The sequence below is a fragment of the Panthera leo genome, chromosome B3 (assembly GCF_018350215.1).
Source record: "Panthera leo isolate Ple1 chromosome B3, P.leo_Ple1_pat1.1, whole genome shotgun sequence".
NCBI lineage: Eukaryota > Metazoa > Chordata > Mammalia > Carnivora > Felidae > Panthera > Panthera leo.
In genome coordinates, this window is record NC_056684.1 from 91,069,506 (window position 1) to 91,213,684 (window position 144,179).

The window sequence follows — 144,179 nt, forward strand, 5'->3', positions numbered from 1 at the left end:
TAAACCAATCTCAAAGTAATAAAATTCACTTAAAATCAAAGATAATAACTGACAACATATTGTATATTAATTTTAATATCTTATATATTAAGCATTAGGGTTATATATATAATTACATATAAATGCATATATATTTACAAATGTAAACATAATAAATAACATATTTTTTACAGAAGAATACCAACTAAATTTCATTTTGATCCTAATGAAATAGGTTAAAATGTATATATTCAAACATTTTTGTTTTTCTTTACAATTTCAGACCAAATTATATAATATATGTATGTTTTGAAATTTTATTTTATTTTATTTGTTTGTTTATTTTGAGGAGGAGAGGGGCAGAGAGAGGGAGCTAGAGAATCCCAAGTTGACTCTGAGCTCATAACAGAGAGCGGGATCCCATGAACTGTGAGGTCATGACCTGCATTGAAATTAAGACTTAGATGCTTAGCAACTGAGCCACCCAGGTGCCCTTGTTTTGAAATTTTAAATAAAATATTTCTAATATTCTAGATTTAGAGTATTTTCCCTCCATTAATTTTCCTTATAGTTTACCTATTTTCTCAGAATCTTCCAAGATAAGAACTTCAGAGGAAATCCGGAAGAAATAAGTTTGATTGCAGTAGGAATGAACACTTTATTCTCTGTAAAACCCAAAGTGTTCCCTTTATGGTTCAGTTTTGAAAATGTCATCATTTCTATGACATGTTGAATTTCATTATCAAGGCCATGTACTCATTAAAGGTGTTCTTAAAAATAGATGAATTGAGAAATCATATAATTAAACTTATAAAAAAAAAGAGTACCCCAATGACTTAAAGTTAAATCATAACTATGGAATTTCATGAAGCATTGAAAGTTAAAACTTTTACTTATGTTTTTCTCTATTCTCTGTAGAAAAAAAATGATTTATGGTCAAGTCAGTACTTTCTATATAATCAAGCTATAAAACATAAAAACTTAAAATTCTGTTTAATATCAAATTACATATACAAATTTACCTGATAAATTGTATAATACATATTTTCTGTCAGTAGTCTTTTGTAGTGTTCAGGAAAATATTATTTTGATAAGACATGTTATATAATTCCATAAATTGAAATATGTTGAAATTATCTTTTGACATATAGATGACATCTATATTTATTCTTTGATAAACAGCATTCATGAAAAGTTGCCCTGAGAAAATCAAGATATGATAAATCAATGACAGATTTAAAATAACAAAAACAAATAAATAAGTTTCGTACATTCTTGGATTCTTTACCAATAAGCATGTTCTTAATAAGCACACTAAACTAGTAGTCACCAATCAGTTAACTTTGTGCCACTGCAACACCAAGTACGATAGAGCAGGAAGAAAAATTCCAATTATATAGTAGATATTAAAATTAAACTTTTGACCAGAGAACCCATCTTATTGCTATGTTCCCTAGGAGGGATCACAGGGATCACATCTGTTGAGAGATAAGTCATTCATGCTGCTTCACATCTTGTAAGCAGAAGTGTTAACTGTTTTTGTTCCAGACTACCTTTCTAAGAGTGTATTTATTTGAAAGTGCCTTGGCCTATAGATTTTGTTCCTCTGTAGTGAAGGGCAAATTTGCTTGCTTGTATCCTATTATAGTAAGTTTACTTACTAAACTTTGAGTTCCTCAGCCATGACACAAACCCACTGTGTGCTCAGCATCTACTTCAGCCTCTTGTTTCACCATTATGGATGGTTGTTGGGGAGGTATTAGCAGAAACTTAGAGCTTAAGACAACACAAATGTATTCTGTCATAGTTTCTATAGGTCATAAGTTTGGCATTTCATAATTCAAATCTGTATTCAGACTCTTATTGGACTGACATATAAGTTTTGAGTAGAGTTGTGTGGTTCTCATCTCGGGCTAAGAGGCCTCTTCCAACCTCCTTAGTTGCTGATAGAATTAATTTCCACACAGCCATAGGGACTGAGGTCTCTGTTTTGCTGCAACCTGTTTCCCAGGGACTGCTTTAAGCTCCTACAGGCCATCCTGAGTTCCTTGCAAGCATGTTTTCATTATTTCAGGCCAGTCTGAGCATGTCTCTCTGACTTCCTATTCTGCAATCAGGCAAAGATAATCCTTTGCTTTTAGAGGACTCACTTGATTATGTTCGGCCCACTCAAGATAGTCTCCCTTTTGCCATATAACAACATAACCACAGGAATGAGATTTCAAAATACTCATAATCTCTTCCAAGAGTCAAAGGAGGTTTTCATACAAGGAAGAGCAGGGTCACTGTGATCATCTAAGAATGATACCTGGGGTGCCTGAGTGGCTTGGTCTGTAAGGCGTCCAAATTCGGCTCAGGTCATGATCTCGTGTTCGTGGATTTGAGCCCCTTGTTGGGCTCTGTGCTGACAACTCAGAGCCTGGAGCCTGCTTCAGAATCTGTGTCTCCTTCTCTCTCTCTCTCTACCTCTTCCCTTCTCGTGCTCTGTCTCTCTCTCTCAAAAATAAATAAACATTAAAAAAATAAGAATGACCCCTATCACAGTGGACAAGAGGAACTGACACATGTTATGTAACTTGCTATGCAATTAGTAATAAAGGTCTTTGTCTTTGAAAGAGGAACTTTGTAGTTTCTTCCAACATCTAGGAAACAGTATTAGTATAAATTGTTTGCTGAAAAGTAGGGTAACATCTCAGGCAATTCACCATTTTGATAATTCTTTTCACCAAAGCAATAGATAATGTACTATCTGGAGAGATGAAAAAATATATTTGAGAAGCTGATTGTTTATTTCTGCTTTAGGTTAATGATAATAGTAAGACTGTTTCTTTTTTTTATTTTTTAAATGTTTTTATTTTTTATTTTTGAGACAGAGACAGAGCACGAGCTGGGTAGGGGCAGAGAGAGAGGGAGACACAGAATCTGAAGCAGGCTCCAGGCTCTGATCTGTTAGCACAGAGCTTGACACGGGGCTCGAACTTGTGGACCGTGAGATCATGACCTGAAGTCAGATGCTTAACCGACTGAGCCACCCAGGCGCCCCAAGACTGTTTCTTTAAGACTGAGCCAACTGGCATAAATGGTGATAAAAGGATTCCAGAAAGGCAGAGGTTAGATGCTAGAATGTAACTTTCAGATGTAATTACCACCAGTATAAGTATATGGAGCACCTCCCTGAATTCTCATATTGGTTTCCCGACATGTGAAATGAGAGTAGAAATTGTAGTAGAAAGACAATATTGGAAACTTCTGAATGTGTCCTCCTGCCTCAGCCAAGATGGTACCTCAGATGTCTTCCTGAATCCCATCAGGAAATGCAGAGACTGGAAACTCCATCAAATACTGTAATGTGGGTTCCTTATCATATCCTCATTTATACCACTTGTCTAGATCCTGGAAGACTACATGAAACATGGAGAATGATGGCCAACTACTAGCAACAAGATAGTTCCCAAACCAACTGTGGTGTGCTGGTAAGAGTCACTGCCACATTACACACAGGAAAATATGTTCTTAACTATGCTTATAAATGAAAAAAATCACACTAATTATTTTTATGTGGGAAAGATAGCAGCATAGATAAACTGTCTTATTCAGGATTATGTTAATATTTTATTGTAAGAATATAGTCTTAAGGGAATTTGGTAGTCTTGAGCATTCCTGAGAACATCATGTTGATCCATTATATTGATGGTATTTTGCTATTATGGAAATTTGATAAACAGTAGGTGGTAGGTACTCTACATGCCATAGAAAGACCCATGTCTATGAAAAGATTGGAGATCAGTCTTAGGTAGATGTAGAGACTTGACAACTCAATGAAACTGTTAAGGCTCCAGTAATCTTGGTCCTGCTGAGATTTATGCTTTAAGTTAAAGGTCATGTTGCTGCCCTCCTGTTAAAGATTAAATATGTGTGTTCCACTCAACAAATTCATATGTTTAGATCCTAATGCCCAATGTGATGGTATTAGGATGCAAGTCCTTTGGGATGTGATTAAAGTATGAAAGGGGAGCCCTCATAATGGATTCATATTCTTATGAAAGAAAATGCTTTCTCACATCCTTTGCCATGAAAGACACAGCAAGAAGACATACCCATGAACCAGGAAATTGACCCTCACTTGACACTGAATCTGACAGCACCTTGATCTTAGGTCCTAGCCCCAAATTGTGAGAAATAAATTTCTGTTCTTATAAGCCATATAGTTTATGGTCTGTGGCACTTTGTTATAGCAGCCTGGATGGACTAAATGAAAGACAAATGAAAGATTCATGTAAGTGAAACAGCAATCTACCATCCCCCAGAAATGGTACATTTGAGGTTTATCCCAAACATGTACAGTTTTCATTTCATTTACCTCTATTGCACCAAAGTCTCTTTCTCAAATTGCATCTGGGTTCTAAGGAAGGGGAAGCAAAAGTAGCTCAGTCTGGTTAAAAGGTGGGTTGATCCAATATGATGTACTGAGTGGAAACTGGAGATGAACTGCTACAACAGTATGAGCTAAGTGAGGCATGGCTCAGAAGAATGTCGGTGAAGGAAATACTCCTAGTGGCAGAAATGTGAGCAGAACACCTAGTCAGTCATTTTTTCTGAAGGTTTAAATGGCTCAAATTAAGAACATTCACGGACTATTGGTGTGAGTAATGGCTCAACTGGTTGGCCAAAGGCCTAGAAGTAGAAATTTTAAAAGACTAAATGCAAGAAAGTTTGTGGAAAAGGCCTCTGTATAAAACTGTGTAAGCATAAAGTGGTAGGTCTTCGTATTTCATGTTTATGTCAACTAGAGTGCATTACCACAAGATTATTTCATGCATATAGAAAAGATAATTTTTCTATGATTCCTAGCCTTTCTCATTGGCCAGTACAGTGCTGTATGTCAAAAAGAAATGACTGATGTACTATCCTCAGAACTCCAAAAACATTGCTGTTGAGAATACGACTTATTTTGCAGAAGGATCATGATCATGGAATAAAGTTTTCCTAATCTAGCCTTTATCTTCTGGAAGCAGTAATTCTAGTGAAACAATAGATTGCACTATTTTATTATAAATAAGACTTCAGCTCAAAGAAATCTTCCTGGCTGGTTAGAGTAATATTCTTGAAGAAACAATAACTTCACAGAACCAGTAGCTAATATATTATGTTCAAATATATGGAATCAAAAGATAGAAGTATCTCTGGTCTCTCTAACAATTATTTCTAGTGCACCACTCTGAGAATTTTTTTCTTTTTTTTTAAATTCCTGAATCCTGTGTTTTTCTCTATCAGAGGTCAGGGGTCCTGGAACTAGGAGCAGATGAAATTGCTTCCAGTAGGGGACACAGGCAGATGTTGTAGTTATTATTACTTTGCAATCTGGGATCTCCATATGGAACAGCAGACAAAAGAATTTCTTTACTTGAGTGGATAATTGGCTCTGATGACCATAAGAAACTAGATTTGCTGTTACATTATGGGTGCAGGAAAGTGTATGGAACCCATGAAGCCCACTGTTTGGTCACTTAATTCTTCCATGCCTGATGATAGTGGTAAATGGACAGTTACAATAGTCATGGGTGACAATAAAACAAGTAGGGGTTTGACTTCTTCAGAATAATGTTTGATAGCAAGCAACCTAGAATTTCTGAAATACTAACCACAGATAAGGGAAATCTATCTTTGGTACTGGAGGAGGCAGAAAGTTTCAGCTTTGGAAAAAGTTGGAGCAATAAGGAATGCAGTTTGTTCCAATAACACTCCCAAGTTATGTCTTTTGTAGATAATGCAGACTGTGTTCCTAGACTACTCCAAGATTTGTTACAATTTTGGCTTCTTTCTGGTCTAAATAAGATTTTGTTTTGTTTTGTTTTGTTTTGTTTCAGTCACTTGAACTCAAACTGAATACTAATAGAAAATTCTATGTGTAAAAGAGATTGGTCCAGAAAAGCTTTTTTAAGTTAAAGAGCAAACAGATGGGAATGGAACACTAGGGAATTCCAATATTTAAGGTTTGTGTAGAGGATGAAGTCCCTAAAGACAATAAAATTGCTGAACCAGATGGTAATACAAAGCTAATGATGTTGAAATTATTAATCCAAAATAATATTTCAAGTAGGAAGAAGTGGTCAATGATGTCAGTTATCATAAAGAACCACATAAGATAAAGATATAAAATTATTTTTATTTATTTTTTCTTTAATTTGGTAATTACTAGGTATTTGGTTAATAGGATAGCTTCTCTGATTTTAAAACTCAATAATACATACTTTCCTTGCATTAATTTTGATCTTACTCCATTGATATATTTTCATATTAGCAGTATTTTTCTTTATACCCACTATTTTCAAGTGGTTCATATCTCTAATATCCTTTTCTATCCTTTTCTTGGAAAACTCTATGCTTATTTAATATTTTTAGTCTTGACATTCCATCAATCCATTTGAAAAAATAGAGATAGGAAATATGAGAAAAGAGGTATGAGCATAGATGTGTTAATATCCATATAATAATAATGAATAATCCAAAATGAATGGTAGTAGTAATATAGGGGTGAAAATATTTGAAGAAATAATGTTTAAGAATTTTCTCATGTTCGGGGCACTTGGGTGGCTCAGTAGCCTGAGTTTCTGACTCTTGGTTTCGGCTCAGGTCAAGATATCATGGTTTATTGAGTTCAGCCCTGCATCAGGCTCTGTGCTGGTGGTGTGGAACACGCTTGAGATTCTCTCTCTCTCCCTTTCTCTGTCCCTCCTCCACTTGTACTGTCTCTGTCTCTTTCATAAAATAAGAAACGTAAAAAAAAAAAAGAATTTTCTCATATTCAATGAAGATAAGAGACCTACTTATTGCCTTCGGAAAGTGAAAAAACAAACTATTTAAAAAAATATTCAGGGCACCTGGGTGGCTCAGTCCTCGGTTAAGCGTCTGACTTCGGCTCAGGTCATGATCTCACAGTTCATGAGTTTGAGCCCTGCATCAGGCTCTGTGCTGACAGCTTAGAGCCTGGAACCTACTTCAAATTCTAGGTCTCCCTCTTTGCTCCTCCCCTGCTCATGCTCTGTCTCTCCCTCCTTCAAAAATAAATAAAAAACATTAAAAAAATATTCAAAACCAGCATAGTGGAATTTAAAAACAGAACACACATCAATTAAAATGTGCATATTCTTTCCAACTACATACGAAAATGACAATATACTAAAAATGTACTTTTATACACTAGCAATTAATAACAAAAATGATAAAAAAACTATTTAAATTGCATCCAAATACATGAAATACTTGGGGATAAATTTAACAATATATGTGAGAAATCAAGCTCCTGACCATAATGAAATGATGTGTGGTTTTTTGGACCGAAACATAAGCAATTACAAAAGCTTTATCTGGCAAACATCATGGGGAAAAGCTGCCCTCCCCACACCAGATTTGGTGCACATCAAGTGCACTGCAGTATCTGAGGAAAGTTACAGTCAAGGACTGATATTCCCCTAGCTGGCCATCTTTTTATGCTTAGCTGCATTCGTAGTTTAGGTGCCTCCATTTGAAAGTCACCTGTAAGGGAAATTTGAAGACACTGTTCTCCATCTCACTCAGCTCTCAATATTTTTCCACTTCTATTCCTTTCCCCATCCCTATCACCTGTCTGTTTGTCCATAAAATTGAAGGTGTCTTTCTGGGGGGAGACTTTCTTGATAGTGTAACAATCCCTTCACCTTTCCATGTACTGATTCACCTGAGTGATATTCCATGCAGGGAAAATGGAACAGGAGGCAGTTGCCATCTTCTCTGTTTTTAGATTCTTGATTATACTGTGGCAGTAAATGATTAAAGGCTTGACTGTCACTTTCATTTTTGGCTTGTTGCTTTGTCTATCCTGATACCTGGCAACTCAAGCTCTCCCTCCAGCTCGGCTGAGCTCCTGGCAACGAATTTAAGACTCATACACTGAAAAGTACAAACATTTTTGAGAGAAATTAAAGAAGAAAAAGACATGTTACATAAAAGGATTGTAAAAATCAGTATTTTGAAAATATCAATTCTCCCAAATTAATTTATAAATTCAGAATAATCTCAAATTTCCAGTAAGATTATTGTTTTATGCACTGACAAGCAAATTCTAAAATTTATGGTAAGATAATAGATATAAAATAGCCAAAGTAATTTGAAGTGAATAAACAAATTTGAAATATTTATACCTGATTTAGTTATAGTATTCAAGAGAGTTAATTACATTAAGGAGAAGAGGTAATTACAGGTTACATTAAGAGGTAATTACATTAAGGATAGGTGTATATATATTAATGGAACAGATTATGTAGTACAGATATACTCACACAATCACTTCAAGTGATTTTTGTTGTTGTTCCAGATTTCTTTTAAATCGTCATATGAAACTGATTTTTAACTTCCAGAAAAGTTGAAAATAGGGCACTGACATTTCCCAAACACCCTTCACCCAGCCTCCCATAATGTTAACATCTTACATAACTGGAAATTTGTTAAAACCAATATATCAGTACTGGTAAAATACTGTTAATTATTGACTTTACTTGGATTTCACCAGATTTTCTATGCTTTTTTTTTTTTTTCTGTTCCAGGAAACAGTGACAGTTTCTCTGTCTTTCTTTGTTATCCACGATCTTGACACTTTTGAAGAGTGCCCTAGTCTCTGCTTTTCTGAGAAATCACAGGACAATTCAATTGTTTAATATGATTAAGTCATATTTAGATCTATTGAATGCTTTATATTTTGAGTTATTTTCCTGATAATAACTAAACAAAATTGAAGTCATTTTATTAGATAAAAATATTTGCCAACATGTTATCTCAAGTCTTTGTGAAATGTCCTTTATCACTTGCCAGGAAGTTACCATTTTGGCATCTCAGGCCAAAGTACAGAATACTAAATCCTTTTCATCCTCACCATCTAATTAACCAACTGTTCAATTACACGTTGCCATTTTCCTTCCAAAATCTCAAATTTCAACTAGAATAAGAGTTAAAACTACAACCTATGCCCTAAAATCTTCTAATTTTGTATAATACCTTTTGCTGAAATTTTTCATTTTCAAATGTTTTGATTATATAGACACCAAAGTTGTATAGGTACATAATTAGCACCTTGTTAATTTATATAAAGTCATTGCTAAATTACTTTCTTGTCAATTATAGTAGCCATTGAATACTGCATATTCAAGAACTAATTGTTGTATTACTAAGTTGCACCATCTTGTTTTTCTTTTATAATTCATTTTGTAACCCATATAGGTATCAACATAAAGGCAAATTAAAAGATTAAGAAAAAATAGTCTTTATCTATGCTTGTTACCAAAACCCAAGTTCAGTAGCCCATTGCTTGAAAAGCCAATACCCAACAAATGAGTTTTGAGTGGAATGGAATACAAGCTGTATTCAGGAGGCCAGCCACCTGGGGAAAAGGTGGACTCTTGTCCAAAGGCTAACCCCTAAGTTTTGTTCCTGGCCCAGGGATTTTTAAAGGGGTTTAGGGTAGTTAACCTGTTAAGGAAGCGTATTGGTCTATAACATTTCTTGATTACATGCAGATTCGATGGTACCAGCTATAGACATCATGGTGCTCAGAAGTTGTACCAGGAAGTCTAATCCCTCAGTGCCTAGGTGTTCTGCAAAAGGGGTCTGGATCCTTGAAGCCAGGGAGGGGTTGTGCATGAGAATCTAGTTTCCGTTTAATGACTGAGAAGTGCTTCATTATTATTTTTTTTTTTTAGGAAAAATGTATGATCTATAGCTATACAAAGAAAGGATTAGTTAATCGTGTGGGCTATGGGTACTTGTTAAAGCTTAAAGACTACTAGGTTGGCTGGAGGGGCCAAGGTGGCTTCATGCTCAGTAATTTGTTTTAGTTTAGATATAAATCTATCTTTTAGCCCTTCATGTGCAATTAGATATAAAGAGGTATTAACTTATTTTCATAACCACATATTTGACTTGAGTTTATTTGCCAAATTACATTTATAATAACCTGTCTTAGACTTTTTTTTTTTTAATTTTTTTTTTTAACGTTTATTTATTTTTGAGACAGAGAGAGACAGAGCATGAATGGGGGAGGGGCAGAGAGAGAGGGAGACACAGAATCGGAAGCAGGCTCCAGGCTCTGAGCCATCAGCCCAGAGCCGGACGCGGGCCTCGAACTCACGGACCGTGAGATCGTGACCTGAGCCGAAGTCGGACGCTTAACCGACTGAGCCACCCAGGCGCCCCACCTGTCTTAGACTTTTAATTAAGGCTATTGAGTACTATACTTTAAAAATCGAAATGTAACTTAAATACCATAAATTCATTCTTTTAAATTATACAATTCTGTTTGCTTTAGCACATTCACAAAGTTCTTCAACCATCATGCCATCACTCTCTAATTCCAGAATATTTCATCCACACAGTAAAGTATGTACCCATTAGCAGCCACTTCCTCTTCCTTCTCCTCCACTGTTTTTGGAAACCATCAACATACTCTTTTTATAGAAATGCCTATGTTGAATTTACATATACATGGAATTATATAATATGTGATTTTTGTGTCTGGTTTCTGTCATTTAACATAAATGTTAAAAAATTCCACCATGGAAGAGAGATCACAACCAACACCAAGAAACACAATTATTAGAGAATATTGTGAAAAATTATATGACAACAAACTAGATGACATGGAGGAAATGGACAAATTCAAAGACACCCACACACTACCAAAACTCAAACAGGAAGATGTAGAAAATTTGAACAGACCCATAACCAGCGAAGAAATTGAATCAGTTATCAAAAATCTCCCAACAAATAAGAGGCCAGATGGCTTCTCAGGGGAATTCTACCAGACATTTAAAGCAGAGTTAATACCTATCCTTCCCAAACTATCCCAAAAAATAGAAATGGAAGGAAAGCTTCTGGACTCATTCTATGAGTCCTTGATTCCCAAACCAGACAGACTGCACTAAAAAGGAGAATTACAGGACAATATCCCTGATGAACATGGATGAAAAAATTCTTAACAAGATACTAGCAAATCCAATTCAACAGTATATTAAAAGAATTATACACCGTGATCATGTGGGATTTATTCCTGGGCTGCAGGGCTGGTTCAGTATTTGCAAAACAATAAATGTGATACATCATGTTAATAAAAGAAAGGATAAGAACCATAGGATCCTGTCAATAGATGCAGAAAAAGCATTTGGCAAAATACAGCACCCTTTCTTAATAAAAACCCTCAAGAAAGTTGGGATAGAAGGAACATACCTTAACATTATAAAAGCCATATGAAAAGCCCACAGTTAATATCATCCTCAATGGGGAAAGACTGAGAGCTTTCCCCTGAGATCAGGAACACGACAGGGATGTCCACTCTCACTGCTGTTGTTTAACATCGTGTTGGAACTCCTAGCCTCAGCAATCAGATAACAAAATGAAATAAAAGGCAAAAAAGTAAAACTTTCACCTTTCACAGAGGACATGATACTCTATATGGAAAACCTGAAAGACTGTATCAAAAGCTGCTAGACCTGATACATGAATTCAGCAAAGTCACAGGGTACAAAATCAATGTACAGAAATGAAGCAACCAATAATGAAGCAACAGAAAGAGAAATCAAGAAATCTATCCTATTTATAATTGCGCCATGAACCATAAAATAATTAGGAATAAACTTAACCAAAGATGTAAAACATCTGTATGCTAAAAGCCATAGAAAACTTATGAAGGAAACTGAAGAAGACACAAAGAAATGGAAAAACATTCCATGTTCATGGATTGGAAGAACAAATATTGTTAAAACGTCAATATTACCCAAAGCAATCTATGCATTCAATGCAATCCCAATTAAAATTGCACTGGCATTCTTCACAGAGTTAGAATAATCCTAAAATTAGGATGGAACCACAAAATACCCTGAATAGCCAAAGCGATTTTGAAAAAGAAAACCAAAGCAGGAGGCATCACAATCCCAGACTTTAAGCTTCTATTACAAAGCTGTAATCATCAAGCCATTATGGTATTGGCACAGAAACAGACACATAGATAAGTGGAATAGAGAACCCAGAATTGGACCCAAAAATGTATGGCCAGTGAATCTTTGACAAAGCAGGAAAGAGTATCCAATGGAAAAAAGACAGTCTCTTTAGCAAATGGTGCTGGGAGAACTGGACAGCAGCATGCAGAAGAATGAAAATGGACCACTTTCTTACATCATATACAAAAATAAACTCAAATTGGATGAAAGACCAAAATTGAGAAAGGAAACCATCAAAACCTTCTTTGACCTTAGCTGCAGCAAATTCTTACTCAGCATGTCTCTGAAGGCAAGGGAAATAAAAGCAAAAATGAACTATTAGTACCTCATCAATAAGCTTCTGCACTGCAAAGGAAACAATCAACAAAACTAAAAGGCAACCAACAGAATGGGAAAAGATATTTGCAAATGACATATCAGATAAAGGGCTAGTATCCAAAATCTATAAAGAATTTACCAAACCCAACACCTGGAAAACAGATAATCCAGTGAAGAAATGAGCAGAAGACACGAATAGACATTTTTCCAAAGAAGACATCCAGATGGCCAACAGACACATGGAAAGATGTTCAACATCACTCATCATCCGGGAAATACAAAAGAAAACCACATTGAGATACCACCTCACACCTGTCAGAGTGGATAACATTAACAACTCAGGAAACAACAGATGTTGGTGAGGATGTGGAGAAACGGGAAGCCTCCTGCACTGTTGTTGGGAATGCAAACTGGTGCAGCTTCTCTGGAAAACAGTGTGGAGGTTCCTCAAAAAATTAAAAATCTACGACCCAGCAATAACACTACTAGGAATTTATCCAAAGGATACAGGAGTGCTGATTTATAGGGGCACATGTACCCCAGTGTTTATAGCATTGCTTTCAACAATAGCCAAATTATGGAAAGAGCCGAAATGTCCATCAATTGATGAATGGATAAAGAAGATGTGGTTTATATACATAATGGAATACTACTTGGCAATAAGAAGGATTGAAATCTTGCCATTTTCAGCAATGTGGATGGAGCTGGAGGGTGTTATGCTAAGTGAAATAAGTCAGAAAAAGACAGATATCATATGTTTTCACTCATATGTGGAATTTGATAACCTTAACAGAAGTCCATGGGGGAGGGGAGGGGAGGGGAAAAATAGTTTCAAACAGAGAGGGAGGCAAACCATAAGAGACTGCTAACTACAGAGAACAAACTGAGGGTTGATGGGGAGGCGGAAGAGAGGGGAAAATGTGTGATTGGCATTGAGGAGGACACTTGTTGGATGAGCACTGCATGTTGTATGTAAACGATGAACCACGTGAACTCCCAAATTCATGAGAACACTGTATACATTGTATGTTAGCTAACTTGACAGTAAATTATATTTAAAAATAAAGATTCCACCATGTTGTGGCATATATCAACACTCTATTTTGAAGTGTATAGATACAGTGTATTTTACTTCTTTTCATCAGTTGATGGACATTTGGGTTGTTTCCCTGTTTTGGCTGTCAAAGATAATACTGCCATGAACATTCTTGCTGTCCGCAACTACGTGGATAGAACCAGAGGGTATTATGCTAAGCTAAATTAGTCAGAGAAAGATGAATATCATATGACTTCACTCAAATGAGGACTTTAAGATACAAAACAGATGAACATAAGGGAAAGGAAGCAATAAGAATATAAAAACAGGGAGGGGGACAAAAACATATGAGACACTTAAATATGGAGAATAATCTGAGGGTTACTGGAGGGGTTGTGGGAGGGGGGATGGGCTAAATGGGAAAGGGGCATTAAGAAATCTATTCCTGAAATCATTCTTGCACTCTATGCTAACTTAGATGTAAATTTAATAAATAAATAAAATAATGCTGCAGTAAACATACATGTACAATTTTTCATGTGAACATGTTTTCAGTTTTCTTGCATATGTACTTAGGAGTGGAATTGTTGGGTCTGTACCAGCTCCATGCTTAACTTTATTGAGGAATTGCTAAACCATTTTCCAAAGCAATTGCAACATTTTATACTCCCACCAACATATATGAGGTTTCCAGTTGCTACACATCCTCCTGGACATGGACACTGTTATTGACTACCTTTTAATTATAGCTATTCGAGTGGCAGTAAATTATATCTCATTGTGGTTTTGATTTGCATTGCACAGATGACTAAAATTGCTGGAAATCTTTTTTCATGTGCTTATTTGAAACTTCTACACTTTTAAAACTAGTTTTCCAATATATCAGGAGAAATGTGGCAGGGCAGGGGTTAGAAAAGCTGACTTAAAAGTTAATTGCAGAATACTTTTAAACATCTTTCATAATCTCAAACCATCCAGTTTACATTTAGTCAGCAAAAAAATTTGGTCAATGTAAAGAAACAACAATAATAATAAAAACAATAAGAGCTATACATTTTAAAATCCCATTACTGTCCTTAGGAAAGAGTTTAGATACTGTGTCTAGATGAGCACTTGTTATAAAAAAGATTGAATCACAATGAAAATATTTATATTATCCAAACTTTCAGAGTCCTTTCAACCAAAGCTATTTTATTTTCACATTCATTAAGTTTATTCTCTCTATATTTACTCCATCAGGTCCATCATGACTTACACAATGCTATTTCCTTAGATCTGTTTCTTCATCTGAGTAAGTCAATGTAAATAGCATTCATATTAAATGGTTAAATATATATATATATATATATATACACACACATACATATATGTTATATATAAAATAATATGTGTATTAAAATATCACACTATTAAACCAAAAGCACCTCTCATGAGAGTCAAGGTTTTTTTTTTTTTAATTTTTTTTAATGTTTATTTTTGAGACAGAGACAGAGCGTGAGCAGGGGAGGGGAAGAGAGAGAGGGAGACACAGAATCTGAAGCAGGCTAGAGGCCTTGAGCTGTTAGCACAAAGCCCCACGCAGGGCTCAAACTTGTCAACTGTGAGATCATGACCTGAGCAGAAGTCAGATGCTCAAACAACAGCCACCCAGGTGCCCTGAGTCAAGGTTTTACATAGAAGAAGAATAATCTAATTGGCCACTAAGGCATGTAATAAATTTATAAACAAAATTTTTGCTTGAAAATTGTAATGAAACCATAGGTAATACTGAAGATAAAAAATGAAAAAGTATGGCATCTGACTCTTGATTCCTGCAAAGGTAATGATCTCATGGTTCATGAGTTTGAGCCCCGAGTTGGTTTTTGCACAGACACTATGGAACTTACTTAAGATTCTGTCTGTCTCCCTCTCTCTCTCTCTGCCCCTCCCCTGCCTGCACTCGCTTACTCACTCTCTCAAAATAAATAAAAGTGAAAATTAAAAAAATGAAAGTTATTCATCAATCTTTACTCTGAAATTTCAAGAGCTTTCATGTAAAGTTCACTTGGAAATACTTTAGATAATTCCTAAAGAATTGAGTTCCAACAGCTACAGAAGTTTAATTAACATGCTGTTGTTAACCAAACTTTATTTGGTACTGACTGCAAAAAAGTTAAATGAGAAATTGTCATGCTTAAGGTGTTAGATTTTAAAAAAATGAATTTTGGGGGGCACCTGGGTGGCTCAGTCAGTTGAGTGACCAACCCTTGATTTCAGGGTCGTGAGATCAAGCCTCAGGTCAGGTTCCATGCTGAGTATGGAGCCTGCTTAAGATTCACTCTCTCTCTCTCCCTCTGCTCCTTTTCCCCACTCTCTCCCTCTCTCTCAAATAAAAATAAATGTATTTTTTCTAAGTGAACTTTTTAAGAGTACCTAGATACCAAGAAAAATTCAAAGTTTTTCATTTAGAAGGAAGTTAGAGAACATATATATCACTTGTGCTCTCCACTATCACCTTCTAATGTGTCTATTTCTAGGGCATTGTATTGTAAGTTGCTTATACTCAAGCGTGCAAGAGTACTAAAACTGATCAATGATTAGTACTTTCAATTTTTTGCACTTGTCACTACACAGTTTAGCAATAGTTCATTTTTATCTAATACCTTCTACTTTTTAAGTTTTTTACTAATTTATCTTATATTTTGTCACATGCACTAAAATGTAGCTTTCGTGAAGGCAGGGTTTTTCTACTATGATCATAGTTCTATTCCCAATGTTTGTAAACATGCCTACCTCAGGTAGGTGTTCAATAATTATATATTAAATAAAATGAATGAATTATTCTGAGATTGAAAGTTAAATGTTATACACCTCACCACCCAACTTTTCATTCAACAAATATTCACTCAGCATCTAATGGGTTTTAAGTATTCAGATATTATATAGGAATACACAAATGAGCTTGTGGTCTTGTCCAAATGTTATTATTGAAATTTATGGAATTTTATCACTATGTGTCACACATAACAAACCTTAAATTTGTGCTATATAATGGAAGATTTTTGAAATAGGATTCCATTATGGATTAATGCATGCTTTCTATTTTGCTGTAAGACATATTTCCTGATTCTGACAAGGTGTATTAAATCACTCAATGGTAAGATAGAGTTTTTTTTCTCAGTATTTGAGTGTTTTAGTTACCAGGAATTACCTGTTTGGGTCACAAAGCTATTTATATCAATTGTAGGTGTTATTATAGTTAAAATAATTTTATTTCCTATGGACCAATGAGATATGGGTATAAAATAATACAAATTGTTCTTTCTATAGAAAATAGTTGAAATGTTTCTGAAAGATTGATAAATAGGACAAAATAAAATGCTGCTGGATTAGGTATGGGTAAGAATTTTTTAAAACTGATATTAAAAACTATAGAAAGTGATGTCAGATGAATATACTTCTCTACTTTAAGAAAAAATGAAAATTATATTTAAAGCACATACAAATAGGTCAGGTATAAAATTTTTATGATTCTCTGAAATTTAGTCGATCATATGCAGACTTTTGGGGTCTGATACAATAGACAGACGCTTTAGAGTGTTTAACATGAATTAAAATCTCACCTGTGCCATTCATAATCTATGAGTATCTACATAAAAATGGTTAATTTCCTAATCTTCGGTTCTCTAATCTGTGAAATTTTGTGATATTTCATGACTTAAAAAACATAAATTCCAAAACAAAAGCATTCAAAAATTAAAAGATGATGTCACAACATTTAATTATTAAGTTAAAGGTAAATTTTAAATCACCCAAAATGTTAATTATCCCAGAGTTTTCATCTTTGTGTTTCATGACAAGTATTTCAAACATATGTCAATTTATTTCAGTTTACTTTGACCTTGGTGGAATGGTTAAGAGTGTATTGGAGAGCACATTCATGTTGGGTGTTAGGGTATAAGTTGTTTCATATAAGCTCACTTCCTTTGTATAATTATGAATACTTTGGTTTTGCTAGTATGATCAAAATTGCCTTTGTTAATTAATATTTTAGGTATTGAATGCATGTTGAAGTATTCCCATAAAAACATTCACATATCTTTGTATTTTTTTCTATTAAAGTACTTACAAAAATGGTAGCCTATAGAGAATAATGAAATATTGGAAAATTCAATGAGTATTAGGAGGTAGTAATCAAATAAATAAGGCAATATTCTAATTTTATAGCAGGTTAACAGCACACGTCAAATCTGCCAATATAAAACTTTTATTTACTTAGATGGCATCAATAAATTCAGTGTATCCACATTAAACTTGTACTTATATATGTGCTTCATGAATATTCAAATAACAGTATTTTTAAATATATAAATACTTGCAGTGAAACTGAATATTAAGTATCCCTAGGTAAAAGCTACAACTTTTAATTATAATATATGACTAAATTTACAGAGAGGAGGTTTGAATTTTGACTTACTAAGGAGATTGACTTATATAAAATATAACTAAGGACTTGAATATTAAATACACAATATCTTTTCTAATCACTAATTCCCCCACATTCTTGTCAGAACGCAACAGAAAGTATATATGGAATGAAATGAAATATTAAATCTTGATGAAGTGTTTTAACTCTGTGTTTTTTTTTTTAATGTTTATTTATTTTTGAGAGACAGAGCATGAGTTGGGGAGGGGCAGAGAGAGGGAGACACAGAATCTGAAGCAGGCTCCAGGCAATGAGCTGTCTGCACAGAGCCTGACACTCAGAGCCTGACACGGGGCTTGAACTCACAAGCTGAATGACCTGACCGAAGTTGGTCGCTTAACCAACTGAGCCACCCAGGCACCCCTCTTGATGAAGTGATTTAAATCATACCATCTCCAACATGGTCATATATATTTTCAATATTCTTTAAAATGTTTAAATTTTTTTTAGTAAAATTTACCTTCTAAAATGATGCATATGATCTCATGGTAATTTTCAATGAGAAAAAACTCCATATCCCCTTTCACATTTGTATTTATAAACTAAACAATTGATCAGTAGGCAGATACCTATAAAAAAAAAAAAAAAAGCTCATGGCAAATACCCCTTCGATGTCAGGGCAAAGGGAGTTTGGTGTTTTATCTGTTTCCCTAGCCTATAAGAACAATGGGAGGAACAACAACAACAACAAAAAGACCTAAGTTACAGTATTGCTGAATAAGTATTGAATAAATGACTTACACTGAAATGATTAAGGTCAAAAGTAGGAGAGATGGAGAGAAGGAAAGAAGGAGAAAGTGAAGAGAAAGAGTCTTGTTTTGACTTAAGATAATGGTAGAAGCTTTGAGATTTTGAATATCTCTGAACCAATTATTTAGTTGCTCTCTTAAAAATGCATTTATCCTCGCTTAGAAAAGACTTGAAGTGGTGTTGAATCTCTCTACTAGCTTTTGATTAAATTTTCAATGATAAAGGATACCTGTCATATGTCACTGCTCAGTAAGGACATCATTCTTCAGTCCAGTGACAGAGAAAGTAAATGCAGAGCAATAGATAAAGGTCAATTTAATTATAGATACTAAGCTACATAAAATATTCTAATACTGCCAGTGCTTATACATGGATTATTTAAAAAGTACTCAGATCAGAGAAAACTACCTGTGCGACTCTGAGACTATTACCCACTATTAATTGTCAGGTGAGATTTTATTGATCTCATCCATCAACTTTTTTTCTTCTTTTTTTTTTTCAAATTTCTGAAACTAGTTGTTTTGGTACTGATTGTTCCTAAAGACTCTTGCTCACTTACTTCCCCTGTTGTGCTAATATGAACAGAGATTTGTAAGTATGCGCTGTTCTTCTAACATACTTGTCATTAGACGCAAAATAATAGCAATAGATCAAGAAACACCATAAGATGACAAAACATTGTGAAATTAAGTATTTTCATGAATTGAGTGATAGGATTTTAATAATACCCAACTGTTCTTTAAGATTACAATTTATCTTCCTTCCCTTGTACTGGGGAGAGTAATATAAAAGATAACACTGAAGATTATGTGCTACATTTTTACAAAAATCTTACTTTACCATAAATGAAATATGGGTATTCTTATGAAAGCCAGGAAATCTAGAATAATAAAGATAAAAAAATTTTTCAGGATGGATTGATAATTTTTTCCTAAGAGAAACTAATGAGAAAAAAATGACTAAGGAAAAAGGTGTTATTAACAATTTTACTTAAAGTTTGTTTAATTGTATGTGTTATTTAAGAAGTGTTGAAAAAGTCACCCCTATTGGATTCAGTGGTCCTAGCATGCTCCTGCCAAAATACAAATTCTCTTAAATAATAGGATGAAAAGAGAAAGATACAAAAATATTAAAATTTAGGACTATAGCCTCTAGTCTGTTAAGGATATACTGAATGTCTGCTGAATGAGCAAATATTTAAACTCACCAATATTTATATTCGAATGTATAAAACATTTGGAATTTGCTAGTCAAAAAATTAACTTATATTGTGTTGAAGCTCTCCTATTATTTTGGATTAGATGGTGGGTACATGACTATATTTTTTCCCCAAAATTATGGAATTGTATGCTTAAAAGGGTAAATCATACTCTAAGTAATTTCTCAATAAAAACGTATAAATTGTAAATTGATTTTAACATTCACTTATAGATCAGACTCTATATATGTAATAGGAAAAATCTTTCTATGCAAATGAATTGCATAGAATTATTTTGCCATTTAAATAATGACATTAATTTTTGAGAGATAGTTTTTAAAAACACATTTTAACCTTTTATATTTAAAATACTGTTTCAAAGATCAAACTATTGACTTACTATATGAAATGATTTTAAATATTTATATAGTAAATGTACTTGGTATGAATATTTTTCCTTAATTCCCTCGATAAGTGTTTTTTTTTCCCCAAGAGACTAAAATATTAAATATCACAGACTGTTTCCTGGCTATCATATCCAACTATTATTTCTCATAATTTTACAACGTAATTATACTTTTAATTATTGGAATTCTGTAATATATAATTCAGTTTTATTCAGGAATTGTCTTGCACTTATAGAAAAGTGCAGTAAATTGGGGCGCCTGGGTGGCGCAGTCGGTTAAGCGTCCGACTTCAGCCAGGTCACGATCTCGCGGTCCGTGAGTTCGAGCCCCGCGTCAGGCTCTGGGCTGATGGCTCGGAGCCTGGAGCCTGTTTCCGATTCTGTGTCTCCCTCTCTCTCTGCCCCTCCCCCGTTCATGCTCTGTCTCTCTCTGTCCCAAAAATAAATAAAAAACGTTGAAAAAAAATTAAAAAAAAAAAAAAAAAAAGAAAAGTGCAGTAAAGAGAACTAGGTCATAATTTTGAAGTACTCAGTCCTCCTGTGTGTCAAAGAGTTTGTGTAGGTGCATTGGCTTCTTTCCCTTCTAGCTTCTGGTGACTTCCCTCAGTCCTTGGCATTGTCTGGCTTAGCAGCTGCGTAGGTCTGTCTTCATATTCCCATGGCCTTATTTTTTTGTGTCTTTGTGTTTTCTCCTCTTCTAATAAGAACACCAGTCATTGAATTTGGGGCCCACACTAGATCCAATGTGATACTCTCTTAAGATCCTTAGCCAATTACATTGTCAAAAACCCTAATGATAAGTAAAGTGACATTCTATGATTCATTGTGCACATGATTTTTTTTTGGTGGGGGGAGTCCTATGATAGAATTGAAATGATTTATTTTTAAATGTTTGATAGAATTCATTAGTGAAATATGAATACATTTTGGGAAGGTTTGTTTCTCTAAGACTTTGTTTAGAGTAGTTCTAGGTTCACAGGAAAATGTAGAGGAAGGTCAGAGATTTCTCATACTCTCTGCCCCCATACATGCAGTCTCCTCCATTATCAACAGCTCCTGAAAGAATGGTGCATTGTTTATAACAATGAATCTACTTTGACAAATTTTAATCACCAAAAGTTGATACTTTACATTAGGGTTCATGCTTGGTATTGTACATGCTATGGGTTTGGACAAATATATAATGGCATGTATCCATTTTCACAGTACCACAAAGAATATATTCATGGTGTTAAAAATCCTCTGTTCCCTATCTAGTCATCCCTCCTATCCCTGAAACCCTGACAGCCACTGATCTTTTTTCTGTTTCCATAGTTTTGCTATCTCCAGAATGTCATATAGTAAGAGTTCTACAGTATATGGCCTTTTCAGAGAATTGGCTTCTTTCACTTAGTAATATAAAATTAAGTTTCCTCCCTGTATTTTCATGGCTTCATAGCTCATTTCTTTTGAGCACAGAATACTATTCCATTGTCTGGATGTACCATGGTTTATTTATCCATTCACCAACTACAGGATATCTTGGTTGTTTTGAAGTTTGGGCAGTTATGGTTAAAGATGTAAATATCCAAGGGAAACTTCTGTGTGGACATAAGTTCTGGAAAGGTTTTTAAATAACAAATGCAATACATGTAATTTTTAAAGAACTAGACATATTTTCTGTTTCCTGTGAGGCAGTTTTAGTTATTTGTGCTCTTCAAGGGTTTCATCCATCTCATCAACTTTTTTACATTTTTTGACTATCAATAATCAATAGATTAGGAAATCCAAAGGTCACAATTGCATCACTTATTATTTTATAACATTGATATTTCCTAATGTTTACTCATTCTCAATTGATAGGTGTTATTTATACAAGATTCCTGGTCATGAGCTACAGGACCCAAGCAAAGTTATTATTATAAATGAATATTTTTATCTAAGACTTTATTGGTTTATAATGTTATTTTCCTGTTAATATATCATCACTAATACTTTTTAAAACCTTGTTCCTAGAATAATAAAATGAGTTCCAGAGCTTTGCCTTATTTTTTTATTCTATAACCATGTTTTTGTAACATCTAGACTTCTGTGGTCTAAATGTTGAGCATGTTCCCAGCTTAAGATATATGGTTCTGGTATTTGAAGGGGACATTATTTACTTAATTTTAATGTTTCTAGGAATAATATTTTCTATTTTCAAAAAGGTGTTAAGTATTTTTCTAGTAATTTCCTCTTTTCATCCATGTTTTTGTATGTCAGAAAATAGTATACATAATATTCTCTCAGTATCTGTTTAATCTCTATAGTAACTGGGTGTCTCTCTTTTAACATTTAATACTCTGTATAAACCCTGACCATTTTTTTGTATTCAGAATATAGAGACTTTTCTATATGATAATTTTTTTCCAGATAATCAATTTTGTTGACTATCTATGTTAGATATGTGATTACATTCTACTAATTTCTGCACTTGTATTTAATATTTTCTTCCTCATAATTCCTTATTATATTGTTCTTTTTCTTATTTCTTTTGAGTGTGAGACAAAGTGCGAGTGAGGGAGGGGCAGAGAGAGAGGGAGACACAGAATCCAAAGCAGGCTCCAGACCATGAGCTGTCAGCACAGAGCCCAACCCAGGGCTCAATCCCACCCACCATGAGACCATGACCTGAACTGAAGTCAGATGCTTAACCAACTGAGCCACCCAGTTGCCCCTTAGAATGTTTTTTTTTTCCAAAACATTCAAGACTATAACTTTTCATCTAAGAAACATTTATCGTCTTCTACAAGTTTAAAACTTAGTGTTTTTACTGTGATAAAATTTTAAGTATTTCAAATTTGTAATGATTTATTCATTGACTCAGGTTTGTACAACAAATTTTTTATTTAAAAATATGGGGGGGGGGGTGTGTTGGTGGCTCAGTCCGTTAAGGATCCAACTTCAGCTCAGGTAATGATCCATGGGTCATGAATTCAAGCTCCACATGGGAGCTCTCTCTCTCTTAAAAATAAATAAACATTAAAAAAATAAAAAATGCTTGAATTTTTTTAAGTGAAAATATATGTGGCTCTCAAAATTTTAAAATATCAAATATAAGTGCATTGTAGTGAGAAAATGTAATTTGTATAATACAAACTTCTGTTTAAATTTGAAGGCCAGCTTTATGTCTCAGCCTATGATCATTTATTATAAGTGTTTCCTTGAAAATAAAAACTTAAAAATGTGGCTATTCTAATCAATGATACAGAGTTCTTAATATATTTCTCCATTAGATCAATCTTAATAATTGAACTTCTAGAGTCTTGTATTATCTTAATGATTTTCCCCCTTGATCTAATAATTACAGTCATAAGTGTATTAAAATTCCTCATAACATAGTAGATCAATTCATTTGTTTTTTTAAGTCTACTATATTTGAGGGTTATTCTTTGAAAACAAAGTTTAGTATTTTTGAATGATTTTGGCCTTTGAAACAGTTTTCATTATATATGTATTCAATTGTTTTAATTGTAGCTTCAAATTTCTTTCTGAGTAGACAGTTTCCTTTGCTTTCTTTTAGTTGAAATTTTCTTCGTTGAATCTCTCTGTGGACCTTTTTGTGTAACATAAATTAGAAAGAGGACAAGACATACATAATCTTAGAGTTACCTTTGAGAGTACAATATTTGGAGATAATCCTACCAGATAAGATATCTTGCCCCATATGTCTTTTTGTCATTTCCTGGAAAACATACTTTTCACCTGCCTCTTAAGGAGGATAATAATTAGAAAGCATAAAGTAAAGCTGTGAAATATAATCAGTATATTGAATATTCCAGTTTTTTTTTTAACAAAAAACATTCCCTTTTGTCTTCTTCCTGGGTAGTGCTTTTACTAGTCTGAAGCATGCTGTGTTTGCTTTTGACCTAGACCTTTGTTATCAGTAAATAATTCTATATACATAGCTGGAACAGGTTCAGTTTGCCATATTATTAAGTGAAAATTATTAAATGTACTGATTTCTTAGGTTAATATAGTCGAGAAAATTTAAAACTATACCATCCCAATATCTAGATGGTGGTAATTATATGCTAGATAAAGATTTAATTACCTAATTAATTATTTTAATAAATGATAGATTATTCAAAAAGCTGAAATAATATCTTTATAAAAACAGAATGACTACTTGTAGGTTCAGCAGATTGGGCACATATGGATGAGATGACATTCAAAGCAGGCCATGTTGGTAGATGTGACATGGAGATAGAAGTAAAGATAATTTCAGTTGTAGATAAGAGGGTGAGCAAAGTCATCATAGAGAATGTGTGGTTCTTTGATAAAAACTAACAAGATAACGTTTATCCAAAACATAGATGATATTAAGATGAGGTTACCTCCTATTAATCTATATGGTGGATATAAATGTCTTGTAGCCCAGTGTTCTTCTCTTTCTTGCTAATAGATCCTACTTGTATTGTTTCAGTAAAGTGACCAGCTAAAAAGCTATTCTGCATTCTTCCTTGAAGTGGCTGCTGCTGTGTAATTAACCTCTGTCTAATATATTTAAGGAAAAACTGTTAAGTGGATGTTTCATAAAAGTTTTTTAAAGGTGATATGGGAGGGGGTTGACTGCCTTAGCCAGCATGTGTCTTTTGTTCATTGCCTTTTCCTTTCTTTTATCTTACTCCCTGCAATATAACATTATGACTGGAACTCCTATAGCTATCTTGGAACTGCGCATAAATAAGCACAGAATAGGAATGACTGAGAAGAAAGTCTGGGTTTGTAAAAACACAAAAGGCTTTAGGACTAGCCCTGATCACCACCTTTATATTTCTTTTTATGTGATAAAGGTAAAACCCCTAATTTTTTCAAATCACACTTTTTCAGATCTTTGTTACCAGAAGTCAAATACAGTTCTGTGCTTATGTAATAAGAAGGTTGAATTTTATTTTGAATTATAATTTAGAAAATGGATTTCCTTTTGAAAACAAAACTAAAATTAGCATTCCCTTGACAAAATATTACTTTGTGTTAGCAATGAAAACTATTTTTATCAGGTATTTTAAATACTTAAATATTAGAAATTAAATATTGAAACAATTTTTGTTAAGATACTAGTGCACAAACATTATTCCAAATATTTAATGCCTACCATGGACAGTGTGCTACAAAAGTTTTGTTGGTTTGTGCACTTATTCATAAGAAATCAGCATTAATGGGGGTGCCTAGGTGGCTCAATCGGTCAAGTGTTGGACTTCAGCTCAGGTCACGATCTCATGATTTGTGAGTTCAAGCCCCCCGTCGGGCTCTGTGCTGACAACTCAAAGCCTGGAGCCTGGTTCGGATTCTGTGTCTCCCTCTCTCTCTGCACCCCCCCGGCCCCCGCGTTTGTGTTGTGTCTCTCTCTGTCTCTCAAAAATGAATAAATGTAAAAAATTTTTTTAAAGAAATCAGCATTAATGGAGTACAGAAGTATACACTTTGGGGTTCTCTATGTAACTCTGGCCATTGTAATAAAATTGTGTACATCAAAAGAACTCTTTAAATGCTGGTATAAGAATAGTGAATTGAATTGCATATAACTTATACCTCAATTAAGCTGTGTAAGGCATCTCATGTGATTCTTATGAGGGTTTAGCCCTGAGTCATTTATTCACACGAATGGATTGTAGAACCATAAATATGAGAATCTACTGAAGGAAATACCACTTACTTTTCTTTTTTATATGATAAAGAGAATAGTTGTTCAGACTGCCACATTGAAATGGGTTTTGTAGGTTCAATTGTGCCTCTTCTAAAGGCCTGCTATTGTGAATATTTTATAGACTTTCTTTTAAAAGCAAACTAAGCTAATTTAAGGTTGATGATGAACCTGTCAGCTGTGAAATTCTTCACTTCATTATTCTTCCATCTTCTCTGTGAAGATGATCTCAGTGTATATTATATCACTCAACTGAACTTTGACTATAGATTTGCCTTTATTTATCTTGAAAACTATATTCATTTGCCCCAATTCAGGCCCATGCAAAGACTTGAGCTCAGGGTTGTTGGAATGGTTAGGTATGCAGTTCTTGAAAGGGCACTGAAATCTAGAGAAGTGTAATAATATCACTATTATTTCTTTTGTTTCAGTTAGCCATATTTCATTATAGCATATGTCTTCTGGAAAATTAACCAGAGTTATTATATATGCTATATATGCATATGCAACCTACGTGAATTCTAAAATTTATTTAACCAAATTATTGCTACTTGGGGCAGCAAGAGATTTTCTGTGGGGTTAAGTGGGTTCCAATGATAGTTGAAAGATTTGTGTTAGGCATACTACGTATTCCGGTCAGTGTATGGTCAGCATTTAAAATTGAATGAGAATTTGCCTGCACGCATTGCTTTTTCTGAGACTTTAGAAAGAAGAAAACTCTCACAAGAACACCATGCATTTTTATCAGCTTGCTTGGAGAAATAGTCTGACACAATTTATTTTCATTTTGTGTCTCTCAAGGTAAAGTACACGCTCCAGGGTAAGCACAGAAATAGGGTACAGATCTTTCCCTGAATTGATAGACATGACATTTGTGCAAGTAGGTAGATAGAATGATTCACAAAAAAAATGGACTAGGAAGGATGAAAGGTGAAATGTAAAAGCTGGAACTAATGTTATCAACTCAATCTGTTATCTGAGCTCACAAGTTAAACATAGCACTGCAGTGTCAGCATTTTCCAGGAAAGTAGAACGCTATAAATATCCACTGCTTGGAAGCGATATTTGACCTATAAAGGAACCACCATCCCAGCAGTACTTGCTGAAACATTGGATAATGGTTGTCTGCAAAGTGGCAGACTTTCTTTGGAGTCTGGGCTGAACAGAGGAGTTCCCTGTAAAATAGCAATAGAATATGTTGTGAATTTTCAAGTTTTGACTGACATGCTTTGTTCATTATACATTTTCAAGAATTACCAGATTTAGCTCAATATCCTGAGCACTGTCTTAACAGAAACTGTGATATTTCAATTCCAAACTACTAAAATTCTAGTTGGATGCTGCAGTCCCATAAAAACTGTAATCCTAATTGATGGAATGGCGCTATTATTTCCCGTTTCAAAGCATGTGTTTGTGTATTAGGACTCACGGCTTAGAAGTATTTGGAATGCCATAAAACACAATGTATAGAATATTTAGAAATTGATCGGCTTATCTTCATTTTGGTTTTGTTTGTGTTTTTGGCTAATCAGAGAAATGCTAATGGCATAAATATTCTAGTATTTTCCCAATTGCAGAAAAATATGTTGATTGTTTTGATCTAGCCACACTGTTTTTCACACTTTGCACAGAACATGATAGCATTTGCATTAGGCATCAGTCTAAGGGCAACAGATTTATTTAAAGCTTATTTACCATGCTCTTTTCGGAAACAATTTTGATGATTCTCTGTTAACAGCACTGTCATTGCTACTATTCTAACATTTGCTTCTAATTTATTTTACTTCCATCGAAACTGAACACAGTATATTTTAGTCTTGTACACTTTAAAAAATGTCCATTTTCTGTAAAATTCTTGCTCTCTGCTATGCAGTGCTTTATAATGAAATATTTTAAATTGTTACTTAAAATATCATAATTCATTTTAGTTAATAAGATCAGTAAGTTAATATTTTGTTTTTTATCAATGAAGTCTTCTTTTATTATTCTTATTTCTTAACCTCTTCATGTTTCACCATTATGACCTTGACTTACTCTGAAAATGTATATCAAAGGTGATCAATTCTGACCACTTCCCCAAAACTTCCTTAGTTGAGTCTCTATTATTTCTTGCATCAAGTCCAACAACAGCCTCTATCAGATTTCCCTGCTTCGCTTCTAGCTCATCGACAATCCATAGCAATCATAGAGACCTTTAAAAATCTGTTTATACTATCATTCTTGGCTATAAGCTCTCAAGTTCTCACATTTCCTAGAGTAAATCCAAACTCCTTTTCCCTAACTTGAAGACCCCACCTACTTCCTCAAATTGATTTTATATGATTATTCTCCTCTTTCACCTGTATCGCATTGCCATCCCTTCTTTTGCATCTTCTTGCCAAATCTGTTGCCAAATCAAATTTTCATCATCAGAAAATCCTTCTCTATTACTCTGTCTACATTACCCACACTAACATGCAAGCTTCCAATTATGGAATGGATAAGTCATGGGGATGAATGGCACAGCATAGGGAATATAGTCAATGATATTGTCATAGTGTTGTATAGTTACAGATGGATGGTACCTACACTTAAGGTGAGCACAGAATAACATAGAGGTGTTGAGTCATTATGTTTTCACACCTGAAACTAATGTAACATTGTATGTCAACTATACTCAAATAAGAAAATTAAAATAAATAACATTTTTACTATATTACCCAATTTTTATTTCTTCAAATTACATGTTAAAATATCACATACATTGGGGCAACTGTGTGGCTCAGTCAGTTAAGCATCCAACTCTTGATTTTGGCTCAAGTCATGATCTCAAGTTTTGTGAGATCGAGCCCCACACTGGGCTCCCACTGACCGTGCGGAGCCTGCTTGAGATTCTCTCCCTTTCTCTCCCTGTCCTTCCCCTGCTTGCTTGCTCTCTTTCTCAAAATAAGCAAAATTAAAAAAAAATCACCTATATTTATCTTATTTGGAATATCTCCTATCCAGCCTGAGAATATAAGCTTAATTATTAAAAGTCTATCATCAATAAGTTTTTGATCATTTGAAGGAGGCAGAAAAAAGCACTAGGAGAAGAGGATACAAATTGCAAAAAAGAGTTAATTCAAAGCAGTTTTTGGGGCACCAGGGTAGCTCAGTTGATTAAGCATCTAACTTGATTTTGCCTGAGATCATGGTCTCACGGTTGTGAATTGAGCCCTGTAGTCTCCACACTGGGCAGGGAACCTACTTAAGATTCTCTCTGCATCCCTCTGCCCCTCTGGTACACATGCGTGCATTGGCTCAAAAAATAAATAAGTAAATTAATTAATTAAAAAAGAGGCTTCAAACAGCAGGTAAGATTTAAAAGAAAAACAAAAAGAAATATTAATCTCCTCTTTCCCCATGCTCATAATTTTCTTGCACCTCTTATTCTAAATTTAATATCATCTCCCCACCTCTGTATAAGTCCAAATTGTCATAAAATTTTAAGGCTTCGATATAATTTCTTGACTGTCACTTTCCAGGATGTCCAGGGCTATAGTAATTTATTTTACATTGAAATACCTGAAACATTTTAACTCTACTTTGTTAATATTACATGAATTATCAGTGTACATGAATATTGTCCCAATTCTCTCATGAACCCCAGTGTATGGTGTAGCTCTGATTTATATTTATATACCCCTGTCCTGTCCTGATTACTTCCATATTATGAATTTATTATTAACAAAATAATGGACAGGTATCAAACATGTATTTATTGGAAAAATAATTTATGTTCCATGCTTTCCAAATCAGATGGATATTAACACTTGATTTTGTGTCACTCCTCAGGTGATCATATACATTTTTGAAGTTTAAAGTTTATTTGAAAAAGTGGAGATTATATATTTCAATATTTAATGATACATATTTTCTTTCATTCCATTTGTTTGTATATTTGTTTCCTTATTTAAATGTGTTTCTCATTGTTTTTTAATTAATGTACAAATTCTCCTTAGCCACTATCTAGAATCTATAAAAGGACAAGGATCAAATTTGGCCATAATTTGTCAAGAATTTTATTTAGTGAGATGAAGCTTTCAGGGATATCAAATAGTTTAAATATTTTAATTTCAAGGGCAATGGTTTTGCTTTGTTTATTTTTTATATTGATCAATCAAATGCAGGGGATTATAAGTCTAGATATATCAAAATAAGATTTAGATATGCATAGATATAAATTTAGATAGACAAAAATTTATATGGATAAATAGCTAGATATGTATATAGTTTTTTACTAATACTTAAAAATGTAGGAGCATGATGGGGAAGCTTTCCTTCCTTTTACATATCAGCCTTGAAGTGTTTAAGATCCTTGGTTAGGATTACTAAGAGAAAAATTTCAGAACTGATATCCAACTCTGGTTAATTTGGCTGCAAACTCTTGCTTGTGCCCTGCCATCTCTGGACACTCTGTCTCCCAAGAAGCAAGCTCTAACTATTTTGAGAATATCATCCATATTTTCTTTCTGTTCCAGGGTCCTAGGTATATTATCTCATGAGTTGTTTTTTTTCCTTTATTGTCATCTAGAGAGTGCATATGTACGTATTAATGGTGGCAGTTGGGCAGGGCTCAGTTGCTACACAAAACACTCATAGGACCAAAATAATATTTTTTACAAATCTGTGGTTTGTTACAAGAAAATTATACTACATAGCAACTTGTTTCTTAAGAAAGAACAATAATCACATTGAAAAGCTATTTCACACCAAGAGTTCAGAGAATCTGAGTATAGTCTCCAACCATCCCTTGGAGGGGCACCATGATGTGCTTTCTCTTTTGGGTCAAGACCACCATCTCATACATACATGGAACCCCATGGAAGCAGAGAGTCCAGTATAGAGTGGAGGCTCAGACTTCTTATATCCTGTAGATCATGTAGGCTTGATTTTACTATGTAGTTGGCCCCAGTGTCAGCACCTTCTTATATATCTCACAGAGGCACCTATAAATCCTCAATCCCTGTTATCAATAAACTATGTTGACAAACTGAAACCAATCTTTATACAAATGGTTATAAGGTAACAATTAATGGAAAGGGTGATGCCTTGATGAGGGGTTGATGTCACAGGTACATCCATTATTTCAGTAAAACGGCTTAGTGCAACTCCAGATCTACTAGAATTAACTCTCATGGCACCATATATATCATAATAATCATATAGTGTCTTTAAACACTTTTTAGCTGATACTGTGCAACTCAACTAAGTGTGTAAAGCTGATTATTTCTCTCAAATCCCAATCTACCAGTTTGTCCCAGTCCCTAAGATTAACATACCTAATAATCATGAGACTCATATATATGATTTCTTATTTTAATTTTAATACATTTAATTTTAATACATTTTCTTATTTTAATACTTGAGTATTTTTACAGAAATTGTCTAGCCTCCAGCATTTTGTCAGCCAGTCCTTTCCCTTTTTTTATTTTTATATGAAATGTTATTTGGTACTTCCTTGCATAGATTATGGAATATGAAACTGAAACACACTGAGGCCAACCTTCATTTGTGAAGTAGTGTTGCTTGTTAGTAAGAATGATGGTAAGAATCAGATTTTCTATCTAGCTTCCCAGTGTTTTTCTCAAATGGAAGTATCAATACCTGTCCAGTTGACACATAGATAATATTTTCTTGGAAATACTAATTACGCATAGATCAAAATTAACATAAGAATTTTAATTTAAGTGATTAAATATGCTCCCATAAATTTTTTTAATCTTTTAATTTGCAGGGCCAATCTTCTCTATTATCAGTAAATATGTTTAGCTTCAGGAAAAGTATTAGAAGCTTCAGTTGTTAATAAATATTTACTAACATATTTGTTGATTACCTATTGCTAGTCTCATTTTCTCTGCTAAATGCTTCTTAACCTGGTGTCTATTGCATTAGCTCCCCCCACCCCCATAGGGGTACATAAAATAATGGAATTGTCTTAGAGTAGATGATACCTTAGTTTCATGAAATACATATATTTAGAAGGAGTTTCTGATGTTAGTTAGGCCAGACCAGCATGTTAGTTGTGTTTGACAGTTTAGTCACAGTTAACTTTTCCTAAAATTCACTCAGCCTCACTCAAAAACTAATGTTCTCTGTGACTTTTTACTGTGCCTCCTCTCGATCTATTCTAATACTATGATAGATTGAATTAGTGTTCACAGTTATCTGGCCCCCTCTCTGTAGACACAGAAAGGCGTGTTCCAGTGTAGTCCATACTAATCAACCTGCAGCTCTAACAGGTTACCAGGATCATACATTTCTGACCACTACTGTGTGAATTGCCTCAACTCCTATTGAAATCAGCCTTGGCCATATGACATGCTGGGATGACAGAATGCAAGCTGAAATGATGTACTTTAAGTATCATTGCATTCTTTGCCATTACCTTTTTTCCCTCTGCCACAACAATTGCATGACCCAGCTGAGGATGACTCCTTTATCCTGTGTCCAAGAAAAGACTTTTGGGGCATGTTGGCAGCTGACTCAAAGCAAACATAAAACAAAATCAAGAAATAACTTTATGTGGCAGCCACTGAGATTCGGGAGTTGCTTGTTTCTACAGAAGAATTTAATGAAGATTGACTAATATGAATTCATGTACTAAAATATTTATATTTTCCTACTTGTATGTTAGGCAGTTTTAGCATTCTGAAACAGAGTGGTTAACATGACAGGCAACCCCTTCATGTAGCTTATATTCTTGAAGGAGAAACAAACAATAAATAGAAAGAAAATAAAAATACTATTTCTGAGAACATTAGGTGCTATTGGTAATGTATAGTAAAGTATCTGTGGAACTAAGTAGTGACAGGAATTGAATATGATGATAAGGAAGATACTTCTACAATGCATACATTTTGAACTAAAATCTGAAGAAGAAATAAACAATACAAATATCTGAGAGCACAAGCATCTAGGTAGGGTTTACAGAAAATAAAAAAACTATAAAACAGGGATGGGACATATTAAAAGAATGGGAAAAAAAATCCAGTAACCATAACATGTGATGAGCTAGGAAGGCCATGGTAGAAATGTGTTTGGAAAGGTAGCAGAGGCCAAGTTACATCAGGCCTTCGGTTCAGGAACAGGTGTAGAGTCTATTCCTAGGTGAGTCTACAATAATCCACTCATGTGTAGCATGCTTTTGATATATAACACGTCAGTGCCATCAGTGATACATTAATTGATTTCATTCAAATCGTATTTCCTGACCTGTTTGTTTCCTCTCAATTTCATTGTCACCTTGGTTCTTATCTCTTAGGGTATGCCAATGATATGAACTTGGGGATTCCTTCTAAACTACAGTACACCTTCACTCCTCTGACAATATCCCTTTTTATCACTTCACACTCCAGTTCAATCTAACCTCACCTCATTGGACTTTCTCTGGTGCCAACCTCCGTGCGGTTAGCAAGCCTGCCTGATGAGTCTTTTTTTCTTCTGAGAAGTAAATATAAAAGTTGTTATTTTGTTATTTTTTAAATGTTTTCAGTCAAATTCAAGGTTTTATTCAGAGAGGTATTCTCTGTTTGGATGGTGGAGAATCAGTACCTACATTAGTTTTAGGACCAATTATAAAAAAAAAAAAAAAAGAGCAACCACCCCTGTCTTCTGCTTATGATTACAATGAATTAGAATCAAATTTCTGTTAGCTCAGGGCATAAAAATAGCTAAACCTTGGCACCAAGGTGGCTCAGTCAGTCAAGTGTCCGACTTCAGCTCAGGTTATGTTCTCGTGGTTGGTGAGTTAAAGCCCTGTCTTGGGCTCTGTGCTAATATCTCAGAGCCTAGAGCCTGCTTCAGATTCTGTGTCTCCCATCTCTTCTGTCTGCTCCTCCCCTTCTTGTGCTTGCTCGCTCGCTCGCTCTCTCTCAAAAATAAACATTAAAAAATAGCTAAAATTAAAATAATAGTTTAATTAATTGTAAAAAGATAAGAAAAACGTCTTTAGTCAAAAGTACCTGGATTTGGAGTAAAATTATATTGTTTTCATGTGTGGCCTTTAGCAGTTTACTGAATAATCCAGAATATTCATTTCTCCTGTACATAATTTTGGTACAGCAATTTTTGTGTCATTCACGAGTACATGTAGTAGAAACAAAAATTCAAGGCCAGAGAATATATATGTGGAGAAGCAGGATTAAACTAGATAATTTTTATACACTAAGACCATGTTAGTGAAACTAAGACACATGTTTGATTTTGAGCTTCCTAGAAGTAATCTAATTTTTGAGGTCATTATATATATTGATAGGTAATAAGTGCAGATAAAAATTTCAGTACAACACCTGACTTGTTATTGTCATTCAGTAATAGTGTGCATCACTCTTTGTCTACTGTAGAATATTCTTGGTGGTACTGAATATCTCAGTCTGAGAACTCATCACGTTGTAATTTTATATTTCGTGGGAAGATGTAATGGGGGATTAAGTCTATACTGAATTTCAAAATTATTTCTGCTAAAAAAAAAGTATGTTGGTTAACAGATCTCATGTGTTTGTCCAAATAATCTTAAACACATTTTCCAAAAATTTTCACTGATTAGTTAAAAAGTTGGATGGAAATTTCTGTCTAGACCTGGTCCCAATGAGGATGTGCTATTCACATTATGGCCTGTTCCCCTGGCTAGATCCCTGTGGCTGGCAAGAACTGTAGCACAGCCTGTAGATAACCCCAAATTAGAATTTCCAAATGCTGGCACAAAATGTTCAGTATCTGGCAACCGAGGCTTTTAGGATTTGCTGCTACCTCTTTTCGGTTTTATTTGCAGTATTCCAAATCATTAGATGTCTTTTACTCATATGCTTTTATTTACCTTAAAGCACTCACTTTGCCTGAAATGCATCTTATCATCTGCAGTGATAATTTTGCAAGACATAGACACGTTTCCTGAAGCTTATAATAAAAAAATTATACTCTGAACATTGAAGAATTAGTATAAACTCCAAGCATATTGGCAGCCTATGGCTGACTCAGGAGAGCAAATTCATGGAAGAGGAGCTTGATTCAATTTAGATAGAGGGAAAACTCCTGTTATTATCTATAAAAACATGTTTGGTAGGTACTCCCTCCTGATGGAGGTGGGGTGATAATTAGTAATTTGAGGAAAAGAGTTGCTATAAGCAGGTAAGAAACTGAAATGAAATTCACTTTTGAAGCAACCTAAGCTTTTATGTTTTATTTTATTTTTATTTCATATTTTATTTCTCCCCTTTGTTTTTTTCTATTGAAAGGCAATTAAAATACATTGCTATATTAGTTACAGGTGTACAACATAATGATTTAACATTTATATACATTTCTCAGTGTGCTTCAAGACAGGTATACTCTTAATTACCTTTATCTGTTTCACTTACCCTCTACCAACTATCTCCCATATGGCAAACATCAATTTGTTCTTTGTATTTAAGTGTCTGGGTTTTTGTGTGTGTGGGGGGGGTTTTTTTGTTGTTGTTCATTTGTTTTGTTAAATTCTAAATACAAGTGAAGTCACATGGTGTTTGTCTTTCTCTGACTTAATGTCACTTAGCATTGTACCCTCTAGGCCCATCCATGTTGTTGCAAATGGCAGTGTCTCATTTTTTTTTAATTTGTGTGTGTGTGTGTGTGTGTGTGTGTGTGTGTGTGTGTGTGTGTGTATGTGTGTGTGTATACACCATGTCACCATAACTTCTTTCCATTCATTTATGGATGGACACTTGGTTTGCTCCCATATCTTGGCCATTGTAAATGCTGCAATAACCATAGGGGTACATAAATCTTTCCAAAGCACTGTTTCCTTTCTCTTCAGGTAAATACCAGTAGTAGAATTACTGAATTATATGGTAATTTTATTTTTAAGTTTTGAAGAACCTTCATATTGTTTTCCACATTACTCCAAAGAAGATATACATATAGCCAACAGATACATGAAAAGATGTAGGTCACCAGTTCTTATGGGCAATGGGTACATTCCAGTTAATATATTATTCTACATATATATCTTTGTGTAAATACAATAATTGAATGCTTTTGAATTTCAGAGAAATAGAGAACATTTTAATACAGTACACTTCCTAATTCTGCCTGACTTTGTAAATGATTCAAAATGAATACTTCTAAATATATTCCACTAAAATACATAGTCATATCAGAGTTCAAATTTTGGGTTAAAATAAAAAAAAAGAGATTGTCTTGAAAATTCTCTGAGCAAAGAGAGTTTAGAAATACAAACAAAGCTTATTTTTGCTTATTTTTGCTTATTTTGCAAGACTACTTGACCTGGGTCATTTCTTGCTTATGACTCTGGAATTCACAAGTAAACTTACACAGTTCCCCAAAATTGACCTAAGGTAATCACTAACCAGTTCTTGGTCATTTATAACTAATCACTGTAAAGAATAAACAGTTCCTGTCTCCTCGCTATATGCTGCTTTATAACAGTTTGCCCAAGAGCTTCATCCTGTGTTTATTTTGAGTGCTCTTTGTTTGCGAACTGTATTTTTGGTATGGACACAGTAAACTTTTAAAAATTACTACTTCCTTGATTCACTGGTTTACTTCTGTTATTTCTGAACTTTTGATAGGTATTGTTACTAAGATATTTCTAAATACAGGCAAGTCATCATGTCTTTCTTATAACAATTATATCAGAGTTAGCCATGAAGTTCAAGTGAGATAATATAAGTTATTAGGGTATACAGAGCATACTATTAGCATTCAGTAAATTTTGCCTTTTATTAGTAATCACAATAATCAAAACTAGTTCTAAATAAAACAATTTAAGAACAAAAGAATATATTCTAGCTGAGTTAATAGCCCATGTAAGTCTTTAGCCTGAATAAAAATCGTATGTATAGATACCAGGCATTTTTTAAATGTGACATGTAGAAATATTTAGCCAAGAAAGTTGTATTTATGTTTATTATTTATCCTAAAAGAAGATAATTAAGAATTGCTTTTATGAAAAAACTTTAATTTGTAGTTTTGCAATGTTATATAAAAGTATGTAGTTACAAGTGTAATATTAATTTGAAAAATATACGTAAGTATTTGATCAGGAAATAACACAAGGGTTTATCAATGTTTTCTGTACTCATATGTTTAGAATGAAATAACGAAAGGAGGTGAGGGTAAATTCCATTAAATCACATATTGAGATATTTTGGAATGGGTAAAAGGCATGGAGTTAAAACATGTCCTTAGTTCTCCCAGATATTCAAGTAATGTGATCAGGTCTGCTCAATAGAAGCTTCTGCTTTATATTGATAGATATTTCTTTCTTTGATATTTCATTAATCACGACTGACTTTTCATTAATCATGCTATGACAGACAACTCCAATCCATTTTTTAAAGTTAAATTTTGAAAACAACTCCATTTGATAGAGAGTTGCAAGTTGCATCTCTCATGACATTTAGTCATGAAGGGTATTATTGTGCTATTTATCATTGAAAATTGTTATACAAGAAATAGTAAATTTTTTAAGAATCTAATAAACTCACAAAGTTATAGATCAATAATATCTGAAATATTATACAGTTGTTTTAATGTCTGTCAAACTGTAATATACACAACACTGATAATATGCAGAATTTTTTGTGTCACATTGATGAATTATTTATTTGGAAAACCATTTTACATGTATTTGTTAGAAAAAAAATCTGTCTAGAGCAGCAAATCAATAACTTAACAGTTACTATTCCTAGGACATATTTTACATTTTTTAATTGATTTAAAATTTAATATAAAAATACTGGGGCACCTGGGTGGCTTAGTTGGTTGAATATCTGACTCATCATTTTGGCTCGGGTCCTGATCCCAGGGTTGTGAGATCCACCATGTTGGGCTCCATACTGAGCTTATTGATAATACTACAGTAATAGTAAGGGATTTTGACATCCACTTACAGCAATGGACAGAAAATCAAAAAGGAAACAATGACTTTGAATGACATACTGGGTAGGATGAACTCAACATGTATATTCAGAATGTTTCATCCTAAAGCAGCAGAATACACATTATTTTCAAGTGAACATGGGACATTCTCCAGAATATATCACATACTGGGTCAGAAATGAGCCCTCAACAAGTAAAAAAAAAAAAAAAAAGGGAATCATACCATGCATATTTTCAGACCACAATGCTATGACACTTGAAGTCAATTACAAGAAAAAATTTGGAAAGAACACAAATACATGGAAGTTAAAGAACATCCTACTAATAAACGAATGGATTAACCAAGAAATTAAAAGAGAAATAAAAAAATACATGGAAGCAAACGAAAATGAAAACACTACGGTCCAGAGCCATTGGGATGTAGCAAAGGTAGCCATAAGAGGGAAGTATATATTAATACAGGACTGTCTAAAGAAGCAAGAAAAGTCTCAAATACAAAACCTAACCTTACACCTAAAACAGGTAGAAAAGGAACAGAAAATAAAGTCTAAAGCCAGCAGAAAGAGGGAAACAAAGATTAGAGCAGAAATAAATGATATGGAAACAAAGTAAAAACAATAGAACAGATCAACCAAACCAAGAGCTGGTTCTTTGAAAAAATTAATAAAATTTATAACCCCCTAGCCAAACTTATCAAAAAGAAAAGAGAAAGTATATCCAAATAAATAAAATCACAATGAAAGAGATCACAACCAACACCACAGAAGAAATAAAATTATAGCATTATGAAAAATCACCTGCCAACAAATTGGGCAATCTGGAAGAAATGGATTAATTCCTAGAAACATACAAACTACCCAAACCAAAACAGACAGAAATAGAAAATTTGAACAGACCCATAACCAGCAAAGAAATTGAATCAGTAATCAAAAATCTCCCAACAAATAATTCTATTGTATCTTGGCTATGGTGCTCCCTCATAAGCCATAGAAACAGGGTAAGCCCTATATAAAATCAAACACACTTTGTATTTGACCAGAGAAAGACACCTTTCTATAGAAACATGTCCTGAACCATTCTGTTGTAGCCTTTCGTTTATATCATTTTATAAAGAAGGCAAGAGTAGTTGGGCAGTAGTTCCCAAGCAAGTATGTAGTGAAATATTGCAGCCTGTAATAAGTATCTAAGAGTTTTACATTGTTATCTATTATTTTGTTTTGTTTTTTAAAAAATATTTAATGGATGTCTACATATGTTATTCAAATTCTGGTACCTGGAGCAGTTCTAGTATAATCACCTGTGGTGATATTTAAAATGCAGTTTCAGGGAACCACCCTTCAGCTGCTAAACTAGAATCTCTATGTAATGGACGTGGGCATCCTTAGAATTTCCTCAGCAGGTTGTAAATTACATTGAAAATTAAGTATGAGAATCAGGGATACCTATAGGATATTCTGCTTAGAAATCATCTTAATGATAGTTGGCAGCATGCTTCCTGTTCTTTCTTTTTAATATGTATTTTTATAGAACAAAATTTGCAGATGCTTATGTGCATACTCAGAAGTATTTTCTATTTAAGTTTTTACATTCTCCCTGTTTGCATTGGTCAAAGGATGGGAATGATCAACTTTATTTTCTCTTTGTATCATTCAAGTTCCAATGGAAAGCAGCATGTACAAATTTTATTAACTCATGATTTATTTATGAAAAATAATTTCACAAGTTTGGTTGGAGGAGAATTATAGTGAATAGTTCTCAAACTCAGATTGGTGTTAGTACAACTATCATTATTTTTGGGTCCAAAAGTTGGGAGGGAAAGGCTCAAAATTCAAAAGATAAGAGAATTCTGTAAAACGCACCAACTTGGGAAGAGCAGTGATCTTCTGTGAAGCGAAGCAGCACACACAAGACAGGCTCAAATGGTGAGAATCAGAAAACTATATACTTTGATCTCTTTCTCCTCAATCTCTCTAAACCTGTGCCATGATTCCTCATTTTCTGAACCCAACAGGAAGTCATGGGGCATGTACACTCATTGATGTGATCTATACAGGTAAGGTAACCTGGAAAAGGATAGGATAGGAAAGGGTAGCTCTGGAAGGACACTAAATATATCTAGTGTATTTATCCTCATTATATGCAGATACCATTGCTTTACATATACTTCTGAGTTGTTTAATGATGACAATATTTCTGTAATAGTGTTTTATGTGATATGATTTGTTGTGAAATGGTGTTATGTGAAATGATTTGTACCTAGTACACTGCTGCTGTAATTTGCATGTATTTGTGTTTCAATGTATATTTATACATCAATATAATACACATGTGATGTGTATGTGACCATATGTGAAAAAGCAGAGATTTAAAAAAGGAAAACAATCATCTGTCACTGTAGGCATTTTTTTCTCATAGAAATACCACCTGGGTTGCCATGTTTTCTTCTCACAATTTCTGGTTCAATTTTTTTTAACGTGTACATCTCCTTTACTAAATTTCAAACATAATACCCCTTCTACTCTTTCTTCTTCACATTTAAGCATATAGACAACTAAATATAGAATGTTTATTAAACATTGTTTTTATGTTTGATTACACACTCATGCATACATACCTAATATATATATATATATATACACACACACACACACACACACACACACACACACACATATATATATATAAAACAGTCATATGACTGTTTTGATATTCTTATTCATTTCTAATGTAAGTGCCACCTAATAAATGGATTGGTAATTATTTCTAATGACATTTACTTTTTGAATAGTTTGCAAGTTAATATAAACACATTTCAATTTTGTTTGCTTCCTAGGTTAATTGGAAGATTGTACAATTAATTTTTAATGGGGGTTTTATTTCAACAATTATTCCTTACTTCTATTTGCACTCTTTTTCACAGGAGACTTACTATAATTTACCTGATCAAAATTTACCTCCTTATTTCATGTTATGACTCTTGTCTCCCCATCAACTGAATCAGGAACCAAGGGAATGTTGACTTTAACATGAGAAAGCAGAAGTAATTTTTCAATTGCTCCAAATAGAGAAGGGCATTTTCCTTAGATCATTGCTACTTGTTCCTGGCTTATGATTAGATTATCTCTGCCACTTTTATGACAACTAATTTACCTACCTGTAAGACATAGCCTTACCCAGGAATCAACTATATCCTTTTAGAGTAAGCAGGGTATAAATTCAGCTATTTTTAACCTTTACCAATTCCCAAAATCTAAGTGCTTAAGTTGTCAGACAAACAAAAGGAGGATTTAAAAATATCCATCCCAGGAGATATTTTAGAAGAACATAGAATTACAACTATTTCTGATGTAGGTATATTCATGCTTAGAAACACAGATACTCATTTTAACACTCTTTAAAAAAATATTTTTGTCAGTTGTTTAGAATTTCTTAAAACAAATAATATAACAGGAAGATATTTATAGAGAACTAGTGTTTAAACACAAATATAATGAAAACCTAATGAAGATATAGGATATTTGCTTGATTAGTGTTGGGATAGTACTGGTAAACTCAAATGTCTTTTAAAAAAGAGACCACTCAGAAGCAAGCATATCATAACCATTTAAATAATTTCACTCTATTTAACTTTTAGGTGTTGGTGAATTAACCTTGGAATTGTTCAGAATTCTCAGAAGAAAAGTTTGAAAATAGTTTTGAAATACAATATTATCAGATAGTACTACCTAAAGCACACTGTCAGATCCACTTTCAGATCTCTTTCCACTCTCCAAACAAGTAATGCAGAGGCTATGTGTGTGTCAGGGTAGGGGGCATATAGGATGTTTACCTTCCTTTCAATTTTTTTGTGAACTTAAAACTCTTCTAAAAATAGTCTTTAAAATAAAATAAAAAACAGGTAAGTATTTATTTAAAACATTTAAAATACATAGTAACAATAAAGATCACAGATTTTTGTCTCATAGGACTAGATGGGAATGGAAATAGAGCTGCAAGCCAGGTAGTAGCCATGGATCGGCTGTGCTCTGTGTCTAAAATTGGGTAAATGGAGTCTTACTCTTGCAGTAGTAATAATAAAAAAGACTGACAAATCACAGGATATGTGGTATTATGCATATATATGTGTGTATATACATATATATGTATATTTATTGTGTACCCTCTATACGCTGTGTATTTTGTATATACCCTGAAATCTTGCTATAATTGTTAATTAGTTCCAGGGGATTTTTGTCACTGTTGTTTCTGCCTCTTTGGGATTTTCATCATAGACAGAAAATATCTATGAACAAAGGAAGTTTTAATTCTTATTCTTTATTCTTATTTTATATATATATATATATATATAATTTAAATTATTCCAAAATCACCAGAGAGAAGAGAGAAAAAAGAGACAGATAAACAAAATAATGATTATAGATAAAATATAGATTATAGATAATGATATATATATACATATATATATATCTTCATAGATATCTTCTGCCTATGATGAAAATCATATATTAGAAATACACACATATATATGAATATATATATATATATATATATATATATATATATACATACATACATATAAACCTTTTATTTCCTTTCTTTGTTGCGTTATCTAGGACTGCCAGTTTGATGTTGTATAAGGTTAGTGGAAGAGACAACCTTTCCTTGTTCTTGATTTTAGCTGGGAACATTTCAATTCCTCGCTATTGACTGTGAGGTTTTTTTGTAGTTTTTCATAGATGTTTCTTTCTATCAAGGTGAGGAATGTAGCTTCTATTCCTGGATTGCTAAGATTTTTTTGTTGCTTTGTTTTTGTTTTACTCATGAATGAGTGTTGAATTTGTCAAAAGTTTTTCTGAATCTAATAATATAACCAAGTGTTTTTTCTTCTTTAGCTTCTTGATGTTATTTTTTACATTATTTTTGAATATTTAAACTAGCCTTGTTTACATGGAATAACACCTACTTGATCATGTTGCATAATTATCTTTATACATTTCAAGATTCCATTTCTTAATATTTTGTTTTAGATTTTTTGCATGTGTACTCATGAGGTATGGTCTGTAGTTTTTCTTTGTAGCGTTGTTTCTTTCTGGTTTTGGTGTTAAGGTAATGTTGGCTTTATAGGATTAGTTAGAGTATTCACTTTGCTTCTATTTAATGGAAAAATTTGTAGAGCATTGGTATAATTTTTTCCTTTAACGTGTGGTAGAATTTACCAGTTAACATATATGGGCCTTTCTGGTGCTTTCTGTTTGGGAATATTATTAATTTTACTTATTTAGTAGATATGTTCCTATTCAGTCGGTAGACCATGAGACCCTTGATCTCAGGGTCATGAGTTGGAGCCCCAAGTGGGGCATAGAGATTACTTAAAAAAAATAAATAAAGGAACCTATTCATATGTTCTATGTCTCCTTCTGTGAGTTTGGGCAGATTGTGTCTTTCAAGGAATTGGTCCATTTTATCTATGCTGTCAAATTTGTGGGTACAGAGTTATTATATTATAATTTAAATACCTTCTAAAGTGACTTACTAGATACAAAAAATTAAAGACAATTTTCATGTAAATTCCAGTTGGTTAGGGGCGCCTGGGTGGCTCAGTTGGTTAAGCTTCCAGCTTCAGCTCAGGTCATGATCTCATGGCTCATGAGTTCAAGCCCCATGTTGGGGTCTGTGCTGACAGCTCAGAGCCTGAAGCCTGCTTCAGATTCTGTGTCTCTCTGTCTCTCTCCCCTCCCCCCCTCATACTCTGTCTCTCTCTCAAAAATAAATTTAAAAAACTTAAAAATAATAAATTACAGTTGTTTAACATACAGAAAAAATAGGGACAATTTTCTTTTCATAATATTCTTAAAATTATTTTAAAGTCTTTGCTAAGCTAAAAAAACTAGGCATAAATTATAACTTTTAATGAAAGCGATGCTTTTAAATAACACTTGTACAACAAAAGAAAATTGAACTTTTAGTTTATTGCAGTTAGTGGTTAAGTGGATGACAAAACTCCTATTGCATATTCAAGATACATATTATATTTCCCATTAAGATCCATAATAATATCTTGATATCAAAGATTATTCAAAATGTAAGATGCTATTTTACTATACTTTTGAAAGTCAGATCACGCTTCAAATAGCAGTTCGAGATGATAAAGATTCATAGAGTTGCACAATGGAAATTTTTTTTGTTGTAGCATCAGGTAGGGACTTATACTTCAGATCAAGATGGTGAACAAATAGACTTATCCTTCTGCTTTAAAAAAATAGAACAAGAAAAAATATAGTCAACCATGTATGCCATCTATTAGAAAATAGGCATTAAATGTCCATAAATTCCCAGAGGAAGGAAGAAAACATGATAGACTCTAGGATTGTAACTATTTACTGCTTAGATGTAGTTTTCAAAAGAAAGAGCTGGAAATTCAGCTGAAAGAGTGTTGGAGAGGAAAGGGATTCAAAGTTGGAATTGTCCAGAAATCTCAAGAGAGATCCCCTAGAGTCTTGACCTAAATATTGATCTGTGCCTGAGGGTAAAGTGCCTAACATCCAGGAAGAGACCGTCAGAAAGGAATAGTGCAGAGCTCAGAGAGTTGGGAGTGGTTCATGCTGTCATAAGGAAGATGAGAAAGACATTGAAATGCACAGGCCATGAGGTAAAACATTAAGAGAGGTATGTCTTTCGTAAGATAGCTAAATTGTCCTTAAATTATAAGCCTTTCTTGATCTACACTAAAGAAAATTTATAAACAAGTTTGGAAAGTATCTTATAGATTTATTTCCAAACAAAATTCAGTACAACTTAAAGGAGTTACAACAAAATTCAGGATCAACGATGTAAAATTCATAGTCTACCATCTTATCAAAACTTACGAGTCACAAAAATAAGGTGTGAAATATGGCTTGTGACCTAGAGAGGAATAAGTCAGTAAGCATGAACATAGATTTAATTGACGGTACAATCTGGAAAAGGAAATCAAAACAGTAATTATGAATAGTCTACAAATGTTCAAGAAAGTAGAGGGAACTAGGACTACAATGAAGAGAATAAAATGGATGATACAAAAATGACACACACTGCTCCAGTATTCTTACTGGACTTACTCTTTGTTTTAATAATTATTGATAGAATGGTGGTGTTTACTCTGATTATTTTATAGGCTATAAGATTTGCTACATATATATTGATACTCTGTTATTCAGTACATAAATATTTAGGACATTTACGTCTTCTTACTTACTTGACCACCTTATCATTGGGAAATGACCATCATCATTCCTTATGACATTCTTTGTTTTGAAATGAGTTATTCTGATGTTAATATAGCCACTTCAGTGTCCTTGTTTCAATAATGTTAGCAGGTTATATTTTCCCATCTTTTTATTTTTAATCAATTTTAATCAATTTATATTTAAGTTTTAGTAAGCAGAATATATCTGGATGCAGCTTTTGTATCCAATTGGAAAAACATCTCCCATTTTATTGGGTTGTTTGCTATTTACATCTAATGTGACTATTGATATGGCTTGGTATATATCTACTATCTTGTTGGTTTTCTTTTTGTTCTATTTGTTTTTCTTATTTCTTTCTATTTTGCTTTTTTTTTTTCCTATTGAGTTTAAAATAATCTGCAAGTAAGTTACTGGAACTAATGAGAGGATTTGACAAGATCAAAAGGACATATTTTCAATATATAAAAATAAAAAATATATATACACACACTATTAATGCACAACTAGAAAAATAATATAAAAACTAATGCCTTCTAGCTTAAGATATTTGTAATATGTATAATAATTAGTATAATGTATTATAAGATATACTATATATTATCACTATTAGTATAATATATTAGTGTAAGGTATAGTATAAAGCTTATCCTATAGTATCAAAAACATATCCTCATGATTAATTCTAACTATATGCAAAATTTCTATACTGAAATTACATATTATATATATATATGTATATGTAAGTATATATATATATACATATATAAGGATATATGTATAAATATATAAACTACATATTATATTTATATTTAAGGAATTTAAAATGCATATATAGCTGGAAAAAATCCTTATAATTTAGTAACATGACTAAGAAGATTTTAAAATGGGCAATATATTTAAACCATCATTTTTCTAAAAAAAGTACATGTACCAATCATCATAATTCAAATAATCATCACAAAACACCACCATTATAGTGGTGTTTTAAACTACATTATAGTTTATAATTGTATAAACTATAAGTTTATTGCTAACTTAAAATAGCAGACAGTATCATTTACTAGAATCCTTCACTTGGTCGGAAGGATTTTTCACACCATATTTTGTCTATACAGACATTGCAGTTAGCAAGTTGTATATATCATATTAAAATTTCACCTAAAATTAGCACCTATGATATAGTTCAAAGTTAGAGGGTTTTTTCACATTAAAAATATAACATAAAATATTGATATCTAATGTATGAGGTGAAAGACTCATAAGCTTTAATCACCAGTTTCTACTTCATGTATTTATCAATTGATTTAATAAATACCTGTCAAACACCCACCATATACTAGGCAATGTTCCAACACTAAGAATACATCAGGGAATACAACAGACAAAATGACTCTGATCATATCAAATTTAAGGTTTAGTTGGGTGAGAGAGACAAAAGTCAACCATGAACAGGTAAAAGGGAATAGGGCGATACTGTGATCTTGAATAGGAGTTTACAGAAAGCCTGGGATGGAATTGGAAGGATAGCCAGAAGAAGTGCTGATTAGTGCAAATGTTGAAGTTCCAAACAGAACTTTCTCCTGCTGAAAAATTTCAGTGACAGAGGTGGCTCACATTTGATAAAAGTTGTGATTGTTTAAATGTAGAAATGTAGAAATTGAATGCTTGATTTTAACAATATTAATGTAATTCAGTATGTTCCTGTACTGCCTTCTTATTGCAGATTGTGGGGCTCTGCTCTTTCAACTACCGTCTCCTCTTACAAGTGTTGAATGTTAATTATTTCAGTAGATTTGCGTATTTTCATTTTAATATGGTAATCATGATCATCATTATTAATGTGAATTTATTCTGAGGGCAACTGAAGTAAAATCCCATGTGGGATGTTTAAATTCTCTCATTTGTAAGTTCAAGTAGAAGGTAAAAATGACCAACTATTCCATTAAACTGCTATAACCTAAGGCAAGCTGTTCTGAAATCACTGGGAGAGAGTTAACTACCAAAATAAAGGTGAAGCCCTCTTAGTCACATTTCTCTGGATACACATGATAACTTCTGAACCACAAATGGCTATAGAAATGCCTGCTATTCCATTTATAGTCTCAGAAGTGGTAAATTTACAAGTATGTCACTTCATTATGTTTGCAGTGTAATGGATGAATTTTTAATGCTATATATTGTTTGGAAATTGGTTCTGCTATAAATTTCTGAGCATTTATTCTACAAATCTTATATATTGGGACTTACCATGAATTCTTTATGATAAAGTGTTACACAGAAATTTTAAGTCCCAGCTTCATTTATGTATTTTATATTTTAAATAATGTAATTTATATTTATAATTACAATAGCATATTTCAAACAGTGTGTGCTTGATAGGATTTTCAGTTTTTACGTACCGCAATATTTTGTAGAAGTGAAAATGAGCAATTAAGTATGGTAAGCTAACCTAAATTTGTTACGTATTAACCTTTCAGGTCTACATGAAATTTTTATTAGTGCTAGGATAACAGACAGATAGACCCTTTGCGTAAGACTCTAACTATGGCTGAGCACTAAATTGCTAAATGCTTGCACTTCGTTTCTAGGATTTTCATGTGGGTTATCATAGTCATTGTTGCTACTACTGTTGGTGTTGAAGGTGGTGGTGATGGTGATAATAGTATTTTGATTCCTTTTAGGCTTTTGTTAGAAAGCAGAACATACCAGCCGGGCGCTCTTCCCTTTTTAGGTACTGAAAAAAGCTAGCATGGGATGTTAACTGAAAATGCCAACAGCATTTAACCTGAACTATAAAGACATTCATTTCAATATTTCATGTCATTATCTTCATACTCATAAGATCCGAAGTCCCCTTTCACTCTGATTGCATATGTATAATCAAAGAGAAAGATAAATTTTCCAATGTTTTTATGTCCTTTGTTTTAAAAAGAATACAATGCTAAAGAAACACAAAAGCTGAGCAGAAGTAAGAGTAAATAATCAGGTTTTTTTTTTTCCCTTGGGAATATAAGAGGAGTAGAGGACAGTATAAAATCAATAATTTAACTTATTGCAAAATGAGTAGAGATAAGAGAGAGAAAAGAGAGATGAGCATGAAAATAATGATTAAAGTCTGATCGTAGAGAGGAGATTATTTATTTTCAGTGCGTTTATTCTTTGAGAAATATGTTCACCTGATACAAAATTCAAAAATTATAAGCGTATAAAATGAAAAGTGTCCCTCCCTGATCCCCAGTCACTCAGTTTCTCTACCTGATGGCCACCCATGTTTTTCAGCTTTCAGATATACACTGTACCAATACAATGATAGACACATATATTACACTTTTATTTTCTTATTGAAAAGGTGGCATGGTTTGCATATTACAATTTGTTTTACAATTCACACCATATCTTATAATCCTCCCATATCAACACAGAAAGATCTTGTATTTCAAAAGCATTTAGGGGCACCTGGATGGCTCAGTCGGTTAAGCAACAGCCTCTTGATTTCAGCTCAGGTCATGATCTCCACGTTTGTGAGATAGAGCCCAACTTTGGGCTCTATGTTGGGAGTGGAGTCTGCTTGGGATTCTGTCTCTCCTGCTCCCTCTGCCACTCTCCCGTACACACCTTCTCTCTCTCAAAATAACTACATGTAGTTAAAAAAAGATAAAAGCATGTATATTTGGGTTTGTGTTTCATACCCTATTAATACTATATTGTTGGATTTTTTGCTTATCATTTTAAAGGAACTTGCATGTGTTAAAGAAATCAGTTTTTTATTTGTTATATGAGTTGGAACCATTTTACTAGGTATTATGCCATTTTTGCCAGACAAAATTGCTTTAAGGTTTAGTTGGTCAAAATTATTAATATATGTAATTCTACTCTTTTGTATCTTATAAAAGCCTTTTCCATTCTAAAAATAATGCTGATACCAAAATATCTCATGAGTTATTTTAACGCATAAAGAGTGTTTTTATACAGTTGTACTTTTGACACATGGTATTAATTTTGTGTAAGTTTAAAGGAGTGAATCCAACTTACCTTGTTTTTAGATACATATGAAATTATGCTCAAACTATTTACTAATAACCTTTCTTTTGTCATCATATTTTAAATGTTACTTCTAATGTATAATAAATCTCATATTTACTTGGGTATATTTTCTGACTTTCTACTCTTTTCCATTGATCTTTTCAACTAGTATGTGTAGCTCTTAAATATATGTTAATATTTTGAAAAGGTAGGCTTGTACCACCTTGTTATTAATTTTTTGAAAAACACATTAGCTAATATTGATTTTAATTTATTTACATGATTTTTTAAAAAAATTAACCTGATTAGTTTTAAAAAGTTGTAGTTTTAAATGTATAGTTTAACATAAGTAGAATTGATATGAGTTTGTCTTTCTACTCAGTCACCTGGAATCCTTTCCATTATTTTCCATATTTGGAGTGGGGGGATCAGTATTGAGACAGTTTTTATATTTTAATACTTGGCTTATTTGATTTTACAGATACTTAAGTATTATTGTAAATGAGGATTTTTCTCATTATGTCTTTTAAATGGTTGGTTTCTATAGATATAATGAGACTATTTTTAAATGTTATTTACGTTAACTACTTTGTTTTATATATTTTGTTTTAGTTCATTTCCTTAGATTTTCCATATATACAACTTTCAAACAACAATAAATATCAAGACTTTTTAGGGAATGTAGGAAAAGACACGCTCATCCTGGCACAAGCTAAAGTGTGTTTAAGAACCAACCATCATATGCTGGGAGGGTACATCTTGTATATAGCATGAGCAGGACCAGAAGTCACAGAAAAGCTGAACTAACAGATATCCAGACCTCCTTGTCTTTGCAATTTTCAGCAGTATGAAACAAGGATACATTAATATACCCAACTCCAAATTTGTTTTTGTAATTTATTACACAGTCTTTGGAAATTTTCTAATAATTTAGAATAGATTTGCTTGACATATTATTCTTTTTGATAATATCCTTAGTTTAGAATGTATGTATTTAATATTTATATTAGTATGAAATATACAGAATTGGTATTTTGTTAGCCATTACATTTTAAAACCACTTTCAAATGTAGTTTTAATATTAAGGTAAACTATATTAATCTGAAAAATAAGATTTTTACAAATTTATATTTAATTTCAGTCAAATAAACATCACTGTGTAAATATACTGTGATTTTATTGTTGAAGTGATTTAAATAGGAGCAAATTTCAGTTTAAAGAATTGTTTTAGATTGATTGGCATTATTGAATAAAGTGAGCGTTAGACATTCATGGCCCTTCCTCTCTCCCTTCCCCACCCCCCCTTGCCTCTTGCCTCTTGCCTCTTGCCTCATGCCTGTTGCCTCTTCCCTTTCCTTCCTTTTTTTTGTCAACTTAGCTAAAAACTCTTCCAACTATCACACTAGAAGCTAAAAATTTCAGACACTTGCTTTCCTCACCCCTTTTATGTCTAGAATACAAGTACCAGATCCTACTTTAGCAGAAGCTTTAGGGAAAAGCAGGAAGGGGCATACTCCATCTGGCATATATGGCAAGAGAGAATATGTCTTCGCTCAGTTTCTAGGGGCAGGAGTGATTCTGACACTAATAATACCTAGTATTATCATTAGGTGACCCTAACTGCAGGGTCCAGATGTGGGCGGTTATTGTGTAACCTATGACATTGGTTTGTGTGTCAGACTAGTTCTACAACACAGTCCAAAAGTGGTATTCCTGACTGTCGTTTGAAACCTAAATCTCTGGTCCTTTACTGATTCTATGAACTTTCAACCATCCTCTAATAAATTACCATCTCTCATAATCTAACTGTTAATTTAATTGGAACATAACTGTTCCAATTGCTTTCATTAAAAAGTGCTAAATATCTGTACTGTAAATCAGTACTTCTTAACCTTTGCACTATTGAAAGCTCAGAGCAGATTATTCATTTTTGGGAGCTAGTGAGTGGCTGTCCTCTACGTTATGGGATATTTATCAGCCTTTACCTACCAGTGCCAGTAGCATATTCCCATTTGTGAAAATCAAAATGTTTCAAAGACATTGTCGCATGTCTCCTGAGACAGAATAGCCCTCACCTCAATTGAGAAACACTACTACAAATATATTGATAGTTAACAGAAAGGAAAATTGGATGATATGATACATAACTGTGAAATTTTTTTCATTAAATAGGTTTCGACTTCAGTAAATAAATATGAAAATATAATCATTGAGAATCATATAATCATGAGGGTAAAATTAATTAAAATATTTATAAAATTTAATCTAAAATATATGTATTATTAAAGGAAAACAGGTGAGATACACTGTATCTCTCAGAGTAAAATTAAATCTAAATTCTCCAGTGAGTAGTTCAGAGAATGTTCTTTGGCATTCCTAGGATTATCATTAGAGATTTAACAGTAACAGAAATAATTGCCAAGAATATTAAATCAATATTTTATGCTCTTTGTTCCTCAATTATGTGCCTATTTGCACAAAATATTTCCAGTTTATTTCCAATCCCTAAGTGTATTTTTATTTGTATTAACACTCTGTTAGTGACTTAACCTTACCATATATTTGAACATTGGATCATTTCCATTTTTTTCTCACTATTATAATAACACGAATAATTTCATTCATTGTACTTTTCTATACTTTCCATATTTGAATTTATTTCCTCACAATAGAATATCCAAAGTAAATCGTCAGATTAATAAATTTAGACTATTTAAAGATCTTAAAACAATCTGTATAAGTGTACATTAATATTAGTGTTATTCCAGTTCAAGTCTACAAACAATATATAAGAATTTCTACTTTACTATGACCTTAGTATAATTAGATCGTTTTCTATTGTTTACAGCAGGTGACTGACTCATTATGTAAATGTTTTTGGTTAGACACCAGAATAATACGGTACAATCAAATTATGAAGTCCAGCAGATGTTTTAAGAGATTAACAAACCTCTTGTGGAATCCAGCTCTTTAATACATCTATCAGTAAATTTTATATGGATAAATTATATATATGGATAAATATTTTGTGTAAAACTATATTTATATATATTTATAAATATACATATTTTAAAATTTTTAATGTTTATATTAGAAAGAGCATGAGTTGGGGAGGGGCAGAGAGAAAGGAAGACACAGAATCTGAAGCAGGCTCCAGGCTCCGAGCTGTCAGCACAGAGCCAGATGCATGGCTCAAACCTATGAAATGTGTGATCATGACCTGAATGGAAGGCTGAAGTCAGGCACTCACCCAATTGAGTGACCTAGGCGTCCATATATATACATATATACATACGTATATGTATATATATATATATATATATACATATATACATATATGTATATATATATATACGTATGTATATATGTATATATATGTATGGAGCACACACACACACAGAAATATTAATGGTTCTTTGGTTTGCTGTTTTTATCTTAAATAATGTTTTATTTAATGTTTGTTTATTTTGAGAAAGAGAGTGCGTACCCGAGCTCCATGTTGTCAGCGCAGTTCATCATCTTGAATTAAAACAACAACAACAACAACAACAACAACAACAACAACAAAAGCACAATATCAACAGTGAGAGAAATCCAGTCTCTCTATAAACGGAGGCCCTTCATAATTTGAAATGAGTTGTGAACATTTGAGAAAGAAACTTTACTTCTCATTTTAATTGCTTTTTATGTCAATCTCTATTCATATCCAAGACTATAACATCTTGAATTCATTTTGCCTGCTGACATGAGAGTTGACAACTTAGAGACATTTATTTTTTGTGTGTGTGTGGTAATGTATACATAGCATAACATTTACATCGTGCCCATTTTTCAGTGTACAGATTTGTGGCATTGAGCATATTCACATTGCTGTGTAACTATCACCATCATTCTTATCCAGAATTTGTCTTCTCCAATCAAATGCTAACTCCCTTTAACTCTCCCCCTATCCCTTGGCACTGCCATTCTACCTTCTGCCTCTATGAATTTGCGACTCTAGGAACCTTGTAAAATCAGTCATACAATCACAATTTCCTTTTGTGGTTACCTTAAATCACTTATCTAATATTTTCAATGGTGTAGCATGTGTAAGAACTGCCTTCCCTTTTAAGACTGAAAAATACATATATCACATTTGGTTTGCCATTCATCTGTTGGATACTTAAGTTACTATGAGCATTCGGCTTACGAATAGTGCTGTTATGAGCATGAGTATACAAACATCATGTTTGAGTCTCTGCCTTTACTAATTGTGGAGATATATCCAGAAGTAGAATTGTTGGATCATCAACAGACATCCTTTTAATTCATCATTTTTGCAAGTTATTTTCTTGATTTAAAGAGCACAGCATACCTCTTTTTTATACTATAGAAAAGTTTACCACTTCTCTAAAGACAACACAAAGTTCTTGACTAAATGGGGGTGGAAGTGTATTTACTTACTTATTTACTTAGCTAACTTATTATCTATTACTATATATTACTTAGCTATTATTACTTACTAATCAGTAATTAGTAAGTAATATATAGCACTCTTTCAAAAGAAATTGACAGCCAGGTGTTCATATCTTGACTCACAGGGAATATATTTAATTAGGTTATTCTCTTAGTTCAACATCCTTCAGACTAACTTTTTGGGTAAAAATAACTTAGTTTAGATACCTGTTTTGACTGATGTTAAAAAGATACAACTTTATTTGGCCAATTTGCTATTATGGAAAAGGTCAGAAATGGATAATCAAAACCACTTTCCAATAAAGCAGGGGGTTAGTGCTGGAAAGGAATAACAAAGCATGGTCAACCAATGCAGAAACTGGAAGTCACATGAAAATATTATTTGAAAATCATTCTTTTAATATTATCTTCATACAGATTGATTTTGGAAAATGAAAAACACAGATAATGTGTTGTCTCAGGGCCAACTTGGGTTCAGGTCATGATCTCATGGTCTGTGAGTTGGAGCCCCGCGTCAGGCTCTGTGCTAACAGCTCAGAGCCTGGACCCTGCTTCAGATTCTGGGTCTCCCTCTCCCTCTGCCTCTCCCCACTCATATTCTGTGTGTGTATGTCTGTCTCAAAAATAAACATTCAAAAATTTTTTTAAAAAAAAGAAAGAAAATGGCAATTATCAATACATCCATTGCCCAGTGTTAGCCACTATTAACTATTTGGCATATTTTTTCTAGTCATTGTTATATAGACTTAAAGAAATTAAAATTAACCCAAGTGGATAAAACATATGTATTCTTTATCCATCATTCAAAAAGTAGAAAAGGTACAGATAAAAATTATGTAGTAATTTTAGTGTTCGATAATAATCCTTGTTATAGTTCATTGAATCTCTCTCTGCAGATTGTAACAAATATATCTGTTACAATGAAATTTTACTTTGAAGTGCTATTTACAACTTAAAAATACTACTATGTCATAGCACCTGGATGGCTCAGTCGGTTAAAAGTCCGACTTCATATCAGGTCATGATCTCAAATTTCGTTGAGTTCGAGCCCCGTGGTGGGCTCTGTGCTGACAGCTCAGAGCCTGGAGCCTGCTTTGGATTCTTTGTCTCCTCTCTCTGCCCCTGCCTTGCTCATGCTCTGTCTCTCTCACTCTCAAAAATAAACATTAAAAATAAATAAATAAACAAACAAACAAACACATACATACATACACACACACACACATACTGTGCTGAATTCCATCTATAAAAACAAGAAAGTAAAATTGAAAGAAATTTTTAATTCAGATAAATATATGTTGAAAATGGAGTTAGTTTCCTAGCTATATGATTTAGTTTCAGTAGGACTGATCAGCTCCAAGCTATTTAGGATAAGGACATTAGAATTCTTATATTTGATCCAATTTCCTCTGCCTCATTTGTTGTTAGTCATAGGTTTACAATGTCATTTATAGTGTTAACGTTTCTGTTCCACATCTAACATTTCTGTTTTGATATATCTTCTACATTAAATTTACTATTCATTAGTTCTTTTACCATTTTTTCTATTCTCCACAGTTCAACTATAATTAGCTAAATATTTTAAATTTATTTTTAAAAATAAGTTTAGTATAAAGTTTGAGCCCCGGTTTAACAGATATACAGCTTATATATATGGTGATTTAGTAAACAATAAAAGAGGTATTTTAATTTAATTTGGGGAATATAACTATTTAACTATTGAAGCATTTGAGTAGACATTTTCACAATAAATTTAGATTCATTCCTTCCCCATATACCAAGATAAAATTAACATGTATGGAGAATTTTATTGTAAATAGAATTTGTTGTACAAATGATTGGAATATATATTTTAACTTTGGAGTGGGGAAGCTTTTTCCCCTATACAGAAACTATTGGATAAAAATACGAAATACTTTCAAATGCAGAGAAAATACCATTTGTGAAATACCATTTGTAAAATTTAAAGCTGAATTTAAATATTTATGACACATATAACAACAGAATATATGCAGATATTATGATAAACGTTTTTAGAAAACAACCAATGGAATATGGACATTCACTGACTCTATTCACCAAATATCCATCTCTGTGTTAGACTCTCGTAGGATGGCACTTTATTTCCACTTGGATTAAATAAGATTATGTGATTTGAATTGGACAGGAAAATGTGTACAGAAGTGATGTGTATCATTTCTGAGCTGAAATTTTTGGCTCAACTGCATCCTCAACCCTCTATTTCAGTGGTCATGGAAATACATGTGAAGATTGAATGTTGGTCAGCCTGTATTCCTCATAGCCTATTATCAGCAAAGTTCTCAACTCATTGGTGATGTTTGGCATAGTCAACAAACAAATCTTTCTTTCTATAGACACTTGAATTATAAACCAGGGATTGAAAAAAATATATTAGAGCATAACTAGTCCTTCCTGATTGATACAGTTTCTAATAGAAGACTCAACAAAAGACAAGCCATCGAAAGTGCATTACATGTATTTTAGAACATCTTGAAATCAGTCCACATTTCAGTGTATTGTGTAATCTAGTAAAAGGATAAATGTACTACTTATGGAGCAAAAACTAGAATTAACTCACTCTTGAATAGGAATGTATTCATAGATAGGGTAAACTGACATCTTTACATCTTTTGTCTGCCAGTATCACTTAAAAAGGAATGATAGACGGGGTCACACTCTAGATTGGAAGACAGTATTGAATTGAACAAAGTGAAAAGTCTGTTTTAAATTGAAGAGACAGAACAAGTCATTACATGTGCTAGAAAATCCTTATGGTAACTCTGATGGGTAATTATGACATTCCTTTATCCCCTTCCTGAATTTTAGAGCTATCTGAAAATATCCTGATGTTCAGAGACAAGTAAATCCTTTTTTGAGGATACTTTTTCTCACTTATATCACTCAGAGGAAATCCCATGTGCATTGTGTTTCAGAGTAATGGAGAAAAATTAAAAATTTCCCTAATCAGCCAAGGATCTTTACTAGAAGATAGATTACTAAAGTTTACACTTTGTTTTCTTTTCAGGATTAAAGTCCTTTAAACTGCAGAAGTATTAGATCACTGCCAATTTATCAACAAAACAAAGTAAGGAGCCTCTTTCAAACAATCACCTCATAATTTTTCTTAAATAACTGAAGAAGCAAGTTGTAAGCTCAGCTACTATATATGCAAAAGGTAAATATATAATTTAATTGCTTTCTCCCATATTTGTATTAACTACTTAGAAACAGTGACAGATAAACCACAACATACATGTATGTGTATATATAGAGATTCTAATTACTTATAATTATGAACATTTCACTGTTTAATTTTCATATATATATATTTTGGTGTATATATTCAAACTTTCATGGAATTTAAAAAACAAGAAAAGATAAACAAGTCAAAACATACCAGTGAGAGTCATCTCTGATTTTGATTCTTTTTGATATTTCATCTTGAGATAATTGTGTCTATGTGTGTGTGTGTGTGTGTGTGTATATGCATATATGTGTATGTGTATATGTATATGTGTGTATATGTACATATATATGTGTGTGTAAAAATTTGAAGATAATTGTATGTAATACATATATGTTATCCATCTCTTGAGGATTCATTCTCTTTTTTTTTCAGTATATGAAGTTTATTGTCAAATTGGTTTCCATACAACACCCAGTGCTCATCCCAAAAGGTGCCCTCCTCAATACCCATCACCCACCCTTCCCTCCCTCTCACCCCCATCAACCCTCAGTTTGTTCTCAGTTTTTAACAGTCTCTTATGCTTTGGCTCTCTTCCACTCTAACCTCTTTTTTTTTTTTTTCCTTCCCCTCCCCCATGGGTTTCTGTTAAGTTTCTCAGGATCCACATAAGAGTGAAACCATATGGTATCTGTCTTTCTCTGTATGGCTTATTTCACTTAGCATCACACTCTCCAGTTCCATCCATGTTGCTACAAAGGGCCATATTTCATTCTTTCTCATTGCCACGTTGTACTCCATTGTGTATATAAACCACAATTTCTTTATCCATTCATCAGTTGATGGACATTTAGGCTCTTTCCATAATTTGGCTATTGTTGAGAGTGCTACTATAAACATTGGGATAGAAGTGCCCCTATGCATCAGTACTCCTGTATCCCTAGGGTGAATTCCTAGCAGTGCTATTGCTGGGTCATAGGGTAGGTCTATTTTTAATTTTTTGAGGAACCTCCACACTGTTTTCCAGAGTGGCTGCACCAATTTGCATTCCCACCAACAGTGCAAGAGGGTTCCCGTTTCTCCACATCCTTTCCAGCATCTATAGTCTCCTGATTTGTTCATTTTGGTCACTCTGCCTGGCGTGAGGTGATATCTGAGAGTGGTTTTGATTAGTATTTCCCTGATGAGGAGCAACATTGAGCATCTTTTCATGTGCCTGTTGGCCATCTGGATGTCTTCTTTAGAGAAGTGTCTATTCGTGTTTTCTGCCCATTTCTTCACTGGGTTATTTGTTTTTCAGGTGTGGAGTTTGGTGAGCTCTTTATACATTTTGGATACTAGCCCTTTTTCCGATATGTCATTTGCAAATATCTTTTACCATTCCGTTGGTTGCCTTTTAGTTTTGTTGGTTGTTTCCTTTGCTGTGCAGAAGCTTTTTATCTTCATAAGGTCCCAGTAGTTCATTTTTGCTTTTAATTCCCTTGCCTTTGGGGATGTGTCACGTAAGAAATTGCTACGGCTGAGGTCAGAGAGGTCTTTTCCTGCTTTCTCCTCTAGGGTTTTGATGATTTCCTGTCTCACATTCAGGTCCTTTATCCATTTTGAGTTTATTTTTGTGAATGGTGTGAGAAAGTGGTCTAGTTTCAATCTTCTGCATGTTGCTCTCCAGTTCTCCCAGCACCATTTGTTAAAGAGACTGTCTTTTTTCCATTGGATATTCTTTCCTGGTTTGTCAAAGATGAGTTGGCCATACGTTTGTGGGTCTAGTTCTGGGGTTTCTATTCTATTCCATTGGTCTATGTGTCTGTGTTTGTGCCAAAACCATGCTGTCTTGATGATTACAGCTTTGTAGTAGAGGCTGAGGTATGGGATTGTGATGCTTCCTGCTTTGGTCTTCTTCTTCAAAATTACTTTGGCTATTCGGGGCCTTTTGTGGTTCCATATGAATTTTAGGATTGCTTGTTCTAGTTTCAAGAAGAATGCTGGTGCAATTTTGATTGGGATTGCATTGGATGTGTAGATAGCTTTGGGTAGTATTGAGATTCTGACAATATTCTTCCAATCCATGAGCACAGAATGTTTTTCCATTTCTTTATATCTTCTTCAACTACCTTCATAAGCTTTCTATAGTTTTCAGCGTACAGATCTTTTACATCTTTGGTTAGATTTGTTCCTAGGTATTTTATGCTTCTTGGTGCCATTGTGAATGGGATCAGTTTCTTTATTTGTCTTTCTGTTGCTTCATTGTTAGTGTATAAGAATGCAACTGATTTCTGGACATTGATTTTGTATCCTGCAACTTTGCTGAATTCATGTATGAGTTCTAGCAGACTTTCGGTGGAGTCTATCGGATTTTCCATGTATAATATCATGTCATCTGCAAAAAGTGAAAGCTTAACTTCATCTTTGCCAATTTTGATGCCTTTGATTTCCTTTTGTTGTCTGATTGCTGATGCTAGAACTTCCAACACTATTTTAAACAACAGCAGTGAGAGTGGACATTCCTGTCGTGTTCCTGATCTCAGGGAAAAAGCTGTCAGTTTTTCCCCATTGAGGATGATGTTAGCTGTGGGCTTTTCATAAATGGCTTTTATGATCTTTAAGTATGTTCCTTCTATCCCGACTTTCTCTAGGGTTTTTATTAAGAAATTTTGCTGAATTTTGTCAATGGTCTTTTCTGCATCGATTGAGAGGATCATATGGTTCTTCTCTTTTTTTTTATTAATGTGATGTATCACGTTGATTGATTTGCGAATGTTGAACCAGCCCTGCATCCCAGGAATGAATCCCACTTGATCATGGTGAATACTTATTTTTATATGCTGTTGAATTCGATTTGCTAGTATCTTATTGAGAATTTTTGCATCCATATTCATCAGGGATATTGGCCTGTAGTTCTCTTTTTTTACTGGGTCTCTGTCTGGTTTAGGAATCAAAGTAATACTGGCTTCATAGAATGAGTCTGGCAGTTTTCCTTCCCTTTCTATTTCTTGGAATAGCCTGAGAAGGATAGGTATTATCTCTGCTTTAAACGTCTGGTAGAACTCCCCTGGGAAGCCATCTGGTCCTGGACTCTTATTTGTTGGGAGATTTTTGATGACTGATTCAATTTCTTTGCTGGTTATGGGTCTGTTCAAGCTTTCTATTTCCTCCTGATTGAGTTTTGGAAGCGTGTGGGTGTTTAGGAATTTGTCCATTTCTTCCAGGTTGTCCAGTTTGTTGGCATATAATTTTTCATAGTATTCCCTGATAATTGTTTGTATCTCTGAGGGATTGGTTGTAATAATTCCATTTTCATTCATGATTTTATCTATTTGGGTCTTCTCCCTTTTCTTTTTGAGAAGCCTGGCTAGAGGTGTGTCAATTTTGTTTATTTTTTCAAAAAACCAACTCTTGGTTTCATTAATCTGCTCTACAGTTTTTGTAGATCCTATATTATTTATTTCTGCTCTGATCTTTATTATTTCTCTTCTTCTGCTGGGTTTGGGGTGTCTTTGCTGCTCTGCTTCTATTTCCTTTAGGTATGCTGTTAGATTTTGTATTTGGGAGTTTTTTGTTTCTTGAGATAGGCCTGGATTGCAATGTATTTTCCTCTCAGGACTGCCTTTGCTGCATCCAAAGCGTTTGGATTGTTGTATTTTCATTTTCGTTTGTTTCCATATATTTTTTAATTTCTTCTCTGATTGCCTGGTTGACCCATTCATTCTTTAGTAGGGTTTTTTTTAACCTCCATGCTTTTGGAGGTTTTCCAGACTTTTTCCTGTGGTTGATTTCAAGCTTCATAGCATTGTGGTCTGAAAGTATGCATGGTATGATTTCAATTCTTGTATACTTATGAAGGGCTGTTTTGTGACCCAGTATGTGATCTATCTTGGAGAATGTTCCATGTGCACTCGAGAAGAAAGTATATTCTGTTGCTTTGGGATGCAGAGTTCTAAATATATCTGTCAAGTCCATCTGATCCAATGTATCATTCAGGGCCCTTGTTTCTTTATTGACTGTGTGTCTAGATGATCTATCCATTTCTGTAAGTGGAGTGTTAAAGTCTCCTGCAATTACCACATTCTTATCAATAAGGTTGCTTATGTTTGTGAGTAATCGTTTTATATATTTGGGGGCTCTGGTATTCGGCGCATAGACATTTATAATTGTTAGCTCTTCCTGATGGATAGACCCTGTAATTATTATATAATGCCCTTGTTCATCTCTTGTTACAGCCTTTAATTTAAAGTCTAGTTTGTCTGATATAAGTATGGGTACTCCAGCTTTCTTTTGGCTTCCAGTAGCATGATAAATAGTTCTCCATCCCCTCACTCTCAATCTGAAGGTGTCCTCAGGTCTAAAATGAGTCTCTTGTAGACAGCAAATAGATGGGTCTTGTTTTTTTATAGATAGGGTCTTGATACCCTATGTCTTTTGGTTGGCGCATTTAGTCCATTTACATTCAGTGTTATTATAGAAAGATATGGGTTTAGAGTCATTGTGATGTCTGTATGTTTTATGCTTGTAGCAATGTCTCTGGTACTTTGTCTCACAGGATCCCCTGTAGGATCTCTTGTAGGTCTGGTTTAGTGGTGATGAATTCCCTCAGTTTTTGTTTGTTTGGGAAGACCTTTATCTCTCCTTCTATTCTAAATGACAGACTTGCTGGATAAAGGATTCTCGGCTGCATATTTTTTCTGTTCATCACATTGAAGATTCCTGCCATTCCTTTCTGGAATGCCAGGTTTCAAAAGAGAGATCAGTCACAAGTCTTACAGGTCTCCCTTTATATGTTACAGCACGTTTATCTCTAGCTGCTTTCAGAATTTTCTCTTTATCCTTGCATTTTGCCAGTTTCACTATAATATGTCATGCAGAAGATCGATTCAAGTTACGTCTGAAGAGAGTTCTCTGTGCCTCTTGGATTTCAGTGCCTTTTTCCTTCCCCAGATCCGGGAAGTTCTCAGCTATTAATTCTTTAAGTGTACCTTCAGAACCTTTCCCTCTCTCTTCCTCCTCTGGAATACCAATTATGCGTAGATTATTTCTCTTTAGTGCATCACTTAGTTCTCTAATTTTCCCCTCATACTCCTGGATTTTTTATCTCTCTTTTTCTCAGCTTCTTCTTTTTCCATAATTTTATCTTCTAGTTCACCTATTCTCTCCTCTGCCTCTTCAGTCCGAGCCGTAGTTGTCTCCATTTTATTTTGCAACTCGTTGATAGCATTTTTTAGCTCCTCCTGGCTGTTCCTTAGTCCCTTGATCTCTGTAGCAAGAGATTCTCTGCTGTCCTTTATACTGTTTTCATGCCCAGCGATTAATTTTATGACTATTTTTCTAAACTCGCTTTCTGTTATATTGTTTAAATCAGTTTTAATCAGTTCGTTAGCTGTTTTTATTTCCTGGACGTTTTTCTGAGGGGAATTCTTCCGTTTCATCATTTTGGATAATCCCTGGAGTGGTGCGGGACTGCGGGGCACTTCCCCTGTGCTCTGGTGTATAACTGGAGTTGGTGGGCGGGGCCACAGTCAGACCTGATGTCTGCCCCCAGCCCACTGCTGGGGCCACAGTCAGACTGGTGTGTGCCTTCTCTTCCCCTCCTCTAGGGGCGGGATTCACTGTGGGGTGTCGTGGCCTGTCTGGGCTACTTGCACACTGCCTTGTGTGTGCCTTGGCTTGTGGTGCTGGGGATCTGGAGTATTAGCTAGGGTGGATTGGCAAGGTGCATAGGGGCGGGAGGGGCAGGCTCAACTCACTTTTCCTTCAGAGATCCGCTTCCGGAGGGGCCCTGCTGCAGCGGGAGGGAGTCAGAGCCGCTGGAGGGATGCATCCACAGAAACACACCTTTGGGTTTTTTGGGGCAAGCAAGTTCCCTGGCAGGAACTGGTTCCCTTTGGGAATTTGGATGGGGAATGGGGAGGGAGATGGCGCTGGCGAGCGTCTTTGTTCCAGCCATGCTGAGCTCTGTTGTCTGGGTCTCAACAACTCTCCCTCCTGTTGTCCTCCAGCCCTCCCGTTCTCCGAGCAGAGCTGTTAGCTTATAACCTTCCAGATGTTAAGTCCCACTTGCTGTCAGAACATTCCGTCCAGCCCCTCCGTTTTTGCAAGCTAGACTCGGGGGTCTGCTTGACAGGCGGGCCACCCCTCCACCCTGGCTCCCTCCCGCCAGTCCGTGGAGCGCGCACCACCTCTCCGCCCTTCCTACCCTCTTCCTTGGGCCTCTCGTCTGTGCTTGGCTCCAGAGACTCCGTTCTGCTAGTCTTCTGGTGGTTTTCTGGGTTATTTAGGCAGGTGTAGGTGGAATCTAAGTGATAAGCAGGACGCATGGTGAGCCCAGTGTCCTCCTACGCCGCCATCTTCCCAGGATCCTCCAATCTTTCTTTTTTTTAATGTTTATTTATTTTTGAGAGAGAGAGACAGTGGAGCAGGGGAAAGTCAGAGAGAGGGAGACACAGAATCTGAAGCAGGCTCCAGGCTCTGAGCTGTCAGCACAGAGCCTGATGCAGGGTTCGAACCCATGAACCATGAGATCATGACCTGAACCAACGTCAGATGCTTAACCAACTGAGCCACATAGGCACCCCAGGATTCATTATTTTTAAACGTTGGCGGTTTTATTCCCTTATTTTCTGTTTGCATCAACTACATGAATTTCTAGGTAAAAATTTGAGACAACATGACTGGTTCCTAATTTATGGAAGTTATCTTCTCCTTAGGAGGTATTCCTCCCTTACGCATTAACTTCTTACTAAAATTATTGATTCTATTGTTTATAAAAATATGCATTGAAATATCATATATTCTGACAACTCAATTCTGAGTTGAATTGAAAAGTTGTCAAAACTTTCTACCTATTGGAGTTTGATTTAGGAAAAACTCTTTACCAAGATTGCCTTGGGGTGCTCAGTCTGTTGAGCATCTGACTCTTCATTTTGGCTCAAGTCATGATCCATCATGTGTGGAACCTACTTAATATTCTCTCTCTCTGCCACTCTTCACTGATATCTCTCTCTCTCTCTCTCTCTCTCTCTCTCTCTCTCTCTCTCTCCCTCTCTCTCCCTCTCCCTCTCCCTCTCCCTCTCCCTCTCCCCTTCCCTCCATCCCTCTCTCTCTCTCTGCCCCTCTCTCTCTCTCTCTCTCTCTCTCTCTGTCCATATATATCTATAGATAGATAGATAGTTATATAGTTATATATGTTAGAACTATATATATAGTTCTATATACAGTTATTTGGAAAATATACATACATATATATTTACCAGAAATAAATCTTAATTTACCTTTAGTAAAACAGAAATCACTTTTCCTAAATCAGAGACCAGGCATGGTAATTGAGTTTTGAGAGATATTAAACTAATGTTGTCTATATTCACATCTTACTAAGAAAATAAATTAATCTGTGCTAATGGAAACCATTGGAGGCCTAAAGTCAGGCTGCAACAGTTGTCGACTTTGTTATTGCATTTATCTCAGCTAAGAAACTTTCTAGAGATTTTTGCGGGAGTCAATAATACATAGCAGGTGTGATTTTGATTTAATGCAACTCAAACTGCAAAGACATTTGCTTTTATCACACAAGTGTGAGGTCAAGAGTGTAGTATAATTGGTGATTATAAAAGAGTTAAACTAACTGTCTCAAAAAGTATCTGACACTGCCTAATACTCTCTGCCTTCTAGAAATGATATGTTAGTTTTTGAAAAATTAAGCATTGAGTTCTAATAATGAATTACTATGATAATCACAATGATATTTTAGTTAAAATGTATTAAACAAAATTTTTATTGAAATATGCATGCTATGAAGCTGGTAGCAAAATTATGCTGTGACATCTGTTCTTTTATGTACAAAGTAATTAATACATGAAGTCACAGTTACCTCTACTTGTATCGTAAGCTATAGAGATAGTGATCTCATCGTTGGCAGGCCAATAATATAGAAAGTGACATGGTGGCAAGCTGGGTTTTCTTTGAAGTATAAATCTGACATTTACTTTGAAAATACCAGGAGCAATGAGGGACCATAAGCCCTAACTCAATTTTCAAGAACGATAAGGTTGTATACATTGCAGTTCTTTCTTAAAGAACATTTTTCTTGTCTTTCAAATAAGTAACAGGGTTGATAGTTTGTGGTTTAAATTATTGATATTGTTTTTTCTTTTGGAATTTAGTTCCTTGAAGTCCTAGAATGTAGGAACATTAAGACATAGATATTTGGTGCCATCCCCACACTCAGTATTTCTAAGAGATTCCATTTAATCGGTTCTTTGAAAAATCCTGTGAAGAAAATTTTTAAATATTTTATAAAAGTTGAGGCACCTGGGTGACTCAAGCAGTTAAGTGCCTCTACCCCTCTCGTGCTCTCTCAGTTTCTCTTTTTCAAAACAAATAAATAAACTTAAAAAAAAACAGTTTATATAAATAAAATTTAATTTTTTTTTTAATTTTTTTAATGTTTATTTATTTTTGAAAGACAGAGAGAGACAGAGAGTGAGCAGGGAAGGAGCAGAGAGAGAGAGAGAGAGGGAGACACAGAATCCGAAGCAGGATCCAGGCTCTGAGCTGATGGCACAGAGTCCTACATGGGGCTCAAACTCAGGAGTTGTGAGATCATGACCTGAGCCGAAATCGGATGCCCAACCGACTGAGCCACCCAGGTGCCCCATATAAGTGAAATTTTAAAACTCTAATAGGTTTCTAATATAAGTATGAATATAGAATGCCATTGACACTCTCAAAAAAAAATGAAAGCATGATTGAACTAATAGTAAGTGAAAATGGTACTGTATTTTCTAAACAAAGAGCACCATTAATATTGGTGATTTCAAATGTGTTGTCTCTGGGCTTTGATAATGGAGAGAGAAAATTACACTGAGGACTAATATTTGTCAAAGTGCATCCTGGATATTTTCTTTCACATTTTTTTCATTAAGTTTTATAATAAACCATTGAGGCAGGTATAATTAGTGTCATTTTAAAGAAGAAACAGGCTTAGAAAATTATGGTGATATTTTCAAGGGCATCAGTTAACATACTAGTAGAAATAGAATTTAAACTCAAATTGTTTGACTTGAAGTCTAGTGCTCTTTTGACTAAAAGCATTTGTTCTGCTATTTAAAAAAAAAAAGGCCTGAGTGTGACAATGAGTAGAATTTCACTCTAGAAGTGCATGTTATTGCTAATATAAAATTTTAAGTTTCTGAGACCACAGAGAAACTGAGGCACCACTTAGTGACTGTGAGTGGGCATACACATAATGGTAAGAAGCTGATCTTTTATTGGGTGAGCTTATCTATGATGTATGTGTCATGGACTGAGCTATCCATATATAAAGATCGGAGGACTTTTGAATATGATAAAGTGGACTTTGAATGTGGAAAAGTATAAAGATATATAAACAAATTTAATCAAAAGAAAAATGAAATGAGTAAATTTAAAACTTCTTTTGATGAGCAAGCCTCCTCTTGATAACTTTGGGCAAGTTACTTAACCTTGCTGAAACTTAGTTTTTATCAGCTGTAAAATGTAGATGAGATAATCGCTAATTTATGGAAAATTATGAGGAATACATGTTATGAATTATGACTTTGATGGTATCAGGTTTGGTTCCTTTAGGAGGCTCTAAGAAAAAAAAATTCTTTAATCCTTGCCTATTCCAGAATCTGGTAGCTGTTGGGTTTTTTTGACTTTTGGCTGCATCACTCCAATTTATACTTCTCTTTTCTTCTTTGTCAAATCCCCCTCTGATTCCTTCTGATAAAGATTGTTATTACATTAGGATTTATCTGGATCATCCAGGATAGACTCCCCATCTTCCCGTGAAAGGTAACATAGAGAAGTTCCAATGATTAGGACCTGTATGAATTTTGGGACCATCTTTCAGTCTAAATCAAATATATGTGTATATGTGTCATCTCAATGAATCCTTTAATCACCCATATCTGGTTTGCAGTCCTTTTATCCATTTCAAATGTAAGGAAATGAAGAAACGGAGATTAAACAGAAGTTCACACAGTAAATTGCAAAGCTAGGACTCGATTCTCAAACATCTGATCCCAGTAATCACTCTGAAAGCTACACAGGTCCCAACTAAAAGAAATTCATTAGACACACAAAAGAGCCCCAAAAAGCGTGTAACAAGAAAGTTATAATGAATGTAATGTGAAACATATATGTGAGGACACAAAGGCATAAAAAATGATTGCTTTTTCATTTTAGAATCAGCAATCCATAAACAATATGCAAGACTTATTTATGATAGGAAAACAAAATGTAAATGCTGTCAAACCTGACAGTAAAGTAAATATGAATAGAAATGGGGAAGAAAATTAGATGACAAGGAGCAGTGACAATTGCTTCCTTTATAAAATGAGGGACAGTAAATCCTATAAATGCTTTTGGAACAAGAGATAATTTATTATGGAGTTAGCAAGATAATAGAAGTAAAAATTAGTGATTGAAGTGTAAAAGATTTCAATCACCAAAATAAATCTGTATTTAATGCAGAATATAATGGCCACATGGTAAGTAAATGAGGACATTTTGCTGCCTATTATTTAACATTAGGTCAATATCTGAAGCTTCACAAAAATATCAAAATGTTCATTTAATTGTAGGAAATATTGTAATCTTCAGCAAACTTTATATCACTACTTAATAAATAAGTTTAAATTCAGTTTTACAGTGTTTATTACATGGCAAAATGTAAAAGGAAGGAAAATGTTCTCTTGTGTAAATGAATGAGACACTTACTGTGACAGAGCTAATTAGGCTCTTGGGAGAATTTATGTACAGCTAATAAGAAGCAGAGCTAAATGTTGTCTTAATTTACCCTCAAGCCCTCTGCCCACAAAAAAACAAAACAAACAAACAAAAAAAAAACATTCAAGTTGCACAAATTGAGCCAACAACCATTAACCCCTCTTTTCTGGATATATCCTCATGCTAACATACAGAAATGATGCTTTATCTTCGCCAAAGAGCAACGTTTGTTTTGTTTTGTTTTTCCATGTATCTTTTAACATGTATTGAAGGTCTATTGTATTTAAAGATAAAGCAGATGCAATTCATAAATTTATTTTTTATTTGTATGGCATTCTGATTATTAATTTTACCTTTTAATACAGTATAACATAGGGTAGAAAGGATTTATAATTACCAACATTATCAAATGGGGTTAGACAAGTAATTTCAAATAATGTTTGCAAGTGTGTGCATCAGAATACCCCTTGATGTGGGACAATTTCTTTATTAACTCAAAATTTGTAATATCACTCCTAAATATGTCTGTTTTAGAAACATGCACAGAGATGTGCAAATGATAAAAGATTCACTAGAAGAATATAAATCAGATTTAGTCTAAATGACCCCACACTGGACACCAATTTACATATTTTATCTGTAAAAGCTGATGTATGTATACATATGCCAAGTGGAATAATGTTTCAAAACTGAGTATGATATTTATATCTGGGAAGATTTATATCAAGCCTCAAACTGTCTCTTTGATGGCGATCCTGAATTCTTTTCTTTTTTTTTTTTTTATGTTTACCTAGAGAGAGAGAGAGAGAGAGAGAGAGAGAGAGAGAGAGAGTGAATGGGGGAAGAGGACAGAGAGAGGGAGAGAGGGAATCCCAAGCAGGTTCTGTGCTGTCAGCACAGAGAGGCTGACAAGGGGCTCCATCCCACAAACCATGAGATTACGACCTGAGCTGAAATCAAGACTTGGATGCTTAACTGACTGAGCCACTCAGGTGCCCTGATACTGGACTATTTTCTAATTTATAGATTTCTTTATTATTTGAAGGGTTTACAATGAGTCTACATTATTTTGAAGATAAAAAGTTATTTTAGTATATTATGATAAACCTCATTAATAGAGCAATTTATATGAACTTACATGTGGCCATATAAAGTTTACATTAATAAATAAAGGGAATTGAATTTAACTTATGTGATAAAAACTAAATTATACTCTTTGGATGTTATAAATTAGCAAGCCAAAAAGTAATGCTGGTAGGAATACATATTGATGAAGTAGAACAACATAAAAGGAAAAATAGTGTATTGGTAACAATAAGCTTGAGAAAGGTTATTAAGATAAACAGGAGTGGAATGCAGGATCTACAGAGTTAGATACAGTTTAGTGTTAAATTGACAATGTTAGCTGGTGAATTCTAAGTTACTAACTGCATTGTGAAAATAAACTGTAGAGAGGAAGGGAAGGAGCTATGAATCGATAATCTTGATGATTGTGTATACACAAAACAGAAATAAACCTTCCAAAATATTAGCAGGAATTTTCTATAGATTGTGTGCTTAGACAAGTTTTCACTTCTTTTCTATAATATTTAAACTTTCCGTAATGATCCACAATACTTTCTTGAATCTTAAGTACTCAACAAAATATATTTTATACTGAAAAACTTTAAAATATAAACTACAAGGAGTTTTTCTAAGTGCATTTGAAGAAGGTCATTGGAGCTTTTTATCTGCAATTCTCTTGTACTTTTTTTTGATATTACACAATAGAGACTAATGAAGGAAAATGATTCCCTTTACCACAAATTTAAGTTACAATTAAAATGAGTGTTTAATAATGTGTGCAGAATGTGTCCCCCATTGACCACATGCCAAGGTCACTCTGAGCATTTTATTTCTGTGAAGGGATTTTACTGGAGTTTCTATTAAAAAAACAAAACAAACACACAAACAAAAAAACTACCTTTGCCTCGGATTTACTAACACCATAGTCTTTAAATATTAAATAATTTTCATGAGTGTATGCTATGTTATAGTCACTGAAACTTACCAGACACTTTGGCTTTCAGAGCTCTGGAGTGACCAGCAGATGCAATCCATAACATTTATGTAACTACATATTCTCTACATTATTGTAATGCAAATGTATGTAGCAAAAAATGCATGGCTTTCCACCTGTAAAGAGTTCATAGCCTTGGGAAAGAAGACATGACTAAGTACAGATAACCTGCTCTAACAGAGTTATGTTTCAAGATGAATGCAATTGCTTTGAAGCTCATGTGGGCGAGCAGCCTTCCCAGAAACATGAACAATCATTATTGGTGTTCAAAACCGAGAAAAAAAAGGGGGCACCTGGGTGGCTCAGTCAGTTAAGCATCCAACTTCTGTTTAGGTCATGATCTCATGGCTCCTGAGTTGAGGTGTGCTGACAGCTCAGAGCCTGGATCCTGCTTCACATTCTGTCTTCCTCTCTCTCTGCCCCTCGCCTGTTCGTTCTCTCTCTCTCTCTCTCTCTCTCTCTCTTTTTCTCTCAAATATAAATAAACAATAATTTTTTAAGAAAATGAGAAAAAAAATGCAGATTGGATCAAAAAAATGATATACCTGTAAGAAAGTTTAGCACATGCAAAGCCACAATACCAGCACTTAAGTATTCATCAATTAATTAAATATGTAATTTTTAAGATCTTAGCATATGCAAAACACTTGTTTTAGGTTTCAGTAATATGTAAAAATGTGATCCATACTGTCTGAAAATAAACCACCCATGAGAGGAGGACAATATGGGAACATACACACAGTGCACATCCCTAAATTTCTATGACAGAACTAACGTTCAATGGGGTCTACTAGGCCAGAGAGGAGAGAGTGATTCTTTCTCTTTTGAGGACCCTGAACTGTTTTTCCAAAGAACTGACCTTGTGTTGGACCTTGAAAGAAATGTTAGTCTATAAAAAAAAAAAACAACACAAGGCAGAAAGGGAGGAAGAAGAGAGGATTCTCTTAGTGGAAAAGTAGGGGTAAGCGTAAAGGTTCCACTGCCTGACTGGTCTTTCAGTTTTGATCATGCATGCATAGTCTTTGTTTTGCAAAATTTGAAGGAATGAATTCATATTAAATTACTGCGGGCATGCTGAGGCCCTAAATGCATTAAGGCAAGCAAAAGAAAGACAAAATGTGGGCACCTGGTGGAAAGTCTGACTCAGGCTCAAGTCATGATCTCATGGTTCATGAGTCCTGCACCTTGGGGATCTCTGCTGTCAGAGCAGAGCAGTAGAATCCAAAGAGCCTACTTTGGATTCTCTGTTCCTCCTCTCTCTCTCTGCCCCTTTCCTGTTCACTCTCTCTCTTTCTCTCAAAAATAAATAAACATTCAAAAAAAAGACAAAAAGAGTATGACAACGCAATATAGATATATATTTGTATTCATAAATAATGTACATCTATTGTATTTCTCGTGATACACTATAGAACACTTTTGAAAGATAGGTAAAGATGAAATACATGATATATTCCATTTTTTTACTATATGGGTTTTGGTACACTGTATTCTTAAAGAGAGATTTATTTGTAACAATAATAGATAAATATCAATTGCAGATTATCTTCCTTGATAATTCCATTGCTTTTGACAACTTCTTGTCAAATCTGATTCAACTGTATTGTTTCATGCCTGTAATACAGCTAAAGATTTGTATGTGTTTTCTGTTTACTTGTAATTATTTTTTTAATATTTATTTATTTTGGGGGAGAGCACAAGCAGGAGAGGGGCAGATAGAGGGGACAGAGGATCTGAAGTAGACTCTGTGCTGACAGGCTGACAGTGGAAAAGCCTGATGTGGGGCTCGAACCCACAAACTGAGATCATGACCTGAGCTGAAGTCAGATGCTCAACTGACTGAGCCACCTAGGCGCCCCTGTTTACTTCTAATTCTTATTTGTACTTTGTTGTTATATTCTTCCTTGGGTTCCTTTTCTTTTTCTGTGAGATATTTGATATCATGAGGGTTAAAATTAGTTATTTTGTTTTTATGAACTCACATATCTCTTAAATATAAACTAAAAGAAACTCCACTATATTAAAACATTGATAATAATAAAACCCTCTATGTTGGGATTTCCACCCTTCTTTATATGTAAGCAACATATTAAAGGTATTATGATGGGATAAGAAATTGAATGCCACAATGATTAGACAGAAAGTTCTAACTTCCTGGGAAAATGTGTGAAATCAAAGGCCAGACTTTGAAGACAGGCTGTGCAACTTGTCCTAATTGACAAGAGATCCCCTTCTGATACAAATTTCTAAGATACTGCCTCACCAAATTCAGGAAGACAGCATGCCATCAAACCAGTAGGACCATAACTTCCAAATGCCTTCTCATAGGCATGGCTAGAGCAAAGTAGAAAATCCATATAATGCTGCAGGATGAATCCTAGGAGCTCTCTTTTGGTTAGGAACATTTAAGCTTTTGACTCACAATGAGACATAGTCTACAAAAAAAAAAAAAAAAAGAGCTTGCTGGAAATGATTGCCCAGTTCACAAATATACACAATTCTATACTGAAAGGGAAATATAGAGCAAATGGGCATTGAGCATAAGACAAACTTAAAAAAAAAGTTTATAAAATTTTCAACTCCAATTTTGTGAATAAGCATATGCAGTGTGGGTGAAGATTACATCACTTCAACATGTGTGAATTTGCTGTTAAATGCACTGCTTTTTAAAATTAAATAAAAATTTAAAAAGTAGATCTGGCCCAAAATGATTTTCTTTCCTAAATCATTTCATTTACATCATAGAATGTTTTGAATCTCTCAAGAAACGGAACCAAATACCATGATTTCACAAAGCAGAAGGTGGTGTAGATTTAGAAAGAATAGTCTCCTTATAAATGTAACCCATTCAACATTGATCAAGCCTACTAATAACAACCACATTGTTAAAAGCCAGGACAAAAAGACCAAATACAAATGTAACAGAACAAATGCCAATATAAGAAGGATATGACAACTCCAACTTGATATTTCTATGTGCCTATACTAACTTGATTGTACCCCCAAGAACTTTTTTTTCTTCGTGAGTCAAAGAATCAAAGAGCTTTACAAGCAATTGGAGAAGGAAACTGACTATAAAAATTTTAAGTACTCCTAACTGTCCTCATCGAGGTCAACAATGCCATCTTGTTGACAAATCTAATGAGACTTGAGATCCTAGAAGAATTTGATATTTTTGATGACTCCTTTAATAAGAGAACTGTCTCTTCCCTTTACTTATCTATAATAAAATCTAATTTTTGACTGAATCTACAAGTCATCAATTTCTTTTTCTGGATTCTGTTCTATCAATATTAGTTTCCTTCCAGTTTCAAGCTTTGCCATTTTTGTACCTTTTGAACTCTCTATTTTTTGTGAAAATCCCTCTATGAAGACTACCAACAGTAAATACACATTTCTATCCTCACATATTTTTTTGTTTCATATGTGGCATCAAGGATAGATGCTGTTTTCTATTTCTTTTACATCTTTCTTGGTTGCTTAGAATAGGTGATTTGCACATTTTGTTGATAAATCAATAGGTAGAGTTATGGATTCCTCTTAACAAATTTAAAAATGATATGTATCTTAAGCAATGTGGCCTTGAGGATGCACTTCTCAGGAGGTATGTCATGTCACCCTTTGTCAAACAGGCCAAACAGTGATACAAAAGTCTAATAATCCAGATGGGCTGTAGAAATTACCTAATTATCTAAATCTATTCTAACATTGAGGACATCAACATCCAACAAGATTAAATGACAAATCTAAGGCTCTACATTTAATTAATATTAGCGATAAGAATCGTGTTTCTAGAGTCATATTCTCATGCTGTCACTCAGCAACGGGCTGCTAGGAAGCAGTGGCACAGCATTAGAAGTCTAAGATAGTCACAAGGGATTTGCATAAGTCCCCTTTCTTCATCAGTTCCTTCCTGTTGGCAATTCTCAGACACTGATCTCCCTATAAATAACACAAAAAGAATTGTTGAGCATAGTGGTTGAGGCTTCATCTCTTTCTTCTCAAACAAAATAATTAAGTTACTTTGGAAAATGTTTAGTGATTATTGGGATATAGTCATCACAGGAGAAAAATAGATTTGATAATTTCTTGCCTTGACTGTATTCTCCCTCTTGTCTCCTATTCCATTAAATATTCAGGTTTTAAAATATACACGAATATATTTAAATATTGATTATAGAATAATTATTTAATTTAGTGATATTCAAGATATTATTAGATCATGATGTTCACAGCTTCCAGTTGGAAATAATTCAGAGATAATGATTAGCTTTTGTAAATTAGCCTTTCATTGTGGGTTCAGAGGGAAAAAAAAAAAAAAACTTTTGCTATGTGAGTCATAAAGGATGCTAATCACATTAACTTTACTACAGTTGGGATGCCACAAAAGCAGAAGGGCTGGTAAAACATTTTGTGGGCTGGTAAATATTTTTCATCTATTTCCATGGTTGACTGATACCATTTAATAAATTTGTTTTAAAGAGCCCCATGCCAAAAGCAGTAAAATGTAATATGAGAAGATAATAAGCCAATTAAAGCAAATTACTGCCAAGCAAGATAATTATATTTAGGCTTAAATAATTTTATGGAATAGATTTATACTGTGTCACAGTACTACAGGTTAATCAAATATAGGGTAAACACTAAGAAAATAAAGAACTTATACATGAGATTTAACTTGTATGACAATGTGAACTGATGGAAGGAAATATTTTCATAAATAAGATTATGGCTCCTATCTATATTAATGTTTTTGGACAGTGTAAAATATTGTTGCTTTTCAAGAAAATATATTCAAATGATAACTGGATATTATGGTTTAAAGTACATTTTCATATACAATATTATTTGATATTCACAATTATTTAAGACTTTTTGTATTTGATGCATTTTTTAACTCAAGTGAAAGACTCATTATGTAACTACTTTTTTTATTGAAGTATAACTGACATATAATGTTATATTAGTTTCAAATATATAACATATTGATTCAATAATTCTATACATAACACCACAATTGGTGTAGTCATCATACAATGTTATTGCCATATTATGAATTATATTCCCTATGCTGTACTTTTCATCTCCTTGACTTAATTATCTTATAACTGGATGTTTGTACCTCTTATTCCTTTTATCTTTTTCACCCATACCCCACCCTCTGGTAACCATCATTCTCTAGAGTTACCAGTCTGTTTTTTCATTTTTCTCTTTTTTACATTGTTCATTTGTTCCGTTTTTTAAATTCCACTTATGGTTAAATCATATGATATATGTCTTTCATTGACTTATTTCACTTAGCATTATACCCTTTAGATCCATCCATGGTGTTGCAAATGGCAAGATTCATTCTTTTTATGGCTGAGTAATATTCCATTGTGTATATTTACTATTTCTTCTTTATCCATTTACCTATTGATAGACACTTGAGTTACTTCCATAATATGGCCATTGTAAATAATGCTCCAACCAACAGGGGTGCATATATATTTTTGAACTAGTATTTTCATATTCTTTGGATAAATTCCCATTAGTGGAATTACTGGATCATATAGTAAATATATTTTTAATTTATTATGGAATAGCCATAAGGTTTTCTTCAGTGGATACACCAGTTTGTATTCCTGTAACAGTGCATGCACAAGGGTTCATTTTTTCCCACATCTTTGCCAATACTTGTTTCTTTTGTTTTTGATTTTAGCCATTCTGACAGGTGTGAGGTGATATCTCATTGTGTATTTTATTTGCATTTCCCTGATAATGAGTGATGTTGAACATCTTTTCATGCATATGTTAGCCATCTTTCTGCATGTCTTCTTTGGAGAAATATCTATTCATGTCTTCTTTATTTTGATTTAGTCCCAATAGTTTGTTTTTCCTTTTGTTTCCATGGCCTCAGGAGACACTAGAAAAAGATTGCTCCAGGCCATGTCAAAGAGATTATTGCCTGTGTTTTCTTTGAATATTTTTATGGTTTCATGTCTCATATTTAGGTCCTTAATCCATTTTGAGTTTATATTTGTGTGTGGCATAAGAAGGGGGTATAGTTTCATTCTTTTCCATGTAGTGGTCCAGTTTTCCCAACCATTTGTTGAAGAGACTGTCTTTTTTCCTATTGCCTTCTTTGTTGAAGATTAATTGACCATATAAATGTGGGTTTATTTCTGGTTTCTCTATTCCATTGATCTGTGTGTCTATTTATGTGTCAATACCACACTGCTTTGATAACTACAGATTTGTAGTATATCTTGAAATCTGTTATTTTGATAACTCTAGTTAGTTTCCTTTTACAAGTTTGCTTTAGCTATTTGGTTTCTCTTGTGATTGCAAATTTTAAGGTAATTTGTTCTAATTCTATGAAAAATGCTGTTGGTATTTTCATGGGGATTACATTAAATCTGTAGATTGCTTTGGGTAGTAGTGAAATTTTAACAATGTTTATTCTTCCAATCCATGAGCATGGAGTATCTTTATGTTTGTGTCATTTTCAGTTTTTTTCATCAGTGTTTCACACTTTTCAGAGTATAGGTCTTTCAACTCCTTGGTTAAGTTTATTCCTAAGTATTTTGTTATTTTTGGTGTGATTGTAAATGGGATTATAAATGGGACATTTTCTACTATTATTCAAATACATTTTCTGTCCCCTTTTTACTCTGTTCTCTTTGTGGGATCCCTATAATGTGGATGCTATTATGCTTGATGATGTTTCCCTAAGTCTATTTTCATTTTTCATTACTATTATTTTTTCTCTTTCCTATTAGGCTTGATTGCTTTCCATTACTTTGTGTTCCAGGTCTCTGATCCATTCTTCTGTTTCCTCTCATCCACTGTTTTTTCCATCTAGTGCATTTTTAATTTCAGTTATTGAGTTCTTCATTTACGATTGGTTATATTTTTATGGTTTCAATCTCTTTGTGGAAGGTCTCACTGAGGTCCTCCACTCTTTTCTCAAGTCCATTGAATATCTTTATGACCATTACTTTAAATTTCCTATTAAGCATATCACTTAGCTCTATTTTGTTTAGCTCTCTTGCCATGATTTTGTCCTGACTTTTCATTTGGGTCATATTCCTTTGTTTCCTCATTTTGTCTAACTCTGTGTCTATTTCTATGTGTTAGGAAAGTTAGCTACATGCCTTGCTCTTAAGAGTAGTGGTTTTATGAAGGAGAGGTCCTATAGTGCCTACAGCACAATGTCCCTGTTCACCAGAACCTGGAACATCAAGAATGTTTACTCTGTGTATGCCTATTCTCTACTGTTATGGCTGAGCCACTTTTGCCTTCAGTCCAGTTATCTACAATGGTTCTCTTTGCCTAATGTTGTCAGGGTTTGATCCATATGTTGTTAGTGAGCCAGTCGGGGACCACTCTGGGCTTGAATTGAATCAGATCAGGCATTTTCCAGAGATTCAATAGCGATGAACATCTGGGCACTTTCCTCATTTTGTCCCCTGAGAAGCCTTCTTGCTGTTGGGGTCCTGCAGTCAGACGAGATGTCTGCCCCCAGCTGACTGCTGGGGCAGCAGTGGATATGGTGTATGTGGTGGTTGTCTTCCCTTTTGCCTGGGACAGAGGTCACTTTGCAGTGGTGCTGGCCCTGAAAGGGCTACTTGCACACTGCCAGGCTTGTGGCACTGCTTTAGATAGGCTCTGGCCACAGGCTATTAGAAGGAGCAGGTCTGCAGGAGAACATGGGGGTGGGGCATGCTGTTAGTAAGTTAGGTGGAGAGTTTGTGCTAAACTGGTTTGGGCAGGTGTCTGCATGTCTAGGCTTGGAGGCAGGGGTGGGAAATGGCACCTGCCATCTCCTTTGCTGTTGCAGACTTTGAGTCTGGAGTTCTCTCTTTTCCAGCAAGAGAGTAAATGCAGAATTCAATACAAGAGAGGCTAATGTATAGGAAGAGACATGAGCCCCAAGTAAGGGTCCTTGCTCCATATCTATTAGGATTAGAAGACTAACAAGCATGATGGACATGCAGAAAGAGACAATAAAAAGTGATCATTAACTCACGTATGTGAGAGAAAAGGAGTTTAGAAGGTATGCGGTGTTAGGGGTTAGGGCCAGTAGAAATCAAAGTCCCGGCGCTGAGCAGATGGCTGTTTACAGCAGGTGCCAGACACCATATCTGTTCTCAACTTTTCTAGGGGCTAAGCCAGAACATACTACCTCAGGGTTAAAAAGGCATTTTTCTTGCTACTAAGCTCTAGACATTTTTGCCCTGCTGTGGCGGCTTTCTGCCTCTACCTGTTATTGGATGCTTTCATCCTGTGGAAGCAGCTTTCTGCCCTATGCTTTATTCTACTTAATGATAAATTCTGGGCACTTTTGCCCTGCTGCAGCAGCTTTTTGCCTCTACCTGTTCTCAGATGCTTTTGTCCTGTGGATGCAGCTTTCCACTCTATGCTTTGTTCTATGCTGGGGGCACTTTAGCCCTGTGGCGGCTTTCTGCCCTAAGCCTTGTTAACCTGTTGGTGCAAGATCAGAGAATTCTGAAACTTAATCCCTATGCGTTGCTCCTGAGGAAGTCTCTCAAAGATCCCTGCCCCTCCAGCACATGCTCTGAGATTAGTCAACTAATCTCTCTCTCTTATACCTCAGGAATTTATCAAACAGCTGCTTCTGTGCTGTTTCTCTAGGGAGCTGTTACGCTGTCTCTGTAAGGGTAGGGACTCTGTTTCCTCTTGCACTCTCAGCTCTCACATAGCTGAACCCACTGATTTTCAAAGCTTGAGGTGTTCAGCCCCACTGATTAAAGAACCTGAAAAATTTGGCCCTCTGGATTTTAAAGCCAAATGTTATTGGGATTTATCTTCTCAGTGCAGGCTCCCCATGACTGGTGTGCCTGGCATAAGGCTCTGTTTCTCTTTGATCTCTCTGCCTGCAACATCATTCCTTAACAAGGACAGTCTCATGATCTGGTTAGCACCTGGCCATGTCTCTGGCCTTCCTATCCTCTTCAGTTTGGCCTCTTTTCTACATTAGCTGTGCAGGCTGTTCTGCCAGTCTTCAGGTCATTTTCTGGGTTATTTACACTGATGTCAGTGTTATCTAGTTATATCCATGTGACAAGATGAGCTTAGGATCTTCTTACTCCATCATCTTCCTTGATATAACTTTAAAAATTTTTCTTGGCTAAAATAATGAAGAATGACAGTGATTAAGTCTAGGATACTTAAGTCTAGGATACACTTAGCTTTAAAAATTAGTACCTGTGGTAGGCATAGAGATCCATTGCTTAGATTTTCCTTCTAGAAAGAACCTTCTATGAAAAGTTTAGGTAGTTTAGAGCCTCCAGTAACAGCACCTTATAGAATTTCCAGGATATTTGAGCCAATACTAGGTGTTCCACAAGTAGTTTGCCCATGAGGGTTGAGCACTGCAGGGTAACAGAGCTTGCTGGGTCATTCTTTGTTCTTGGACTACCTCGTGGTCTTCTTGAGACCTACATCACAGTCTGAGGATCTTCCTACACATTTCTTTTTATTTTTCCCTCTCATATAATAGAGTCATATTAGTATCATCTGAAAACTTTCCCCTCTCATTCCTGATCTCTTTTCTCTTTACCTTTCACAGTTGTAGTGGGGGCAGAGCTTTGCAACTATATTCTGTATTCCACTTTGAAATCAAACTCTATTTAACATATTTTTATGAATATGTTTCTGAAGTTGTAGGTCAATATTAACATGCCTTAACATAATTTTATAGATGAAGCATCAGAAATTAGTAAATCCGTCCTTCCTGTTTTAAAATGAAGAAAAAAGGGGCAGCTGGGTGGCTCAGTTGGTTGGACGTCCAACTTCAGCTCAGATCATGATCTCATGGTTTGTGGTTAGAGCTGTGCTTTGGGCTCTGTGCTGACAGTTTGAAGCCTGGAGCCTGCTTTGGATTCTGTGTCTCATTCTCGATCTGCCCCTCTCCAACTTGTTCTCTGTCTCCCTCTGTCTTTCAAAAATAAATAAGTATAAAAACAATTTTAATGAAAAGAGAAAAAGTTAGTAACCACTTTCAATATCACACTACTACTTTTTTAGCAAACATTGAAAATACTTATTCTCTATATTAGTTAATTGTTAGTGTATTATTTATTCATTGTATTGGTGATATGTTTTGAGAAAAAAGAAGACACCAAAAAATCAGTGAAAGAAAAAGTTTAATTGCTAAGAAAATCAACTCAGTACTTTAAGTTAGAACTAAGTCACTTATTGGGAAAGGTTATATTAACCAATCCTTTTAGTTAGTATTTGTGATAATGATTGCTTTTTTTTTTTTTTTACTTTTTTTAATGTTTATTTATTTTTGAGAGAAAGAGAGAAAATGAACATGAGTAGGGAAGGGGCAGAGAAGGAGGGAGACAGAGAACCCAAAGCAGACCCCCAAGCTCAGAGCTGTGAGCACAGAGCCCCCACGTGGGGCTCGAACCAATGTACCGATGAACTGTAAGATCATGACCTGAGCAGAAGTCAGATGCCCAACCGACTGAGCCACCCAAGCACCCCATGAGCCTTTCTTGAAGAAAAAAAAACAACAACAAAAAAACAAATTGTTTATTTCCCTTTTCTTATATATAAAGAGCTCTTCTGTGCTGATAGTATGATGTTAAATCTGTAGTACACAGGAAACTTAAGCAGTTTTTTGTTTGTTTCTGTTTTCTCCAAGAAATTATATCCAAAGAAATTTATACTGAAAATTGGAGAATTATATCTCCAAATAAATTTATACTGAAATTCATTTTATGCCATTTAACATTTATAATTATTATCTATGCTGCCACTTTTTATAATTACAATTTGAGATATTTAAATATAAGACTACTCTATTTTTAACAATCCAGTTTCTAGTCTTTGAAATGATGCTCAATAAAGGCTTGACCTAATACCTCTTTCAGAATATCAATAATATTTGCTGGAAATCAACTAGAAATTATTTCATGTTATATAAATTAGTATTATAAATTCATTAAATTACTTCATGTGGGACTTGCATATTAACTCTTACAACATTATATCCTCCCTTATGTAAAATGAAGGGAATACTGGCCTGGTATAACTTTGCTTCTCTCCTTTTTTGTTATTCTGCTAACTCAGTAGTTAACCCTTTTAATTTCCTTTGCTGGTTTCTCTTCATCTCATCTATGTTTACATTGGTGTGAACCAAGGTTTATTTCTTGAGCCTATTTCTTTTTTATCTGTATTTACTCTTTTGGTGGCTTCATATTTATGACTCTCAAATTTAGATCTCTAACCTGCCTGTCCTCTGAACTTCAAAGCCATGTACCATTACTACTTATCATTTACTGAATTTTCAACCTAATTTATGCAAATTATTCATCTTGCATTCAAACCATGCTCCCTCATATTGTTTTCCCCATTCCAGAAAATTGCAACACCATCATTTCAGGTGCTCTGGGAAAAAACAATGTGAATTCATCCTTGATTTCTCTCTTTCCTTCTTTCTTTCACAATATGTCCAACAAATGGTGTCATGTTCATCTTCAAAATCAAAATATTTCTATTTAACACTTTCATAACTAATATATTAAGTCAACATTAGCCTATTACAAGAGCCTCCTAGAAAACCTTCCTTTTTCTGCTCTTGCTGCCCCTCTCTTCCTGCACCCACCTGCTTTCCGTGCAGCAAGTAGAGTGATTTTTCCCAAAATTTGGTCAGGTAGTATCACTACTCTGATAAAAGACATCTAATGGCTTCCCAGAGTAAGCACAGGCAGTTTCCTCTATTATTACGTTGCCTTAATTTTCTGAGGCTCTTTGCTCTTTGAGTAGATCCCAGCTACACTAGCCTCCTTGTGCTGCTCTAACATGCCTGGTATGCTCTTACTTCAGGGCCATTAAGCATGCTCTAGCCCATGCTTGAAATGACCTTTAGAGATGTCTAATGGTTTTTACCTACCTCCTTCAGATTTCTTGCCAACTTGGAAATTCATAGTCCCATTTACTTTCTAAAGAAAGTGTATGTATATGTATGGATACACGCACACACACACACACACACACACACACACACATATATATATATATATATATATATATATATATATATATTTTTATGATTTTTCTGAATTTATTATTCTGAGAGATCATGTGATTCTCATACCAGGGTTCTTTGTACTTAAGTACAACATTAAGAGCCAAAATATTTTATTATCTCAGTTTCCATCTTTTCACACATATAATATGTTGGAAACAGTATCTACTCCAAAATGGAATTAAGAATAATTCATTGGTACAGTAAAATTAGGGACAAAATGATAATTGGAGTAATAAGAATTGCTAAAATTTAAGGACATGTGTGCTATCCGATAGGCAACATGCTAACAATTTTAGATAATTTTCTATATTTGGCATTTAAATAAACTGATGATGTAGTTGGTATTATTCCCAATGTACAGATAAAGAAATTGAGACTTGAGTGAATTTAAGAAACTTGGCCATATTTACCAAAAGGTCTCTGGATGAGCAGGATTCAAGCCTATTTTGATTCCAAAGTCTATCCTTATTCCTGCATCCCATATATCATTTATACTGCATAGTTATTTATTGAGAAATAAATAACATATTTATTGAGAAATTTGAAAAAAACAATTTGAAAAAAAATGTTACATCTTTCAGATTAATAGCAAATTCTTATCAATGTTATTGTATAACAATTTGTATTCTATTTATATAATATACTATGAAATATATACATACCTAAATACAGCATAATCCTAAATTGAGAAAATGAGAAAGTAATGTACCTATATGGATATAGAAATTGAATGCTATGAAAATCTATGAGAGTTATCTATAATAATTTTGCTATATTTGCTCATGCCATAATCTTCCATATCTCAATATACATAAAATTCTACTTTCCTAACCTGTGAAACTTGTCAAAGGTGACAACAAACTGGCATGGTTATAAACTGATAGTGGAAATATGAACTGTTTAACATTTCAGAATAGTGATTTATCAACATTTTTAAAACTTTAAAATGTACCTACACTCTCTGAATTTACAATCTCAATATTTTGTCTCTATCCTAGGCAGACAATGGCAAAGAAACAACACGATGTATAAAAAAGATGGCCTTCAGAGTGTTGTTTATAGTATTAAAAAACACACAAAGAATAGATGATTGGTTAAATAGCTTATGATACATACACATGAGGCCATTAATAATGAAATATATACTTTTTATTGATAACACATATCACATCACCATCAAGAATGCTCTGACCTTGGAGAAGAGCAGTTTATTTTTTAATGTAAGGAAACCGAAGAGATAGTAATGTCTATTCTAATTGCTAAATAATGTTACTAAATTGTGTGTACATTTCATTTAGATGTTTATTCAGTAACATGAAAACGTATTTATAACATAAAGATGAATTTAAAAACTAGTTAATTAAAAAAATTCATTTAATGAACACTTTCCTGAAAGAATTTTTAGCAGAAATAATGTTCTATTTCCAAAATTAAAAATAAATTATATTTTTATATTATAAACTGAACTAAGAATTGTGGGTACATCATTATTTATCATAGACTATAATTTGAACCAAGATTTCCAACACTCACATTCTTTTATTTATTTTTTAAAAATTTTTCTAAATGTTTTATTTATTTTTAAGAGACAGAAAGAGCGAGAGAATGTGTGTGTGAGTGAGCGGGGAAGAAGCAGAGAGCGGGGCAGACACAGAATCCATAGCAGGCTCCTGGCTCTGAGCTGTGTACACAGAGCCTGATGTGGGGCTCGAATCCACAAGCCATGAGATCATGACTTGAGCTGAAGTTTGACACTTAACCAACTGAGCCACTCAGGTACCCCCTTCACATTTTTTTTAATTTTTTTTAACATTTATTTATTTTTGAGACAGAGAGAGAGACATAGCATGAACAGGGGAGGGGCAGAGAGAGAGGGAGACACAGAATCAGGAAGCAGTCTCCAGGCTCTGAGCCATCAGCTCAGAGCCCGATGCGGGGCTCAAACTCACGGACCGCAAGATCCTGACCTGAGCTGAAGTCGGACGCTTAACGACTGAGCCACCCAGGTGCCCCCCCTTCACATTCTTTTAAAATGATATGCTGGAATTTTCATAACTTTTGTTACTGTATTTTTTTAAATTTTTATCTTACTAAAAACAGCACTTATATTTAATAACAATATAGTGATTTTTCTTTTTATTTCTTTTTATAGTTTTATTTTGCAGCTTATAAGTTCTCTGAATGTGAAAGTGCCCATTCCTCACGTAATTTTTCAAAATTCTGTGTGATGACTCTTTACTAATGGTGTCATCTTTTTATGACATACATTGTTCTTTGATATAGTACAAAGCAGATCAATTTTAGAAATTAGCTTAAAACTATGAGATTTTCAAATATGACACTCTCTTTCATGTAGAAGTTTCATTTTTTTAAATTTCAATAGTTTCTTTAATACATGAGCTTTTTCTGTTCCATTATTAATTTAATGAACAATTTAGCACCATTAAACTGGCAAGCATCTTCATGTTTACCTTATCCTCAACTTTGTTATTTATCTTATGCCCTTTTATTATTTTTGAAGATAATAAATTATTGGTAAATATTCTTCTGAGAACCTTCAAGTGAAAATATACAGAAAACTAGAAATTAGCTTTTCTCCTCTTTCAATATGCTTATTGTAGAATGTGTGCATTCAGATTCAATTATTGATACTATCGTACACCTACTGTTGTACATCAGATCTCTAAAACATCATTTTGCATAAGTGAAACCTCCTACACATTGACAACAACTCCTCATCTTCCTCATTTTATAACCTCTGGAAACCGTCATTCTACTTTGACTATTTTGGATACCTCATATAAGTAGGATCATGACATATTTTTTCTTTGTGACTGCTTATTTCACTTAGCATAATATCCCCTAGCTTCATCCATCCTATTGCTTAGAGCAGGAGTTCCTTCATTGGCTGGATAAAAGTCCATTGTGTATATATCATGTTTCCTTAATCCATTCATCCATCAATAGATACTTGGATTTTGGTCATATCTTGGGTATTGTGAATAATGCTACAGTCAACTTGGAAGTGTAGATATCTCTTCAAGATCCTAATTTTGATTCTTTTGGATATATATGTAGACGTGGATTTGCTGGATCATATTGTATTATTAATTTCAGTTTTTTGAGGAACCTCTAGACTGTTTTCTATAATTGCTTCACCAGTTTACATTTCCACTAACTATGAAGAAGAGTTTCAATTTCTCAACATTCTAACACTTGTTATCCTATTTTTTTATAATAGCCATTTTAACAGGTATGAGGTAATATCTCATTGTGGTTTGGATTTTCATTTCTCTGATAACTAGTGATATTAAGCACTTGTTGGCCATTTCTATGTCTTCTTTGGAGAAATGTCTATTAAAATTCTTTGCTCATTTTTAAATCAAGTTATGTTTTTTTGATATGGTGTTGTAGGTGATATGGTGATATTAGGTGATATAAGATAAAGGTGGTTTTTTTTGAAAGGCAGATGGTCTTTTCATAAAGTGTGTTTAATTCCAGCTTTTCATCATATACTTTCTTTATCAGTCTTATAAAAGTCTTATGCAGGAATAGATGGCATGAATTCTTTTTCATAGATTTCTTACTAACATTACAGAACATAATATTTCTAACTTAAAAATTTAATTTATTAATGATAGGAAGCATAATCCCAAGGTTTATAATGCTTTGCTAAGTACTAGAAAGCCAGAATTAAAAAAAAAAAATAGAATGATAGAAAAAGAAAAAAAATCCTCACTCACTATTATGAAAGCAATGATAGAGTAAGGTAATGAGAAAATGACACATTAGAGGGACGTTTTCTAAAATAACCCTTAACAGGAAGCTACTACTATGGCTATGTGCTATTTAATTAATAATTGACTATGAAACCAGATGATATAGAAAGACGTTATATTTTAGAAAGGTATGTATAACACACCACATCTACAAATACGCTAACATATTTAGAATATTTGTATATACATTTACAATTCAGAACTATAACATTGATTATGAAATTTCACATAGCATATAATACCTTTTATGAATTTAAATATTCATGAATCTTCATATTTCTAATGTGAGGAGGGACTATTGTCAATTTACACAAGGGGCAAATATGTCTTTTATACTTACATATAATTTTCTTGGGAAGTATTATTAAACACATAAATTGTGCAGTTATCCAGCCACAAGAAAATAGTGATCAGCACTAAGACTACCATATTTGTAAGAACAGTAAAACTACAAACGTATGTAAATAAAACAAAATAGTCTGTTTACCAGGCAGAACTCCTCTATATCTACCCTCTAATTCTCCCAACCTGAACACATACACACACACACACACACACACACACACACACACACACACAACTGTACATACAGTTTGACACCTGAAAGAGGAGAATGGGGCATAAAAGCTAAGAGAAACCAATCTAAGGAATGCCAACCCCTCTCTAATAAGGGCAGGTAGGAAGCAGAACAAGGCTGAAAGATCTCCCAAAAACAGAAACAAGAAATGAGATTAGAGAGCAAAAAGATGTCCCTAATGAACACAAACGAGGTGGCCAGTCTGTAAGAGTTTCCTGACCAAGAATCACATATATCACTAGCATTTCACCACTGCTCTGATCTCAAACCCTGAAATGAGTGGCATGATTCTCCCCAAAAATATTTGAAGACATTGCTAAACTACATCAGACTAAACCCGCAACAAATCCAGACACTGCTCACAACCGAAGATGAGAATGATTTAGCCCCACTCATGTTACCTGTAAGGAAAAAGAGTACTCTTTTCTCAAAGTGAATATTCTTTATTTCAGTCTCTGCTGTTATTTGATAAAATACCTCTGGGAAACAATAAAAAAATTAGATCACACAGAAAACATACAAGTGTGATTCAGCAACAAAAAAGGAAATAGTCACCAGAAAAAATAAGTATCTCCCAAAGAGGCTATACCATTTTGCAGCGATGTGTGAGAGTTCCTATTGCTTCACGTCCTTTTAGCCACTCTAATAGATGTGTAGTGGTATCTCATTTTAATTGTTTTAATTTGTTTAAATTTCCCTTTTCCTGATGGCATATGAAGTGGAACATCTTTTCATATGCTTATTTGTCAGCTCTTTTTCTTCTTTGGTGAAGTGCTTATTAAGTTCTTTATAAATACTGTTTGTGTTTTCACATGTAAATGTTTTAAGCTAAGACATTAATATTTTTCCTTTAAGATATTAAATTTTAAATTGTAAATAATAATTTGAAATGTTACTTTTTATTTTATTTTATTTTTAGTGCTTATTTATTTTTGAGAGAGAGACAGAGTGTGAGCAGGGGAGGAGCAGAGAGGGAGACACAAAATCTGAAGTAGGTTCCAGGCTCTGGACTGTTAGCACAGAGCCTGACATGGGGCTCAAACCCATGGACTGTGAGGTCATGACCTGAGCCAAAGTCGAATGCTTAACCAACAGAGCCACCCAGGTGCCCCAAAATACATTACCTTTAAAATTGTACAAGGTTCTGGATATCTTAACTTGAATATGTTTTTAAATAGCATTTGTTGTTTGGAATACACACACACATACACACATAAATTTTCTCTCTCTTAACAATGTTAAAAGCCATAATCACTTAGCTAATTGCTCTTGCTGTTGTAAACATTAGTATTTGATTCATTGTTGTCATAGATTATTCACTTTAGTGTTTGGATTCACAATTTATTGTAAAAATATTGTATATGTTGAAACTACCACCTTAAATACAAAGTCTATCAAATTACTTAGAAGTAAGTAGATATAAAATCATCAAACCAAAAACAACATCCTGTTTCAGAGAGAGCCATTGAGAAACATCTGTCTCTGCTAATATAATTAGGTAATCAGCTAAAAGGGGCCATGTGTTACTGAGTAACTCGTCTTGAGTATATTTGCATTAATTCTCTAATCACTTGTGAAATACTAGTTTCTATGAAGTGTGACATGGCATATAAGAACAAAATTGTTCTTAGGTTTTAAAAAATGATACATTTCTTTAGGTATGTCTTTCAAATGCATTTTTAAAAAACTTTGTCAAGTCATGAGAATAATGGAATTTAGAGTTCCCTATTCTTATAAGAACATTCCCTTTCATAATTTCTAAAATTTTCAGTCAAGGTCCCAAAGAGTAGCTTGCTTTGCTTTTGTTTTTTTCCTTTTTTGTTCTATTTTTTTTTCTTTTCTCATTAAAGACTTCCAAGTGAAGAGCATCAGCCATGACAATTATAATATGATATTTCATTCAGAAGTCAACTTTCTTTGAAAGACCCATATGCTACTGAGACAGTGTTTTTTTTAGTCGGCCAGACTGATGCCTTGAACCTCTTCTATCATTCATGTCCAAATATTTATCTACATTATGACATTTCAGAACCATTTGCCTGAATCTGCCACAAATCTTGTTTCCACAGCTATGGTTTAGGATTAAGTTATTAATGAATTCTTACTTTAAAGGTTTCCTTATCATAGATATGTTGTTCTCTGTCGCTCAGCATATTCCAAATACCTTGAAAATTAAATGAGAACTTTTCAATAGGCTTTTTAAATGTTCTTCATTAATATTAATCGGAGTTTAAAATCTACCTAATTTTTCTATTCTATTCTTTGGTCAACAGGATATTTAAAAATTAATGTTTATGCACTTTTTTGAAAAGGTGTTTTGTTTTTGTTTCTTTTTTTTTGAGAGAGAGGCGGGGGCGGGGGGGTGGGGAGAGAGAAAGGGAGAGAGCGAATCCCATGCAGGCTCCACACTGTCTGCATGGAGCCTGACAGGGGGCTCAATTTCACGAACTGTGTGATTATGACCTGAGCTGAAATCAAGAGTCTGATGCTTAATCAATTGAGCCACCCAGGTGTCCCTATGGACTTTAAAGAGCAAACATTAAAAATATATGATAAAATCAAAGACATATATATTCATAATCAATTCAGATTTCAACAAATTTTCACTTATTGATAAATAAGTAGAATATGAGTAAGTTTGTAAAAGTATTAATACTGAAAACCCACTTGAAAGAGGTACTTTATATATATCATTTCAATAAAAACAATAGAATACATATTATTTAAGTTTCATGTAAATTATCCATCATTACACTACATACTCTGGGTTGTAAATAAATTTAAAATTATTCAAATAATCCAAAATATATTCTCAGACCACAATTAAATTAAATTTTAAATCAATAACGAAAAGGTATTTAATATATCCCCGCAAACATGTTGATACTGACAAAACCAGTTCTGTATAATATATGGGTTAACAGAACAATCAAAATAGAAATTAAAAAGTATTTGAAACTGAATGAAAGTGAAAACATAGTATTTCTATATTTATGGAATACACATTTAACAATACACTTAGAATTTATAGCAGTAATGGTTATATTACAAAAGAGGAAAGGTCTCAAATCAATGTCTTAAGTTTCCACCTTAAAAACAGGATATCAAATTAAATATAAGGAGCACCAGGGTGGTTCAGTTGGTGAAGAACTTGACTTGATTTTGGCTTAGGTCATGATGTCATGGGTTTGAGGGATCAAGTTCCATGTCAGGCTCTGCACCAACACCATGAGGCCTGCCTGGGACTCTCCCTCTTCCTCTCTCTCTTCCCCTCCCTGCTTGCTCTCTCTCTTGCTCTCTCTCTTTCAAAATAAACTGAAAATAATTAAATATACAACAAGCAGAATCAATATATAATGTGTGGAAATCAATGAAATGGCAAATATATTGAAAATCAGTAATACCAAATGCTTGTTCACTGTTCTGATTAATAATATTAACAAACTCTTGCTAATTGTAACAGAAAGAGAAAAGAAACACACAAACACAACTAACACTAAGAATGAGACCAGAGAGGGGTTCCTGAAGATGGCGGCGTAGGAGGACGCGGGGCTCACAGCGCGTCCTGCCGATCACTTAGATTCCACCTACACCTGCCTAAAGAACCCAGAAAACCGCCAGAGGATTAGCAGAAGGGAGTCTCCGGAGTCAAGCGCAGACGAGAGGCCCACGGAAGAGGGTAGGAAGGGCGGCGAGGCGGTGCGCGCTCCACGGACTGGCGGGAGGGAGCGGGGACGGAGGGGCGGCTCGCCGGCCAAGCAGAGCCCCCGAGTCTGGCTGGCAAAAGCGGAGGGGCCGGACGGACTGTGTTCCGACAGCAAGCGCGACTTAGCGTCTGGGAGGTCATAAGTTAACAGCTCTGCTCGGAAAGCGGGAAGGCTGGAGGACAAAGGGAGGGAGAGTTGCTGAGCCCCCGGACGGCAGAGCTCAGCTTGGCGGGGAACAAAGGCGCCAGCGCCATCTCCCCCGCCCATCCCCCAGCCAAAATCCCAAAGGGAACCAGTTCCTGCCAGAGAACTTGCTGGCTCCGCTCAAACACCCAACTCTGTGCTTCTGCGGAGCCAAACCTCCGGCAGGGGATCTGACTCCCTCCCGCTGCCACAGGGCTCCTCCTGAAGTGGATCACCTAAGGAGAAGCGAGCTAAGCCTGCCCCTCCAGCCCCCGTGCACCTTGCCCACCCACCCCAGCTAATACGCCAGATCCCCAGCACCACAAGCCTGGCAGTGTACAAGTAGCCCAGACGGGACACGCCACCCCACAGTGAATCCCGCCCCTAGGAGAGGGGAAGAGAAGGCACACACCAGTCTGACTGTGGCCCCAGCAGTGGGCTGGGGGCAGACATCGGGTCGGACTGTGGCCCCGCCCACTAACTCCAGTTATACACCACAGCACAGGGGAAGTGCACTGCAGGTCCTCACCACGCCAGGGACTCTCCAAAATGACCAAACGGAAGAATTCCCCTCAGAAGAATCTCCAGGAAATAACAACAGCTAATGAACTGATCAAAAAGGATTTAAATAATATAACAGAAAGTGAATTTAGAATAATAGTCATAAAATTAATCGCTGGGCTTGAAAACAGTATACAAGACAGCAGAGAATCTCTTGCCACAAAGATCGAGGGACTAAGGAACAGTCACGAGGAGTTGAAAAACGCTTTAAACGAATTGCAAAACAAAATGGAATCCACGATGGCTCGGCTTGAAGAGGCAGAGGAGAGAATAGGTGAACTAGAAAATAAAGTTATGGAGAAAGAGGAAGCTGAAAGAAAGAGAGATAAAAAAATCCAGGAGTATGAGGGGAAAATTAGAGAACTAAGTGATACACTAAAAAAAAATAATATACGCATAATTGGTATCCCAGAGGAGGAAGAGAGAGGGAAGGGTGCTGAAGGGGTACTTGAACAAATTATAGCTGAGAACTTCCCTGAACTGGGGAAGGAAAAAGGCATTGAAATCCAAGAGGCACAGAGAACTCCCTTCAGACGTAACTTGAATCGATCTTCTGCACGACATATCATAGTGAAACTGGCAAAATACAAGGATAAAGAGAAAATTCTGCAAGCAGCAAGGGATAAACGTGCCCTCACATATAAAGGGAGACCTATAAGACTCGTGACTGATCTCTCCTTTGAAACTTGGCAGGCCAGAAAGGCTTGGCACGATATCTACAGTGTGCTAAACAGAAAAAATATGCAGCCGAGAATCCTTTATCCAGCAAGTCTGTCATTTAGAATTGAAGGAGAGATAAAGGTCTTCCCAAACAAACAAAAACTGAAGGAATTTGTCACCACGAAACCAGCCCTACAAGAGATCCTAAGGGGGATCCTGTGAGACAAAGTACCAGAGACATCGCTACAAGCATAAAACATACAGACATCACAATGACTCTAAACCCATATCTTTCTATAATAACACTGAATGTAAATGGATTAAATGCGCCAACTAAAAGACATAGGGTATCAGAATGGATAAAAAAACAAGACCCATCTATTTGCTGTCTACAAGAGACTCATTTTAGATCTGAGGACACCTTTAGATTGAGAGTGAGGGGATGGAGAACTATTTATCATGCTCCTGGAAGCCAAAAGAAAGCTGGAGTAGCCATACTTATATCAGACAAACTAGACTTTAAATTAAAGGCTGTAACAAGAGATGAAGAAGGGCATTATATAGTAATCACAGGGTCTATCCACCAGGAAGAGCTAACTATTATAAATGTCTATGCGCCAAATACCCGAGCCCCCAGATATATAAAACAATTACTCATAAACATAAGCAACCTTATTGATAAGAATGTGGTCATTGCAGGGGACTTTAACACCCCACTTACAGAAATGGATAGATCATCTAGACACACAGTCAATAAAGAAACAAGGGCCCTGAATGATACATTGGATCAGATGGACTTGACAGATATATTTAGAACTCTGCATCCCAAAGCAACAGAATATACTTTCTTCTCGAGTGCACATGGAACATTCTCCAAGATAGATCATATACTGGGTCACAAAACAGCCCTTCATAAGTTTACAAGAATTGAAATTATACCATGCATACTTTCAGACCACAATGCTATGAAGCTTGAAATCAACCACAGGAAAAAGTCTGGAAAACCTCCAAAAGCATGGAGGTTAAAGAACACCCTACTAACGAATGAGTGGGTCAACCAGGCAATTAGAGAAGAAATTAAAACATATATGGAAACAAACGAAAATGAAAATACAACAATCCAAACGCTTTGGGATGCAGCGAAGGCAGTCCTGAGAGGAAAATACATTGCAATCCAGGCCTATCTCAAGAAACAAGAAAAATCCCAAATACAAAATCTAACAGCACACCTAAAGGAAATAGAAGCAGAACAGCAAAGGCAGCCTAAACCCAGCAGAAGAAGAGAAATCATAAAGATCAGAGAAGAAATAAACAATATAGAATCTAAAAAAACTGTAGAGCAGATCAACGAAACCAAGAGTTGGTTTTTTGAAAAAATAAACAAAATTGACAAACCTCTAGCCAGGCTTCTCAAAAAGAAAAGGGAGATGACCCAAATAGATAAAATCAGGAATGAAAATGGAATTATTACAAACAATCCCTCAGAGATACAAACAATTATCAGGGAATACTATGAAAAATTATATGCCAGCAAATTGGACAACCTGGAAGAAATGGACAAATTTCTAAACACCCACACTCTTCCAAAACTCAATCAGGAGGAAATAGAAAGCTTGAACAGACCCATAACCAGCGAAGAAATTGAATCGGTGATCAAAAATCTCCCAACAAATAAGAGTCCAGGACCAGATGGCTTCCCAGGGGAGTTCTACCAGACATTTAAAGCAGAGATAATACCTATCCTTCTCAAGCTATTCCAAGAAATAGAAAGGGAAGGAAAACTTCCAGACTCATTCTATGAAGCCAGTATTACTTTGATTCCTAAACCAGACAGAGACCCAGTAAAAAAAGAGAACTACAGGCCAATATCCCTGATGAATATGGATGCAAAAATTCTTAATAAGATACTAGCAAATCGAATTCAACAGCATATAAAAAGAATTATTCACCATGATCAAGTGGGATTCATTCCTGGGATGCAGGGCTGGTTCAACATTCGCAAATCGATCAACGTGATACATCACATTAACAAAAAAAAAGAGAAGAACCATATGATCCTGTCAATCGATGCAGAAAAGGCCTTTGACAAAATCCAGCACCCTTTCTTAATAAAAACCCTTGAGAAAGTCGGGATAGAAGGAACATACTTAAAGATCATAAAGGCCATTTATGAAAAGCCCACAGCTAACATCATCCTCAACGGGGAAAAACTGAGAGCTTTTTCCCTGAGATCAGGAACACGACAGGGATGCCCACTGTCACCGCTGCTGTTTAATATAGTGCTGGAAGTTCTAGCATCAGCAATCAGACAACAAAAGGAAATCAAAGGCATCAAAATTGGCAAAGATGAAGTCAAGCTTTCGCTTTTTGCAGATGACATGATATTATACATGGAAAATCCGACAGACTCCACCAAAAGTCTACTAGAACTGATACATGAATTCAGCAAAGAATGAGACCAGAATAGCAAAAATGTTTTATGGGAAGACCAAGATACTATTCAATTTCCGGATGACTTATAAAGCTACACACATTAAAACAATGTGGCACTGACATGAAGATAGAGATTTGGAATAATAGAACAGAATACAGAAATAGTTTGATTCTAAGATAGATAAATTTTTGACAAAGCTGACAATGGAAGTTAATGTCAAAAAGATAATCCTTTCAGCAAATAGTCCTGTTACAACTGTATAGCCATATGTCAAAAAACATAAACTTCAAACATTGCATTACAGTATTACACTAATACCAATGTTAAAATTGATCAGAGGGTAGGATGTACAAGGTAAAACTTTCAAAATTTTATAGGAAAATCCAGGAGAAAATCTTAGTGAACTTGTATCTAGCAAAGTTCTCTTAAGTGGCCCCAAACTATAAACTATAAAAGAATTTAAAAAAATTAATGTATTGCATTTCTACACACTGATAATGAACTATCAGAGAAACTAAGGAAATACTCCTATTTACAATTACATCAGAAAGAATAAAATACCTAAGAATAAATTTAAAGAGGTGAAAAACCTGTCCTCCAAAAACTGAAGACATTGATGAGAGAAACTGAAGAAGACAAAAATAAATGGAAAGCTTTTACATGCTCAAGGACTGAGTTAGTAGTGTTAAAATATCCATACTAAAGAAAGCCCTGAATAGCTAAAGCAATCTTTAGAAAAAAGAACAAAGCTGAGTCATACACTCCAGGTTAAAACTACAGTACAAAGCTATAGTAATCATAAAAACACACACATAGATCAGTGGAACAGGACAGTCCAAAAATCCACATATACATGGTCAATTAATTTACAACAGTGGAGCAAAAAATACACAATAAGGACAGTTTCCTCTTAAAGAGTGTCACAAGCAATGGAATGAAACTGGACCTCTACCTTATACCATACACAAAAAATTAACTTAAAATGAATTAAACACTTGAACATAAGATCTGAAATCATAAAATTCCTAGGAGAAAACCTAGCTGGTAAGCTCCTTAACATTAGTCTTGGCAATGAATTATTTTTGGATTTGACAACAAAAGCAAAAGCAACAAAAGCAAAAATTAACAAATGGGACTACATCAAACTAAAAAGCTTCTGTGCAACAGCAACAACAAAAAACAAACAAAAATCAACAAAATGAAAAGGCAACCTACTAAATAGAAATATTTTCGAATCATATATCTAATAAACAGTTAATACCTAAACTATATTAAAAACACATATAACACAATAGCATGAAAACAATCTAATTAAAAAATTAGGGCATAGTATCTGAATAGATATTTTTCCAAAGAAGACATACAGATGGCCAACAGACATACCAAAAGATGCATCAACATCCAGGGAAATGCAACTCTAAACCACAATGAGATATCACCTCACAACTGTTACAGTGGTGATCATCAAAAAGATAACAACTTGAAAGTGTTGGTGAGGATATGAAGAGAACCTTTGTATACTCCTGGTGGGTGTACTCCTGGTGGGAATGTAACTTGGTACAGCCACTGTGGAAAACAGTATGGAGGTTCCAAAATAATTCAAAATAGAACAACCATATAATCCAACATTTCCACTTCTGGGTATTTATTTGAAGAAAACGAAAACACTAACTTGAAAAGATATATGCATTTTCATGTTCATTGCAATATTATTTATAATAGCCAAGATAAGAAAACAACCTAAATGTACACTGATGGATAAATAAAGAAAATATAGAGTACACACGTGTACACACACCATGGAATATTATTTAGCCATAAAACTAGGGAAACCTTGCCATTTGTGACAATATGAATGTACATTCAGGGCATTTTGCTAAGTGAAGTCAGAGCAAGAAAAATACCATATTGTCTCATATATATATGGAACCTAAAACAAACAAAGGAAACCAAGCTTATAGAGAACTGATAGGTGGATGCCACAGGTAGAGGTTAAGGGACAGGTGACATGGGTGAGGGGAGTCAAAAGGTATAAACTTCTAGTTATAAAAGTTACAGGGATGTAATTAATGTACATTATGGTGACTATCATTAATAATACTGTATTGCATATTTAATAGTTGCTAAGAGTGGATCCTAAAAGTTCTCATCAGACACACTAAAAATAATTGTAACTACGTATTGAATGGTGACAGATGTTAACTAGATTTATTATGGTGATCATTTCACAACATATACAAATATCAAATCATGTTATATATTGAAACTAATATAATGTCATATATCCATCATACCACATTTGAAAAGTTACCACAGAAAATATAAAAAGAAAATGGACTATGTTCTTTGTGGTGTTCATATGTGTATTTCCTTCTGCTGAAACACTCACCTTTTGCTAACATAATTTGCATTATTTTATTTTAAGGTTCAGTATAACTTGCAGAGTGGAGTTTTTGTTTTCACCTAGGTTGAGAGGTTGAGACTTGTGCATCATTTAGACTCCCATCATATAATATAGCGCCATGCTTGTAGTGCCATGAAGACTATGAGATCCATGAGGACAAGTACCGTGTCTGCCTTATCCTATAATGAATTCCTGGAACATAAGAGAATATGACAAAGTACATACAAACTAATAAACTTCTAACACCATACAGGTGAAGAAGATGAGGTCTTGAACTCTGATAAAGTCACAGTATAATTGGTTGAAGACCAGAGATATTAGTACTAATCTTCCAATTCTTAGTTCAGTGTGTGTGTGTTTTTAAACCTATATTATATTAGCTAAAGTTAACTATTAAAATGAATAAATTTCCAAATTTGAAATACTTACATTGTTTCTCCCTTACTTACCTAATAATCTAATGTTCATGTTGCAGATTGGATGACACTTCCTAGTTGTGACCCAGACTTCTTCCATTTTGGAACTTTGCATTTTTCACCACACGAGTACTAAGTTTACGTTGGAAGCTGTCTCTGTTCCATCCAGCTGGAAAGGAAAATGACCAAAACTAACCTCTGTGGGAGATTTCTGTGGGCTAAACCTGGAAATAGTGCACATTACTTCTTCCCACATTTCATGTACCAGCATATAGTCACACAACCTTGTCTAATGCAAGAGAAACTGGGAAATAGAGTCTAGCTGTATGCTAAGAAAAAGTGGACAATAACCAGTCTTTGCCAAATGCAGTACACTATAGTTAATACGTAGATTCTAGAATGTCACAATGTTCTGTTTTAAAGTAGTACCCATTAAGTGTAAGGTTAGTAAGGTTAGTTATAACCCAATCTCTAATAGACTGGGTTTAACTTTGGCAGAATTTAAAACATATGACAGAGTAACAGCATTTCTATATAATTTAAAGGCAATAAAATTGTAATCACCTCTTCTAAGTAAAATGTCCTAATAAGTATCTGAATTACATTTCTTGTTAGGTTAAAATTATTACAGTTATTCTGCTTCATAGTTTTACACTCTTGTTAAACATTAAAATGGTGAGAGCAATTCTTTTATTTGCTTAAAAGAATAAGTTATCATAAAGGTCATCGAGGTCTATCTGCTTTAGAAGAAAACAAGGGAGATTTTACCCTGGATGTGAAAAAAGAAATTCATTTTACTTATCAACATTGAAATCAATTTTCCCTGCATTGAGGGATACACCATATGAAATTCAGGATTAAAATATTACTGTAAATAATGTACAAGGAGCACAATGGTTTTAGATTGATTTGACTGAAATCCCATGTGCTACATAGCAAAATAGAGAAAAAAAATTAATGTACATTGTCAATGATGCAAGCATAAAAACTCGTGGTCATTTTGAAAGCAATCTCATTTTTAATGCTATTAATATTTTTTTTTCCTTTAAAGGTAACTTTTGCACAAAATTTAACAAGTGTATATTGTCATGTAACTTTACTCACTGAATGTGATTTGGTTTCTATATTATACTGTGTGTAGATAAATTTCTAGAAGAAAAACATTCAATTTAGGTTGATTTATTTGTAAAAGCAATTGAGACAGGACAGTTATTTGCATTCTTTCTCAGTTTCAGTTTGTGTCTGATGAAGAAAACCAATTCAGTTTCACTAGGCCTATGGTCCATGCTAATTTTCCAGGCTGTGCTTCTGCATATTATGATAACCCTGACCAATACTATGTTGGTATCACTGTCAGTAATCAAGGAGATGTAAGGATAATGTTACACAAATTAAGAGTAATTTATATAATTATGTGATTTTATTTTTATTTATCTGATAAACAATACCTACTATTTGATAATTTCATTATTATATATTATTTTTTTGAAAATTCTCAATCACCTCAAATTTAACAAATCAAATTTGGGGTAGTAGAGAATCCACACATTTGTTACTCAAATTAAAAAGATCTCATCAAATTATTACAGGCCAATGGGAATGATCCATTCTCAGGCCACCTCTTGTGACTAACGTCTGGTCACTGAGCCCCAAATCGACCTAACCTGCACAAGATCCACAGCTCCTGGGGCCAGCTGACTGGACACATTTACAGGACAGAGCGCTGGAGGTGTGGTAAAGTATGATAACACTAAAAAATGCAGGCTTTTATATATGCTTGTAATTTATATTTGATTTTTAAATATTTTTATAAATAAGATCTGAAATTGTCCCATACATAAGGTGCTGAAAACTAAAAATAGTACAGTTGAATATGGTTAAAATTTGGTATAAGCATATATAATAATATGAGATCTATTTATAAATGATTAAAGAAAAAAGAAAAACTTTAACGAAGTAGATATAGTATGTCAAGACATAAACAGACTGCTTAATTAGAGAAGATGAAGAGATAATATCCCAAGTAATGAACTTGGCCGACATTGTATATTGTCAAAACAACAAAGTCATGAAAAATTTATAGCAAAATACGTATTTTGTATATGAAATCTCACCAGTGTGGATGTACATATATGTTCTCTGGTAACTAAAAATTTTTGAGAACACATTTTTGATAGGCTATCAAAATGCAAGAGAGATTGTAAAAAGAATAATACAATAGGCATTTGGGCACCTGAGTGGCTTAGTTGGTTGAACATCTGACCCTTGATTTGGGCTCAGGTCGTGACTGATGGTTGTGAAAGACTTTGCCCCACTCATGCACTCTCCTCTCTCTAAAATAATAAAAAAATCCAATAGGCACTTCATGTGTGCCACACGTTAGAATAAAATAGCAAATTAATATTATACCCCAAAATAAATAAAAATTAAAATTAATTAAAAGGGATTATTTTCAAAACTTAGGTTAAGCAATTAGTTATTTAAAAATCAGATTTTTTACAAGTTTACATATGAGAAGAGTAAAGTTTCATAAACACAGAGAATATTTTAATCTATATGCACCTTATAAAGTTCATTAAACAGTTGATTTTCAATATTTTAAATTTCTCACTGATTTTTCTCTTAAAGTATCTAGGCTTAGAATAAAAGTAGTATTCCTGGTGAAGTCATATAAATTGCAATGTTTCCATTGTATAGCACTACTTAATAAAATAATTATGTACAGTATGAAATGATACTTGATTTTAGTTAGATTAAAACTTTAGCTCTTCAGGACGGAGAGAGGGAAGATGGCGGCATAGGAGGACACTGGGCTGACCGCGCGTCCTGCTGATCACTTAGATTCCACCTACACCTGCCTAAAGAACCCAGAAAACCGCCAGAGGATTAGCAGAATGGAGTCTCCGGAGCCAAGCGCAGACGAGAGGCCCACGGAAGAGGGTAGGAAGGGCGGCGAGGCGGTGTGCGCTCCACGGACTGGCGGGAGGGAGCGGGGACGGAGGGGCGGCTCGCCGGCCAAGCAGAGCCCCCAAGTCTGGCTGGCAAAAGCGGAGGGTCCTGACCTGACGGACTGTGTTCTGACAGCAAGCGCGACTTAGCATCTGGGAGGTCATAAGTTAACAGCTCTGCTTAGAAAGGGGGAAGGCTGGAGGACAAAGGGAGGGAGAGTTGCTGAGCCACTGGACAACAGAGCTCAGCTTGGCAGGGAACAAAGGTGCTCGCCACCGCCATCTCCCTCGCCCATCCCCCAGGCAAAATCCCAAAGGGAACCAGTTCCTGCCAGGGAACTTGCTCCCTCAGCACAAACACCCAACTCTGTGCTTCTGCAGAGCTAAACCTCCGGCAGCGGATCTGACTCCCTCCCACTGCCACAGGGCCCCTCCTGAAGTGGATCACCTAAGGAGAAGTGAGCTAAGCCTGCCCCTCCTGCCCCCGTGCACCTTGCCTACCCACCCCAGCTAATACGCCAGATCCCCAGCACCACAAGCCTGGCAGTGTGCAAGTAGCCCAGGCGGGCCACACCACCCCAAGTGAATCCCGCCCCTAGGAGAGGGGAAGAGAAGGCACACACCAGTCTGACTGTGGCCCCAGAGGTGGGCTGGGGGCAGACATCAGGACTGACTGTGGCCCCGCCCACCAACTCCAGTTATACACCACAGCACAAGGGAAGTGCCCTGCAGGTCCTCACCACTCCAGGGACTATCCAAAATGACCAAACGGAAGAATTCCCCTCAGAAGAATCTCCAGGAAATAACAACAGCTAATGAACTGATCAAAAAGGATTTAGATAATATAACAGAAAGTGAATTTAGAATAATAGTCATAAAATTAATCGCTGGGCTTGAAAACAGTATAGAGGACAGCAGAGAATCTCTTGCCACAGAGATCAAGGGACTAAGGAACAGTCACGAGGAGCTGAAAAGCGCATTAAATGAAATGCAAAACAAAATGGAAACGACAACGGCTCGGGTTGAAGAGGCAGAGGAGAGAATAGGTGAACTAGAAGATAAAGTTATGGAAAAAGAGGAAGCTGAGAGAAAGAGAGATAAAAAAATCCAGGAGTATGAGGGGAAAATTAGAGAACTAAGTGATACACTAAAAAGAAATAATATATGCATAATTGGTATCCCAGAGGAGGAAAAGAGAGGGAAAGGTGCTGAAGGGGTACTTGAAGAAATTATAGCTGAGAACTTCCCTGAACTGGGGAAGGAAAAAGGCATTGAAATCCAAGAGGCACAGAGAACTCCCTTCAGACGTAATTAAAATCGATCTTCTGCACGACATATCATAGTGAAACTGGCAAAATACAAGGATAAAGAGAAAATTCTGAAAGCAGCAAGGGATAAACGTGCCCTCACATATAAAGGGAGACCTATAAGACTTGTGACTGATCTCTCTTTTGAAACTTGGCAGGCCAGAAAGGATTGGCACGATATCTTCAGTGTGCTAAACAGAAAAAATATGCAGCCGAGAATCCTTTATCCAGCAAGTCTGTCATTTAGAATTGAAGGAGAGATAAAGGTCTTCCCAAACAAACAAAAACTGAAGGAATTTGTCACCACGAAACCAGCCCTACAAGAGATCCTAAGGGGGATCCTGTGAGACAAAGTACAAGAGACATCACTACAAGCATAAAACATACAGACATCACAATGACTCTAAACCCGTATCTTTCTATAATAACACTGAATGTAAATGGATTAAATGCGCCAGCCAAAAGACATAGGGTATCAGAATGGATAAAAAAACAAGACCCATCTATTTGCTGTCTACAAGAGACTCATTTTAGATCTGAGGACACCTTTAGATTGAGAGTGAGGGGATGGAGAACTATTTATCATGCTCCTGGAAGCCAAAAGAAAGCTGGAGTAGCCATACTTATATCAGACAAACTAGACTTTAAATTAAAGGCTGTAACAAGAGATGAAGAAGGACATTATATAATAGTTACAGGGTCTATCCACCAGGAAGAGCTAACAATTATAAATGTCTATGCGCCGAATACCGGAGCCCCCAACTATATAAAACAATTACTCATAAACATAAGCAACCTTATTAATAAGAATGTGGTCATTGCAGGGGACTTTAACACCCCACTTACAGAAATGGATAGATCATCTAGACACACGGTCAATAAAGAAACAAGGGCCCTGAATGATACATTGGATCAGATGGACTTGACAGATATATTTAGAACTCTGCATCCCAAAGCAACAGAATATACTTTCTTCTCGAGTGCACATGGAACATTCTCCAAGATAGATCATATACTGGCTCACAAAACAGCCCTTCATAAGTATACAAGAATTGAAATCATACCATGCATACTTTCAGACCACAATGCTATGAAGCTTGAAATCAACCACAGGAAAACATCTAGAAAACCTCCAAAAGCATGGAGGTTAAAGAACACCCTACTAACGAATGAGTGGGTCAACCAGGCAATTAGAGAAGAAATTAAAAAATATATGGAAACAAACGAAAATGAAAATACAACAATCCAAATGCTTTGGGACGCAGTGAAGGCAGTCCTGAGAGGAAAATACATTGTAATCCAGGCCTGTCTCAAGAAACAAGAAAAATCCCAAATACAAAAGGAAATAGAAGCAGAACAGCAAAGGCATCCTAAACCCAGCAGAAGAAGAGAAATAATAAAGATCAGAGCAGAAATAAACAATATAGAATCTAAAAAAACTGTAGAGCAGATCAACGAAACCAAGAGTTGGTTTTTTGAAAAAATAAACAAAATTGACAAACCTCTAGCCAGGCTTCTCAAAAAGAAAAGGGAGATGACCCAAATAGATAAAATCAGGAATGAAAATGGAATTATTACAAACAATCCCCTCAGAGATACAAACAATTATCAGGGAATACTATGAAAAATTATATGCCAACAAATTGGACAACCTGGAAGAAATGGACAAATTCCAGAACACCCACAGCTTCCAAAACTCAATCAGGAGGAAATAGAAAGCTTGAACAGACCCATAATCAGTGAAGAAATTGAATCGGTGATCAAAAATCTCCCAACAAATAAGAGTCCAGGACCAGATGGCTTCCCAGGGGAGTTCTACCAGACGTTTAAAGCAGAGATAATACCTATCCTTCTCAAGCTATTCCAAGAAATAGAAAGGGAAGGAAAACTTCCAGACTCATTCTATGTAGCCAGTATTACTTTGATTCCTAAACCAGACAGAGACCCAGTAAAAAAAGAGAACTACAGGCCAATATCCCTGATGAATATGGATGCAAAAATTCTCAATAAGATACTAGCAAATCGAATTCAACAGCATATAAAAAGAATTATTCACCATGATCAAGTGGGATTCATTCCTGTGATGCAGGGCTGGTTCAACATTCACAAATCAATCAACGTGATACATCACATTAATAAAAAAAAGAGAAGAACCATATGATCCTGTCAATTGATGCAGAAAAGGCCTTTGACAAAATCCAGCACCCTTTCTTAATAAAAACCCTTGAGAAAGTCGGGATAGAAGGAACATACTTACACATCATAAAAGCCATTTATGAAAAGCCCACAGCTAACATCATCCTCAATGGGGAAAACCTGAGAGCTTTTTCCCTGAGATCAGGAACATGACAGGGATGCCCACTCTCACCGCTGTTGTTTAACATAGTGCTGGAAATTCTAGCATCAGCAATCAGACAACAAAAGGAAATCAAAGGCATCAAAATTGGCAAAGATGAAGTCAAGCTTTCGCTTTTTGCAGATGACATGATATTATACATGGAAAACCCAATAGACTCCACCAAAAGTCTGCTAGAACTGATACATGAATTCAGCAAAGTTGCAGGATACAAAATCAATGTACAGAAATCAGTTGCATTCTTATACACTAACAATGAAGCAACAGAAAGACAAATAAAGAAATTGATCCCATTCACAATGGCACCAAGAAGCATAAAATACCTAGGAACAAATCTAACCAAAGATGTAAAAGATCTGTACGCTGAAAACTATAGAAAGCTTATGAAGGAAATTGAAGAAGATATAAAGAAATGGAAAGACATTCCCTGCTCATGGATTGGAAGATAAATATTGTCAAAATGTCAATACTACCCAAAGCTATCTACACATTCAATGCAATCCCAATCAAAATTGCACCAGCATTCTTCTCGAAACTAGAACAAGCAATCCTAAAATTCATATGGAACCACAAAAGGCCCCGAATAGCCAAAGTAATTTTGAAGAAGACCAAAGCAGGAGGCATCACAATCCCAGACTTTAGCCTCTACTACAAAGCTGTCATCATCAAGACAGCATGGTATTGGCACAAAAACAGACACATAGACCAATGGAATAGAATAGAAACCCCAGAACTAGACCCACAAACGTATGGCCAACTCATCTTTGACAAAGCAGGAAAGAACATCCAATGGAAAAAAGACAGTCTCTTTAACAAATGGTGCTGGGAGAACTGGACAGCAACATGCAGAAGGTTGAAACTAGACCACTTTCTCACACCATTCACAAAAATAAACTCAAAATGGATAAAGGACCTGAATGTGAGACAGGAAACCATCCAAACCCTAGAGGAGAAAGCAGGAAAAGACCTCTCTGACCTCAGCCGTAGCAATCTCTTACTCGACACATCCGCAAAGGCAAGGGAATTAAAAGCAAAAGTGAATTACTGGGACCTTATGAAGATAAAAAGCTTCTGCACAGCAAAGGAAACAACCAACAAAACTAAAAGGCAACCAACGGAATGGGAAAAGATATTTGCAAATGACATATTGGACAAAGGGCTAGTATCCAAAATCTATAAAGAGCTCACCAAACTCCACACCCGAAAAACAAATAACCCAGTGAAGAAATGGGCAGAAAACACGAATAGACACTTCTCTAAAGAAGACATCCGGATGGCCAACAGGCACATGAAAAGACGTTCAACGTCGCTCCTAATCAGGGAAATATAAATCAAAACCACACTCAGATATCACCTCACGCCAGTCAGAGTGGCCAAAATGAACAAATCAGGAGACTATAGATGCTGGAGAGGATGTGGAGAAACGGGAACCCTCTTGCACTGTTGGTGGGAATGCAAATTGGTGCAGCCACTCTGGAAAGCAGTGTGGAGGTTCCTCAGAAAATTAAAAATAGACCTACCCTATGACCCAGCAATAGCACTGCTAGGAATTTATCCAAGGGATACAGGAGTACTGATGCATAGGGGCACTTGTACCCCAATGTTTATAGCAGCACTCTCAACAATAGCCAAATTGTGGAAAGAGCCTAAATGTCCATCAACTGATGAATGGATAAAGAAATTGTAGTTTATATACACAATGGAATACTACGTGGAATGAGAAAGAATGAAATATGGCCTTTTGTAGCAATGTGGATGGACCTGGAGAGTGTGATGCTAAGTGAAATAAGCCATACAGAAAAAGACAGATACCATATCGTTTCACTCTTATGTGGATCCTGAGAAACTTAACAGAAACCCATGGGGGAGGGGAAGGGAAAAAAAAAAAAACAAAAAACAAAGAGGTTAGAGTGGGAGAGAGCCAAAGCATAAGAGACTGTTAAAAACTGAGAACAAACTGAGGGTTGATGGAGGGTGGGAGAGAGGGGAGGGTGGGTGATGGGTATTGAGGAGGGCACCTTTTGGGATGAGCACTGGGTGTTGTATAGAAACCAATTTGACAATAAATTTCATATATTAAAAAAAAAAAAACTTTAGCTCTTCAAAAGCAACTTTTAAGAAAACAAAAAGGCAAGTCACAGGTTTATATAAAATATTTAAAGTAAACAGATCTTTACATATCCAGAATATGTATATATATAATAACACAACTCAATAAGATAAGAATCCAATTATAAATGGTCAAAATGTAAACAAACACTTTACAAAAGAAAATACATGGATAGTCAATTACACATAAAAATTGCTTAAACTCATTACTCCTTAGGGTAATGCTAATTAAAGCTGCACTGTGATAACACCACACACCTACAGGAATGTAACTAAAAAGCATTTAAAAAGGACGAATAGGAAAAAAAATAACACGGACAAAAATAATCTAAAGAAAGTATGAAGTAACTCTCTTGTTAGTCTTGAAAATGGGACAACTACTTTGGAAAGCTATTTGACTGTTTTTATAAAGTTAAACATACAGCTCTTATATGACCTAGATATTCTACTCCAAGATAAATGAAAACATACGTCCATACAAATTTTTTAAACAAGAATTTATACAGCCTTATTTACCAAAGACCAGAGGTGGGGGAAAAAAGGAATAATCAGATGTCCATCAATAGGTGAATGTAAAAACAAAACTGTGTATTTATGGAATGAAATACTACTTAATAATAAAAAGAATTAACTTCTGATACATGAAACAATACAGATGATTATTAAAATTATTATGCTGGAGAAGCCAGGTGCTAAACAGTCATGTGTATTATTCCATTTATATAACATTCAATTACAAACTAATGTACATATAGACAAAACACTACAGACGCTGCATGGGACTGGAAGTAGATGCAGGGATGGACAGCAAATCAGGGTAAAGGGAATGTTTTGTATCTTGATTGCAGTTGTTGTTTCATAGTAAATACATTTCTAGAAATGCCCACTTCTACACTTTAAATGGGTGAGGTTTATTATACCTCAATCCAGTCGTTTTAAAAAGTCCAGTGGCAGCTGATAAGATCCTTAACAAAAGTGATCAGTATAGATATGGAGGAAAATACATAGAATTTTTTGATTCTCTCTCTGAGTTATGGAGTTAGGGCTATGGTCCTAGCCCCTAGGGTTGAGTCTATTCTGTTTTATAAAAGTATCCTAACATGGTATTTCATAATATCCTTTTTTTTTTTAAATTCTATCCAATTTATCGTTTTAGACAGGGAATTATGTGATCACGATACTCATAATGCAAAATGACCAGTTAGTGATTGGGCTGAATTTTACCTCAAGTATTTTTCTCTTAAATTTGTCAAATTGTCCTAGACTTTGATATCTGGTTATTTTTATTAGTTATTTACACTATTCCTCCCTAAATTATATGGACCTGCTTTCTATTTTTGTGATTTTGAATGTACTGAAAAAAACACTGCTTCCTTCTTAATGTAAATAATCTATAATTGAGGATATATGCTACTATTTTTTATTTCAACTTTTTTAATGTTTATTTTTGAGAGAGAGGCAGAGAGCAGGGAAGAGGCAGAGAGAGAGGCAGACACAGAATCCGAAGCTGGCTCCAGGATCTGAGCTGTCAGCACAGAACCCAACACGGGGCTCAAACTCACTAACTATGAAATCATGACCTCAGCTGAAGTCGGACACTTAACTGACTGAGCCAGCCAGGCATCCCTCAACTTTTGGACTATATGTTCTAAAAGTTTTAAAGATTTCTTATTTGTAATGGACAATAATTATTACACTGATAATTATAAGTACCATGATTTAACCATGTTTTGCTCATCTATTACATGACAAGCACTCTTTGGGCCTCTAAAAACCATTAAAGATTAAGATATGCATCTCACCTTTGAGGACTCCCTGTCGACTGATAAAGATATATATCACCGCCTTTCAGCAACTCTTTCTTGCCATGGATTACAGCACAATTATTCTATATACTCTTAAGAAAGAAAATAAATGCTGCCAATTAAAAGTGATCTAATTCTCTGGTATCACATAAATTATAACACACATCCAAACTTCAGAGGTATTATAATGTAGAAAAATATGCATTTAGAATGTTTGAAATATGATACTGGCATCAATGTGATAAATGCTGTATCAAACTGTACATAGAGAACAAAGAGAATTGAAGTAGACAAGGATGATTTTTCTTGGGAGAATGGGTATTTAAGCTATGTCATAAATGATAATATTAAAGCTATGTCATTAGGATAGGTGGAGACTTTATGGCAGCACATTTAAGTAAAGAAAATACTATCACTCTTCTGTGTTAACTTCTATAATCCTATAGTGACTCACCAGTAAAACGATTACCATAACCGTGATTTGCCCTCATGTAGTTGATGCTATTGAGTGCTACTCTCTATTTGTCGTTATTTTAATAGTTCTAACTTTTATCCCTTAAAACCATCATTTTTTAAAATTATTTGAATGGCCTAATTTTGCTATTGTTATCTATTTTGTAGCAGTTTGCACACAACCATGGGCTCTTAGCTACCAAAGTCAATCTCTCAGACTTTTCTTTCTGTTGTGTCATATTGAAATATTTCTCTAGCAAATTCCATGTGGAAATACCATAATTTTATTCTTATGCCAGAGCTCCTTTGAAAAATTTCAGGCATTTTATTTCTGTAATGTACAGCCATTTTACTCAAGAAGTATTAGACCAAATGTATGTTAGACACTTGATTCCCACAAACTCCTCCATTCTCTGTGCCTCAGTTGGATATTTTCTGCTATACTTTGATGTGGAATTCCAGCATATTAGTTTTACTTGTTAGATAAGTATTTTATGTACTTTTTTTTAAATTGACATGATAATTTTTTCTTTTTTTATTATTTTTTAAAAATTTAAATCCAAGTTATTTAACATATAGCATAATAATTTCAGGAATAGAATTTAGTGATTCATCACTTACATGACACCCAGTGATCATCTCAACAAGTGTCCTCCTTAATGCCCCTTGCCAATTTATCCCACCTCCCTACCCACAGCTCCTCCAGCAACGTTAAGTTTGTTATCTGTATTTAAAACTCTCTTATGGTTTAACTCCCTCTATGTTTTTATATTATTTGCTTCCCTTCCCTTATGTTCATCTGTTTTGTATCTTAAATTCCACATATGAGTGAAGTTATATGATATTTGTTTTTCTCTGACTGACTTATTTCACTTATAATATACTCTGGTTCCATCCATGTTGTTTCAAATGGCAGTATTTCATTCCTTTTGATCACCGATTAATATTCCATTGTACATATATACCACATATTCTTTATCCATCCATCCATCCATTGATGGACATTTGGACTCTTTCCATACATAGGCTATTGTCAATAGTGCTGCTATAAACATTGGGGTGTATGTGCCCCTACAAAACAGCACTCCTGTATCCTTTGTATAAATACCTAGTAGTTCAATTGCTGGGTCATAGCGTAGTTCTATGTTTAATTTTTTGAGGAACCTCCCTACTGTTTTCCAGAGTCACTACGCCAGTTTGCATTCCCACCAGCAATGCAAAAGGGTTCCTCTTTCTCCACATCTTTGCCAACATCTGGTGTTGTCTGAGTTGTTAATTTTAGCCATTCTGAGATGTGTGAGGTGGTATTTCATTGTGGTTTTGATTTGTATTTCCCTGATGATGAGTGGTGGTGACCATTGTTTAACGTGTCTGTTAGCCATCTGGATGTCTTCTTTGGACTAGCTGCTGTTGAAAAAAGCATAGAATCCCTTTCTGCAGAGATAAAAGAAGTAAAATCTAGTCTGGATGAAATTACAAATGCTATAACCAAGATGTGATGTCTAATGGATGCTATGATAGCAAGGATGGACAAAGCAGAGCAGTAAATCAGTGATATAGAAGACAAAATTATGGATAATAATGAAACAGAAAAAAAGAGGTAAACAAAGGCAAAAGAGCATGATAGAAGACTTAGAGAACTCAGTGACTTACTAAAAAGGAATAACTTCCAAATAATAGAGGTCCCTCAAGATGAAGAGATAGAAAAAGGGGCAGAAGGTTTATGTGAGCAAATTATAGAGGAAAACTTTCCTAATCTAGGGAAAGACACAGACATCAAAATCCAAAAAGCACAGAGAACTCCCATTAGATTCAACAAAAACCAGCCATCACCAAGGCATATTATAGTCAAATTGACAAAATACACAGAAAAGAAAAGAATTATGAAAGAAGCAAGGGAAAAAAATGTCCTTAACCTAAAGGGAAGACAGGGCAGGGTCACAGCAGACCTGTCCACAGAAACTTGGCAGGCCAGAAAAGAGTGGCAGGATATATTTAATGTGCTGAATCAGAAAAAAAAATGCAGCCAAGAATTCTTTATCCAGCAAAGCTTCCTTCAAAGTAGAAGGAGGGATAAAGAGTTTCCCAAACAAAAACTTAAAGAGTTCTCATGACCATTAGACCAACCCTGCAAGAACTTTTAAGGGGGACTCTCTTCTATGATGGGAGAAAAGATGAAACAAAACAAATAAGACCAAAAGCAACAAAGATTAGAAAGGACCAGAGAATATCACTAGAAACCCCAACTCTACAGGCAACACAATGCCACTAAATTCATATCTTTCAGTACTCACTATAAATGCCAATGGATGAAACGCTCCAATAAAAAAATCATGTATCAGACTGGGTACAAAAACAAGACCCATCTATATGCTGCTCACAAGAGACCCATTTTAGACCTAACAACACCTGCAGATTGAAAGTTAAGGGATGTGAACTATCTATTATGTTAATGGTCATCAAAAGAAAGCTGGAGTAGCCATATTTACATCAGACAAACTAGATTTTAAAATAAAGACTGTAACAAGAGATGAAGAAGGGCATTATATCATAATTAAGGGTTCTATCCACCAAGAAGATCTAATAATTATAATTATTTATGCTCCCAATGTGGACATACAAATATATAAATCTATCACAAAAATTATGTACTTTTATAACCCACAATCAGATTCAAGATCAATATCGAATTTCTTTTGGTCATCTCTATCTTTTCATTTATACTTTATCAAAGGCTGTCAGCTTATTTTTTTAATATCACATTTTAAAAATATATGACCTAGGGGTGCCTGGGTGGCCCAGTCATTTAAGTGTCTAATTTCGGCTCAGGTCATGATCTCACAGTTGGTGAGTTTGAGCCTCGTGTTGGGCTCTGTGCTGACAGCTCGGAGCCTGGAGCCTGCTTCAGATTCTGTGTCTCCCCTTCCCCAACTTGTGCTCTGTCTCTCAAAAATAAATAAATGTAAAAAAATTTAAAATAATGTATGACCTAACTTTTAAAATTACTTTCCCCAAAATATTTTATTTATTGAAATTTATTAAGAACTGCTAATTGTGAATAATAATCGATAATGGATAAACTGACAGGATATAATGGTCTATTACTTTTCTTTCTTATTTCCCTATTTTAATACTACTGCAGAAGAAACATGTAAAAATGTATGTTATCCCTATGCTTCTGAAGACATTTTCGATGAACTTAAAAAGGTATGAATAAATACATAAACCATGTTTGAAGAGACATTTTTAAATCATTATCACACACCAACAATATGCAAAGTTATTTCATTGAAAAGCTCCTTCAAAAACTTTAATAGGGATATTTTTCTAATTCTCATGGAGAAGATAATGAGTAATTTTCATGTTAATGCTATGACCCTGATAGAGGGCAATTATCTCTGAAAACCAATCAAATATTCATTAGAGCTGAATAAATTTGTTATTTAACTTAACTGCCTTTTTAGAAACTTAAATGCCAATTTTAAAATGATCTTACAGTATTTGACCACATCAGCTGGCCCATGTTTTAAGGTCTCCTGTATCTAGATCCACTACTGTATCATTTTAAACCCTGTTATTCTTAACTTACTTCTAGATCAAATTTACATAAAACGATTATACTCAATATGATGTATGAGAGCATAAAAATTCAGAATGCAACTATAGTAATAGCAGTGAAGTGAAATTTGATGCACTCCCTCCTAGCTGGTCATGTGCCAAGAAAGATGACATTTAAACAACTTCTAATAAAGTCAGCTGAAATAGGTTCTCAGATAGGCTGATTCCACCTTGTGGTAGCTGGTAAAATAGAGGAATAAACTGAACCCACATACATTATATGCTGGTAGCCACATAATCATGCCTCCAGAGAATCACAGAAAGGAGAAATGCTATCATATTCTTCCTTCTGAGTGAATTTATATTTCATATAGTTCATTTATATTTCAGCTTTTCTTCATAAAGAATATCAAGTAAAGAATTTATTCTTAGAAGTAAACTGCTTGAATTCCCAAGTCCCATTTTCCATTGAAAATTAAAAAGTGGCTGCTATATAGTCATACACTGTTGGCAAATGGTTTGGGTTTTTTTTTTTTTCTCAATTTTTTTTCTTTAAATTATGTGAACCCATCATCCAAAAGTCAAACATTGCTTATATTTTGCATCCACTTATGTTCTCCTCCATTTGCCCTTCTTCCCACCCTCTAACACACAGATAAACACCAGTCTGAATTGTGCACTTATTACTTCTTTTGAAAAATATTACTACCCATATCTTTAAATAACATGTTATTCATATGTGCTTTTTAATTACAAATTCTGTATAAAAGGTGTCACTGTAGTATTTAAGAAGTTTCATGTAGAAAAAATTTATAAAATTCATCTATATTAAATATACTCTTCCATATATCTAGGTGTTTTTTTAAATAGATTTCAATGTTTTTAACCTAACAACTTTCTATAAATTTTATTATGTGTATTTTAAATTTCCATAAAATTGTGTGGTAATTATAAATAGCATTATATTTATTTAAAATCAAGGTTTAGGGGCACTTGAGTGGTTCAGTTGGTTAAGCGTCCAACTCTTGATTTTGGTTCAAGTTGTGATCTCATGGTTGTGAGATCGAGCCCTGTGTTGGGCTCCATGCTGAGTGTGGAGACTGTTTGGGATGCTCTCTCTGCCCCTTACCTGCTCACTCACTCTCTCTCCCATATCTCTGTTTTTATAAAAATAAATAAAATGAAGTTGAAAAAGTTTTACTGATACAGGTAAATATGACTAATTTTATGACTTTTTAGCCAATTATCAGTTTTTCAAATTTTTAAATGTTTTATTGTTGCCCTGGCAACCACCATCCTACTTCCTCTATGAATGTGACTATTCTGGGTACCTCATATAAATGGAAGTATACAGAATTTGTCTTTCTTTAATGGATTTTTTTCATATAGCATAATGTCCTCAAGGTTCATTCATGTGGTAGCATGCTTCAGACCTTCCCCTTGAAGGCTGAATAATATTCAATTGTATGTACATACCACATTTGGCTTACCCATTCATCTATCAATGGGCACTTAGATTGCTTTCACTTTTTGGCTACTATGAATAATGTTGCTCTGAACGTGACTGTACAAATATCTTTTCAAGACACTGCTTACAATTCTTTAGAGTACATACTCAGAAGCAGAATTCCTGCCTCATATGGTAATTCTATTTTTTTTGAAGTTTATTTATTTATTTTTGAGATCGGGAGAAGGGCACAGAGAGAGGGAGAGGCTGTCAGCAGAGAGCCTGACATGGGGCTTGATCAGGAACTGTAAAATCATGACTTGAGCCAAAGTCAACAGTTGTGCAATTAACCCACGAAGCCACCCAAGCACCCCTGGTGATTCTATTTTTAATATTTTAAGAAACTGCCATATTGTTTTCCATAGCAGCTATACTATATTTAGAATCCCACCAACAGTACACAGAATTCCAATTTTGCCATGTCCTTGCCAGTAAATGTCACTTTATTTTTTTTAAGTAGCAGCCATACAGATATGAGGTAGTATGTCATTGTGGCTTTAACATTTCCCTAATGAATAATGATATTGAGCACCTTTCAAATGACTGTCAGCCATTTGTATATTGTTCTTGGAGAAATATTTATTCGACTTGGTCCATTTCTTAGATTGTTTGTCTGTTTTCTTTGAGAGTTGTAGGACCTATTTATATATTCCTATATATTCCTATTCCTATTTATATATTAACTCCTAATCATACATAATTTGCAAGTATTGTCTCCCAATTCATAGGCTGCCTTTTTACTCTTTTGATTTGCCAACCAGCCTTGTAAATTTACTTAAAAAGTCCATAGTTGCTCTCTAACTTTGTTTTAAATTTTAGCACTCTGGGTATGCACATATATAATCACAGTGTTGTTTTTCACATTCAAGATGTTACATATTTTCGTTTGATATTGTGTCAAATTGTGTTACTTAATTCCTCTGAATAACAGAAGTATTGATAAAAAAAAAGTATTGGTAACAGGAAATATTTTGCTGATTGTAAAGAAGTATTTCAAATATTTTCCTTAGAATAATTATTTGCCATAATTTTAAATACTTTAGAACAATTTAAGATTTTTAGAAAAGTTACAAATGTAGTACAGGATTTCCTATATAAGTAAATATACTGTTATATCTAAAGTTCATCCTTTGTTTGTTTGTTTGTTTGTTTGTTTGTTTAGAGCCTTAGGTTTTAGCTATTAACCTTTTCTTCTGCTCCAGGCACCAATCTAGGACACCACAGTACATTTAGTTGTCCTACTTCCTTGGACGTCTCTCATTTGTATTAGTTTCTTAGTCTTTCCTTGTTTCTGCTGTATGTTTTGAGGAATTCCGGTGAGCTATGTTGAAATATAAGTAAAGGCATATTAACAGTTTTAAGAGTTGATTTGAGCAAAATTTGATTAGAATCAGGTAGTGCCAAACCAGAACTTGTTTGCAGCACTCCACTGACAAGAGCCAGGGGAAAATATACAAAGCTTTCTCTACTTATGATGGGGTTATGTCCTTATTGATAAACCTATGGTAAACTGAAAATATTCTAAGTCAAAATTGTAACTAATAGAACTATTCTACCAAACATCATTGCTTACTTAGCCACGCCTACTTGAAACACGCCCACAACTCTTAGATTAGCCTATAAATGGGCAAAATCATATAACATAATGCTTGTTTTATAATAAAGCACTAGATATCTCATGTAATTTATTGAATGCAATACTGAAAGTGAAAGAATGGTTGTACGGGTACAGGATGGTTATAAGTGCATCACTTGTTTACTGTCATGATTGTGTAGCTGACTGGGAGCTGTGGGTCACTGCTGCAGACTAGCATCGGAAAAGAATATCCTCTGGCATATTATTGGCCCGGGAAAGAAATAAAAAAATCAAAGTAGTTTCTACTTAATGCATATTGCTTTCACACCACTGTAAAGTAAAAACAAACAAACAAAAAATCCTAGGTTGCACCATTATAAATCAAGGACTATCTATATAGTGAAATTGCAAAAACAAAGAAAGTTACTTGATTGACTCTAGCTTAAAACATAGTTGGTTGTTTGTGATGGTTGTCCTTAGCATTTGCCTTATTTGGGAAAGCCTAGTTGACTCTTTCTGATTGGTTGTCCTCAGGTTTTGATTTCTTAACCTTGAGGAATTTACAAACTTAGGTTTTGGTTTGCCTACATGGGCCATCAGAGCATTGAAGCCACTTCCGTTTAATGACTCCTTGTTTAATTAATTTAACAGGTGTTATGTAGAATGTCCCTCTGTTGGGAATTGTCTGATGTTTTCCTCATATTTAGACTGGAGTTACTGGTTTCTGCAAGGAAGACCACATCAGTAAGGTGTCATTTTTTATCAAGTCATGTTAAGGATCATACCAGCAGCTACACTGATCCCTTTGATACTGACTGGTTACCTGGTTGAACTGGTACCGGTGAAGTTTCCCTACTGTCCTTTTGAAAGCAAGTCACTTAGTACAACCCACACTTCATTGGTGACGAGTTATGATTTATCTCCTTAAGGATTAAGTGTCTACATAAATTATTTGGAATACAGATACATGGAAAATTTATCTTTTCTCCCCCATTTATTTCTTATTCAATTACTTATTTGCATTAGAATGGACTCATGGATATTTTATATATATATATATATATATATATATATATATATATATATATATGTGTGTGTGTATATATATATATATGTATATATATATATATGTGTGTGTGTGTGTGTATATATTTAATGTTTGCTTATTTTTGAGACAGAGAGAGACAGAGCATGAACGAGGGTCAGAGAGAGAGAGGAAGACACAGAGTCTGAAGCAGGCTCCAGGCTCTGAGCTGTCAGCACAGAGCCTGATGCGGGGCTCGAATTCACAGACCGTGAGATCATGACCTGAGCCAAAGTTGGAAGCTCAACCGACTGAGCCACCCAGGTGCCCCTATTTTATATTTTGAATCATAATCCAGTGCTAATGTATTTATTTTGTTCCTTAAGTTGTTACAGTTTTGGCCATCAGAAGCTTTTTCATTTGGTGTCTATGTCCCTTTGACATACCACTGTCATGGTGTGCGTGCATACATACATGCGTGTGAATGAGTATGTGTGCTAAGCTCTGTATCATCCTCTGGAACTAGAACCTGCTCCAGGCTCATCTTGTGCAGTTCCTCCTCCAGTCTTTGAATCAGAAGCCCTTATTTCTTCCTTTAGTGAATGGTATTAGAAACCATGATTGAAATGCTAAGTGTAATTATTGCTACTCAGTTTCTTTGCATCTAGGCCCTTTCAGTTGCTAATGTATGTATATTTGTATATCTATACATATTTCTGTATCTAACTGTATACATGTCTGTATACTGATTTCTTCCAATTCTCATCCATTACCCCATGGATCATTATAATCTCATCCCCATAATTATGTGTGAATTGCCCATTCCAAAGGTAAAAAACCTGATTTTCACCTTCTGCTATCCATTTACTTAATTGTTCAATTCCCATACACATGGATGGCACCGTCACAACTGTTAACATGTATCTCTGTGGGAACATTTTTTTAGCTAGATTACACTATATACAATTTCTTTTACCTTCAGTTTGAAAGATTCCATTCATTTACATGGTTATTTGGTTCAGCACATTTTCCTCCACCCACTTTATGAGTGTTATGGTCTTGTGTCCTCCCAAATTCATATATTGAAATCTTAACCCCAAGCATGATAGTATTGGCAAGCGGGGCCTGTGGAAGGTGATTAGATGATGAGGAAGAAGCCCTCATGAGTGGGATTAATGCCCTTACAAAAGAGATCCCATAGAACTCCCTGGCCCCTTCTACTATGTGAGGGTACATAAAGTCTGCAATCCAGAAGAGCTCCCTCCCTCCATCCTGTTACCTGATCTCAGACTTCTAGTCTCTGGAACTATCAGCAAAATATTTCTGCTGTATATAAGCAATCCAGTCAGTGGTGTTTTCTTACAAAGCCCAAATGGACTAAGGCAGTGACACTGTTAAAGGTAGTTGAAATACCGTCAGCTTCTTTTGTCATCTTCTGCTTTCTATTCTAGGAATCCCCAACCTCCTAAGAAATGTTTTTAAATATTTTTATACATTAAATTTCAATGTGTTTGAGAAAGGCATAATGTCAGCCAGCTGCAATTACACATCCTAGAGAATACTTTATCCTGTCTGAAAGTTCTCTGAGCTCTCTCTGTTCAACTCTTCTCTTCTCCCCCTATACCTTTGACACACTAATTTTTTTATTGTATCTATAGTTTTGCTTCTTCCAGAATGCTATATAATTGCAATCATATAGTGGATACTCTTTTTTTAAATTTTTTAACTTTTTATTTTATTTTTAAGAGAGAAGGACTGAGCATGAGCAGGGGAGGGGCAGGGAGAGAGGGAGACACAGTCTGCAGTAGGCTCCAGGCTCTGAGCTGTCAGCACAGAGCCCGATGTGGGGCTCGAACTCATGAACTGCGAGATCATGGCCTGAGCCAAAGTCGGACGCTCAACTGACTGAGCCACCCAGGCGCCCCAGTGGATATTCTTTCACATTGACTTCTTTCATTTAGTGATATACGCTGAACAGTCATCCATGTCTATGATGGATTGATCACTCATTTGTTTATTGCTGAATAAATCCCATTGTATAGATGCCACACAATTTTTTTAAATCCATCTTATTAGAGCATATAGGTTGCTTTAATATTTTGGCAATTATTAATAAGACTGCTATAAACATTTATGTGCACTTTTTGTGTGTGGATGTGGGCATGGTTTTTCAAATCAGTTTGATAAATACCTAAGAGTGTAATTACTGGATGATAAAGTAAAACTATATTTAGCTTTGTAAGAAACTATCTTCCAAAGTGACTATACAATTTTGCATTTCTACAAGCAATGAGAGTTTCTGTTGCTCCACATATTCAAGGGTTTTTGTTTTTGTTTGTTTTTTTTTTTTTTGCATTTTGATCAGTGTAATAGTTATTTACCAGTACCTCGGTGTTTTAATTTGCAATTATTTAATGATATTTGAAGTAGGTAATCTTTGCTTCTTTGACATTTGTATATCTTCTTTGCTGTCTGTTCAGACTGTCTTTTTTTTTGACTGATTTTTCTTGCTTAGTTTTATGAATCCTTTCTATATTTGGATATCAAGACTGCTAGCATATAAATATATGCTTTTCAATTATTTTCTCCCAGTCTGTGGCTTGTATGCATTTTCTTAACAGTGGCTTTGGGAATACAGAAGCTTTTAATATTAATACAGTTTTACGTATATTTTTTCTTTCATGGATTTTACTTTTGATGTCACATTTTAAAACTCATCACCAGGGTGCCTGGGTGGCTCAGTCTGTTAAGTGTCGGACTTTGACTCGGATCTCGATATTGCAGTTTGTGGGTTTGAGACCTGTGTTGGGCTCTATGCTGATAGCTCAGAGCTTGGAGCTTGCTCTTTCTCTGTCCCTCCCCTGTTCTCATACTCGTTCTCTCTCAAAAATAAACATTAAAAAAATTCCTTATAAAAAATACTCATCACCAAACTCAATATCAACTAGATTTTCTTCTAAGTTTTCTACTAGAAGTTTTATAGTTTCACATTTGTCATTTAGATCTCTGTTCCATTTTGAGTCAACTTTTGTGCAAATGTCTAGGGTGTTACATATTTTGTAGATATTGTGGCACAATGTTCATTTCTGTATCTTTACTAAGAATGTTAAAACTAAACCTCATCATTCTTATGCTTTATCTACCACTTGTTTTCATCTTGGATGTGGATATTTGTGAATGATTTTTACTGCTATATTCATGCATATATTTAGCTTTTAGTTTTCCATTTTATTACTATATTTTTTATTAGTTTTCAGACCATGAATATTCTTGCCTTATATAATTCATTGGGATAATATCCATCTTTTACTCAATTAATAGATTTTGTATAAGCATTATTCTGTGGCTATTTCTATATTTTGGGCAGATTTTTGCCCATTGATTTAATTTCTCTGATCATTAGAGGCCTTTTCAGTATTATATTATGAATTATATGTTTGCTTCAAAGAATCAGTAAATAATTCAGATGCCACTTTATATTGCAAGTTGAAGACAAGAACCTAGGTTGTCTTAATTTCACAGGGGTATATAAAATGGGTGCTAGTCCATATAATTTCAGCTTATACTGCCAGTGGCATGATTTCAAATGGAATGGGAAAGATTCTGTCCTTAGCTTGTAGAGAAAAAAGTATACCCAGTATAGTAAGTGGTTATCATAATGGCTCCACTGAACCACATCTTCTGTCCACATGTATGTGCATTATAACAGTCGTGGGCCCCCTTTTGAAGAAATAATTATTCATATTCTTGAATCTGTACTAGTTGAGACTTGTATGGGCCAATATGATATAGAAGAAGAGATGTAGGAATCCAGGAATCTAGGACACACGAGACATTACTTCCTGTGCTCTTGTACTCCTGAAAACTTGAGAACACCATGTGTGAAGTTCAGTCTAACTTTAGAAGATGAGAGGTCCTGTGGCAGGGAATTGAAGCAACCAGCAGGAGGCACCTGGGCCTTCCTATTCAGCCTATCCATAATGTGAATATAGTCACATGAGTGAGTTTTCAGCGCTGTAACAGTGCTGTCCACTACACTTTGCTCTTATCCATCATCATCTAATAAATCCACAAATGTAGCCACTTTTCTATATTTTCCATAGCTTCTTCCATCACCATAGATGTTACTTTAGCATTTTCCAGAATGCCCTCACATAGAGATCACAAAATATCTTCTTTTTGGATACGCCATATTGTTCATTCAGTAATACTGAACTCATAGCCAAAGCAGTATAACTCATGCCCAAAGGAAGCTCATCTAACACAAATATTTTCTCCATAAGGCAAATCATAGCTTTCTTGTGTCCAAAAATGTTACACAGAACTTCATCACTATGGTTGGTTGTCATTTTAAATAGTTAAATCACCAAAAGGTACAAATGTGTGATAAAGTGACACCAGATACTGGAAATGACACTTCTTGTCAATATGAGAGCTGAAACAAGAAGGTAGAGTGCAGCCATGTGCATTTCTGGGTACTCACATTTTTCAGTTCTGAGCATGTGTACTAGTGGCTACAACAGTGTCTCAAGGATTGATTTGAGGCTTACCAATAAATTATAGCAAGTAGTCAATTCTCAAATATGGAATCCATGAATAATGAGGATTGACTGTATATGAATTATATATGTACATCTGTATATAAAAATGTCATTTAGCAAAGAAGGAAACAAAGTTGCTGGCTATGAAAATTCCCACGTAAAGTCACATAAGGTGATGACACTTGGCCATCTTGTTTCAGACTCCTGCAGATGACCAGAGAATAGAGATGACAGGCAGCAGTGCAATGTGGCACAAAAATCTCTGTCTCTGGGACCATTCGAAGAGTTCTGAATCACAACTTCGGCACCTGTTAGTGGAGTAGTCTCAGGCAAGTCACTTAACATCTGAACCTTGCTTTCTCTTTATAAAATAAAGAAAATAGAATCTATTAGGAAGAGTTCTTTTTAGGGTCTAAAATTATATTTCCCCCCTAGGAACAGTGGTTCAGCATTCCTAAATTTTATGTTCATGGAGACTTTATAGAATAAAACTAGTATAAATAATGAAAACTATATCTGTGTGTGTTTGTGTCTTTGTGTTTGTATGCCACATTGACAAGATATTTTACAGCCACACAATGGAACACTGTTCAGCTGCAAAAAAAGTACAGATTAAATGCTCATTACCTACAGACACATGCTCAAAAACATTTTGCTAAGTGAAAGAAACCAGACATAAGAAACTGCATATTCTATTATCACATTTACATAAAATACCCAGAAAAGGCAAATTTATTGAGATTAAAAGTAGATTAATGGTGGCATGGAGCTGGGGGGCACGAGTGGGGATTAGCTGTAAATTGGCATGAGAAAATTTATTGGAGAGAAGGAAATGCTCTGAAAGTGATTTGTGATGATGGTTATACCACTCAAAGTTATTAAAAACTTTCATATAAGTGTACACTTGAAATGTTTGAAGTTTATGATGATACCTGTTATATATCAAAACTGTTATAATAAGGATGACTCATTTTTTAACTATTTTATTCTTGGGGTAGACCTAACTTGTAATCACCTCCTTGAGTTCACAAACTGTTTTTCTTAGTTTTTGAAACTGTATTTATTGACTGCTATGCTATACATCTCTCATCCTACCTGACTTTCTACATCACTATTTCTTCCCATTACTAGCACATTTGATGCCAAGGGCACTGTAGTGCTTTAAAGTCCAACACAGACCTAACAATTTGATCCTGTCTGTTATCATCTTATTCATGTATCAGTTCACTCAATAATCATTGCCTGCTGTGTTCCAGCACAATACTAATCACTAGATATGGAATGTTAACTAAAGCCAGCATAGAACCTATCCTCTTGGAATTTATTGTGGAGAAGCCTTTTCATTCTGGATTGGGCTAGAATGGTTCATTGCTCAAGAAATTGGAATAATATATCTAATTCCTTTCTAGCCCACACATACACTCTAACAAAATTGAGTTTTCACTCCACTTAAATAATCATTTTGAGATGAAATGGACTGAAAAGAAAATGATAGTGATACCATGAATTTCTCATTCAGTGATCTTCCACCACTGGACCTAAGTAGAACATTCTACGTTTTCTGCTTTCTTTATGTTAGTAAAGCTGGCAGAGGTTGTGATAGGACTATTATTTGGCTTTTGGACCTCAAACTATAACATGATTCTGTTTCTTAAAGTGGCCTTTCCAAGGTTATATTTGGACTCAAATCATCTGGAGAGGTAAACAGTTTGCTGCTTTAGCTCCTTGCTAAGATTCAGTCTTTGGTAGTGCTTTCCATAGAGACACACATATAAAAGTTCTTTCATTCATCACAAGATGATTTTTATCTCATCCATCCTGCCTAAGACTGTTGACAGTTTTGCTGATACTGCCTAGGTTATAAACACAGATTACTGGATACACAAATCAATTTCTTGCTCTGAAAATTATAAATTTAGTCCATTATATTGCTTAAAATGCTACAAAAACAGAATCAATGATTGTGATATCCTTCTCATTTCCTTGGAAATGTTTGTAGATCTACAGATCAAGATACAGAAGGACCCTGTGAATCACCTTTGTTTTAATAGCATTTTCACAAATTCAAAGGCAAGAATATCATCCTGCTATTGTACTTGTGGAAAGGTCTGCCATGCCATATAATTGTTCTTGTTATGTTTTCTTTTATCTCAAATTTTGCTTTCTGATATAACATCTGAGCGTCTCTTACTTAGTAATTACCTTTGTTTCAGAAAATTCATGAGATTTTCACTGCATGAAATAGCTTCTAATGAAGCTATTTTCCTTCTGTTCGTGAAAATCTATAGGTACCTCTGGGCTCTCAGAGGAGGTGTCTAATGCAGTCTGCTGTTGTGATCAAACTACTTTTCAAGGTGGCTGTACCATTTTTGCATTCCTACCAGTGAAAACTATGGAATTCTCAGCACGTAAAAAAATCTTCCCAACGTCTGCACTAAATAATGGCAGAGTAAATAAGTTTTAAAATCTCCTGACCTTCTTCCCTTTTTAAAAGTCCCTATCTTAGGTACGTTATGAGATACGGCAGAGATAATACCCACTTTTCTTATCAAGTACTCTTAGCAAGATATATGACCTCCCGTACTATATAACTAATCATATTTTTCAAAACTCCTTGTAGGTAAGAGTAAGCATGTACCTAAATTCTGTCCAATGTTATGTAAGCCAAGGTGACTTCTATCAGTTACTTACCTCAAGAGATATTTTTCCTTTCTTCTTGTCCCTCCATTTTGCTACCTCTAAAATTGATGCAACATCTTAGATCATCTAATTTAGAACTATGTTTTAGGATTGCCTGAGTGATTATCTGTTGTTTCTTGAGAATATTCTGAAGTAGAGTCACCATGTTAACCTTGGATGGCTTGCCTCCAGGTTGATTTCAATGATAAAAAAAATATCAAAATAAACTTCTATACTGTTTAAGGCACTGTTATATATTTATGTTACTCACAGATAACCTCAGTTTAGAATTTTAGGAATAATTGAAGGTAATCATTATTCTTAAAATAAGGGAAAATAAATTCACTTCTCAAAGCTAAAGTACCAAAACAGCATAATGAATCTTAGTCCAAAGTAAATGTTAATGGACTTTACTCATCAGAATTGGAATTTTAGGAAAAGGAAAGTCATAGAGGCAACCACTGGTATAACTATGGGAATCTAGGCAAATAACAGACAGTGGTGCAAATAAACTAAAACATAGATTATATATATATTGATAAAAGAACAGCAACAAACAACTAAATTAGCCTCTTTGAGTCATTTATTCTTAAGATGTTTAAAAGTTTCACCATGGTTGGATTACTGGTAAAACAGGGTTGTGACATCTATCACATAAGGAAATGTTTTCTACCTATTATCTGTCATCTACTCATTGTCCTTAGCACAATGCTTAGAATATAATAAGTTCTTAATGTGAATCACTGTTATATTTTTTACTCTATGTCATCCTGTGTTCCTTTTGTAGTAACACTACAAGATTCATGGTTTTATCTCTTAGGATACTTCGAACACTATAGTGGCTTGAATGATCAAAATAATTACTATAAAATTTAAAAGTCCTCTCTTCTTCATTTTTTGCTTTTAATATTACTGAGAATGCCTTAATGGGATTAAAAATAACATGATTTTTAAAAATTATGTGCTATTTCATAAAACACTCTTATGTACAAATGTAACCGAGACTTATAAAGTTTATGTTTGTAGCCTAAACTCCCACATTATTTTAGTTCAGAGGTACATCTGCAGACTCCAAATAGTTTAGTTATAGGCAGCTGTATTTACTCTACATCACGCTTTGTTTCCTTACTTTCCTTCTTAATATATTTCTTGAAGTGACGTTTTTAATAAATTTTCCTTTATGTCAGAAAATACAAAATTATTGGGTGTCATTTTAGTAAGAGCATTTACAAGTTTGCTTTTCTTTAACTTTTTTATTCTTCTTAAATTCTCAAGTCATTGTGTATAAAAAAATGAAGAGGCATGTAAATATATAAGGATTCCTGTAAATAAGTGTTCTTACTGCATACTACACATGGTTTGCCAGAAGGGATTATTTTTAAGATAGAGAAGGATAGTAAATAATAGTGGCAGTTCAAATTTTGTACCAATTTCACCTTCCATTAAAACTGCATTATTATATTTATATGATTTAGTGGAATTGTCTTGCTGTAAAGAGGCAAACACTCTTCGATGGTTAGACTCTGGCTGTGGTTGTCAGCTTTAACCACTCAGATGACTATGGGTTGTATAGAAGCCAATATATCATGATCTGCTTAAATCACTATTATTTCCATAGCATTTCTGCTATGAGAGTTTGCTGAAGCTTGGGAAATAGGAAACTTAAATAAGCTGAGAACAAGTTGAAAAAATGAAGTCATTTTCATTTCTATTATCTAACCAAGTGATATGGATATCCCAAAATTAATATTCTGATTGAAAACACTTGATGTTTAATCTTTTTTCCCCCACATAGAGAAAAATACATTGAAATTTCAAAGAAATATTCCCTTGATATTTATTTTTATTAGATTCAGCACTGGCTAGAATTTAGGAAGCCTGGGGGTGAAAAAATAAATTTTATGAACTATAAGCTATATCTGCTAAATAACCTAGAGCTACTTCATATGTTTTTCACTGTGAAAATAGTATTTCTGAAGTTGTCACTAGTCTAGAACTTACAGGCTTACTTTGAAATTCTTCCTTTTAAACAGACAGTGTAGATCCAGGCAAAGATATGGTAATATCTATTAAAACATGTTACAAATGTTTAGAAAGCATGCATTGAAGGCTTTAACATGAAACAATTGCTATATTATAGTATTAATAGTAATGTTAAAAGACATTTAAGATAATAATTACAAGAGTATTTTTGGCCATTTTAAGTATTTTTGAAACCAGAAAAAAGCATATGATTATACTTCTCATATAGGGTTGTATATGAGATTTCAATTGTACGTTTATCAGCTCTTAGTCAAATCTCTTTGCCTTTTATAGTAAACTATCAAGATATTTACTAAACTAGTTCATAGAACTAAATACTTAATAACTATTATCTCATTTAGTCACTTAGCAAATATTCCTTCATCATATAATTCCTAGGAATTGTGGCAGTGAATAATAAGAGGTAGTTTTATAAATCTTGCTTAGTTGGCAAGAAAGATAATAAACACATCAACAGCCAAGTAAGACTAATTTATGTACTTACAACTGTTATGACACAAATAAATGTATGCATAAAGGCTTACAATAAAACACGCATGTCTTTATTTACCATGGATCATGGTAAAAATTTTAAAAAAATCACCTTTTCTAAAAAGTGTTATTTATAGATTTTAATAGATTTAATGTATTATTCCAATAATGTACTGCATATACAAGTATTATGACATTCCTTGGAAACGATGTAATTCATCTTAAAAAGATGAAATAATTAGCCAATACTTATTCTAATTTATTTAATACTTAATGCAATTATCTGGATTTTAGTTTAGCAATTTAATCCATGGGAATATATTAAAGTTTATTGAGGAAAAGAGGAAAAGAATGAAACCCTTCAATAGTGAGCACAGAACAAATACTTACATTTTCTCCCCTCTGTAATACTGTTTTGTGAAAAATTTGTATGTATTTGATTTGTGGAGTTTTCTTCAGGGCAGGACAATTATTTCTTGTAGGAAATGTCCTCATCTGTCTTTCAATTTAAGCTTAATTTATTTACTTTTTGAGAAAATTCAAGTATAAAATAGAGAAAACCATACAATTAAATATGAAATATTGGAATATTTGAATTTATAAATCAAATTTTGAATATCTAAATTTATTTACATTTTTTCTTTTCCTTCCAAAAAGAATGTCATAATAAGTGTATAAAGTCATAATTATAGATTAAGCTTTTATATTTTGTCTATGAACATCTATTTCAGAACAGCAAACAAAATATATTGTAAATATTGTCTTCAATTATTTTCATCTTAAAATATCTTTCCAGTTTAAAGTTTTAGTAAAAGGTAAACAAAATATTCATGGATAGATGTTAGATAAAGCATGATGAAATGACACTGTTTAACTTTCATTTTGTATAATACACAAAAGATTTTCACAAATTTGTAGGAATTTTAACTTTGTAATTTATGAGTAAGATATTTCTAAAACATGTCCTGTTTATCTCAGCTCTTGTCAGTGTTCCTGTCATTTAGTAGGCATTAATTACATAATTTCTAATCATGTAATAAATTAATACTCAGGGCAGTCAAGAATGTAATACTTGTTCAGTCAAGAATGTAATACTTGACTATTAGAGACCAAACTATATACAGCATAAGGAAGCATCTTCTCTATTCACTTAGCAAATGGACTTACCTTTACCTTTGGTGATTATAGGTATATAATAAACAACTCTAAGAACAGAAATGGGGTTGGGATGACATAACCAAGGGAATATTATTTCTTAATTAAGGAGTATATAGATATCTGTATAACTCAAGGAAACAAATATAATTGGAAATATAGTAGGACGAATTTTGGCTCCCATCATTTCTGCCACTTGCTGGTACTTCATGAATATATTATGCTACATAGTAGAAGAAATATTACAGATAAAAATAAAGTTACTAATCAGTTGATCTTAAAATGGGGAAGCCATCTTGGATTATCTGGTGGGCCCAAGGTAATCACATGATCCTTTAAAAGCAGAGAGTAGAAGAGGAAGTCAGAGAAATTTAAAGCATAAAAACAATTCAGTACATCCTTATTGACTTGATATGAGGAGGGAATTTGATTAAAGAAATGAGTGTTCTCAGTCCTACAACTATAAGAGGCTGAATTCTGCCAGTGAACTTGAAAGAGAACCTGAGGGCCAGATGAGAGCCTCAGCCATGGTTCATTCCTTGAGAATCCAGTCACACTGTGCCAGACATCTGACATAGATAAACTGTATAATAAATGAGTGGTGTTATAAGCTGTTGACTTGTTATAGTGGCAATGGAAAGCTAATTTAGTTATGTGTGATTTAGAACTAGAAAGAAAAAAGGCTAGAGATCAATTTAAATGAAAGAACTAGGGGGACACCAGGGTGGCTCAGTCGGTTAAGCATCCGTCTTCAGCTCAGGTTGTGATCTCTCAATTTGTTAGTTCGAGCCCTATGTTGGGCTCTGTGCAGACAGCTCAGAGCCTGAAGCCTGCTTCGGATTCTGGGTCTCCCTTTCTCTGCCTCTCCCCTGCTCACAGTCTGTCTCTCTCTGTCTCTCAATAATAAATAAACGTTAAATGAAAGAACTAGGAATAACTTGATTCTCTTTATGATATTTTTTAAAGGTTCATTGATTTAGAGAGAGAGCACACACAAGTAGGGGAGGGGAAGAGATAGAGGGAGAGAATCCCTAGCAGCCTCTGCACTATCAGAGCATGGTCCAAGTAGGGACTCGATCCCACCACCTGTGGGATCATGACCTGAGACGAAATCAAAAGTCAGATGCTTAACAAACTGAGCCACCCATGTGCTCCTAAGAGATGATTTAAAAAGCAAAAACAAAACAGAAAACTTTATTCCAAGAAAAACAAATACAGAACAAAATGTAAGTCAGAGGCTAGAGAATGGTAATAATGCCACTGGAGTTTCAACATGGAGAATTTTGTAACAAAATTTTCTATTTTTCTCAACGCAGTTATGAGGAAAATGGGAAGCAACCATGTGATGACAAAGATTTATACTATCAAAGAAAAGACAATTTTAACATATTAAATGGTATGTATGGGAATTGAAGTTTTAAAGTACTCATCATATGTGAGTGGTGTTCATTTTATCTAAACTTTCTCAACACTAGAATCTTGGCCATAATTACAATTAGGTCCCCTCAGTTCAAGTGCTACTGAACAATTCTGGAATATTTATACAAAAATCTCAACATTAATATTTGAGACAGAAATATATTATTACAAAGAATTTTAAAATGTTTTCTGTGGTAAATTATTAGTTTAAGAATACCTTTGTTAATCATTAGCTTAAGAATACCTATGTCATATATACATACAACACACATGTCTATGCACATATACATATGTAGCAGGACACATGAAATACCACTTACACGTATTAAATATTTTGTACTAAATAACTAACCTCCTATACATACTAAATGTTTTGGGAGTATAAATATTTTCATGTATCTTTTTCAAATATTTATTTACTTGATCTGTTAGAAAAAACATATTTGATCTCTCATCCTGAAGTCTTTCTTCCACCTTAAATTTCCTACAAATGTGTTAATTTTACTGTTGGACAAATAAGTTCTGAATACTAACAGTTCTCCAAGGATTACTTTGGTTGCTTGAGGTACTATAGTGAACATGGGGCTTAAAGTACAGAAGAAGTTCCTTCCTGCAGCTTATAGTTTACTAAAGAAAAAGATGTAACTCAAGTAATCATGCAAATTAATATGAAACTACAATTGTAAAAGATTGCTATAAATAGGAATATAAGAGCAATGTAATGAGAAGTTTTACCTAGTTTATGAAGATTTTATGAAGAGTTAATATCAGAGAATTCATTTAAATATATGTAGGAAATAATGAGGTGAAGGTAGGGAAGTGAGAGGATCTCAGGCAGAGGAACAAGCCTATATAATTACTGTCAGGGATGAAGCATGAGCATACTCTGTCTTGAAAGAAGGCCTAGCATCTGGTATAAAAAAGAGGGAACTTTATTCAGGATAACCTGGTGAGTAAATTAGAGACAGATTATGCAAGGGTCCTGTAGATCATGTGGTTCGGTTTTTTATCAGATTTAACATAAGTCTGGGGAATTGAAGTAGGGGTAGATTCAAGGGTTGTCCAAAGAGATCCAGTGTGTATTTCTAATGCCATGTGGAGGAAGAACCAGAAAAATCTAGTTATTCTCCTTCCACGGTTGGCCTTGCCTTTTTGTCAAGTGATTTAATGATTTTGTAATGTTTCTTGAGGGTTTAATGAATTATGCTTAGCCACAGCAGAAATGGGTTTTGATCATGTTCTTTGATATAGGAGGTTTCATCTTACTCCATTCTGATCTTGGTCCAGTGGGCACTGTGCCAGGCTTCTTACGGGTGGTATCTGCATAGTTTAAGTTTGCATGCACAGCCATTCTATTCTCAAAGTGATATGATATTTCTGGGCAAACATACATAACATATATGCATGCATATATATGTATATGATGACGTGGAATTATAATAAATAATATAAAAGAGGCACAAAAGATGGGTAAAAGAACTAATGAGGAAAATAGAAAATATATAGAAATGTGTTATACATAAATAGAACCATAGTGATAATAACACTAAATTAAATGGTCTAATGAAAAAGAAAAAGCAGAGATTAGCAGATTTAAGAAAGATCCTTTTTTGGCTATCTCCAAAAACCCTTTATAATATATATACATAGATAAATAAAAACTAAGTAATGGAGTGTGTGTGTGTGTGTGTGTGTAGTGAAACTTCTTTTAAAAAAAAGCCAACTTGTGTGGACTGTGTATTATCAAAGTAGACTTCAGATCAAGGAATATTATCACTGAAAAGACTATCTCCCCATAATACAGAATCAAGTGAACAAAAAGATATATGTATGTAGCTAATAATAGAGTTTCAAAATGCATGATAGAACTGAATGAATAGGAAAATCTATTGCAGTTGGAAATTTCAACATTCTGCTATCTAAAATTATAAAGCAAATTAATACTACCATAAGCTTAGGCTAATTGATATTGGTAAAGTAATCCAGCATACTTTCAGAATAAAATTTTCTGAAAAACAGTATTATTTTGAAGAGCATAAAAAACATACACAAGAATAGTCCTTGTGGTGAGCCATAAAACAAGTCTCATTAAGTCTGTAAAGATTGAAAGTATACAGGGAGCGCCTGGGTGGCTCAGTTGGTTAAGTGTCCAACTTTGGCTCAAGTCATGATCTCATGGTTTGTGAGTTCAAACCCCCACAACAGGCTCTCTGCTGTCAGCTCAGAGCCTGCTAGGGATTCTCTGACTCCCAATCTCTCTCTCTCTCTGCCCCTCCTCCAATCACTTTCTCTCAAAAATAAACATTAAAAAAGATTGAAAGTATACAAAGTGTCATTTTCAAAAAAGAACTAACGTAGATGTCAATAGCAACGATAGTATCTGGAAGATGAAATTAATAAACCACATGCTTCTAAATAACACCTAAATCAAAGAAGAAATTACAAGGTCAATTTGAAGATAATCTGAATTAAAATAAATTAGTGTTTAAAGCAGAAAAACCACATGATCATATCAATTGATCAAGAAAAAAGACATTCATTTATGTAAAAATTCTCAGCAAAATAAGACTAAATAGAAAGCAAATTTCTCAATCTGATAAATGATCTATGAACACCTTAATGTTGGGGCACTCAGTCAGTTGAGCATCTGACTTTGGCTCAGGTCATGATCTCAAGGTTGGTGGGTTTGAGCCCAGAGTCGGGCTCTGTGCTGACAGCATAGAGCCTGGAGCCTGCTTTGAATTCTGTGTCTCCCTCTCTCTCTGCTGCTCCCTCGCTCATGCTCTCTCTTTCTCCTTCAAAAAATAAATACAAAGACATTAAGAAAAATTAAAAAAAAAAAAGAAAACCCTAATGCTAACATCATAATGGAAAACACTTAGTGCTTTGCTCCTAAGATTGGGATAAATGAATTGTGTCCACCCTCAAAATTCCGTCTTCTGATACATTCTAACTTCTCAGTTAATACTACTTTTACTGTTAAGAATAATGATGGATGTCTATCAAGTCCTTAAATGTATAATACATACAAATATTAGCATTTCAACTGCATTTATTTACATGATTCTTATAATAACCTACAATATTGTAATATCCATTTTGAAAATGAGAAATTTGAGGTGCCCAGGGTTTAAGAAATGTTTTTGGTTGCCACACAGTTACTGACAGATTTGGATTTCACACACAAGAAGAAATTTAAACTGGATTTTACACTGAAACTGAGCATACATTCTTAATATGAGTCTGTACTGATTCCAATAGTAAGGCTCTTTACTATAATAAAATAGATAAATGCTTCAAGCATTATTCTGGAAGATTAAGAACAACAAAAGGCATTTAAATTTCAGAGAAATGACAGTACTCGTACTTTAAGTAATAACATATTAAGTATTATAAATAATTTGGTACACTATTTTTTTTAATTTTATTTTAGAGAAAGCATGCGAGGGGGGAGAGATGTAGGGGGAAAGAGAGAGAAAATCTTTCTTTTTTTATTTTTTTAAGTTTATTTTTGAGAGAGAATGAGCAGGGAAGGGGAAGAGGATCTCAAGTAGGCTGCACGCTGACAGCAGCAAGCCCAATATGGGGCTTGAACCCATGAGTCATGATATCATGAGCTGAGCCAAAGTTGACTGCTCAACCGACTGATCCACCCAGGAGCCCCAATAATTTGGTACATTATGAAAGATTAAAACATAAGAGCAATGAAAATTAAATAAATTCTAGATACTTATGCAGATGTTCATATATAAAAACACCCCACAATGTATCTATATTACATATATATGTATATAATATATATAATATATATACATAAACTTATATACTAAAAAGAGAAAATTATAATTCCCTCACTTCTAATCAATCCGTCATTATCAACGTATTATTGTTCCAGTTACAAATAATTGATAAAAATCTCAAAAGAATAGCATTATGCTGATTCATGAAAGCTGTTACATTTTATAATATATAAGGAAATGTGTGGTGTATTATTTACATATGAATTAACAAAGTTTACCTACCTAAATGAATGTTTATTTTATATATTCTTGGGATTTTTTTTTTTACTAAGAAGGACAATGAAAATTTCTACAGTATGGAATTATGTATTAATATAACTCTGAACCAGTTATTTTGAAACTTTAAAATCTTTTGTTAGGGAGAAGTATAATTTTTTTCATTTAAACTTTATGCACATGTATTAATTTCCTTGGACTTTCCATAACAAAATACCATAGACTAGGTGACTTACACAAAAGAAATTTACTTTTTCATGGAAGCCTGGGTGGCTCAGTTGGTTGAGGGTCTGACTTTGGCTCAGGTCAGTTTGTGACTTCGAGGCCCACATTGGGCTCTGTGCTGACAGTTCAGAGCCTAGAGCCTGCTTTGGATTCTGTCTCCTCCTCCCCTGCTCACTCTCTCTCTCTCTCTCTCAAAAATAAATAAACATCAAAAAAAATTGTTTAAAGAAATTTACTTTTTCATATTTCTAGAGTCTGGAAAATACAAGATCAAAATTACAACAGGGATCAGTTTCTGGTAAGACTCCTCTTCCTGGCTTTCAGATGGCTACCTTCTCACTATCCTCAATGCCAAAGATGGAATCCCTGATGTCCCTTCCTCTTTTATAAAGATGCTAGTTCTCTCAGATCAAGTTTCCAGCCTTCTGACCTTGCTTCTTTAAAGATCATAATTCCAATTCATGGCGAGTAGGGCTTCAACATAGGAATTTTGAGGAGACAGTATTAAATTCAGTTCATACATAGCACTAGGTTTGGCAAAATAATTGATTTAGCCTATGGATAATTAATTTACAATAATATCACAATATAGCTACAATCAACTGTGCAGATTCTTGTTAAATTCAGAACTAGAAGCAGTGACAGTCTTTATAAAAATTTATATAAGAAAAAAAGGGGAATATGGAAGATCATTAAAATAAATGCTATAGGACTTTTATTTAAAACATAAGAAAAAGGAAAATTATTAGTTTGGGGCAGTGAATTAATTGCATAAAGGAAATTATAAACTTATTTCATAATGCCAAGGCTAATGTGAACATATCTAGATTTTATTATAGCCTTAAATAAAATAGCAAAAAATGGAGACACCAAATATTTAAAAATAGAGTAGTAGCTAAAGAAAGACTGGTACTTTGGGGCGCCTGGGTGGCTCAGTCGGTTAAGCGTCCGACTTCAGCTCAGGTCACGATCTCACGGTCCATGAGTTCGAGCCCCGCATCGGGCTCTGGGCTGATGGCTCAGAGCCTGGAGCCTGCTTCCGATTCTGTGTCTCCCTCTCTCTCTGCCCCTCCCCCGTTCATGCTCTGTCTCTCTCTGTCTCAAAAATAAAATAAACGTTAAAAAAAATTTTTTTAAAAAAAAGAAAGACTGGTACTTTCAGAAGATAAAATAATATTAACAAATTAAAATTTACTTATGAAATAATATTTATTCAACACGAGAATATTAAGAGTATGTATTATAAAAAAATATGTTATCTTTGTTATAATCCATGAATGTGACTAAATTTATTTCATCAAATTTACTAATTATGTTGAAGATGATCTAACCTAAAATACGTGTTGTTGGATTACATCAAATTTGCTTTGGGCGGTCCTGGGGAACACCAGAAGAAACAGGCAAAATCTTCAGGAGTAGCTGCAGACATTGATTACTTATAAAAAATCTTTGTACATACAAAACTCTACAAGTAAAATGGTACAGCGGTAGCAAATATTATATATGTTATAATCGTTATTTTTATGTGTAAACTTGGCTATACTATGATACTGTGTTTTTTTTTTTAATGTTTATTTATTTTTGACAGAGAGAGACAGAGCATGAGCAGGGAAGGGGCAGAGAGAGGGAGACACAGAATCAGAAGCAGGCTCCAGGCTCTGAGCTGTCAGCACAGAGCCCGACACCGGGCTCGAACTCACCGACCGTGAGATCATGACCTGAGCCGAAGTCAGACGCTCAACCGACTGAGCCACCCAGGCGCCCCAGATACTGTTTTTTTTTTTAATCTCTCTGTGAATGTATATTTTTACATGTGATTAGTATGTCATTAAAAAGATGTTAAGTAAAATAGATTACCCTCCATAATGTGGATAAATCTCATCTAATCTTTCTTCGATCTTAGGAGAAAAGTATGTGGTCACGGAAGGAAGATGAATTCTGCCTTCAGACTTATTGGACTCAAAAGTGCAACATCATCTCTTCCCTAGTCTGCTTGCCTGCCCTGCAGATTTTGGACTTGTTAGATTCTACAGTCTCGTGAGCCAATTCCTTAACATAAATTAATCTTTTTTTTTTTCTTTCTCTCTTGCTATAACTGTATCTATGTCTATGCCCTTATCTATTATCTATCTATCTAATTTCTTATTGGTTCTGTTTCCTGGAAAGCTCTAATTAATACATCATGGTTTTCCCCTCTAGTTTACCTGAGTTATATGGAAAGGTGAGTATGTGTGTGTGATTGTGTGTGTGCATGTGTATGTGTATGCACACACGTGTATTATACTGGTGAAAACACTATGGGATATTTATATTATTTAACACTTGATGTAAAGTATTATGTACTTTTTAACTCCTCAGTTTTTTAGTTCTATGTTAAATATCTATCACTGTTTACTATTATGACTAGTAACAGTACTAAAAAGTTTAAATATAAAATGATAAAAGTGAATGCAGTGTTCATAGCAAACTAGTAAGCACACTACCAACTTTCTTTCTCTTAATTAACCTGTTATCAAGATTATTATCTGTGATAATTTGAATGTGGCTTTATATTATAATGTAACTTAGGTGCCAGATAAATAAAAATAATAATTAGATAATAGACAGGCTTGGAAAATATCTGTTAGTCAAGATGTGAACAATTTAATACCCGGCAACAGTATACACCATTAGATTATGTGAACACACACATATCTACATGTATACACACATGCACATGAGCACACACAACCATGATATAATTCATCTAAGAATTGAAATATATTACAATTATAATTTTGATACCACAGCCTTTGACAAACTCTCTATATAAACCATTCCAGGAAGACTCTTATAAGAATTCAGGAGAACAAATCAAATATAAAATGTCAGAATTTTTCCTTTATCTCTTGGAGGACTTGCAAAGTCAAAGGCTCTGTGACTAGCCTTCTACCATCATTGTTGCCAACACTTTATTCCCCAATATCATAAGAAATACACTTGAAAATTTAAAACATCCAAGTGGATTAATCTACTGGATCATATTTCTTAAAAATCATTGCGTTGGCCTAGCCATGCCACCAAAATCTACAAAATATTACCCACCCATATCACCTTGGTTCCAAGTTTATAGAGCACGGGTGAACTTCCAGTTTAATTTCATTATTACACTGTAAGTAATAGGACACTGCATCCCATGCCTGGGGCCCATTATCAAAAGAACTTTTCATAAAATCTACATTATCCTCTGTCGTATATGACAAACTGTACAAAAGAAAATGTTTTGTATAATTATATACATGGGGTTTTGAAGTGTTTTGAGTGTGTGTCCTATATTTCAACTATCTGGGATTTAACCATAAGCTCAGATGGAGTAAGGTGTAACATCCAAGCTTTATCACTTGACCTTGATACAGATAGTTTGTTTACAGAAAATAAATAAATTGGTAGGTATCGATTTACACAGGACAAGAAGAAGTATGTTTTCCTTAAATGAACAGACTACTATTTGATTATGATCACTTTATGTGAATAGAGTTCATTCAGAATGACGGAGTCCACACAACAGTTTTTACTTCTTAGTAGACTGAATATGCTACAAAATAGTTACCAAACCCTGTAAATCAAGGCATAGGGTATTATCTCTGTGAAATATTGTTTATTTTAGTAGATAATAGATTTAACCTTGAATATATTTTACACCATAGAGATATTCTTTTCCACTTCCCCTCAAATATCTGCTCTCATAGACTTGAAATGCTTCTTAACCTCTTTTGAAGCAGAATTAATACAGAAACTTTACCAAATTATGTTACTCATTTTTCATTGTCTGAATTTTTCCAAAGACCGTCATGTCAGTTTAAAACATACATCCCATTCACTATAATACATAACATAAATTATGGTACAATAATTATTTATACTGTTGTTGTCTGAAAAGGAGTATCTCCAAAAATTAAGTCATAGTCACCTTTCCATGTTGATACTGCAAACAGTTTATCTATTACCTCTAGAGTTCATTTTATTGGAATTTCTAATTTTAACAAATGCTTACTTATCAACACACCGATTTTATGCCCCTATTAAGCTTCCATTCTATAGTGCAAAAGAAACCAACCTAGAATCTCGTATATAAATTCACATCCAACTTGGCACGGCTATAGCTTGGAATACACTACTGAAGAAGCTTCTATGTGTTTATTGAACTATTTCATGCTATTTTGCTGAAGTCATGAAGAAATCAATTGCATCACAGCTGCAATACTTGACCCTAAATGTGTAGATGATGGCAAATAGCTTGCAACTAGCTATGCAAGGAATACGTACCTAATCCCATAAAAGTCTTAATCAATACAGAATACTTAATTGGCAGATGTTGTAAGACATTAACACTATCTGTACTTAATAGTCTCATTTCATATATTTTCAGTTACTTTCCTAAGTGCAGCTAAATTAATTACAATGATTACATTAAGTTCCTTATCTTGCATTAAGAATAAGAGCCTGTTTCAGTTTATAATAATGACTATCTGGGCCTAGAAAGATAAAAAATAGCTTTACTCAACTGGAGTTGATAGATGGTAATGTTTACTAATTAAGTAGTTTTGAAAGGGAGGGATTTTTCTTCAATGAGATAGCATTAGGAAAAAAATGCTTGTTTAAAAATAAATATTGCATATTTTTTTCTTTTTTAAAAAATTCAGAATGCATAAGTAAAAAACAATAATCACCCATAATTCTACCCCCTAGATAATCACTATTGAAATCTAACTGTGCCAACTTCTAGAGCACTGCTTGCTGGGTTTACAGTTTGGAGAGCATACTTAAGATTAAATTGCTATTCTAATTTTTCACTTAAATAATGAAAATAGTTGTTATGGATCTCTGTAAATACTAAAGTAGTTCACATTCAATAAATTACTTTTTTTATGTTAGCATGGTTATATCACTGAAAACTTATATTGTGGATGGCTTTTTCACGCATTTATCATATGTAGAATAGATAATCCAAGGGCTACCTGCAGAAAACACCACAATTGTCAAAGGGGAAAAGTAAATAGTTTTCCTTTTTAAAAAACAGGGGCATCGTATCAACAATTTCAGATGTGGTAATCCCTATGGTAGCAAAAGAGATGGCATTAAACAAATAAGGTAACTACTAAAATTCCTTATTTTTCTTTTCTATCATAACTTCTTGTTTACAAGTTATTTACATTTTTCAAATTTCTCATTTACATTCTAGTTAACATATGGTGTAATACTGGTTTCAGGAGTAGAATTTAGTGATTCATCACTTACATATAACATCCAGGGCTCAACACAAGTGCCCTCCTTAATGCCCATCACCCATTTAGCCCATCCCCCCCCCACCTCCCTTCCATCAAAACCCTCTGTTGTCTGTAGTTGAGTCTCTTATTGTCTCCCTCTTTTTTTCCCCCTTCTCCTATGCTCATCTGTTTTGTTTCTTAAATTCCACATCTGAGTAAAATCATATGGTATTTGTCTTTCTCTGACTGACTTATTCCACTTAGCATAACACTCTAGCTCCATTCATGTCATTGCAAATGGCAAGTAATATTTTAAAATTACTGAGTAATATTCAATTGTATGTATCTGTGTGCATATATATACATATATATCACTTCTTCTTTATCATTCATCAGTTGATGGACATTTGGACTTTTCCCATAATTTGGCTGTTGTTGGTAATAGGGCATAATCATCAGGGTGCATGTATCCCTTCAAATCAGTATTTTTGCATCCTTTGGATAAATACCTAGTAGTGCAATTACTGTGTTATAGGGTAGTTCTGTTTTTAAATTTTTGAGAAAACTCCATTTTGTTTTCCACAGTGGTTGCAAGGTTTGCATTCCCACCAATAGTGTAGAGGGCTCCCTATTATAACACAACGTCTAAAGCAGTATTTGGTAACTCTTAAACAAAAAATTTGCAAAGACATATAATTTACTATGATGCTTAATTTTATGTGTCAACGTGGCTGGGCCATGGTGCCCAGATATGTGTTCAAACATGCCAGGTGTTCTATGAAGGTTTTTTTTTTTTTAAGTTTACTTATTTTGAGAGAGAGAGAGAGAGGGAGGGAAGATGCATACTGGCAAATGCAACTGGCGGGGGAGGAAAGAGAGAGTGGGGGAGAGAGAATCCCAAGCAGGCTCCATGCAGCATGGAGCCCAATGCAGGGCTCAAACTCACAAAGCATGACATTATGAGTTCAGCTGAAATCAAGAGTCAGATGCTTAACCAACTCACCCAGATGCCCCAAAGGTGTTTTTTATATGAAATTAAATTTAAATCAGTGAACATTGAGTAAAGCAGATTACTTCCATCATGTAGTAGGTTAGTTTCATCCAATCCGCTAAAGGCCTTAAAAGAACATAGCCTGGCCTGCCTTGAACAAGAAGGTATCCTGACAGCATATTGCACTTGAATTCAAACTGCAACTCTATCCTGGGCCTCTGGTCTGCAGGTTGAACTTCTGTCTCCAAAATCATGTGAGCAAACTCCAAAAGATAAGTCTTTCTCTCTCTCTGTGTATATGTGTGTGTGCACATGTGTGTAGGCATACGTATATGTGTGTGTGTGTGTGTGTGTGTGTGTATATATATGGATATATGTATGTGTATAAACACATATATATAAAGTGAAGCACAGAGACATATATATATGCACACACACACATATATACCACACAGACACACACACATACATACACACATATTCTGTTGGTTCTGTTTCTCTGGAGAACCATGACTCATGCAATCATGAATTTAATAAATATAGTTAGCTAGAAGAGAAGTTTAGTATCACAATTGGAATTTGAACAGAGATACATGTTTAAATATGAAGAGTTTGTTTATAATGGGGGTGCCATCTGTTTTATACTGGTCTGATCCATGTAACTACCACCAATAACAACATATTGAAAATAACCTATATACTCTATCTCCCCAAGGAAGCTTATTAGCTTTTTATAATGAATAATGCATTTTTTTAAATAACGCCTTTCAAAAAAAATCATCATGCCCAGTTTTCATAGCTCATTTTTTTTACAAACAATAAACACTTACTAAAAGTTGTACAACTAATGATTTCCAGACCAATTTTCCCACCTTCAGTTTCCACTTGGTGTCTGCTTTCTTTCTCTCTTTTTTTAATTTTTTTTTTTTTTGAGAGAGAAAGAGAAAGTGTGTGTATGTATGTTAACAAGCAAGGAAGGACAGAGAGACAAGAAGAGAGAGATGCAGAAATTCCAATGAAGGGCTGAATCTAATACAGGACATGATCACCAGATCATGACCTGAACTGAAATCATGAGTCGGATGCTGAACTGACTGAGCCACCCAGGTGCTACAATGTCCGCTTTCCCTCTTAAAGAAAATGCATAACATTCCCTGTGTTAGGGCTTCACTAGGTCAGGCCTGCCTGATAGCATATTTTTTTCTGCTTTTTTCCCTCAGCCCAATGTCTGCCCTTACCTCCAGTAGAAAATATTCTTGTTTCCTATCTTACTAATTTCTCAAATACATTTTAAGTAGGCACCATTCTTAACAACATTTATATAAAATGAAAATTAAACTCACAGGGCACCTGGCTGGCTCTGTCAGCAGAGCATGCTACTCTTAATCTCAGGTTGTTAGTTCAAGCCCCACACTGGCCATGGGCCTACACAGACACACACAGACACACACACACACGCACACACACACACACACACACACAATTAAATAAAGGAAGAGATGTTCGTGTGCCAACTCTTCCACTTAATAACTATGTGTTCTTGAACAAATCATTAAGTAAATAAAAGTCACGGAAATTAAAGAAATTCACTTAAGATGTTACGTTTAGTGGAGCTTAATATAAACATTAGACATATCAACCTATGATGCAGAATATAACCGAATTGATCTGCCTTACATTGTCCCATGTTATACTCTGTCTCCTTCTCTTTTCTCCTCTTCATGGCTTAATTTTATAGAATTGTTTATATTCCCATTTTTATTTCCTCAATTTGAGTTATTTTTAAACCACTCCATCTTGACTTCTGTCTATATTATACACAAAATGTCCCACATTTAGCAAAGAAATGCTTTTGATTCCTTGACATCTCAATATTATATAACAAAATTGACCATTTCTGCAAACTACTGAATTAGTCAGAAGGGTATTCTGATCTCTACATTTTCTTCCTGAAAAAGGAGATAAAAATCCCATGTGAAAATGTCCACCCTATACAAAAAGAAAAGAAAGATTCTTTTTATCAAGGATAGGATGGTAAGCATGAGAAAATTCTATATAAACAGGGCTTGTTAGAATAGTTTTCATCTTTATTCAGCCTCCCCACTATTTTAGTTACTTTTCCACAATTGCTTCTCTTTGTTCAACATCATATAAAAGCATTCCAAGTTTGCCACTTTTTGGGGTCTTCATTTCCTTATGAGGGCTTCAGTGTCCCGTAAAATTTAAACTTGTATGCTTTTCTTTTACTAATGTGTCATTTGTTACTGAATACCAACCTAGGCCTAAAAGGGAAGAAGAAAAAATTTCCGTCCTCATACATTCTCATATAGTAAATCAACTCTTAAATGTTGATCTTTATTCTGGGCCTCTGATCTTTTTGTTATATTCTCTCCTTTTGATTCCTCAACCAGTTTTATGACATAAAGCACCATATATGATCTAATGAGTCATTTTCATACCTCATATGGAAACCTTTCTACTGAACTCTGTGTCCACTTATTTGGGTAGCATTGCATTCGGTGTCTCTCAGTACCCACTGTTTAGAATTTCCAGTGCATAGTTATTTACTTCAACTAACAAATCTCATTCTTCAGAAATCTCTATGAAACAAATCACCATCTGGTTGCTCAAGTCAAAAACTTCTGAGTTTTCCTTGACCCTTCCTCTCCTTATGGTCTATTCAAAATCAATTACTAAACCCAACAGTGTTGTCTTAGTGCCTTTTATCTCCTCTGCCAGCACCAATGCCCAGAATCATGCTAGAGCCTCAAATACACTCCCTTCTAATATTATTATTTGTGTTCTCCATAATTCTGTCAGTGAGTTTCATCAAATAAAAATCTAAGTAATTTATTAGCTTGAAAACCCCATTTGACTCTGTTTAATTAAGCCCACTTTAGGGAATGCCTACAAGGTAGTATAATTTGACTTTTCTTACATCACTTACTTCATGTTTATGTGCTGTGTTCTTCTTTCTTACATATTATCTCTTACCTCTTTCTTACTCTAGATTCTTCTGACCAAATCATTCTTCCCCTATGCTGCATTTAATTTTCTCCTTCCCCAGTCGTCATTTTCATCTTTACTAAAATGTTACTTTTCATTAAAGAATTTAACTGTTTTCTAGATATAAAATTAATTTCATATGTTATATATACTTAGAGGTCTCTTCCCTTTCTAATTTGTACAAGAAGATGTAATTTCTATAATGTTCTCTTTTACCTCATTTAATTAAGCTCTATAAGGGAAGGTAGAATGACTGTCATGTTCAAATCTATAACTCAGGCTATTAACATAGGATATGATACAGAAGGTACTCAACATATATTTTGTAAGAAAATTTAAATACATTATTCAGGTTAGAATCATAAGTTTTAGTAAAATATGTTGTTATTTTAACTCTTTCCTTATTTTTATATATTATAATGAGTACTAAAATTTATGGGCAAACTCATAAATCCCAAAAATTTCTTCTTTAAGGAATAGCAACAAAGAAAAAATATTTAATACTGTATTATATCACTTGCAAGATGAATTGAAAAAAGTCACACTGATAGAATCAGAGAATAGAACACGAGTTACAAGGGGATAGGGGGTAGGGGAAGGGGCATATTGGTTAAAGGGTACAAACTTTCAGTTATAAGATGGATATGTTCTGGGGATCTAATATATAGTATGATACATGACTATAGTTTATAATACTATATTGTATACTTTAAAATATTAAAAGAGTAGATCTTAAGTGTTCTTACAACACACACAAACAAAAGTTAATTATATGAGGTAATGAACATGGTAGTTAATTAATGGGATTGTGATAATCATTTCACAGTATATATGTGTGTGTATAATTATATGTATTATATATATATTGATATATATGATATATATATCAACACATTGTACACTCTAAACATATGTAACTTTTATTTGTCAATGAAGCTGGAAAACAAACTATAAGATGTTGCTAAACTCTATTTCAACTAACTTAAATGTTACCTCTCTGTACTTCTCCAGTGTCTATTCCAGAGTTTTTCTCAGAGAATTAATATGGTACTCAAAAGTCTTTTTTTAATTAAATTTTTAATGCTTATTTTTTTTTCTTTTTTTTTTTTTTAATTTTTTTTTTTTGTTTATTTATTTTTGAGACAGAGAGAGACAGAGCATGAATGAGGGAGGGTCAGAGAGAGAGGGAGACACAGAATCCGAAGCAGGCCCCAGTCTCTGAGCTGTCAGCACAGAGCCTGACGCGGGGCTCAAACTCACGGACTGTGAGATCGTGACCTGAGCCGAAGTCGGCCGCTTAACCGACTGAGCCACCCAGGCGCCCCTTTTAATGCTTATTTTTGAGAGAGAGAGCATGAGCAGGTGAGGGGCAGAGAGAGAGGGAGACACAGAATCTGAAGCAGGCTCCAGGCTCTGAGCTGTCAGCGCCCTGCCCAATTCGGGGCTCAAACTCACAAACCATGAGATCATGACCTGAGCTGAAGCTGGACACTTAACCAACTGAGCCACTCAGGTGCTCACACTCAAAAGTCTTTAAATTACAATATCATTTGGTAAGAAATTAAATGAATATAGTTTAATGATTAGCAAATATTATTTTTTAATTCTCTGTCTTATACGATGATTCACTGATCTTTTTCTCAAAGGAAGAGAGGTATCATGAAAGGATGAATTGTGTCTTTTATACCAGTCAAATCCCTACCACTCTGAACAGCGATGACCTAGTAGGTTGTAACACTCAATAATTATTTAAGTGAATTTATTTCTTATTTTTTAAAGAATATTCATAGAAATAATAGGTTTTGTATATAATATTCAGGTTTCCTTAAGTAAAACAATCCAATTCACTTATTCAAAAAGTTATTAAAAACTTAAATTTTGTTATTATGATTCACTGGACCAAGATCAAATTAACCATCATTTCAGCCCCATTAACCTAACTATGTAATGAGAATCGGGAAGACAATGTATTTAAAAACACCTAACTTGTAAGTCATACTAAACTAAATTAAATACATTCTTAAAGCAGTAAATTACCATCTGTTCACTTTTTCTATTGGCTAGAGTGTTTGATATTAAGACAGTTTCAAAGAGAAAATGAGGTGATGCTGAAGAATTACAGACTGTGAATTATGCAGTTTACATTCTAATTTATATTTGCTTATTCAAAAGAATATATAAAAAATATCAATACATTAGCATTTCACTATATGTAATCTGCTTCCTTTTTAAATCCCTTTTAAAAATGATCAGTACCAAACATCAAGAATATAAAACATCAGAGGAGATCTCAATGGATCTAAAAAAATATTTTGACCAAGTCATTTAATCATACATAATGTTACCTTCATCTTTGTTTTATTATTACTTTTATATTTGGTTTTCTTATTATCTGTTAACACAGTTTCACCAATGAGAAGGCACATTTTGTACCTGACCATTAAAGCTCAGGATTGAAAAGAAAAATGTTCAGTCCTCTTTACTGATTAGCTAAACTAAATTGACCAAAGAAAGCCTACTGCAAACACACACTACTTATGTTACACTAGTTGGTATCTAGTTAAAAGGGATAAATAGGTGACATATCATGATAAGGACCATCCGGCCTATGTTTTGAAATTATCATCCTAAGATTCTAAATATAACTGATCCTTTTGTGTATTATATCATGAGAATAATTATAAACATGGCTGAATCCAAATCCGTTCCAAATATATATTTTCCTAACTTCACTGATTCTTATTCATGTTTGGTCCTCCTATCCCTAGTTCTAAACATATAAATTCATAAATTCAACATATAAGTTTTGAGCCCTTCTAATGTGTGAGTCACATTTTTAAGTGATAGGAATGGCCCTTCAATGGCCTTCAGTGATAGTTCCTGCCTTTCTTTTTTTTTTTTTAAACTTTTTTTTTTTTTTTTTTTTGAGACAGAGACAGAGCATGAATGGGGGAGGGGCAGAGAGAAAGGGAGACACAGAATCGGAAGCAGGCTCCAGGCTCTGAGCCATCAGCCCAGAGCCCGATGCGGGGCTCGAACTCACGGACCGTGAGATCGTGACCTGAGCTGAAGTCAGACGCTTAACCGACTGAGCCACCCAGGCGCCCCAGTTCCTGCCTTTCAATAGGCTATGTTTGTGTTGCTTTCTGCTAATTCTTGGTTTGGTGACCCTGTTAAAATCCCATATGTGGCTTACAGATTTACTCTTCCCATTCATTTTTGAATCTTCACACTTACTTGATTTTGCTTCAACAGGCACCAGTGGCCCCCACAACTGCCACATCCACAAACCGAGGAAGATTCAAATATACAGTAAGAATAACCACTTCGGAAGGACCCCCTATCTTCTTGATAAAAAGACTTATTTTTCATATGCTCAGTACTGATCAATATTGGAGACATAAGATAAGCTTAACCCATGTTCCATGTTTATTACTTTCCAATACTGAATTCTATTTGGAAAATTATTAGGGGGAACAACACGTAATAGACACCAATTATATTTAAAATATTAAATTTGTGATTATAGTG

The 144,179-nt window shown here is 34.4% G+C and overlaps 1 long non-coding RNA gene across 1 annotated transcript; it reads left to right on the forward strand.

Moving 5' to 3' along the window:
* The first annotated feature begins 3,388 nt into the window (after positions 1-3,388).
* LOC122221311 lies at positions 3,389-119,720 on the forward strand. The gene is made up of 3 exons (XR_006203154.1): positions 3,389-3,452; positions 56,489-56,638; positions 119,598-119,720. It is a non-coding gene; the product is annotated as an uncharacterized LOC122221311 (long non-coding RNA).
* The last annotated feature ends 24,459 nt before the right edge of the window (positions 119,721-144,179 follow it).